Raw genomic sequence first — 133,742 nt, 5'->3', positions numbered from 1 at the left:
AGCTCTGTCCCTAACTTTCTACTCTCATCCAAAAAGCCCTGTCATCAGGTGACCCCACTTTCCTAAGCTCTCTCTTCTCCAGCCTCTGGAAGGTCTCTTCATTTTTTGTAAACCCCAGATGTAAATGAAAGTCTGTTTTTATGCATGAGCTAGTAATTTTATAGCACAAGATTTACTATATAGCCTGGATCCCCCCCTTTTAAAATCTTAGTTTTTAAACCTTGTCCATGTTCCAGACTCAGGTACCCTGACCTGGAACAATGTTGCAGAGTACATATGCCGCTCTTATATTCCTATTTAGCTAGGCATCCCTGGAGCCCATCCATCTCTTTCTAGAGAACTTTCTGTTTGCGAATTCTGAGATCACCCTTTGGAAACCAAAGGTTGGCCTCTTCCTCTTTTAGAGGAAGGTTGGAGGTTAGGTTGGTAGTGAGCCATCCCCCAGTCCCTGGAATTCTGTGTACTTAGAGGGTCACTTGTCATGAGCCAGGGCAACAGCTGGGGCCACAGGTCATAGTCACACATTCACCCCTCTGTTACTCAATTTCTTATCTCTGTCCTTTCTTTTCTCCCAGCACTTTCTTTTGAGACAGGGTTTCTCTGTGTAGCTTTGTGCCTTTCCTGAGACTCACTCTGTAGACCAGGCTGGCCTCGAACTCACAGAGATCTGCCTGGCTCTGCCTCCTGAGTGCTGGGATTAAAGGCGTGCGCCACCACTGCCTGGCTCCTCCCAGCACTCTTGAGGCAGAGACAGATGGATATCCATGAGATCTGGCTCCCTTAGACAAACTTTTCCTCCTCTTCCCTCCTTTTTGCCATGCATTTGTACTGATGGTCTTTAAAATGCACCTTGACCTGTGGTTTTATAGAAACCATATGACTCAGGGCCGGGCAGTGGTGGTGCACGCCTTTAATCCCAGCACTCAGGAGGCAGACCCAGGCAGATCTCTGTGAGTTCGAGGCCAGCCTGGTCTACAAAGTGAGTTCCAGGAAAGGTGCAAAGCTACACAGAGAAACCCTGTCTCAAAAAACAAAAACAAAAACAAAAAAAAAACAACAAACAAAAAGAAACCATATGACTCTCTTTGTCTGGAGCCCCTTTTCTAGAGTTATGAGGAACTGAGGACACATGCATACTCAAGTCTTCCCAGTGACTCATTCAGAGGTATCATCATAGTGCCAGTTGTTTAAAAACCAAATGGCAGTTGTTTTGTAAACAAGTGTTTAAGAACACTCTAACTTCAGCAGGCTGGTGGAGTGGCCAGGCTTTGTTATTGGACATAGGGGTTACAAGCTGTCCCCAAGTCAAGTCTAGCCACCAGTCCTCAAGAAAACAATTTTTAAAAAGCCAGTCAAAAGTGGAAGGCAGAGAAATATTTATCCAATGTGGCTACACTGGGAAGAGGGACAAAAAGATCCCTAAGCGAACTCCTTAGGTACATCTTGCAGGCCCTGAGGTGAGATCAAAATTTAAACAGAGAACTATTTGAAATGAAATCTCTTTCCAGAAGGCAGGTTCTCTCTTTGGCTGGTACCCTTCTCATCTCAAAGAATGAAATTCCTGGGGAAATTCCCGTTTGGGGAAGGTCTGTTGTTTAATAGTCGATAGTTAGATCAAGAGAGGCAAATATCTCTTTAGAATATCTTCATTTCTGCCAGGCTGGTTATAGTGTGAGCATCGCAAATCACATGGAGCCTTGTATCCATTGCTAACGTAGACTACTCCATCTGGATGCATCAGCTCATTCATGGCTATCCCATAGACATTCTATGTGAGTTCAAACTTTTGCTTCCCAAGCGTATCCTCTGCCTCACTGAGACAATTTTCTGCAGTCTTATTTATTTCTATCCTCTGAAGGTGTCAGTTTTATTCTTGTGAATTCAGTGTCTTCCAGTCTTTTCACATTTCAGTATGTTCCCCTTTTGACTTCTGCTGATTATCTTCTCAGCTTGTCTCCTCTGAATATGTTCATTTGTGCCTCCTGGAGACTTTATGCTGCATATCTCATACATTGCTCAAAGGTCTGAGGGAGAAAGAACACAACTGTTCTTTCTCTAGACTTGGAGGAAAATAGATCATCTCAATTCTTAGAGTTTCCCCAGACCGTGTGCAAAACCCAAAGCTGCAGTCTCTCTCTCTCTAGAATATGGATCAGTTTTGCTCACATGTTCAGATTATGAGGCTGGGAAGAGATACTGACCTACCAGAGGATTCTGTAGCACCCAAACCCAAGGTGAAAAGGTTCTTGATGTCTTTCCTGCCTGTCTGATACGACTTGTTTCTGAAAGGCTGTAAGAGGGTTCTGAGCTGGAGTAGCAGGATCAGGAACTATCTCTGCCTTAGAAAGCCACAGTAACAGAATAGGAAGGGCCTGAAACCTCACTTTCTGGTCCAATCACGTCTTATACTTCTCATCTGGAAACAGGTGGAAAGGAGATTAAGAACGTGTTCCTATTTTAGTTGGCCAGATTGTGCTGGCAAGTTCTATGTCAATTTGACACAAGCTAGAGTCACTGGAGAGGAGGAAGCCTCAACAAAGAAAATGCTTCCATAAAATCTGGGGTGTAGGAAAGCCTGTGGGGCATTTTCTTTATTAGTGATTGTTGGGGGAAGGCCCATCCCATCCCTGGGCAAGTGGTCCAGGATTCTATAAGAAAGCAGGCTAAGCAAGCCATGTGGAGCAAGCTAGTAATCAGCACCCCTCCATGGCCTCTGCATCAGCTCCTGCCTCCAGGTTCCTACTCTGTTTGAGTTCCTGTCCTGACTTCCTTCAATGATGAACGGTGATGTAGAAATGTAAGCCAAATAAACCATTTCCTCCCCAAGTTCCTTTGGTCATGGCATCTCATCCCAGCAATAGTAACCCTAACTAGGACAGCCTTACAATGTGTATACATCCTACTTGATTCTGGCAGAATTGATCATTCATCTTGTAATGCATTTTCAAGGCAGCCAATAGAGCCCTAAGTGTGTAAGCAGACATAGAGGACAGATCAGGTCAAAGGCATTTAATAAGAAACTATCATAGAATTTCAGGGGTTTGTCCCTTGTAAGCGTTCTCATATTAGTGTAATTGGGGGAAAATAACGGTAGCCAACTTCAAGCATAAAAACAAATGGTCTAGAAATAGTAAAATAAACATCTCTGTAGCTCAGCAGCAGCATGCTTCTGAAGATGAAAACAGTGTTTGCATTGTAGACAGTAACTTCCTTCATGGGGAGGCAGGAGGATCACAGGGACCCTCCACTTTTCATTGATAACTTATTTTTATTTTTAAAATATTTTAAATTTTATTACAATTATTTATTTAATGGGGGCACCATGGCATGCATATGGAAGTCAGAGGACTTGTAGATTGGTTCTCTCCTTTCACCATGTGGATCTTAGGATCAAACTCAGGTCATCTGGCTTGGCAGTAAGCACCTTTACCTGATGAGCCATTTTGCTGGCCCTAATGACTTTTTTTGAATCAAACTTAGATAGATCCCCATATAACCGTAACTGAAGACTATCTATGTGAACTAAGTTTTTGCTTTCATCATTGTCTTTGTTAAAGAGCTCTTTGTCTCCTTTGTCCACTTAATACAATCTATAGAAGAAAAGGAAGCAATAGACACAGTTAGTGTGGTTTGTTAGTCTGCAAAACTAGATAAAGTGAATTAGAAAGAGCGTACTTAGAGGTTGAGAGGCCAGCAATTGCGTCCTTCATCTGGGTCTTATGGCCTAGATGACCATGATGGGGACAAAGGTATAGCTGCATCAGGAATGGTTGTTGAGTTTCTTTCCTTCATGCACAACAGGGAAAGATGAGCTGTGCAGAGCCTGAGAGTGGAGGGTCTGCGATAGGCAAAGTTCCCAGCATGAGAATAAGGAAGCATGGTGCACACTTAGGCCATTTCAGGCCCAGTGATGGCTGCAGTGAGTTCCATTCCAGTTGTTTTATACCTACATGCTAAACAGAAGTATTTTGTTCCTGGCCCTGTCCTTCTATTGTCTAGCCAGCCAGCTGATGAGTCTGTGCTCCTGTGCATACTGAGGAGAAGATGGATAGGTAACTACTATGTAAAACTTTTATTTGTAAATTTTGACTTGCAACCAGTAAAGTCATTATAAGACACTTCTAAGTCAAAAATACATTTATCATTTGTTTCAATGATATAGTCTCCCTTCAATGATCTAATTCTGAAAAAATATAATCAGGGTCAGGGTGCCAGTGGATTCATAATGAACATATTATAACATGAGGAAGTCCCACAGGGAAATAACTAGTGAGCCAAAAACAATATCCAGGAGAAGTCAAAGGCACCAGAGTGTAGAAGGCCTGGTCAGGCAAGTATGTGGCAGAAGATCAAATATCCTGTCCTGTGGCAGAGGATGCTGAGGTAGGGGGAGTTCAGAGAACTACTACTCAGGTGAGCAGACCCACAACTAGCCCTACCACAAAACTTACTGAATCCTTTTTTTTTTTTGGTTTTTCGAGACAGGGTTTCTCTGTAGCTTTGGAGGCTGTCCTGGAACTCTCTTTGTAGACCAGGCTGGCCTCGAACTCACAGAGATCCACCTGCCTCTGCCTCCCGAGTGCTGGGATTACAGGCGTGCACCACCACCGCCTGGCAAACTTACTGAATCTTGAGGCAGCAATGGGATGCCCACCTCAAGTCAAAACATCACCATCAGCAATGTTAATACAGACAAGTAAATGCAAGAAAAACAGAAGGAACTGAAAGTACCCAAGGAACAAAGATAAAATGACATATTATAACTAAATTACATAAAAATTAAATTACAATATAAAAATAATTTAAAAATAAGAATAAGATGAAAATGTACTATTAATTTGAAATGAAAATAAAAACACAGCAGAGTAGGTGAGATGGTGGAAGACTTGGGCAGGGATTTATAAAAAAAGGCTATCAATGTCTCTACTAGGAAATGCACGTTTGAGTGCATGAATCTAACCCCCAAATCATGTAATCAAAGGTATCATTGTGACTCCTAAAGCCCTAGAAAGAGACTATTGCTGGGTAGCTATTTCCTTTGAATTGAAACATTCCCTCCTGAATGGGAAGTTCCTAAAACTCAGGAAGCTAATTGAACTTAGAAAGTTTAGGAAGCTCATGAAATTCATGAAACTTTAGAAACTCAGAAAGTTATAAGATTTACAAAGTCCCTCCAGAAAGATTATAAAAGCAGTAAACAATTGCTGGAGAGAGGAGACTCAGACAGCTGAATTGCCTGTAAATCCTGCAGAGAATTCTAAGGATTCAGCTTTTGTGAGTCATCATCCATGCTGGGGTGGGCTTTCTGTGAAACCCCTGTAAGTAACCTCTTCCTTATATTTCTGTAAGCAGCTACAGTAAACCAGAATGGCACACCAAGATAGACTGGGTGGAGCTTCTTTGGTCTTTCACAGGGGACTCATCTGGAATGAACAGATGTTTGTTCATGTCTCCCCAGAAAAAATTACACCACAGCATCCCTGAAGCTATGAGCAGCAGCTGGATAAACATTTACAGTTCTGGAGCCCACTGAGTACTTGAAACAATGGGTAAACGTTAAGGAGAGTGAGGCTACTGTTTTTTCCTAAGTGAATGGTGTGCATGAGCCAGCCACTACCTCCCATTCTTTTCCTGTAGCTATGGGAAATACACCTCCATCCATGAGGCACCTGACTGATAGCAAGGAGGTATTGTTCTCCAAAAGTTTACATGATGCATTTTAGTTCATTAGGTGGTACCCTGAAGGACCAGCAGAGATGCCTGCCTTCTTGTGGTAATATATTGTGTACCCTAATAAAATTTGCCTGAAGATCAGAGAACAGAACAAGCCACTAGATTTAACATAGAGGCCAGGCAGTGGTGGCACCTTTAATCCCATTACTGGGAAGCACACACATCTTTAATCCCAGGAAGTGATGGCTGGGCACAGAAAGTTATATAAGGCACGAGGAGACAGGAACAAAGGCTTTTCAGCAGAAGCATCCCTTTCAGCTAAAGGCTTTTTCAGCTGAAGCCTTTTTGGCTGAGGAAGCTCGTTCAGCTAGAGACGTATCAGCTGAGAGCTTTTCAGGCTGAGGAGTTGGTGAGGTAAGAGGTGGTGGCTGTGGTTTGTTCCTTTGTCTCTCTGATCTTTCAGAATTTACCCCAATATTCTGGCTCTAGGTTTCTATTAAAAGATGTTATTAGAAATTTGTACTACACCTTCTCTTGTCCTCTTGGCAGCACTGGGTTACCCTAGCATACACTAGAAGATTTTAAATGAATTCAAGATTTAAAATGGCCCGTTACTTAAAATTTTGTTAGATCTTTAATGAAATCTTTGTCCCTGACTAATAATGACAGGAAAGCTTTAATATTAGTAATATACATTTTCAAATTTCATTAGGAAAAGTCACAAAGGGATGGCTTTAGCTCTCAGCAAGTGAAAATTCACAATTTCTGTTCTGAAATTCTCAATTTGATTTTGAGTTACCACATTTTAATGCGTGGACTTATCTACTTCTAACTTAAAATTACAAAGTACACAAAGAAACAAAACAGTCTATTCCTAGGAAAAGAAGCAGTAGAGGCCATCTCTGAGGAAGCTCAGACTTTTTGTTTTTGTTTTTGTTTTGTTTGTTTGTTTTTTCGAGATAGGGTTTCTCTGTGCTGTTTTGGTGCCTGTCCTGGATCTCACTCTGTAGACCATGCTGGCCTCAAACTCACAGAGATCCACCTGGCTCTGCCTCCCAAGTGCTGGGATTAAAGGTGTGCACCATAACCTGATGTTTTTGTTGTTGTTTGTTTGTTTTATTTTTTCAGACTTTTTAATTAACAGGCAAAAAAATTAAATCAGCTGTCTTAAATATTCTGGATGAATTAAAGGAAATAACAGTAAAGAACTAAAGGAAACTAGGAAAGCCCACCATGGACAAATGAGAATACTAACACAGGAACTACAGAAAGAAAACAAACTCAGGAGCTAAAAAGTACAATTACTGAAACAGAGTTCATTCAAGAAGTTCAGCAGATTTGAGCAGAAGAAAGAATCAGTGAGCATGAAAATGACTGGAATTATCCAATCTAAAGACTGCAAAGAAAAGAATGAGGACCAACAGAGCAAAGCAGAATCTCAGGAACCCATGAGACAACAAGAATGTCAATACATACACCAGGGGAATCTTAGGAGTAAGAGAGTGAGGGAAAGACAGAAAAAAAAGTGATGGGTGAAATAAAACTTTCCAAATCTGATCAAAGATGTAAATCTATCTCCACATCTAAAAATGTTAGCAAATTCTAAGTAAAATAAACTCTAAAGATCCACAACAAGACACACCACATTCAGTTTATCAAGACCTAGATAATGAGAGAATGTAGAAAGAAGTGAGTGACTAACACAAACAAGGGAACCACAGTAAAGTTAGTAACTGATTTTACATTAGGAACTACCATTGCTGAAGGCCGGGGGTGAGGTATTTAAAGCTCTGAAAGGAAAAGAATGGACAGCAGCAACTGTCATATAAGAATGCTACATCTGACAAAAATGCTCAAAGAAAAATAAGACCTAAGTCTACAAAAATACCATTGAGTTTGTTTGTGTTGGCCATCTACTACTGGGCCTGGGACCTACCTGAAGTGTGGTTGCTATAGCCAGTTCGATGCCATTGGAGAAAACTTAGGCGTGTGTGTGTATGTGTGTGTGTGTGTGTGTGTGTGTGTGTGTGTGTGTGTGTGTGTGTTGTGTTGTGTTTATTTCTTGGTTTGGTTTGGTTTTGTTTGTGTAAAGACAGAAAGAGAGTGGGGAGGATCTGGGAAGAGTTAGGGGAAAGGAAAAGCATTATCAGAATATATTGCATAATTTTTTTCCAATTACAAATTTTAAAAGACAAAAAATTTCTACATCTGACAAATCTATCCTTCAAGAATGGAGAAACTAATATATTTTCTGATAAATAAAAACAAAAACTGAGGAAGTTTGTCACCAGTAAACCTAGCCTTAAAAATGCTAAGGGAATTCTTCAGACCAAAGGAATGTTATACAAAGCTATAATAAATAAAGAAAACAGGTTAAATTCAAGTGCAACAAAAGCCATAGTGTTATACTTATATTTTAAACCCTCTATTTCCTATATAGTTTTAAAGATAAATACATAAAACAAGAATAAATGGTTGCTATTGGGTTCACAGTGAACAAATATAATCCATGGCAGTCACAAAATAATAAAAATCATGAAGTCTTTTCTTAACAGTAATTACGTTGGATGCATATAAAGTAAATTCTTCTGAGTCATCTGCTAAGTTTCATTCCCTTTGTCAATATTTAAGTAAACAAACTGAAAAGCAGTGTTAAAAGAAGTATATTATATTAATATTGTTAAAAGGCTCAATTTACATACCTAAAGACATCATCCTAAAATATATGGAGCAAAAATGAACAAAATCAAAGGGAGAAAGACAATTCTACAATAATTATGGAAGACTTCAAAATACCATTTTCAGTAATCAGCAGAGCAATCAGACATATATCAAAATGAAAATGAAGAAGTTAACACCATAAACTACACCTAACAGGCATGTACCAAACAGTGTGACATAGAACACCCCCCCAGGACAGACCATAACCAAGTCATACCACCACACACACACACACACACACACACACACACACACACACACAATTAAGTGTTTTAAATGTACTGAAAGGTTGTTTGTGTGTATGTGGTGGTGTGACTTTGTTATGATCTGTAAAAATTATGTCTATAATGTAAAAACTATGTTATAGTCATAAAAAATTACACTTTTTAATTATAGTGGAATTAAACTAGAACTCAGTAAAAAATGCAAAATGCACATGTAGCACCCATGAAGGCCAGAGGCATTGAATGCCTTGAGCCAGAGTAGGTGTGAGCCTCCTGACATGGGTGCTGGGAATCTGGATCCTCTGCAAGAGTAATACATGCTCTTAACCACTGGGCCATCTTTCCAGATCCCAAGAAGAAAAATTTAAATGCAGAGATGGTTCAACTTCATGCTGAACATGCATTTGAAACACACTTGCTCACAGTCCTGGAAGAAATATCCAGAAATAGTAGCAAATGCTACATCATGCTGATGACACAGAGCTGGGGAGGCAAAGAGTACAGATAAACATGTTGAGCACATTTTTTAAAGGGGAAAACACAAGAGAAGAGGCCGGAAAACAGAGAGGGGAACACTGTTACAGGATTACAAGTAGAAGTGGATCCTTAGCCAAGGAGAGTCATCTTTGCCACAGAAAGCAAGAGATGGTCCGGACCTAGGAGTAGAGTGACAGCAGGGGCAGGGGTGAAGGATGAGGGATGCGGTGAGATGTGTGGTTGAGCACCAGTTTGGGAATGGAAGCCCATTGTCTCCATGCAGAGCGTTCAGCATGTCCTACAGAGCTCACCGCCAGCCTCTTCCACCCCATGGGAAACAAGGAGACTCTGCTGTTAGGACACAAGACAAAAGGAGCCATCATGGAGCCTGGGGCCTATGCTGAGACACATTGGTCAGCCTTGGTGCAGGGAGAAGGGAATTGGACCTGCTGAGTCTACCAGGCTGGGCTGACTCCCTAGGGGAGACTTGCCTTGGAGGAGGTAGGAATGGGGAGTGGATTGGGGGGAAGGTTAGGGGGTGGGAGGAGGGAGGACAGGAGAATCTGTGGCTGGTATGTAAAATTAAATTAATTATAAAATAAAAATATTTATTAAAAAAAGAAAAGAGAATAGATATAGCAACACTGGAGACTAGGGGCCTTCCTGGAAGACAGTCTTGTTTATTAGAATTTAGGAGGTTGGAATACAGGAGGACATGAGCAGGGAGAGAGGCAGATACATGCCACTGAAATGATCAGGGCAAGATGGAAATCTGGTACAGAGGGAGTCAGATCCCTTCTTCACAGCCTATTCTCAAATGGACCACAGGGAAAAGACATATCACAATTTTAAAAATTGTTAAGTATTAGCAGAAAAGATATTTGCTGTTAATTCTTTCAGACATTTGAGCAGAAAGACATTAATCAAGACTGAAAAGGTGTTATCTATAAGGTAAGTTTAAATGTGGCTACATTGGCACTTATGGCTCTGGTTCACTGGATGTGGTAAATGAAAAACGTTAAAGTTCTACACGTGAGAACTCCACCTGTAGTTTACCCAGCTGACAAAGGGCGTGTCTCAAGTTCCCGGGAATCAGCAAAGAAAGCCAGGTGTGGTGGTGCACGCCTATAACCTCAGCATTTGGGAGGTAAGGGCAGGAAAATGAGAGCTCAAGGTCATCTTCAACCATCACAGCTTTGAGGACAGCCTGGGCAACATCAGAAACTGTCTCAAACAAAAAAGAATAAAATGCGACGAGGGAAAGAGATGGGGAGAGAAGAGGGAAAAAAGCACCAAGAACCCATGAAAAAATGGACTCAAGACAGAATCAATTGTTTCACAGAAGAGAAAGCTCAGCAGACAAATGTGTTCAGCCTCACTAGTGATGAAGTGAGTTCTAGGAGATCTCCCAGTAGTTACCGATCCACAACACGGGCAGGACTGGAATGCTCTAAATTCTACACATCACCATCCAAGTGTGAATTGTAAGGCCACTTTAGAAAACAGTTTGGCCTCATCTGCTGAGCTGAAAATTCAGAAGCCCAACAATTTGACTGCCCAGAACAGACCCAGAAGAAGCCTCCACACATCTATCATGGCAGCATATTTTGATAACAACAATACAGAGTCTACACCAGTGCCCATCAAAAAAAAAAACCCACAGGATGTCAAGTACAGGAAGATTTGGCAATTTATTATTAAGTAAAAAGCAAAATTTTCCAAAGATTCATAACAATATATATCAATGAAGCACATTTATGTATTTTTTGAAGAATATATGTAAAGGCCTAAGAAATGAAAGAAAGAGGAACAAGGCTCAGAAGACAGGCCGCAGAGGCAGATACCACATTGCATCCTGCTCTAGCTCCAGGTACTTCTTTTCCAGAGAAAAGTACTGTATTGGCCAGGGTTCTCTAGAGGAACAGAACTTATAGAATGAATATAAATGTATATGTATATATATTCATTAATAACTACCATATACATGGTGTTTATTAGAATGGCTTACAGGCTGTGGTTCAGTTAGTCCAACATGGCTGTCTACTGACAGAAGATCTAAGAATCCAGTAGTTGTTCAGTCCATGAGGCTCGATGTCTCAGCTGACCTTCAGTATACACAAGAACCCTGAAGAGTAGGCTCTAATGCCAGTGGAGGAATGGACTGGCCAGCAAAAGTCAGAGCAAAGAGACAAAAAGAACATAAGCTTCCTCTTTCGTGTCCTTATATAGGCTGCCAGCAGAAGGTGCTGCTCAGATTGAAGGTAGGTCTTTCCACCTCAAAAGATCTGGATTAAAGGTTGGTCTTTCTACCTCAAAAGATCTGGATTAAAGGTTGGTCTTCCCACTTCAAATGATTGCATTAAGAAAAAAATCCATCATAGGTGTACCCAGACACTTGGGTTTTAGTTAATTCCAGATTAGTCAAGTTGACAATCAAGAATAACCATCACAAGTAGCTAAAACATGGAGGCTATTTAAAAGCAAGTTGTTCACAGGGTCTGTCTCCAAACGAGAACTGCAATTTGCATCCTGTGGGCCCAAAGTCTAAAACTGGAAGAGCTGCAACTGCACTGTCAGTCCCTTCTGGTCCTCACACACAGCCCACTTCTCAACTTGACTGAACTAGGAGCCCAGAGAAGTTTCAGAAACTTGAGGTTGCAGACAATAACTTCCCCAGACATCCCTGCAGTGAGGTCTTTGTGACACCCAGGTCCATGAGTGTTTCCTGTGCTCACCAGTCTCTGGCACAGGAGCTTCAGAACTGGGCCATCTGGAAGGTGAACAGAGAGAGGTAGCTGGTGACCTCATCCAACAGGATTAGATACAAACAGCCTGAGGGTCTGACCAGCTCCCAATGTCACTCTCAGTGACTGTGGCTTCCAGGTTTGGGGCCTCAGCTGAACTTGCTGGTGTCAGAAAGAGTTTTCCTAGGCAGGTGTTTCTGAAAACCTGCCCTGCAGTTCTCCCAAAGGAAACATCTCAGCTACCCGAATGTGAGCATCCGTATTCCCATTATCCCCGCTCTTTCTTTCCCTATAGTGTGGGTCCTGCCCACACACCTGTGCACAGGTGTCTGAACTTGCCCACACATGCTGTTTCATCAGCATCTTACATATGACATCCACATGCTCATTAAAAATTATGTGCCTAATACATGCTCATGAGTAAGTTCCAACCCGTAGCACCAGTAAGCTACAAATATCCTCTACCTTCTCAAATAGCACTGTAGAAACATTGTAACAGCTGAGGGTGGATACAATCCACGATATATAAAAACATTAATAAAATATAATGCAAGGTTATAGAAGAAATATTTTATAATAATTGAAGTCAAATATTCAATTTATATTTGCATATGTTAAGTCAAAAACAATATATTATTACAAAATTATTCAACTCAGAATACCATTGAAAACAATGAATCTAAGAAAACTGGCATAAAATTTGTATATAATCTAAAAGTAATTGCTCAGAGAAATGAGACATCTATTTATAGTTCGTGGATTAGAACATAAAATACTGTTAAAATTGTAGATCTCCCACAATCCCTATTGAATTTTCTCTAGGCTTTTTAAAAGTAAAACTGAGAGGTTAGTCCTAAAGTTAATATGGGAATTTTTAGTAGCCAAAGTGATTCTGAGTGCAAGTCAGGGTACAAGAATTCTAGTTCTCTACATTGCCACCAATATTTGATATTTTTCCACTCACACTTTTTTTTTCCGAGACAGGGTTTCTCTGTGTAATTTTCGCCTTTCCTGGAACTCGCTTTGTAGACCAGGCTGGCCTCGAACTCACAGAGATCCGCCTGGCTCTGCCTCCCGAGTACTGGGATTAAAGGCGTGTGCCACCACCTCCCTGCTCTCACTGTAATTTTAAAATGACTTTTATTGAGCATGTTCGGTGCCAGTGTCACACATGTAACTCTGATTATTATAACTCCTCCCTTTCTAATCTCCCTTCTTTCTAGAGAAAGCCAGGCTGACCTTGAAATCAATAATCCCCATGCCTCATAGCTGTTTTTTAGTATCTTAAGACAATTCTACATTTCTGGAATACATTTTAACCAGTTGTGGCATGTAATACTATATTTATGGTGCCAGGCTCAAGGTACTCCTGTGTGTTCATTTTTTCAACAGCACTGATACTTCTATTCATGTAAAGCACACAAGTTAGAGGTGAGAATAGCAGTGAGGCTTCCATTTATGGAAAACACAGTGGGTTAAAGATAGAAAGTTAAGTTCCTTCTGTCTGAAGTCACAATGACTTTCCTCTACCGATGACTCCCGGGGCCATCCTGAGACATCTGCACTTTTGTGCCTTGGGATATGAGAAGCAGGGTGGACTGAGGTGAGGGGATGTTTGTGAAGGATGACCTGGAAGTGATGGTGTCATTGTGTCTACAACACCCTGACAAAGCTCAGGTATGTGACCTTGATCACAATATAGGGAGACTGAGGAGTGTGTAGAAAGGAGAGCAGTATGAAATACATATAACCCTCTCCATTCATGACACCCCCTAATGTTCACTCAGGTGAGTCTCCATGAACTACATAACCCTCTCCGTTCATGACACCCCTAATGTTCACTCAGGTGAGTCTCCATGAACTACATAACCCTCTCCATTCATGACACCCCCTAATGTTCACTCAGGTGAGTCTCCATGAACTGCATAACCCTCTCTGTTCATGACACCCCTAATGTTCACTCAGGTGAGTCTCCATGAACTACATAACCCTCTCCGTTCATGACACCCCCTAATGTTCACTCAGGTGAGTCTCCATGAACTACATAACCCTCTCCGTTCATGACACCCCTAATGTTCACTCAGGTGAGTCTCCATGAACTACATAACCCTCTCCGTTCATGACACCCCCTAATGTTCACTCAGGTGAGTCTCCATGAACTACATAACCCTCTCCGTTCATGACACCCCTAATGTTCACTCAGGTAAGTCTCCATGAACTACATAACCCTCTCCGTTCATGACACCCCCTAATGTTCACTCAGGTGAGTCTCCATGAACTACATAACCCTCTCCGTTCATGACACCCCTAATGTTCACTCAGGTGAGTCTCCATGAACTACATAACCCTCTCCGTTCATGACACCCCCTAATGTTCACTCAGGTGAGTCTCCATGAACTACATAACCCTCTCCGTTCATGACACCCCCTAATGTTCACTCAGGTGAGTCTCCATGAACTACATAACCCTCTCCGTTCATGACACCCCTAATGTCACTCAGGTGAGTCTCCATGAACTACATAACCCTCTCCGTTTATGACACCCCCTAATGTTCACTCAGGTGAGTCTCCATGAACTACATAACCCTCTCCGTTCATGACACCCCTAATGTCACTCAGGTGAGTCTCCATGAACTGCATAACTCTCTCCCTTTATGACACCCACAATGTTCACTCAGGTGAGTCTCCATGCTCATCACACATGCACAGGTTTGGAAACCTGCCGAGGTGTGATATTTGGAGATAGGTTTCCCACATTCACTAAATTCTCAGGAATTTGTCTTTATAGCTCACTAAAGCTAGATTTTCATAAAAAGTATTGACTTAGGGCACTTTTAATGACCACATTACAGAGTCATTGTATCAGATGGAAATAGAATGAATTGGCATATTTTTCTTCCTTTTCCACTTCCTGAAAGGGGTTGCATAAAGTATTATTACTTAAATTTTTGTTTTGTTTAATTCACAAATCATTAAGCCAGAATTTTTACTGGGTGAAAAATTCAAATCGGCAATTTGGTTCCCTAATATAGACAACAAAATTTTCTATATCTTATTGAACCCACAATAATAATTTGTGTTCATTGCTTGAGAAAAGCAACTTGTGCCAGTTAGAAAGCACACAGTTAACTTGGAAAAATTTAGAACTAGATAGAGATTTATGAGGCTGGATCCATTAACATCACTGTGCCTACCTTAACACATTGCTGTCAGGTATTGGGCACTCACGTTTTTAAATGCAGATGAAAATTTGTCCCACAGCAGGTGGAGTGAGAAATACGAGCTCTTGAGTCTTTTTCCATGTTCCTAGATCTCATCATCTAGCCCTAACCACCACAGTGGCAGCAATGAAAGCTTCTTTCAGATAATTTATCAGAATTATACCTGATAACAGATAAGCAAGAGGCAGATAATGGCTACACAGGCAATGTACATCTCAGATAAGGCTGGGGTTCAATCTGCTCCTCTTCCAACCTGCGTGAGTTGTCTGCTGCTGGACATGTAGAGGAATATCTGGGCTAGCTTATCTGGATGCAAGTGTCAACTCAGTGACCTACAGCCAACTTCATACATTCTGTCCCTTGCTTCCTGAAAATTTCTCTGTGAGACTCTAGGGAAACTGGGATGGGCTCTGATAAGCTCTTCAAAGGCAGGGCTGTCAGCACTGGCCTTATTCCTGCCTCAGGTATACCTGTGCCTGGAGAAGAGTGCTACAATAATCTTCCCAGAGTCTGATTCTGGCTGAGGCTCCATTAGTGGAAGGTACTGGGTCCCCACAATGGATGGACCCAAGAGCAACTGGTGACTGGGAGAGATCATGTCAGAGTCCAGCAGGCTAGGGGTATGTATTAGGATTTGGTTAGTCACATCCAATCCCACTTTGGACTATCTTTGCTCTGTGTTCAAGAAGAATTACTGCAGGGTAAACTTACCAGGCCAGGCATATCCTTCCTAGGTGGATTTCATCTCTCCCAGTGGCCTGAGAGATTCCAAGCAAAGCCATCTCATTGAAGCAATAAGTTTATTGGTGCTCTGAGGGACATAGACCTACTTGTACTGGTACATCTCAGCAATTGGTTGCCACACTCAGCAGCACTGGTTGGAACTGTGGCCTTAAGTGACAGTTTCATTGGGGCTCCAACTAGATGAGAAGGGGGATACTTATAGACATCAGCTCTGTGGTGTTGTTCAGGTACAGTTCATAGTTAGGAACTCATCACACATTGTTGTAACCATTTGTCCCCTTTGTAAATGCCCTTCCCCGGGACCCCAGAAGACCCCATGAAGACACTGTGCTCTACCCTGCACCGTGTACCATGAAGCTGTTCTCACATCCATGAAAACTCATACACAACTCAGATCCATGATGGGGAATGCCAGAATCCCCGTTTTGCAGGTGGAACTCCCCATTAATGGCACTGATGACCTTCAGTGTCCTTTCTAGTGTGCCTGGAGCCTGTGAGAATTTGTGGATTTAGATGTGAGCTGCTGCTTTTTGACGTCATACCAGGCATCACAGTGGGTTAAAGCTAGAGTTCCTGAGAAACTCATCACTAAAACCAGACACTCCTGAGATGGAGCACTTGAGATAACACCAGGACAGGTACCATCCAGGGACAGGGGTCTCATAATCATGAGAGGAGCAAGAAAGCTCCAGAGCACCTGCTCTGATGTGGCAAAACCCAGCATCACTTTTAGTGGCTGAGTCCGGGCTCGACCAGCCAGGCCACAACAGAATTTCCACCATGTGTCAGGAAAAGTCCATAGAAGAGTCCCTGAGGACTGCCGCAGCCTCAGGGTCACTCCAGGCAGCTGAGCCGCCCTCTGTAAATTAGGAAGCATTCTTTCAGAAGCCATTAGCATCTGAAGCAAAGTGAATTCCTTATCACAAAATGAAGCCCCAGTAACCTTCAAATTTTTCAAAATTCATACCTCTTCAGCTACCACCACCAGGAACCCACTAGCAGCTGCCCCCAGAGGAGGGATACAAACGCAGATGGGTCTGACCCAGTCAGCTCTCTTGGCCTGTTCCACAAGAAAGGACAGAGACTTTGTAAACACATACACATCACACACCACACAGATATACCATTTATCAAACTCCACAGACACACCACACAGCACACAGATACATTTACCATATACATCACATACCACACAGAAACACCACAAATATCAAATGTTAGATATCATGCACCACACAGACACATACAGATGTATCATAGACATAGCACACACCTCACAGATGCATTATACAACACATAGACACAAACACATCATAACACACATCACATATAACCCTCCACAGGACACATCATAGACATATCACACACCACATAGATATCACACAGCAGACATCACTCATCAGACTCCAGAAACACCACAGACACGTCACAGACTCCTCAAACACTATACAGACACACAATTCTCCATATACCATACAGATACAGTGATAGTATAGGTATCACACACCACATAGCACACAAAACAACCACACATACATCACACACTATATACCATATTATACACAACATAACACATGAACTTTTGCCATGTTTATTTTTACCAATTCATATCTCAACATTTTATTGTGAAAATTTTCAAACATCTAGAAAATTTGAAAGTGAAAATTCATATGTACTTAACACCTAGCTTCTATCATTGCTAACATTCTTATATATAGATGATTCTTGAATGACAATGGGGTTTGCATTCTGAGGAACTCATCATAAATTGAAGATATCTTAAGTCCAAAATACATATAACACATACACTCTACTGAAGAGCACAGCTCAGCAGCATCATGTACCACAGAGTAGAGGCATCTCCTCATGATCTTGGGCTGACAGCTTGACACTGCCATCCTAAGATGTCACTGGCCCTGTGAAAGTCCAGAATTTCAAATTAGAAATGGTTCCTCATGCTAATCTTGTACCATATCAAATAAAAAACTTGTAAGTTGTGCCCTTACATCAGGAGACATCGCTGGCCACTTAACCATCTGTTTTAATCAGTTAACTGTAAATCTTACTTCTGGATGTATGCTACAATTGTAGCCTCCGGTGTGCCTCACTAACATCTACAAATGTTGCTTCAGTTTTAGTGGTTTGACTTTCTTGCTTCATTTTCTACCCCCACTTCCTCTTGTCCCCCAGACACCTTATGGTTGAGAATTTCTGCTGCTCCATCTGTTTCTCACTTTTGTTAGCCCCTGAGTACCACCCCACAACTGTAAAACTTAATGTCAGCCAAATAGGAGTCCAGTGCAGTGCTCTCTCCTTAGGTTGGGGGAACTGTGGACCTACAGGTGACTTCGGCCTGTGTCCTGAAGCCCCAGTCAGCACGCTATAGTCACCTTTACTGTGGAGTTGTTTTTGGAGCTGGAGCCGTGAAACACATACTTGGCTGCTGTGGAAGAGTAGACAACAGGAACTTCTGGGACTCCACTCTGAAGAGGAAAAACAGACACATCAGCTTGGGGGAGACCCCATAATTGAGGCCAAAGAATCTCATACCAGCATCTTGGGGCTGTAGTCATGCGTACTAAACAGTGGGAATCCATGATTGGATTCTAGTGTGATGGGCCCTGACTTCTAGCCAGTGGTATACACAGAAAGGTACATCCTCATACTGCTTGGGCCCTATGTCAGACCTCTATTTTGCCAAGTCTAATCTTCAGTCTTTGCAAATGGACAGAAGGTCACCCTGTGCACCCCCAGCATCTCCAACTCATGGGAGTTTCTTGCAGCAGATCCAGCAAGCTAACATAGAAGGCTGATCTGGAGTATCCAGGGAGCTCTAGTGTAACCACCTTAAGGCATAGGAAGGCAGAAGAACTCAGAGACTCAACATAGGAGAATGATGGCACTAGCCATGTTGCCAGCCAGTGTTGAGGGTGAAAGCAGGAAAGGACAGGAAAAGTAAATTCCAGAAGCTTCCTGAACGTACTTAGCCAGACTCTTCCTCAATCCCTCTGGGTAATGCTGCCTGAGACACTGGAGAACCCAGCTGTGTGTAGAGACAATGAATTTGTGCTAATGCCTTCTGCAGCAGGAGAAAACCAATTCAAACCACATGGAAGGCAGCAGCTGACCGGAACTCCCTCAAAGTCAAACAAGAACATTCTTCCTATGTAAAGTCCCATTCTTTGTTCCTGTTTGCTTCCTAACTCTATCCATCTATTTCATGGACTATTTCACAACAGATACAGATACTAGAGGAAATATTCCCAGTAAATGGTCTACCAACCATTAGAAAGAGTGCTCTGTGAAGTTGGGGCCAGAATATTCCACGAATCAATAACTGTAATTGATAACCTATATCCCATGGATACTTACTTGTGCTTTGTGACTGGTGCAGTACCACATAGGACTAAGACAATAACCATGCTCTCTGGCAGGAGAGTTGGGTGAGGAAATAAGTTTTATTTATAAAATTTTGTAATTTCCAAATTTTTCTATAATGTGCATCTACTTGGTAATCAGAAATAAAATGAAGTAGTTTGGGTTTGAAGTGGAGCTATAGTCATGGCCACAGTTAGGTTTTGCCAGCCTTCCAGGAAGAGGAGAGGAGAGGAGAGAGAGAGAGAGAGAGAGAGAGAGAGAGAGAGAGAGAGAGAGAGAGAGAGACTCTAGAAGTCCACTTAAAACATTAGGCAGCATTTCAAACCAACATTCCCAATGATTTGGCAACACAATAAATAGTATTGCCAATCAAGTTTCTAAGAAAGCCAATTTAGACCAAAAAGTTAGTTCTTTAAAAGAAAATTATTTTGTTTTTTCAGAATAAGCTGTTCTCACTAACCAATAGATGGAAAAACTAAAGCAACTCTCAGTATTTGCATGAATGAAGTGTGAAACTTCAGTTATGTCCTGGGGCACTGGAGTACCTCTGAGCCTGAACTGCAGGGAGGAATGGGCTGACTAATGGGAAGCCTCTGTAAGATAAAAACTTCCTGGGCACAGAGGGTAGGAAGGGGCCACAGGGCCAGCCTGTTCCTCTTCACTCTTCCTCTCTGGACAAACACCAGCTTTTCCTCAAGAAAAGGGAGTATCTAATGCTGATTCTCAGAGAGTCATGGAGATGTATCCTCTCTCCAACAGACACGAGTGGAGATTCTCTCTTCAATCTCCTATTTTGTCCCTACCTCTGGCCTGCCACCTCTTGCTGCCTTTCATGGAGAGACCATGTCTTTCCCCTCAGAAGAATAGTGTCCTGTGCTCATGACAGAGTCCCCTGAGGCTTGGACAGCGGGAAGAAGCTACAGAAGCCACGATTCAGATATAGGGCCGCCTTGTGCAGGACACTAACCTGTGAGGACCCAGAGTAGCTACTCCTATCCTGCTCAGAAGACATAGTCACCTGCAGTGTCCTGGCTGGGGGACCATGACTGAGGGCTGGATAGGGGTTTGCATATGTGTATCTGTCTGAGGAGGCTCAAGCAAATGTTCTTCCTTTAGTTTGGGTTAGTAGACCCTAGAGATGTGGTGACAGAGATGAGAGAGTAAAAATGCAACATCCACAAGTCTGAAAAATACTTCGTATGGTAACTCCTCAAAAAGCACATGTTTTGGGGCTTATGGTGTGAGGAGCAAAGAACAACAGAAAGCCAAGGTGGAACATTCAGTTAGTGTGTGCAACCATGTCTCTGTTACAATTTTTCTTGGCTATACAAAACTTTTTTTCATGAGAACAGAGAACACTATAAAATGTACGTCTCCCCTCTGTGTTAGGGCCAATTTCTGTCTCATGTTCCTGGTGGCATGTGCCTTGCTTTCAGGCAGAGCTGTCACTAGGGAGCATTCTTACTCAATGTCTCCTTGACTCAAGATGGAATTGAATGACAAGCTCCGACTCTCAGGATCTTAAAATCTAAGCCAAACACTGTTAGAGATTGATAGGTACACAACTGCCTGCGTGGCTATACATGGATGTATAATATGAACAGACAGAGCTGGGCAAACAGCTGAGTAGGAAAGCTCTTGCCCTGCAAACGTGAGGGTATGAATTTCATCCCCAGCACTCGTGGAAAAAGCTGACTGTGGTAGCACATGCTTGTCATCTCAGCACTGGGGTTCACTGGCCTGCCAACCTAGCTAAGTCAGAAAGCACCCGATGGGGTGGGGCTGGGGGAATAGAGAGACAAAGATAGACACAGAGATACTAGGTCTCAAAAAATAAGACAGAAAGCAACCAAGGAAGACATCCATCTTTGGCCTCCACACACATGTGCACACATGAACATGCCTGCACACAAAGAAGCAGCCTTATTTTATGCACTAGTACAGCTGTGCAGGACATATCTCAGTTTGCACAACTACATAAACAGCTATGGATGTCAGTAAGCTAAGTAAAGCAACCGTAATTTATACTATGTCATTCCATCATTTAAAACATCACACCACAAATGAACTATTTTCTAAAGCCCTTTGAGCTAAGAGGCAATAGCTGTTTTCAGATAAAATACCACTAGGAAGCTGCCACTCACCTTGGTGAGGCCTGAGACCAGCTCAAGTTGTTACTCTTTTCCTGTAGAGCAAACGAAAATGCACAAGTGAGACAAGAAGCTACTTCTGGTGGGCTGCCTGCCTGCTGCTCACAACTAGAGTCTATCTTCAATTCTGAGAGATTGCACCTAGGGAGGTCGTCATGGGAACAGTTCCCTCCTCAAACAGCACTCTCCCTCAGAACCATTTTTACGTGCACGTGTCTTCCTTTCTCCATGGCTGAGTGGGAGAGGGCCTGACGGCTGGCTGGGTGGCAGTATTTGTGCAGCTTTCTGAGGACCACTTGCTGTTTTCACCACTGGTGAGTTTGTAATCCCATTTTACCTTCTGCTCCTTGGGACGAGCTGTCTGGTCGCTCAGTCTTGTCACTAACATTGGTACTGTCAGGCCTTTTGGAGGAGGTTAACTATTGGATGTGTGGGTATCTTATGTTCTTACCAAATGACGTCTACCCTTGCAATCCATGTTCTCCTCAGCAAAGGATCTGATCAGATTTAGGGCCATTTCATCAGAAAGCTCTTAGTATTTTTGGCACAAGTGTGTGGTTTAGAAACACCTTGACAATGGCTTCCATTGCATTTTCTTAATGACAATCTTTGAAAATAAAATTGATTATATTTCAGACATGTCGTTGTATCATTTATCTAGACATTGATTTTACTGTTGTATTGGTGGAAATTGCTGAGTTCAGGGCCATGAAGATTTTGTTTTCTCTATAAATGTTATAATTCTCAAACTTAGACCTGTGGTTGCTTTGGATTTTCTGCAGGAATAAAGAAAAACTCAAAATGGTCTTCAGTCTTGGGTATATTCAGCTCAGGGCCAGGCAGGGAAGCCAGCACTTCTTTCCAGTTAACCTTGCTGTCTTTGTTCAGCACAAGCTGATCAGAAATGGAAGGTAATTCTGGGCTTTTATTCCATCCATCTGGTGCATGGCTGTTGTAAAGCTGCTAAGCTACGTGTTTGCACATTTTTAAGGGTTATGTTGCCCACAACAGTTTCCTGTTGTTCACGGTATGCCTTAAGCTCTCATTGCACTGGCTTTAGTGTGTCAAAGGTGGTGGGAGTGGACGTCCTTGCCTGTTCCCAGCTAGAGGGCAAGGGTCACTTTTTCACCATGAAAATGACAGACTGATAAGCTCTTCATAGTTTTCATTTTAGTCTTGGGCTGTGGGTATTTTCTTTTAACCAGAAGTAGGGTTTGAACAGAGTCCTCATTTATTTTCTGTATGGGTTGATATGATTAAAAGGTTCTTGACCCTTATCCCATAGTATTTTATTACAATAACTTATTTACAGATGTTAAACAAATGCATTTCTAGAATTCACACATTTACTCTCGGTGTACAATCGATCCTCTGTGTGCATTCACAACAGGTTAGTTTGATGATGCTGTATGTGTTTTTGCCTATATTTACTGAATATCTTTGCCTCACTATAGTCTTCTCTTGTGCTGATACTTCTGGCTTCAGTATCCAGTTATTCCTGGTGTCACTCAATGGGTTACTCCCTCCTCTGTGATCTGAGTGCGTGTGCTTTCTTCTTCCTCCTGCTCCTCCTCTTGTTTTGTTTTCATTGAGAATCTCAGACAATATACTTTGATCAAATTCTTTCCTCTCCCCCAGCTCCTCCCAGATTCCCCTCAGCTTCATGTTCTTTCTCTCTCTTAAAAACAAAACAAAAGAAGACACACACAAAACAAAACAAAACAAAACAAAACAAAAACAAAGAGCCAGGCGGTGGTGGCACACGCCTGTAATCCCAGCACTTAGGAGGCAAAGGCAGGTGGATCTCTGTGAGTTCAAGGCCAGTCCGGTCTACAAAGTGAGTTCCAGGACAGCCTCCAAAGCTACAGAGAAACCCTGTCTCGAAAAAAACAAAACCAAAACAAAACAAAACAACAACAACAAAACAAAACAAAACAAAAAAAAAAAAAACACACAAAAAAAAAACCCAAAAAAGAAATGGAGTCTGATTTGTATTGGCTAACTACTCCTGAGAATGAAGTCTGACCTGGAATGTGGTTGAGACAGAAATACTTCACAACATAACATACAGATATACCACACAAACACACAATACACTCACACACCACACAGTCACACCACATACACCACATACCAGACACTAGACACTGCATAGATACATCACACAAACATACTAACACCTTACACACAATACACCATATAGACACACCATACAAATATACCAACACCTCACACACCATATACTCCACACATCACACAGGCATACCACATACCATACACATCACATACCACACAAACACAACTCATAGACACAGACATACTATATACTACACAGATGCATCAGATACCATATACAACAAATAGACATACCACATAATGCACCATGTGTCACATAAACACACTACACACAACACAAAAACGTCCCACACCACAAAGACATATCACACACCATACACATGCATCACATATTACTCACATAACATATATACATTATATGCCATACATAGACACACATATCATACACTGACACAACCAAACTAGACTTACACCATGCACTACATACATTACATACCGCATGGAAACACATACCATACATGAGCACATATGCACATACACAGTATATACTATGCAGACACACACACTAAATACTGTGTCTATAGACACTCTACACACCACAAAGTTCCAGTGAGTCTTAGGATAGCATCAACCATGAAACTCGGTGTAAAGCTGGGAGGACCCTGTATAGGGTCTGTGAGCATGACACAGAAGGACCAGCATACCTGGGAAAGGTTCCCCTTTTTCCGCAGAGGTGGCTCTTTCTTTTCTGCTGAACGTGAATTCCTCTGGAATCGGGTCTGCACCATGTAGTCAAACGTGCTCAGGTTCTTGGCAACTGCAAAGGGAAGGGCAGAAAAGGACAGGGTCATGCATAATGTCACTCAGTATCCCATGTGCAACATGCAGTCCACCTTGCCAGGGAGTGACTGCCCTGCCTTGCATGTCCCAAGACCAGGAGGATCAGGTATTTCAGACCAGACAAGCTATGCTCTGCACATTTTGTGAGTGACAAGACCTAACTGTTCCCTGTTGCCCAAAGCAAAGCCTCTAATTAAGCTCAGAGGTGGGTGTTCTGGAGGAACTGGACTGTGGCACCTCTCATGAGTCCCCTGCTTTCTGCATCCTGACAGACGACTCCAGAACCTCCTGGGATGGTGCCCAGAGGCCAGGCTAAGGGAAGACTACTCTGTCTAAGGGTTCTAGAAGCCTTCATCTTCAGAGCAGTAGCTGCCTAGAGGCAATAGAAGTCCTGCTGGTAGGAGCGCTGAATCCCTGAGGTGACCTTGCCGGCTGCCTACCACCCTATTCCTGCTTCCCCCCACCCCATGCAGCCACCTCACCTTAGGTGCTTTGCCTCAGAGAACACAGGGCTATCAACAAATGTGAGGCATAGCAAGCAACCCCAGCCCAGGCTGAGACTTTGGCAACCACATTTAGCAAAAGCAATTTGGGTTATTGCAAGAAGACCAGATGCATTTTTGAGAAAAGAGCTGTAAGTGCCTATTTCAGCTCTGTGCTTCTAGGGAGGGGTCTGACTTTTCAAAATCAACACACAACAGTTTACAAGTATTTCTGAGGAGCCCTATCTGCCCCCAACCCAGAGCTTCTACAGAACTTTGCTTTGTGATGTTGGAGTGATGAATCTCCCTTGGCCCACCTAACTGTGATCCAGTCTCATCAACTTCTAGCACCCATGTCAGAGTAAGCCTGTGGGCCTGCACTTGCTAACGTTCTAATTAAAACCTTCCTTCTTTCCAGGAGTTATGGAAATGCCATTCAAGCCAACTGATGAGCACATCCAAAACTGAGTAATGTCCCTGTGTGTCCTTTAGGGTGACCAGGCACCAACCAACAGCCAGCTCTGGCAGTGTATGGATCCTATCCTTTCTCTACTGGGTTCAACACATTATTCCTCCCCCAGCATGACCGTGCACACCCTCATCCCTCTATTGCAGGCACATTAGCTTTCCACACGTGCTGGGCATTGGGCCCTTGAGCTCCAGCCAATATTCAAAGTGGTGCTTCATAGAGGGCAATCCACATGGATGCTCGTAACTTGAGATCTCAGAGGTTACAAAAGGAAGCATGCCATTCTTCAGGAAGTACAGCCAGCAATCTGGTTCTCTATGAATCACCTACCCATCATTAAGGAATAGTGCAGGCATACTGCAGCTCACCATGAGCAAAAAAGCCAGCCCATATCAGCAGCTACAAGAACAGAAGTCTAGATCTGTGGCCACCCCACACACATTTCCAGCCAATTCACAGGCCTTTGGCTTCAGAGCAGCAAACCAATGGGATTACCTTGGCCATCACATATCTTGGTTACATTTCTGGAGAGGAGAGGTGAAAGTGAGTCCTAGTTAGTGTTCTGGGAGGAGAAAGCAGATTGCTGAGGGCACTGGAGCATTACCTCACAGCATGAGGGTTGAGCAATATTCTCTTGGCCTCTGCCACTTTCCCCTAGCTGGTATAGCAGCATAACAACCCTTTCCTGAGAGGCCTTGACCCTGAATACTATGAACAAGTCATTTTAAGCATCAAGGGTCTTGGGGCCAAAAGTTAGTAAGTGGTCAGTCTCTTACACCTTGAAGCTTGAAGTGCTGTCAAGAAGTGAAGGAAACCAGATGTGGTGGTGTACACCTTTAATTCCAGCACTCTGGAGGTAAAGGCAAGCAGATCTCTGTGAGTTCTAGGCCAGCCTGGTCTACATAGTGAGTTCCAGGCAAGCCAAGGATGTCTCAAAAAAAAAAAAAAAGTGGAGGAATTCCAGGTTAGAAAAGTCACCTTGCAGTCTAAATTGTCTTGGGAGTCAAGTCAGAGATGCCATAGCCGAAGTTCCTGTCTGTGCCTTCCTTTCTGCATATGTTGGCCCAGTGCTGGGGCCTTAGAGATTCAGTCAGGGCTCTCTGCACCATGCCTTCCTCTCCATCTGTGGAGCCATTTTCCCTGTATGGAGCTCTTGGTTTCTTCAGTCTTCAGCTTGAAGTCTACATTCACAGAGCCAGGTAACGATGTCATGGACAGTTGCAGGGCATCACAGCACATGTCTGCCTTTCTTGGGTCGTGTGAGGCCTCCTCATTCTTTCTGGTCATGACAAAAGCTGCTATGATGTATCTTTGTCTATGAAGCTTGTTTGAGAGGGCAGGCATGGTGGTAGAAGATGAGAGAACTGGGAGCCAAAATCTTGACTGAATCTTGGAACTGGCACTCCTCAGGAAGCGTGTGGCTCTACAGGGCTTGGGTCTATGAGTGTCAATGACACAACACTTCTGACACCAGCGAAACATGACATGTCTAGGGCCCCCAAAAGTTCTGGGTGAGTCTTTGAGATTCACTACGGCTCAGGATGTGGCTGTCAGCATGTCCTCAGGCTGTTCTTCAGCCTACATGAGCAACAGGGAACACACCCAGACTGTCTGGCCTCCTGGGGGTTCTGGGGATGGAGGAGGAAGAGGTGCACATTTTAAGCTCTGAAGCTTCAGTTTTGGTAGCTTCACGTGTGGGTTAGACTGTGCAGTCCCAGAACCTAGTCTTAAAGAGTTATTATATAAAAGAGTATAGACAGGGACAGCTGATAACTCCTGGGTCCTTGCTGCTGAGCGTCTCATACATGGCAAAGGTGGAACAAAGCAGGTCATGGTGTCTGGCATATTTCAGGGGACACAATCCCTCTTAGGGGCCTTCTGTGAGAAGAAGCCTGTTGTGCTCACTATTCTGGACTCAGAACATTCAGACCTCTCTCCAAGCTCACTGCAGTCTGATGTCCACAAAGGATGTCTCAATAAAGTTCTGTTCAAACCATGTGCCTCAATGCCATTGTTCCCCTCTCTACCAGAATGTGGGTGCCTTCAAACCTCATTCACAGATGCAGAATTGACCCCCACATGGGTAGGCAACATTGTGCCTCACATGGTAGGCACAAAGTCCTTACTATGAAGTGGTGGAAAAGTGACTAACACCAAATTTGTGTTCCTAGGCAGTATGGGCCCCAGTAATCTTCAGGTGTAGGTTCCATAGGAAGCACTGAGAATGACACCAGCTGCTGGATCTAACTCTGAGAGAAGGGGACAATCAGATAAAGAGGAAAATGAGTTCCACCTGAGGTCAGGTGCTAGGAAAGGTGGCATTACTGATAAATCTGAAAACATTTAGATGAGAGAAAACATTCTAGATAAACTTAGAAATAAATGTTTTGTTTTTATAAATTCCTATTTATAAAAGCAGTGGAGAGTTTTAAAGGTAACCCAAAAGGTGCACCATTCTGAGGGTTTAAGTCACAGGGAATATGAGGTGCCCTCCCAGCCTTGTTACTGATAAAATAGCACATGGTGTTCTGTTGAAACATATAGGCTCAGTTGATGTAGGTTTGAGACTTTGTTCTACCCCACTCTACAAATACATCTAAACAAGCACAAGTAAATAGAAATGAACCAGGCCATTCCTAACAAAAACCTTAAAGCATAAATTGCACCAACAAGATTTAGTTCAGGGGTTTTCACTATATTAGGAGGAGGAGGAAGGGGAAAGTGGGGAAGGGGAAGAGGAGGAGAAGAGTCTAAGTTTTAAGTGATTACAACACTGAAGTCAGGAATGTGTGCTAAGAAACACACTCACAGATTAAGAAGCATGCTCTGTAGGTTCAGGCTGCTGGTAAGAACCATTGGATATATGTAAGGTCTTTCCATGGGAGGAGGTCAGCACTCTGCCAGGCAATATCCTCACAGCCACATGCAGAGTCTTGGGGTTTGGGTAAGTCAACCTGCAGGACACCAGTATTGCAGGAGTGGCCCTGCTGCCCTCCAGCCTGGCCTACCACTGCCAGAGACCAGAATGGCTTCATGGTCAGTTCTCACAGCACAAACCATATGCCCAGGGGAAGAAGTAGCTGTAACTCAACAGAAACACTTACTTAGGCAGAGGATCTTAACCAGGTATCTGATACGTATTTGTGGATATAGAGACTCCTCTTTGGCTCTATTTGGATGAGGAAAACCAGTCCCTTGAGCTTAAGTTTCATTGTTATAATTTCTACTTGGTACTCTCCTAAATCCTCCTGGTCCTAATGGCCTATTCTTGCATTATAGTCATATTCCTTTGTCTCTGTTTTAGTCTCTCCTGTGCTTTCTGCAGGCTTTTGAACATGAGCTCAGTTCCTTGCTGGACTTGCTGACCTTCTCTTAGTATCTCCTTCCTGTAGTCTGTCCTTTGTCTATGAACTCATGTCTGTCAAGGCTTCCCAAGGCACTGTCTACCTTGAAACAAGTGAACTAAAGTGGCAAGTCTAGAGTGGGTACATACTCAGGTAGACATGGAAGAGGAGCAGGTGCCCAAGCAGCACAAAGCTGGCAATGGCTAGCAGCAGTACCACCACCGCGATGAAAAGGACCAGGGGGATCTTCACAGGCACAGGCCACAGTGGGAGGAACAGCAGCCATATGTTCTCAGAGCTGATCTCTATGAAGACAAAGAAACATGTGCATCTAGCACCTACCCAAACTGCAGCACCTGTAGTCAGGTAAGCAGAGCGACAGAGGTTGCTAGGGTGAGTGAGGACAGCCAGCCAACTGATGCACTGTTGCCCTGTATTTATTTGCCCTGCTCTACTATGGGTCCCATGGGCCCACTGGCCAGTCCCTCTCCTGCTCCTCCCCAAAGCCTTGACCTTTTATTTCAGATCAATCACCTGATAGACATCAATGAAAACTGAGCCCTCTTGGTGCATTTCTTGAGCACTGTCCACCATGGCCCTCAAGATGAAAACCACAGGGGTTTCTGTGTGACAAAACAGTAGAGGACTAGACTCCAAACCCAAGCATCTTGGTCCATATCACATTCCAGAAAAGTGCTTAGCTCTTTCTAGAATGGACTCCTAGGTATGTTATCTGAAAAGAGAATACTACATACTGCCTTGTGGGCTGGGCCATGGGATGCCAACTTAAAATGTGATGGCATAAACTCCAGTCCATGAGATTCTGAACTCAGGCCATGGACTCTGTAGGGTCCTGGAATGGCAAGCCAGGAAGGGACTGCCACCCACACTCAGAACCACAAGTCTGCTCCAAGGAGAGATGTGAGCCACTTCCCTGCACCACATCTGATGTTGTGGTCAATAGCCCTAGCCAGGTCAACACCACTCTGAATATCCCTCTTTTCTTCCTTGTCCTTTTCTCTGCTTGCTCAGCATGGCGAGTCTTTAGGAAAGGAAATGTTACTAATGAAGAGGCCATAGTAATGGCTTCCAGAGAGTGCTCAGGAGCACCGAGAAGTTCTAAATGGTTACAGGGGGTGCAGCAGCCGAGGTGCTTCCACATGGAGCTCATAGAGCCCTTTCTTAAAAGAACTTCCTGTCGTGTTGGCTCCAGGGATGCCCTGAGATAAGTGGCATACAAGTCCTAACATCTCTTGTTGTAGGACTTGGGCAAATGCCTGTGGTGCTTAGAGCAGAGACGGGCGGCTTATCCCTGGCCCATAGGATAACCAGCAAAGGAACATCCCACTTCAGTCATCTGGGTCAGTATCTTGGGGCTGTTGTGAAGAATAGCCATAAGCTGGTGGCACTTACACAGTACAGTAATTCTCTCATATCTATAAACCACAGGCCTAAAATCAGAGTATCCTCTCTCTGAGGCTCCAGGAGATAGCCCTTCCATCCTCTTCCTGCTCTGAGTGCCACAGGCCCTCTCGGTCTTGTGGTCATATGGCCCAGCCTCCACTTCCTACCTTCATAGGTCCTTTGCAATTCAGCACTTTCTCTTGCTTCTCCTGAGGACATTGGCATTGGATTTGGGCACATGAGGGACCTAGGACAGGCTCCTCACCTCAGAATTCCTAGTCATATCCACAAAGATCCTTTTTCCAAATAATGTGCTACCTCAGGTCTGGGTCAGGACTCGGACACTTTGGATGCCATGTTCAGCCCACTCCTTCTCTCTCTTATTTCAGACATTTGTGCCATGGACTTGTTCTTCTGGACCTATTTGTTCCATAGAATCTCTCAGCTTCCCCTCAGAGTCTGTGGTTCAATGTAATAGCTCCACTTTCTGCTGTTCGTCTCTACAAGTAGTTGTGTCCTACAAGATAAGCTCCTGCCTTCTTCACCCAGCACTGCTAAAGGCTCCACTGTCTAGGTGCTCAAGACCGAGTGAAAGGACAGAAGGGTCAGGGTATACTTCACTCTAATCCCTGGATGTTAGGTCTCAGATGAGCTCAGGTCAACTGGAGAGTGAGGGAACATGGAGGATGAGGCTGGGAAGCCTAACCCTTGGCACAGGGGAACCAAGTAGAAGCAGTCCCTAAGCGTCAGAAGGGTACCTTTATACCGGGGGTCTGTGCGAAGCTCACTGGGGTTGACAAAGTACTGGATGAAGATGTACAACAAGATAACCATCTCGCCAAGCAGGGCGACTACGGCTGAGGCCACAGAGCAGAAGAAGAACCTGTGTGAGAGGAGTGAAATCCTGCTCAGAGTCGAGCGAGGAAGAGGTCAGGACAGACTAACACCTAGCCAAGCATATGAGGTCAACACACAGGTCTGGTGTGGGCCACCTCATGGAAGCAGAGAACCCAAACTCTTCCATGGGTGTCTTCTCTACTCTTCCCTCTTGTGTTCTTTCTACTGTCGTTCACATACCCTAGGCAGATGCTGGCTCCTGATTGTATTGATTGTGCTCCACATTCCCTACAGCCTTCTGCCTGAGCTCTCATATCCTTCCATCCTGCAGTCTGGACAAGAATATCATTCCCATTCAGTGGGAAAAGTAAATCCCCAAGATGGCCGACTATCACCTAGGCAGACAGAACCTCTTCTACCAAGCACACTCTAATCATGGCCATTCAGGAATCACAGTCTTTCTTCTTTCCCCTCCCCCACTCTTTTTCCTTCACTACCTTCCCATGCACTGGACTGACCTCCCGCAGCCTTTATTGAACCCCACTCTGAAAGACCCATTTGGCTTCCTGTTTATTAGGACTATGAGACATGGGACTCTCTTTCAGGGCTTCTGTTCAATCCTGGCGCCAAATGCTATTGCAGGGCTAGAGAGATGATTCAGTGGCTCAGAGCACTGACTGCTATTCCAGAGGACCGTGGTTCAATTCCCAGCACCCACATGGTTCCTGTCTGTAACTCTAGTTCCAGGGGGATATGATGCCCTCTTTTGGCCTCCAAGGCCAAGAGGAAGCCAGACATACATGCAAGCAAAAACATCCATATACGTGGAATAAAAATAAATTTTAAAATGTTTTTAATGCCATTGCCCCCTCTCATGCTTTCTTGGACCCTGGAGAATGAGGGGACAGAGAGTGAAGATATTAAGGCCCAGGGCTATCTAGTGAGAATGGGTGGTACCTATCACCCTCTGCTCTTCCCCAACCCCAATTTCACCACACAGAGGCTATCTCTCAATGCCATGCACATTAAGTGTGCCTTTTTCTGTCCTCTCCCCTGACTCATGGGCAGGCCACACCCTTACCTATTCCAATTTGCCCACCCAGAAGTGCTTGGATAGTTGAAGAACCTCCTGATTCTCTGTGAGTCAGTGTGAGGCACTCAAAGGGACTGTGGTCAAGGATCTCCTGGCTAACCCAGTCACTGCCAGAACCATGGTGACACACCACTGACAGACCACTTTGGAATGCCTAGTAATAGTGGCTGCATTTTTTTTTTCAAGCTCAAAAGCTCAGTTAGGAAGGAGCAAAACCTAAATCTGTGGCCCCAGGCACTTCACTGGATGGATGGCAGAGACCCTACAGCCCAATGTATTGTCAGGGCAGAGCAAGGCATGGGGTTGGGGGTAAGGCGCTACTATACCCTGTTCATCTTCAGGACTCCCAAAGTTGATGGACAGCCTAGGCCAGTGGTTCTCAACCTGTGGGTAGAGACCCCTTTGGCAAACCTTTATCTCAAAAAAAATTACATTATGATTCATAACAGTAACAAAATCACAGTTATGAAGTAGCAATGAAAATAATTTTATGGTTGGGGATCACCACACATGAAGAACTGTATTAAGGAGTTGCAGCAGTAGGAAGTTTGAGCACTACTGTCCTACACCCTGACCTGGTGCCCAATAGCTCTTTGGATTCTACACTCATGACCAGGGCAATGCTTTAGTGTGGCCTAGATGTTCATTCCTGTACTCAAGAGTCTAGCCTTGGCCGTGGCATTGAGAAGGTAGATAGGCCTGAAGCAGGAAGTTTAGAAGGCTCATCCAGACTGTGACCAACTGTCAATGATGAGCTCTCTAATGATGGACTTTGTGAGTGTGAGCTTGCTCCACATGTTCAGGAACAACCCCACCAACACATCAGAACCAGTAGCACATGGGCACTAAGCTCTGCCATAGCTGTAAACAGAGACATGGCCTAAAGGTCACCCTTCCCCTGTGCTGTTCCCAGCCTTGACAGCCCCCTCCACTCTGTCACCTGCCACCCATTCCTAAGAATCCCTGGCCACAAATCCTTCCCTCAGGTCACAGCCTTGGCCCTGAGAGTGCCTCACCGGTAGTTTCTGCTGCCCACGCAGTTGTTCAGCCATTTGCAGTGGTGGTCAAAGCCAGAGACACATTTGTTGCAGGAGCTGCAATGTTTGGCTTTCTTGCTCCTGGGAGAGAAATTGGGAGAAACAGCCTGCTGGCCCCAAATGCACCAAGGGAACTGAATGTCTACCCTGAAATGGAGGGTGGGGCCTCCATCTGAAGGCAATAGGGTACTGGAAGTCTGTAAGAAAGACAAGGCCATCTTGGGAAAGAGATGAGCCTGAGCCCATGGGCATTGTTTTTGTAAGGCAGACTGTGGACTTCCCTGTAGGTAGGCTTGTTTGCTAGATGGGAGCCTGAAAATCTAGGAGTTGAAGGCTGGTAGCTCACCCAGTACCTACAGTGTCTTCCTGTAGCCAAGTCAGTGTGCTGCCCTCCTCAGGTCCTGATATCCACCAGGTATCAGCCGAAATTGCCCTCCCTCCTTCCCAGTTGGGGATGTGAGGTTTATCAGAAAAACCACATGGAAGTAGCACACTTGTCCACCAACCACTACTACAAAGAAGGGCCCGTGTATGAAGAGGACCTGAGAATGATACAGCTGGGTCTCACACCTGTGTATAAGAGGACCTGAGAAGACATGCTGGGCCTCACATGCAGCTCTTCATCCCCAGGGAGAGGGGTTTGGGAACCAAAAGGCAGAGCTGTCCGTCTATAGATTAGACAGTATACTGTGGCCTCTTGGAAGGCTGTGAACACATGACTGAACCCTCCATGGAGTGCCACAAAGGACCAGTGCCCAATAACAGCAAGATCAGCTGGTCGACTGTGGGTCAGCAGTACTCTACACCCAAACTCCTAAAAGCAACCCTGCCCCACTGCTCATCAGATACTCCACTCACACAGTAACCTCACACAGGTGGCAATACTGGTTCTGGATCACATGTGCGTGTTTGGACCGGTCAAAAGTTGGCACAGGCTCCGAGTAGTCCTTTTTGAGTCGGACACTGGTGTCAGCTGGATCGATGGTAGTTGCAATCAAGTGCACGATGAGGTGGAACATGGACAACCCACCCATCACCTGGGCTGTCAAGGAACACACAGCCCTGGGCCTGGCTGACATGATGTAAGGTGTCTCCCGGGGTGGGCGGGGCAGATAGTGTCAGGGACTAAGGAAAGACCCTGGAACTCCTAGTCATTGCTGTCTGCAGCACCCAAGAGCATATCCCATAAAGATATTCACTTCAGAAACCTAGCCAAGCCAGCCAACTACTGGCTACAGTGTGCACAAGCCTTGAAATGCCTTATGTGACCAGGTAGGTACAAGGAAGAGCTATGGAAAATGGCAGTTTATACCTTGGAATGATAGCTTCAGAGGCTCAAAATGTTTTACCTGGTGGTGGGTGTCTCATAGGTGGGAAAGGGCTAGGCTGTAAGTGAGACCAGTCTATGCCAGCCCATACAGGATATGTGGATCACGTTGGCAATAGAGTTATTGTGAGCCACAACACAGGAGAACACTATGCTCACCAGAAACATGAAGGCTAGGCAGCAGTTGGAGGGTAACCCCCAACCTCAACCTGAGTTAGAACTTCTGGGGCCCCCAGACTCTCAGACACCCTTGGGTTTTGTCCATCTAAGCCTACATGACCATGAGAAGAAGGTTTTTGTCCCCTTCCTTCTTCTTCTTGTCCCTAGGATAATATATAAAAGGAGATACTGATCATACGGGCTCTCCTCTCTTGCCTTGCCTTCTGGGCCTGGTGTGCCAGCATTTACAGCATCTCTAGAGGGAGCCAACAGGGTCCCATGCATCACAGCCTAAGCTTATGCAGTGGCCAGGATACCTTGTGTCCAGGCAAGACAAAGGCCATAGGCATAGACATGGACATAAGGCCGTAGGCATAGGGGATCTCTAATGAGGGTTCCAAAAACTCAGTGATGTAGGACAAGCCTGTAAGAGGCCCAGACACTGACACATACCCTAGTGCAGATCCTGTCTTGCTCACCTCATCTTCTGGCATGAGCTGGCTATTGTCCTGAATTCTGGGTATGGGCATAGGACTGATAAGCAGGTTTAGAGTACAGAGAAGTGACTGTGAGGAAGACAGACAGCTATATTCCAGGAGAACCAGAGTAGGAACTGGTGCGGAGCTGTGTGCGTGTGTGGCAGAAGTGGCTAGGCAGTACGTCTGGCAATCTGAGCCCCAGTGGACTCATATGCCACAGCAGGGAGGTGTGACAGACACCCAAAGCCCATCCTGTGGCTACTCTGACCTCATAGTGTTGAGGACAGTACCACCTGGTCTAATACACAACAGATTGTAGCTATCGTATAGGCCAGTGGGATGTGGCACAGAGTCACTCACAGCTGTTGATACTACCATGACCATGAGCATGGTCCAGCAGCTGCTCCCACCCTTTGAGGCTGAGTTGAGGGCTGATGTGCTTCCCTCATAATGATGGGTGGAGGGGAGCATGTTCAGAGCCTGGGACATTGATGGGTGAGGTTCAAGGACACAGGAAATCTCACACTGCTTGGGTGCTAACTCTTTCCCTGTAACACTAGAGTAGACCTGTTCTAAAGGAAACCAGTAGGCAGGAGGAAGGCCAAGAGAACTTTTGAGGAATAAATGAGGTGAGGCTGAGAGGAAAACTGCCCAGGCCCTCTGTGATACCCTCACATATTCTCTAAACCACCAGTATCCATTCTTGGCTCACACATGTAAGTCCCACTCTTGGAGACTCCTGGACACAGGCCGATCATAAGGAGGCTATGGTTGCAAAGTAGTTCTCAGGTTGCAACTGAGCCAGGTTCCCTTGAACCTGGACCTGCCACACAGACACTAAAGGACAGCCAGTACCCAGCCTTCATGTGGAGTACCAGGAGGCCACCCTAAAAGCACCAATATGGCACACAAAGACTCTGGTCCCATGGGGACTCAGACCTCAGACATAACCGTCACTTGTCCCTCTAGGAACGGAATTCTCCTATGAAAGACAGTTACAGCACATCTTTTTAATCACATTTTCCTGTGCAAAGCTTGTTCAGCAACACGTTGCCAGTAAATTTTGAACCATTCAAGGATAACCCTGTCACTCAGAAGAATCTTGCTGGTGACTTTACTATACTATATTTGGTCCCAAATGACCTGGCCGGCCACTCCCTACCACACGCCACGGTGACAATCCCAAGAGGGAGCCCAGAAGAAAAACTTCAGGATCTGCCCCTGCCTTCACATAAGCCTGTCTCAGTGGATAGTTAATGTGAAAGAAGCAGGGTGAGGCATCCTCCATGGAGGCCTCCCTCCAACTCCCTCTGGAAGTTTCCATGTGGGAGCCTATGAGAACCACAGCTGGCTGGAACATTCCCTAGCAACAATCTGTGTTTAGTAAACAAACAAAGGAAGGGCGCCAGCTTAGGACACCACCCTCCTCAGTCTCCTCGAACTAGTGACCTCTCCCTTGTCCTGTTTCCGCAGGAAGAGGGGAGGCCCAGGAGAAGCCAACATTCTGATGCTGTCTGGACACATGATTCCTCCAGGGCAAATTCTGTGGCTGATCTACAACAGCAGCTAAGACACCCTGCTTGATGTCCTCTCTTCTAATTCACATTGTTCCAAACCCAGGACTCTAAAAGAGACATCTATGGTTAAATTTTGATACTGCACCATGGGTCCTGTTGTCTAAACTGTGTATTTATTCCCCTGTCAGCAAGGTGGGATTCCCACTGGCAAAAGGACCCTCATAGGCCACCAGAATGGGGGGCCTTTTCTCTTCTGTACCATAAGAGGGATCTTCAGGCTTTTCTTTGTCTCTAGCTCCCTCAGGTCCCCTCCACAGAAAGCCCTTGCTCTTCTCCTAACCCAGCCCCTCACTTCCCAGCCCCTCATGGTGCCTGGCAGGTGCCAAGTGATGCTAATGCGCCCTCTAGCGGCTATTAACTAGCACTTAGTGCTGCTGGTTTGAACATAATGCCAGTGTAGCCAGGCTGGGGACAGGTTAGTGAAAGGATTCCAGAGATAAACGACCTGACCTGAAAAGCCAGGAAAGCTGCTGGAGCTGCAGCATCTCTGGACATTGACTGGGGACTGAGCTATAGATTGGGTGTAGCTGGGCTCTGGGAGGGAATGAGGTCAGGCATTTGGGTGTGCAGGAGGAATGGGGCAGACAGCAAGACAAGCTCAGGCCCACTGCAGTAAACACAGAACCACCGGACAAGATGTAGGCCAAATAGGGCCAAGTTAGGAATAAAAGTAAGAAGGAAATCAGTGACTATGAGGCAGTACATATCTCCTAAACATATCCATGTCCTGACACCAAAATTGGCAGACCTCACTTACAAAATAGGGTCATCCCAAGCCAGGTAAATTAGGCCAATGGGAACAATCTGATCCACTACGATCACTATAAAAATGGGAACTGTAGACTGAAAAAATGGCTCAGTAGCTGAAAGAGCTTTCTGTGTAAGAATGGCAGCCTGTATCCTGCGGCAGAGGGAGGGGACCAGCTGCTGAAAACTGCCCTCTGAACTCCATACATGTGCTACAGTGCAAACACACACACACACACAACAACAACAACAACTACTACTACTACTACTACTACTACTACTACTACTACTACTACTACCACTACTACTAGTAAATAACATTTTCATGGGAAACACAACAGACTGAATTATCAGGACAGAAGACGGATAAACACAGGGAGAAGAATGCATCCCCAGGCCAAGGACCAGGTGACGTAGTACTCTCCAGTGCCTTTCAGGAGACTGTGGCCTTGGTCACTTTCATCTTAGATTGCTACCCCAGAATTAAGAGAGAAACATCATCTCTCACCTAAGACACCTTGAGTAGCTCTGTTAAGACAACCATAAGTCTCACACATATTATTCCACAGAACTGATAGAGAGATAAAAGACAAAGGAAACAAGATGGAAGGTAGGGAGTAAGAAGGGAAGCCCTCCTTTACAGGGCACAGGTGGGCTAGTTCAGTGGCGTATCTACAGACTTGGCACTGACAATGAGGTGAGGCTGAGAGGAAAACTGCCCAGGCCCTCTGTGACCACACCTTGTGATAGATACCCTCACATATTCTCTAAACCACTCTAATGACAGTGTGTTGTGCCAACACTTGTCAACCTGACAGGCCACAGGTTACCTGATATCTCAGAAATGCTCAGCCAAGATCAGACTGGCAGCTGCCATGCTCGACTAAAGAGACAGAGAGGCTCTGTCCTCATGTTTAAGACTCAGAGCTGTCTAGATTCTGGGCTTTAAAAACTCTTATAAAAGTACATTTGGGAGGGGCTGGAGACAATGGTTAAGAGCACTGGCTGCTCTTCCAGAGGACCCAGGTTCAATTCCCAGCATGCACCTGGCAGCTCACAACTGTAGCTCCAGTTCCGGGGAACCTGACACACATGGCAATACAACAATGCACATAAAATAAAGTTAAATTAAAAATAGTTTTTAAAAAAGTTCTCTTGGGAGACATTAGAAATTGCCAAATTATTGCCCGTCCTCTGTCCATGCTAAGGACATCTAGTGAGGCTGCCCTGTCTGGTGTTGCATGGACAGAAGCAGGGGCTTGAGCTATGGGGCTGGTGACTTCAGTATCATCTCGTATCCCTCATCATGGTTGGGGGCCCAGGAGGCCCACAAGCTACACTGGGGAGCACACAGAATCACTGGCTTTGCTTTTCAACTCTGCAGACCTGGGCCATTAGAGGGATCTTGGTAAGAGGGGACTACCCAAGACAGATGCTATTGGAGGGCAGAGGGTCTGGGTTTCAGGACACAGTGGAGGCTCAGTAGGCCAGCAACAAGGTCTGGAGATTCTGGAGGATCAAGGAGGGTACAGCAGGGTTTGTGGGATGCATACTAGGTATAGTGAGATGGGCCACCACTGAGAGTTGGCACTTGTCACCCTGATGAGAAGAAGGGACCAAGCTGGTGGAGTGCTGTGTGTTTGAAGAGCATGACTCAGGCAACTACAGCTTCCTGTCCCTCCCTCGTGGACACTTGAACTTCTACACGGCTTAGTGCTTCATGGCTCAAATGCTCACTCTATCCTGGTGACTGGATAGAACCTGGGCTTTGGAAAAGCATGTTGCTGCCTATTTGGATCCTGCGCATGGGGCAGACAGGGATCTGAAACTATTCACCGTACCTGTAGTTGATACCTACAGGCCATCCTTATCCTATCTCCCCAAACAGGATCTGGTGTTGCAAGATGGATTGAGTAAAAGTGTGCCCAGAATTTACATGTCTGGGATGTGTACATATGTGTGAATATGTGCCCAGGATGTGTACATATATGTGAATATGTGCCCAGGATGTGTACATATTCAAGGTGCACGTGCTCGGGGTGGGGGGGGGGTTCTGCCAAGGATGCAAGTGTGTTTGGAATGTACATATGCCCAGGGTACGTGTATCTGGGATATGTGTGTATGTGCTTGGCATATGTGTCCTCAGGATGCATGATACAGGGTAGAGGAAGTCTTCCCAGGAAGCATGTGTGCCTGAGATATATGTACACAGGATGCTTACATCTGAGAAGTGTGTGTGTATTTGCATGTATGTGCAGGCATACATGTCCCTAGGATGCATGTATGCCTGTGATATATGTACTGAGATATACATATGCTCAGGGTGAATGTACCTGAGATGTAAGTACCCAAGGTATATATGCTCATGATGTGTGTTCCAGGATGTGTGTTTCCAGGGGTGTGTGTTGCCAGGATGTGTGTGTGTGTGCCTGCCAAGGGCATCATTATTTCTTCCTAAAAATAAGTCTCCAACCACTAGCAAAGACTGCATGGTCAAATAGCTTTGGCCTATTTCAGGAGTACAGGAAATGGGCCTATCTTAGTTATGATTTTTATTGCTGTGATAAAAACATCATGACCAAAAGTAACTTGGGGAAGAAAGGGTTTATTTCATTGTATACTTCCAAGTAACAGTCCATCACTGAGGGAAGTCAGGGCAGGAACTTGAGCAAGACAGGAACCTGGAAGCAAGAACTTAAGCAGAAGCCACGAAAGAACACTGCTTATTGTCTTCCTTGCTATGGCTTGCTTGCCTTGTTGTCTTATGCCATCCAGGACTGCCTGGCCCAGGGAAGGCACTGCCCACAGTGAGCTGGGCTCTCCCACGTCAATTATCAATCAAGAAAAGGACTCACAGACTTGCCTATGGGCCAATACTACAGAGGCATTTTTCCAATTAAGCTTCCCTCTTCAGACTGGCTTGTGTCAAACTGACATAAAAACTAGACAGCATAGGGTCCAAACTTTTGGGGAAAGTGTAGTTACATAAGGCATTTACAAGGCCCAGAGATTGAACTCTAAGTCTCTGGTGAGGAAGCCAGAATTTATCCACTTAAAAGTGATAATAGAAGACCATCACAGTCATCTTGAAGTTAGTTGAAATAAGGAATAATAAAAATAAAAGCTGAAAAATTAAAAATAGAAAGAGGCCAACAGTAGAGAAAAGTAATAAATTGTAAAGGTGATTCTCTACACAAAAGTCAGGGTAGTGGTGCTCACCTGCGACCCCAGATTTGAGAGGCTGAGGCAGGAAGGTAGGAGTTCATGGGGAGCATGGGCTGCATGGGAGATCCAATGTCAGATGGGGAGCATGGGCTGCATGGGAGATCCAATGTCAGGACAGAAGAGAGGGAAGGAGGGAGGAAGGAAAAAGGAAGAAAAGAAGAAGGAAGGCAGGAAGGAAGGAAGACAGGAAGATGGGAAGTCAAAGAAGATATATTACTACATGTCCTGAAGCCAGATGGAGTGGTGAATCACACATCTAACCCTTGAGAGGCTGAGTCTGGAGCATCACAAGTTCATAGCCAGACCGGGTTATTCAGAAAAACCTATCCAAAATACATTTGTATCCTTCAGAGATGAAATGAAAAGCATAGACAATATTGTGAATAACTTTATCCAAAAAATTTGATATTTTAGAATATTCAAATTTCATGAAAACCATACTTTACTAAAATGAACATAAGATGAAACAGAAAACTTGAATAACTTTTTAACTGTTACATTGAATTCATTATCAAGAGCCTTCCCACAGATAAACCTCTACCACTGAGAAGAAAAGAATCAGCCATAGCTAAACTGGGAGATATTCTGCCCCAGTTTCTTCAACCAAAGGGCTGGAGGTGCCACACTGTGGGAAGTTTCAGGGTGCTGCAACTACAAGCTATGGAACAGTGAGTCCTCTGGGTTCAATCCCCAGGACTCACTGTAAAATAATAAAGAAAATAGGGGTGCTGGCACGAAGGACACTAGGATATGGGTGATAGAGTTTGCTGCATGCTTTTCCTAGAAGATGATAGCATGGTGGTTATGAGCATAAAAGCCAGGTTCTGATATAAACCACAGCATTTATGACATCTGAGGTTTTTAAAGAATATCCCCTGAACATGCATACGAAAAATGGAAAACTAGCCAGGCCTGACTGCTGAAGTGGGTAACTGTGAGATACTACCATACCCAGTCTCAGCAAAGCAGCCCCAAGAAATCATAGTATCTGGTCTGGATCTTGTAACAGTTACTTGGTCCTGTGTATTGTACTCCCTCCTTCCTAACTACTACTCACATCTGCCTGGTTCTCTTGACTCCAGGGCCTGCAGAATGTCAGTCAAAGCCAAGTGCCCCTTAGAGCCTACAGCCAGATTATGTTCTCACTAAGATGGTCATCCAGGGCTCACCTATGGCTTATGGATGTAATTTTCTGGGCACAGGCCCACTTTGAAGCAGATTGGCACTGGCTCTAATGTGGACCCTTGCATAAGGACCTGGTTTCTCTGATGAGATGCTAAGTGTGATGCTAGATCCCAGATGGCCACCCTGATATACACTATACCACAAAGAAGTCAGAGTATGGACAAAGGTCTTCCCACTTCCCTGTGGAACCATCTTTAAAGGCCTTTCCATGCCTTAGGGCTAGACTCTGTAGGGCTATACAAACACACTGACAGGATGTGGGTTGGAGGCAGCCAAGCATATGCTTCTAAAGTCCTTTCTTATGGACCTAGCTACTCTGTGAGTCAACAGAGAGGGGCCTCTCTGTGAGCTGTAAGAAAGATAATATGACTGGAGTCTGTAGCTGCTTCCCTCCCTTGGGTCACCACTTCCAGGACCCCTGCTTTCACCTTGTATCTAGGAGATTCTACAATCACAGTAGCAAGAGCCCCTTCTATCAGGAATGTAGAGTCACAGGGCTGACTTCAGGGCCACAGAAACGAGTGGTCTAGGCAGAGACAGAGCCCATTGCATAGGCATGATGGGGTTCTTGAAGACATTCAGAAGCCCCTCCACCTCCAAGAGACGGGCAGCCCAGGACCCCACCCTACTACAACAAAGGATACAACATAGGCAGCATATTTCCAGCTAGTTTGTAGAAAGGGTATGAAGATCCCAAAGGTGACAATGGACATGGCCAGATAGGTGGTCCAGGTTATTGCCTGGAAGGAGTGGAGGGGTGGTGACCAGCCATTCACCCTGGACAAAGGGCGTGGTAGTATCTTCTTCACATTGTTGGCCTGGGGTTCTGGGAGGACCCGGTTCTGGTTCATGCCACAGACGTTCATCTGAGAGACAGAAAGGGCACAAAGCTGTCTGTCCCTGTGCATAGAATGAGTGCCCTGCAATACCACTTGCCATTGTCAGGGGGGTCACCAGGACCTGGACCAAAAGCTGATATCTGTATGGCAAGTTGGTATGGCTGACTAGGCTTGGAAGGAGATCCCTGTAATGACAGGTAGGTTTGCAGCATCCCCCTCCCCCAAATAGTGGGCACAAGGCTAGGTATGTCTATTCCACCTCTGTGGGCACAGTTATCCATGAATAGACCCCTGATAGGGTCAGATATCCTAGAGTACCACCTCTCTCCTTGACACAATTCTGTCCTGAATGTTCAAGTGACAAATAACAGAAAATACATAAAGAAAACAACACAAAGGCCATCCTATAGAAGAACTCAAATTCATCCATTTCCCTAGGACCTTACCACCCAGTATACTCCCTCCTAGAAAGGTGCTGCTCTGAAGGGACAGCATTAGAAAGGGGGCTGGGACAAGGGGAGGGGCACAGTAGGCTGGTCACAGGCAGTGAGACAACAACATGAGTCCTCATCTTCCTAACAGGCCCGAAGTTCAACTTTGATATTGTTACTGTGTGAGAACATTATTGAACCATACATACCACATAAAGCTACACACCACACATAGAACATACAGCTCAGCACACACAGGACACTACCCCCCACATCAAACATGTGCATCACACAGCTCTTAGGACATCTGGACTCCTCCTCTTGCTACCTGGCATGCCCATACTGTCTCCTCTTCCAGGCATCTCTCCATATTCTGCCTGTGATACTTGCCAACACCCCAGCTTGCCTCCCTCAGAGTGGCACCCCACCATCTGAACTGGAGTCCCTTCATTCACTCATTTCATAAGAGCGTGATTGATCCTCTCAAAATCTGAAGACTAAGGATGTCTGTGACTCTCATTGAGGAATATTATTTTAAGTTGTTACTTTTGTTTATGTTGCATTTGTTTAACTCTGTGAAGCTGTGTTACTGTGCCTGTCTAAAACACCTGATGGTCTAATAAAGAGCTGAATGGCCAACAGCAAGGCAGGAGAAAGGATAGGCAGGGCTGGCAGGCAGAGAGAATAGATAGAAGGAGAAATCTGGGAGGAAAAAAGAAGTGATTAGAGGAGGAGGAGGACTGCAGGGGCCAGCCCCCAGCTACACAGCATCTGTGGAGTAAGAGCGAAAATAGGATTACAGAAGTAAGAGCACGGGAAAAAGCCCCGCAGCAAATGGTAGAAGTGATCATTGAAAGTTAAGAAAAGCTGGCTAGAAACAAGCCAAAGCTAAAGCCGGGCATTTATAACTATGACAAGGCCTCTGTGTGTGATTTATTTGGGAGCTGGGTGGCAGGCCCCTTGAAAGAGCAAAAACAAACAACAGCAGAGTCTAGGGAGCTGTGATTTCAGATTCAAGAATTGGTGGTGCTGGGAGCTTCTAGCATGTGTGACTATTTTGTCTCAGGTCTGTTGCGTCTATCCCCCGACTTTCATTGTAGGTTCCAGTGCAAGACTCTGCCGCTAACACAGCTATAGCCAACATTTCCAGAGCTTCCTGCATGTGTTACTCACTGTCATGAACTCTGTCCTTACATCCGGCCTTAGGTGCCTCCCATAATTCTCTTTGAACTGTCCAACACTGCTGTTATCCACCCATCCTGCTCATGATTTCCCATCAGTACCCTCACTTCTCGGGAGGAGCCTTCCCAGTCTTGGACATCTCTTTGTATGTCCCCGTGGAAAGGTTCATCAGACAGAAATCCTGCCAGCTCCAAGAAACCAAACAGGTCCCATGATAGCCGGGGTCTCTGATGGGCTGACTCTCTACCTGTGAGGCCCTGATCTGGAGAGCTATGAGGTGAAACCCCACTGCCCACAGCCATTGTCTACTCTGCCTTCTCACCTCTCTCACCATGTTGAGCAGCAAAGATCAGACACTTCTTGCTCAGTGCCAACTCATTAAACAGTAGTGGGACCTTCCCACGCACAAAGCAGATACGGAACACCTCACAAAGGAAGGTTCCACAGCTCATAAAGCCACAGTCCCTGCAACCAAGGAGACTACATGATGATGGCTGGAGGACAGAACAGGTGGGGGAAAATGGGTAGCATAGTAGATGAAACTCTGAAGACAGAGCCCAGCTTCACCACCCACACCTGAATTGGCTTTACTTGGTCCTGATTTTTGACTAGAAAACTATTGTCTTCTCTGAATGAAGCTTGTGTGGGGGCATCTCTGACATGCACTTCCAACTCCAACTTCTTTACACTCGATCCCCATCAAAATCTGCTGTAGAAGCTGAGGGGCACATGTTTCATGAAGAAACACAAAACTCTGAGCCTGACCACTACCGCTTACAGCCTACTCCTTCCTCTGGTGGCCATAGGTCTGGATGGCCCAGTGCTGTTTCTTAGACTATGGATGCTGAGTGGTGAGTTGAAGCCCCAGGCTCTCCTGAAAATTTCCAAACACAATACTACTTAAGTCTTTTCCCTCAGTGTCTCAAATTTTAGCTTAAGAAATGTCCAGTTCCTATTTGTGGACTCCTAAAATGATATGGATGCTCCCAGTGTGGGCTGACTGCTGATGCACCCCTGAGACTGAGATGGGATGGACAGGATACATCTCTTTCCATCCACAGCTGTCTCTAAGGTAGCATGCATCACCCCCAGAAAGCCACTTGCAGGCAGGATGTTGTTGGTGGCTGAAGGCTGCTGTGTCTGGCTCTGCTGCCAGGTGCCCACATAGACCAGGGTCTACAGTCTAACCTGAAGCCACTGTCCAGAGTGTATGGGAAGCACATTATTAAGAGACTGTAACATACTGAAGACACTGGGCAGAGTAGGTTGAGAACATGATAAGTATGACTGGAGGGAAGACCAGTTTGGTATGGTGTGGCACCAATCGTAAGTCTTGGGACTCAGAATCTCTGCTTTGGTCAGTCTGGGGCTGGGGTGGGGGTGAGCTCCCAGCACCTCCATGTGCTGCTGGATTCTCAAGGGTGATAGTAAACCTCCCAGAATGCACCTCCCCTCACATTACTGTGTGGCTCTCAGGATCTCTCTATGTATTCATGACCTCTCTGCAGGGCTGGAAATTAGTCTTTGTAAACTAAGGACTCCTGCTGAGCCCAAAGTCTGACCAGTATTCACTTGGCCTTCATGTTAGAGCAAAAGGTGGTACCAACGTTGCTTTAATCTTCTCCTTTTGAAGATTTGGAGAAATGTACCCTGTGTACATACACCTGATTGCATATCTTCACCTGTACATCCCACCTCTACATAGCCCATTTGCACACCTCTCACCTGCACACTCCCACATCCGTACATATACTTCACATTCATGCAGTAGTACATACCTTAACCTGTGTAATGCTCACCCAGAAACACACCAGTACTTATCCCTACCTGCATGTACACATACATATACATACCTTCACCTGCACACATGTTCATCTGTATAACCCTCGTCTGCACACACACCTTCCGTTTGACTTGTGAAATTTCATGAATATATGAATCAAATATATATATTCCAATCTAAAAGAGATGCAAAGTGAGTTTCAACTATCTTACTATCTTACATCTTGATCTCACCTTTCCTTTCCTGAGATGTTGATGGTTTCCCAGGAGTGAGAAGCAGGTACAGGGCAAGCCTATGGGTGAAATCCAGTCAGTAAGGGTGAAGATTCACCCTGTACCCTACCTAGTCAGCTGTTATAAGTTTCTGGTTTGGCCAGAAATGTCTGACTTCCAGGGCCTCTCCGGTATCCAATATTGAACAGTTGCCAAACTGCAGTATCTGGTGAGAGGAGGTCACCTAAGTAAGGTTGGACTCCAAGATAAAACAGTGAGAGGCAAATACAAGATCCTACTACTGTGGAATTCCCAGAACTGGCAAATCCAGAGAATGAGCTGGTAACCTCAGTGAGCATGGAGTTCCTTTATAGGGTGATGGAAATGTCCTGAAACTTAATGGGGGTAGTGGCTGCATAATAACATAAATGTACCAAACGAATTATATAATATAAATAGTAAATGGTTTAGATTTATGGTGTTCATGTCACCAAATTAAAGATAAAAGGTCTTTCAACAGTGAAGGCACTGGGTTTTCTTCCTTTCCTCTGAAAAGATGGCTGAATGTCCAACTGTCAAAAACCTGTCTGTATGCCCATGGCTCTACTTGTACCTCAGACTGAGACCCAGGAAACAACAGCTTCTCCCAACTCATGTATAGTCCTCCTACTGTGGGACCACAGAACATGGACCTCCAGAATGCAGCCCAAATGCCCTTTGCTAGCCAGGCTCCCATTCTAGCTCACTACACTGAGGCCACACTGGTCATGTGTAGAAGACCTAGGGCAGTGTACCAGTGAGAAAGGCCCTGAAGAAAATCTCTGTTCCTAGGAGGATGCCACTCGGTCATGCTGCAGAATTGCCTAGGCTTGGGAGTCTCCTGGAAATTGGAGCAGCACAGTGTATCACATGATGTTGCAGACCCAGAATCAACCTTCCTAGTCTCCCTCCCAGTGGGAGCACTGGTCTAGAGCTGAGTTAGCCTAAACAGAGAGGTGGCAGTCTCAAGGCCAAGGGACATTGGTCCCAGGAAGCAGGCAGTCTTTAACAAGTGCTGCTCCTGGCTCAGATCAGACTCAGCTGCAATCACTTAACTAATACTTCAATCCAGATGTGAGATGTTTTTTGTCCTTTCCCAATGACTGTGGCAAATCTCAAGGACTCCCATAGACCACTGTTGCTTCCAGCCCTGCTGGAATACCAGGAATGCCATCTACTATACCCCTCCAGCCACAGCCCTTCTCCCCGCAAAACCTAATGTCCATCTGCAGCTGTCCTGTGAAGGTGGGGTCTTCTTTGCTTTTTTATTCCTGAAAAGGAACAGGATGCCCAACTGCTCTACAGGATACAACAGGTGTCCCCACTGTCACATCAGACAAAATGATCATGGAGTCACCAGTGACCTTAGGCATTTCTTTATTAGGACCCGTGTTCATGTATTTTGCAAATACAAACAGGTACTCAGCAAATACATCCAGTTTTAAAACATTTTATGGCTCTGAATACTTCATTCTAAAATGTGGGGTGGTTCATTATTTTTCATGGAGACAACTCCATCCTCAAGTGACCAAAGAGAAAATAGAGGCTACCCTCTAAAGGCCTGTTCTTCAAGCTCCCCTTAGAGAACTGCAAGACAGATGTGCAGGACTCATGTAGAATGACTGTGCACATTATCACAAACAAGCTTGGTTTCTGGGGCTCAGAAGAAACCAACCCTTGTTATGTTCTATTGCCACTGCCCAGAACTTAAGGGACACCACTCAGTGCTGCTGGGCCTCTACTGGGGACATAACAGGACAGACAGGCCACCATCTTCCTCAGGCTGCTACATGCCAAAGAGGATGAGACAAAAGTTTCTGTTTTGTGACAAAAACTGTGTATCAAATAAAGCTTAGGGGAAAAAAAGAAAATCTAGAAAGCCCACAAGTTAGTTCTTGGCAGAAGCTGCAGGTTCTGGAGACTGAAGGAATTCATAAGGGTCATGGGTGACATCCGGCTGTTCCCCAACACTAAGGCGAGAAGGACTTCCTGTAGGTTTAAAAGAACACAGCATTTAAGCACACCAAACAGATCTGCAAAGCTTATAAAAACCAATATTTGTGACTGATATCTACAAAGAGAAATGTCCTCCCTGGCACCAGACACAGGTGCATTTGTATCCCAATCTGAATCAGGGATGCCCCTGCAACCTTCTCAGGCTCTACTTTGATTCACAAGGTGATCAGAATAAAAAAATCTTAGTCTTTCTTCCAGCAGCTACAGCCAGGTTTCCTTTGAAAAGATCAGGATTCATTCTGTACTCAGAATACTTCAGGATGAACGTGAGGTCAAAAGAGAACAAAGGGCAGTGGAGGCAAAGGAAAGGAGCCCTAAAGGCTGAGCTCATTTGCTATGCTAGGCAGACTTGGTTATCTTTAGCTGAAGTTCCCACAAATATCAGGGACTAGAAGATCACAGAGAAGACAGACAATTACTGAAGAAACTAGCATGCAAGAAGCAGTGTTTGATGCTGTGTTCACCAGACTGAACAGCAATGTGTTCACAGAAAGTTAAGATGCTGATTGAGCAGATCTCAGGATTGATATGCAGCTATAATGGCTTTGCTGAGTCCTATGATGGGATGGGACCTATGTGGGAAGAGGAGGTTCTGCTGGATGTCAATGACTTGTATCAGCATGTAAATTTTAAAGTGCAAAAGCAATCAAGAGGTGATGGGAAAAAGGAAAAGCAAACAAAGGAGTCTATCTAGTTACTCAAAGGCAAATAGGGTAATATTTGTGTCAAGCCAGAATTCACAAGGAAAAAAACAAACAGAAAGTCAAACGCTATGTTAGTAAGCTGCCAGAAAGTCAAACGCTATGTTAGTAAGCTGCCAGAAGGCTTTAAAGCCTAAGCAACAGTTCATAGAAGATAAAACTTCAAATGAAAAAAATTAAGCTGTCCTAGGGATGGGCAATTATCCCCCAGAGGTTAGGTGTGTATTTCTCTCTTGCAACAAAGTATACTTGGGGTGGGGGTTTCTTTGTTGCTTTTTTAACCCAGATCTGGTCCTTCAACAGTCAAGTATGGCCAACGGAAAGACAAGAGCTGTGGGGCTAGCTCAGAGCCTGTCATAACTTAGGTATCTAGTTCCAGTGGCAGGCATGGCAGGCAAGGGTGCAGCCCTGATTTCCCTTGGTCTTATGCCAGAATGAGCTACACAAGCTGGCCCAACCAAGACTATCTGGGGCCCGTGACAGCAGCACTGCTCCAGGACAAGGGGCTACTAGCCCATGTGAGGCACTTACCTGGAGGGTGCGGCTCCCTCTCAGAGGCAGTGGACAGAGAGCTGAGGTTGGAGGACGGCCGGGAGCCTCCTCTCTCTGCCTGTGCTTCGTGCAAGTCCTGAAGAAGCCTGGCTGTCTCATCCAAGTTCAAGTGGCTGTCATCATGGTCCAGCTCCTTCTTCACTTTCCCTATGTGACAAAAATGGTGCATGCTGGTAAATGCAGTTGGCACACACAGACCAGACACAGAGCACAACTGTTCTATAGCACCACTGCTGGAGGAGCTCACAGCAGAGGGAACCCCATTTGATGACAGGCCAGGGCTGGTAGTTTGCAAGGGAGCAGACCCAGTTTCTCTCATTCAAGCAGAAAGCCATGTTGAATCTCAGCCACCCAATGCACCAACACTATGGACAATTTTGTCAACAGGAAAGATGTGTCTGTCTGATGCTGGCCTCCTGCCATAAACAGAAAAAGTGGACAGAGTATGCAAATAAGTACCCAGAGCAGGGTCTCCACCCAGATCCCAAGTCTAGGAATAGACTGGGGCCTAGGGTTGACTTGTCTCAGCAAAGAACCCTGAACCTGTGAAAGGACACAGCTTAGCCAGAGGAACCAGGAGCCCACTTTGCCCTGTATTAAGAGTGGCCTTAGGAACATTATGGAAAAGGAAGGAGAAAGACTGTAAGAGTCAGAGGATCAGGGAGCATGCTGGGAGATTGTGTCTCCTAATAATATCAGAAACTACATCCACAGTCTCACCAACATGACTGCCCAAACGTGGGCTGAACAAGGACGATGCCAATGGTCATGTTAAAGTAGACAGGTAAAAGCCCACGAGGCCTCAGTCTCACGTAAAGAACTATAGGCAACTAAGGAAAACTGGACGTGGGAAGAGGTGGTATCTCTCAGGGAAGAGATCAACTGGTTGTTCAATGCCAAATAGTCAGCCTTGAAAAACATAATACCATGTTTGTCCTTCTGAGTCTGGGTTACCTCACTCAGGATGATTTTTTCTAGATCCATCCATTTGCCTGCAAACCTCATGATGTCATTGTTTTTCTCTGCTGAGTAGTACTCCATCGTGTATATGTACTATATTTTCTTTATCCATTCTTCAGTTGAAGGACATCTAGGTTGTTTCCAGGTTCTGGCTATTACAAACAATGCTGATATGAACATAGCTGAGTAAATGCCCTTGTGGTATGATTGACCATTCCTTGGGTATATGCCCAAGAGTGCTACAGCTGGGTCTTGGGGGAGATGGATTCCCAACTTTCTAAGGAAGCGCCATATTGATTTTCAAAGTGGCTGTACAAGCTTGCATTCCCACCAGCAGTGAAAGAGTTCCCCTTGCTCCACATCCTCTCCAGCATAAGCTGTCTTCTGTGTTTTTGATCTTAGCCATTCTGACAGGTGTAAGGCGGTATCTCAGAGTCGTTTTGATTTGCATTTCCTGGATAATTAGGGATGTTGAGCAATTCCTTAAATGTCTTTCAGCCATTTGAATTTCCTCTGTTGAGAATTCTGTTTAGTTCTATAGCCCATTTCTTAATTGGACTGTTGGACATTTTGATGTCTAATTTCTGGAGTTCTTTATATATTCTGGATATTAGCCCTCTGTCAGATGTGGGGTTGGTGAAGACCTTTTCCCATTCTGTAGGCTGTCACTTTATCTTGTTGACCATGTCCTTTGCTCTACAAAAGCTTCTCAGTTTCAACAGGTCCCATTGATTGATTGTTTCTCTCAGTGTCTGTGCTACTGGTGTTATATTTAGAAAGTGATCTCCGGTGCCAATGCGTTCAAGAGTACTTCCTACTTTCTCTTCTATCAGGTTCACAGTAACTGGATTTATGTTGAGGTCTTTGATCCACTTGGACTTAAGTTTTGTGCACGGTGACAGATATGGATCTATTTGCAGCCTTCTACACATTGACATCCAGTTATGCCAGCACCATTTGTTGAAGATGCTTTCTTTTTTCCATTGTACATTTTTGGCTTCTTTGTCAAAAATTATATGTTCATAGGTGTGCGGGTTAATGTCAGGGTCTTCGATTCCATTGGTCTACATGTTGGTTTTTATGCCAGTACCAAGCTGTTTTTATTACAGTAGCTCTATAGTAGAGCTTGAGGTCGGGGAACGTGATGCCTCCAGAGGTTGTTTTATTGTACAGGATTCTTTTGGCTATCCTGGGTTTTTTGTTTTTCCATATGAAGTTGAGTATTATTCTTTCCAGATCTGTGAAGAATTGTGTTGGTAATTTGATGGGGATTGTGTTGAATCTGTAGATTGCTTTTGTACTCACTCATAGGAGGATACTAGATGTAAAACAAAGATGACTAGACTGCTACACAACTCCAGGGAGGCTACCTAGAAAACGGACCCTAAGAAAGACCCAAAGATCACCCAATGACAGAGAAATGGATGAGATCTACATGAACAACCTGAACGAGAGTGGCAGAAATGAAGGGCAAGGTTTGAGGGAAGGGAGGCTTGGGGGAGCAGGAGATCCCAGCTGGATCAGGAACAGAAAGGGAGAACAAGAAATGGTAGACCTTGATGGATGAGGACCACATGAGAACAGGAGTGGGCAGAGTGCTGGAGAGGTCCCCTGAGGTCCACAGTGATGCATGCTCTATAGACTGCTGGCAGTGGTCAAGAGAAAGCCTGATCTGACCTAGCCTTGTGATCAGATGGCCAAACACCCTGACAGTCAGGCTGGAACTCTCATCCAGTGACTGATGGAAGTGGATGTAGAGATCCTCAGCCAGGCCCCAGGTAGAGCTCCGTGTGTCCAGTTGTCGAGAAGGAGGAGGGACTGTGGGAGCGTGAATTGTTGAGACCAGGATTGGAAAAAGCATGGGGACAAAAGGCCAGATGAATGGAAGCACATGAATTGTGAACCAAAGGCTGTGGGGCCCCCACCTGGATCAGGCCCTCTGGATAAGTGAGACAGTTGAGTGGCTTGGACTGTTTGGGAGGCATCCAGGCAGTGGGACCCGGACCTGTCCTTAGTGCATGAGCTGGCTGTTTGGAACCTGGGGCTTACACAGTGACACTTTGCTCAGCCTGGAAGGAGGGGACTGGACCTGCCTGTACTGAATCCACCAAGTTTAAATGAATCCCCAGGGGAGTCTTGGCCCTGGAGGAGATGGGAATGGAGGGGAGGGGATTGGGGGGAAGGTGGGGGTGGGAGTGGGAGGGGGTAGGACAGGGGAACCCATGGCTGATGTGTAAAATTAAAACACAAATATAAAAACAAAAAAGGGGGGGGGAGAAAAACATAATACAAGTAACACTATATGGACCGAACAGGTTATGTTTAGGAATCTATATCTATATCTATATATATTCATTATACCCATGTAAAAACAGTTAATAAAGAAGAAGCCATGAATTTGAAAGTGAGTGGAGATGGATACATGAGAGAGAGAAAGAATAATTTTTTTTTTTTTTTTTTTTTTGAGACAGGGTTTCTCTGTGTAGCTTTGTGCCTTTCCTGGATCTCGCTCTGTAGACCAGGCTGGCCTCAAACTCACAAAGATCCGTCTGCCTCCCGAGTGCTGGGATTAAAGGCATGCACCACCACTGCCCAGCAAGAAATTTTATTATTATATTATCTCAAAAATAAAATGAAATGTTAAAAACAAACACCCCCCCCAAACAAACAAACAAAACCCCAAAAGGTGTGTCTGGGCCATTCCCAACAAGACCTGGCAATGGTCCATGGGGTTCAAGCCATTTACTGGTCTGAGAGCACAGGGTGCCATAATCCAAACCATCACCCAACCTAGCACCCAGGATATAAACTCTGACACCTGTAAAAGAACCTATAAAGAAGAAAGAAAACATGTCCCAAATCATGGAGTGAAAGGGTACAAACACCTGAGATAGTTAGCAGGCAGAGCACTAAACAGTGCCTGAGGCTAATGCACTGCAATACTAGAAGGCAGAAGTGTAACTTCAGGAGGCAAGTCAAGTTGAGTGGGACTTCCCAAGATAAGGGTGACCAGAGCAAAGGAGAGGAAAGCCCTTAGATGCTCAACTGGCAGAGGACATGGTCAGCCGCAGCAGACAGAGACACGAACCAGGACGCTTACTTGCATAAGAAGGCAGGCTGGTAACTCAAGGAATTCTATCCAGGAATTTCCACATTTGGTAAAGGATATGGAAACCCCAGGGTCTGAAAAGAACAAATCTAAAGACAAGCAAACCAAAATGCTTTATAACCCAAGCATCTCAGCTTCAAGTCAGAAGAGCTAATTGTGGCTTCTGGCATGCACCAGACCTGTATGGGGTCAGTGACAGATGTCATTTCTGTTCAGCCAAACCTAGCAGTCTGACCAAGGGAATCTGAAGAAAACACACTTAAGTTCTATTTCCTAGTCTCTTAAAACCAGTGCTTTTTGTTGGTGGTTTGTTTAGTTTGGCATTTTTGTTTTAGGTATTTTTGGTAAAAGGAACTGAACCAAGGGTATTGTTCATGCTAAGCAAGCACTCCACCACTGAGCTACACAGTACTTCTGACACCAGTCTCAGTTGGGTTTTTAACTCCTAGGGCAACCAGCAGATATCACCTCGATGTCCTCGTCCTCTAGCTCTGACACTGTCCCTGGAGACAGCATCTGATCCCATATGCTGAGGTACAGTTAGGCCCTAACCACAGCCCCAGGGTGTTTATTGTTCTGACTAGTGGTAAGTTAACCCCACAGATTCTTCTTGGCTGTGTTATTTGCCAAGGCAGCTTGTGAATACAGGGAACCAAATGATGTTTTCTTACTATATCACACATCACACATCACAGGTAGGGATGGAGTCCATGTGAGAAACCACATAAAGTAGTGCTCAGGATGCCTCACCCAGAGAGCTGAGCATGGACACATCCAGAGAAACATCAGGGTATGGTTTCATTGACATGAAATCCAGAACAGGGCCACCACTATCTCCCAGTGGGTCTCCAACCTGCAGAAGGTGAGAAAAATATTGATTAAACAGACAGCACAAATGTCAGCTAATGCCAGCTGCATAAATCAACAGGATATGCTAAATTTGAGCCCACCTCTCAGTAACATAAATGAGCACTATTCTAGAGGCTACAGTCCAAGGAACATGGAATCTAAGCTTATTAATGGAAGTGCAAATCCATGTCCAGGGATCTACTCAGATCAATACACCTCTGACAACTTTAATCTCTATTAAGAGAAAACACCCTTTGCTAACCTTTTAGGGAATTCATTAACACTACGGGAATACAGAAGGTAGGCCACAGGGAGACCAAGTACATACATGGAACTCAAGGGCCCTCCACCACCTTTTTCAGGAACAATGTGACAGATTCGAAACCAAAGGTTTCTCTCCCAGCAAGGGGGAGACTGCAGTCTCCCAGGGCTCTGGGAACTCCTGGTGCCCAGCTTCTGCTCATGTCCTCATACTAGGGCCTCACAGTATTCCCTGGGATCTGAGACTCAACCCTACACTTGATCATCTAGGTCTCTGCTGGCCAGTGGATAAACTTTGCAGCCCAAGCCCATAGTGCTGCCTATCATGTCAAGTCACACAGGGAAAGGGTCCCCACCATCCTTGATTGTTCTGAACTTGTTTCTCAGCTTAGATTATATCCCTCTCTTCAGTTCACTAAGACAAGTAGATGACAGGAAAGCAGTGCCACTGAGGCCCTCTTCAGAAGCTAGCAGCTGCTGAATGGAATGACAAGAGGCTATCTGGCCACTCACTGCAATGACTAGGAACCACTCAAACCCCGAGAGCCCAGCTTCTATTTCCATCCTTGGGAAACCCACCTTCACTTCATCTGCAGGTCTCATGGGGATGCTTCTCCTCTGCCAAGTAACAAGACAGGAAACAAGTTTTTCCATCACTTTTACAGGGTAATTCATTCACATTACACTAACAGTGGCTTGTTCACTGCCTGGGGTTCTCATCATAACCTTACTACATCCACGGCTGAAGCAGAGCTTTTATAGGACTCTTCATAGGTGGTAGTGAAGTTAGACCACAACTGGTCAGCTCATTCCATATCAGCCAAGTGCTCAGATACCATGCTGGAGTTAGGGTGAAGGGGGATATGGGTAAGAGGATTCCCAAATTTATATCGAAGCCAATGTTTAAACAAACAAAAATGGGCAGCTTGAGAAAAACAGGCCTGGATATTTAGTCAGGATGTGGTGTGATGGAGGCAGTGGTAACATCTACTCCACTGCTGAAATGGGATGAGCTCCATGTTCCCCATGGTACCTTTGTCCTGTGTTCTGACTAGAACACACCTTTAAAAACGCCCTATTTTCATGCACATTTCTCAAAGGGGATGATTCAGGATGTACTTCCACATCCATGACTTTGGTCCCAATGTTTCTGAGATTTGGTTATGCAATTATTTTCACCAACTTTTAATTAGAAATGTGGCCTTTATTTTACCATTTGTTCCTTGCAGAAGATCCCTCTAGCATCATTCCTTTGAGGACTCGGCAGTTTTACTGTTGCTGTGTTTGTGAAATCATAACCTTACTGACAGAACTCACGCTAGACAATGAGCCCAGAGTTCACCAACAGCCTCATTTCAGGGGGAGAGGGAGAGCACAGTTTCTTGCCATACCAGACAAGATGTAACTAGAAATGGCCGATGCTGGGCCAGCAAATGCCTCATTGGGTAAAAGCACTTGCTGTTCAAGGCTGGTAACCTGAGTTTAGTCCCTGGGGTCCATAGTGGAAGAAGATAACTCTCGAAATCTGTCCTTCTTTCTTCATATGTGCATCAGACATCACACACCCACAAAGTAGGAAGAAAAGGGCTTTAAATAAATGGCCTGTGTTAAGGCTAACTTCTTGCCTGGAAAGAAACACATGTGAAGAATGGCAACCAGAACAGGAGCCAAATACATGTTGGGTAAGCCTGAATTCTAGATGAGGCATAAGATTTCTAAGCTCCTTTCTTCAGACAAAGAGGAGGCTACCAGGCCAGGCCAAGAGCTATGGGGGCCAAAGGCCAAAACTGTCACAGAGCTAATATGGACAGATACTTTTTAGAACTCCACCCAGGCAGAGCAGAGACCTTCTGGGAAACTTTGACCATGAGAAGAGACCCAGCAAGCAATACCACTTTTCAGCATTATGGTCACACAGCCCTGGAATGATGTCTGCCTTAGACCAAAGATCACAAGTAACTTAACTTCCTATCAAAAATGAAGATCAATGCTCTTCAAATGAAGAAAGCAAAATCTTTGTTTGATACTTGCTTCACAAGCATGAGGACCTGAGGTGGATCCCTAGAACCCACAGAAAATGCTGGACATGGTGTATACTTGTAGTCCCAGCACTGGGAAGATGGAGACAGGTGAATCCCTGTGAATTCCTGTGGTTCGGTGGCCAGCCAGCCTAGTCCATCCAGCTAGCTCCAGGTCAGTGAGACCCTATCTAAAAAAAAAAAAAACCAAAACCAAACAAATAAACCCAAAATCAAGTACCTGAGGAGCAACACTGGAGGCTGACCTCTGGCATCCATATGCACTACATACACACATTCTCTCTCTCTCTCTCTCTCTCTCTCTCTCTCTCTCTCTCTCTCTCTCTCTCTTACACACACACACACACACACACACACACACAAATAAAATCCAATTATCTTTGCACTGGGGTGTGCCTCAGTGGTAGAACACTTGTCTAGACTGTAAATAGCCCTGTATTTGATCCCTAGTAATGGAAAAAAAAATCTTACCAGTACTGTCCAGCAGATACTGTACTGCACACACATGTCTAACCTGAACATTAACACATCTTTGGCTTGTGAACATATACACTGTGGATCTGAGCTGGCCTCAGGTTACAGTGTGTCAGGCCTAGTCTTGACAGACAGACACATCACAAACAGAAAGTAAAGACACAAAGGGCCACAGATGCTTCTTCAGAAACAATGTTAGTCTCTGTTACAGTAGAACGAAAAGTCCACCTAGACCCATGCCAAGAGAAAACAAGTTTCAAAGGTAAAGGCAAAGATGTTCAGATACACAAAAGCAGAGAAGAGCTCAGCCTTCAGATCAGGAGGAATGATGATGGCCAATGAAAGAAACATGAGCACAGGTTAAGAAAGACATGACAAGCATCTGTCAAACCTTTTAAAAGACAGCTTTTAAAATCGTAACCTAATGCTCAATGAGCCAAGAAAACCCAGCAAATGACCTCCAGAGCCTGCCTCCCTGGAACCTAGGGGGCTGGATGGGCTCTCTGCACTGGAGTAGCACCAAGAGCCTGTGCCCACAAAGGCACAGCAACTTCAAATCCCACCTGCTTCAGCTGGAAGATCATCCTTGAGTGATCTCCACCTGTGATTTGGTCCAGGAGGTCATCTACCATTTTCTTGCTGTAGCTCCCAGCATCCTTCACAAATTCCTGTAGGCTAGAAAGGAATCATGTGAGGGAATGTGCTGAAAAAGCATCACATTCCAATTTCAAGATTCACCCCCAACAGTGACAATGACTGATTCCAGAAGTCCACTGCCAACACCTCTCCTCAGCCTTCTGGGAGCTTCCTAGGTATGTGTGGAGTGTGGAGGACTGGACCTGGACCTGACAGCTCTTAACAATTTTCAAAGTGGTTCAGGGAAAAAAAAAAGATTAAAAGGTCTTCAGGAAAATAAAAGGAAAAAACAAAGGCAGTAACACATGCAGGTTCATAATCCACATAAAATCGTAAGACATACTGGTTAATCTAAAGAAGGCTGTCTGTATCTGCCAGTCTGACATAGGCAGCATGGGATGTAGAAGTGGTAAGTGGGCAGATATGGAGGGGTGAGGGTAAGAGTCAGGGCATACCTTTGGTACATTTTGATTTCTGAATCCTATGAATATATTAGCTTAAAAGTAAAATTTAAGATGTAGTCAAAGAACAAAAATTCCCTAGAATAAAGCATCAAGGATGGATGACTTCATAAGACTCCTAGACCTTGAAGGGCTTCAGAGAGAGAAGCAGGGCTGCTGGCCTAGAGCTATAAAGCTAGATAAACCCATGTGCTGACAGAATACAGCATACAGGATATCTGGGATACAGATACAGAATGCAGGGTTATCTGGGATACTCTGACCATGAGTACAGAGGGCAGATCTTGAGGATGGAGACCTGAAGTGCTCACAGATCAACCCTGATGACCCCACAGCCCTGGGGCATTTGTTATTATATTGCCCTTGCAACTGTGAGGTGCTGCCATCTTCAGGTATTTCTGTGGGACACATGGAACCCAATGTTTCTGTGGGACATGTGTAACTCAAACACACTCCAGAAGCAGACACCTGGGGAAGAGAGTAGGATGTTAATGGCCTGGGGACAACCTGCTCCCAGTGCCCTCCAGGAGTAGAGTTCAGTACAGGTGACATGAAAGATAGGGGCTTGCTAGCCAGCATGTGCTCTGATTATGGAACTTAAGCTGTTGACTTGTCACACTTTTCTCTCCTGAAGGAAACCCCCTTTTTCACTTTTATTTTTACTGCCTCTTTGGTCACAAAAATCTGAGTATTCACTTATTAAGGACTAAATGGAATTTTTCTGTTTTGTATTTTCAAAGATTCTATTTCTTTAGAGGCTAGCAAAGTTTAATTATCCATAAAAATTTAATTCTACAAAGATGGCCCACTTCTGTTTTGTACAGAAAACAAAACACAGACACTATGAAGATGCAGTCTTGCATCTGTATTTTTAAAAAAATTTACTATTTCTTTTAATTATATGTGTGCATGCATGTCTGTGTGGGGTGTGTGACCATGAGTAGATGCCTGCTGAAGAGGGAGTTGGACCTTCTGGAACTGAAGTTACAGAGAGTTATGAGGTGCTTGACTTGAGTGTTGGGAACTCAGGTCCTCTGCAAGAGCAGTATGCACCCAATCACTAGGTCATCTCTCTAGCTTTACAATGTACTTTTATGCTACATTCAAGGCTGTGTTATGGGCTGAATTTTGCCTATGTGATTGTTCCTCACCCCACCCAAGTTCATCAGTTGCCGTTCTAACCTCAGCACCACAGAATGTAACTGTATTTGGAGATGGAGTGTCCTGAGAAGTGATTAAGGTAAAGGGGCACCAGGGTAGTTGCTGATCCATCCTGACCAGTGTCATAGAAGAGGAGACTAGGGCAGAGGGAAGGCTGCGTGAAGACAGGAGTGAAGACAGTGTCTGCACTGAACCAAGATTGCCAAATCTTGGGTCTCAGACCTCCTAGCTTTCAGCACAGTGAGGCCTTCTTTGGGCCTTGATGCTAGAACTTGATTACTATGGCTCCAGCTGACTAACAGTCTCTAGGGAACGTATCTCAAAACAATTGTGGAAAAAACTTCTTGTTAAGTATACACAGTTTGCTAACACATACTTATGCAATAGCCTGGATCATTGCCTTCTTCAAACTGAGCTGAACTGCAAGACAGGCCTAAGGCAGAGGAATGGACAGTGGCAAATAGTCTTGGAGTTTCTGCTGACACTACCTTGCTCCAGCCAGTGCTTTATTTCCCAGAGTGCACAGCAATGCCAAGCTGCTCACTAGGAAACAGATCTCATATGTGTGACCTGGCTTACCTCAGTGCACACTGCACACCAGTTTCATCTCCATATGCTGAATACAGAAGTTCCATCTCATCTGATTTCAGGTCCCCAAACACAGAGTTGTTCTGCATTGAAAGTGCAGTGCTGGCACTGGAGAGGAATGTAACTAAGGAGACGGAAGCAGAGGGAAGGTCAGAGTCATGCTCAATGCACAGCCAGCATTTCCTTCCAGGTGATCTCAACCTAAGCCCATGCTTGGTTCTAACTTTTTTCTTCCTGCTTGAGCACAAACTCAGTAGCAGAAACTGCCCATGGATAATTGCAGTGTCTACTCAGCACCCCATTTCACACCTGTGGACCAAGGGATACAAAGCAAAGACTGATCCTTGGTTAAAGGAGGTTGGACAAGAGGAAGTGGTTCTTGGGACCAGTCAGTTCATGAACTCTCTCGAGAGAACCAGGAGCTGAACCAATACAGAATACACTCTTACCCAGGTTTATAATAGTACACCAGATTATGTCTACATGGCTATGTTTCTTAATCTCTATTGATAGCCACTATGGGTAGAAGTTAGGCCTTGTCCCGCATTCTGCTATAGCATTCCTTCTCTCCTGTAGGACAATAGCTGCACACCCCTCTTCTTCCCTGTAATAAAAATGCCTCCTGGGGATAAAACTGCTGAGCTAAGAACCAAAGACAAGCAACCTCTCAAAACCAAAGTGTGAGCAGTATCAAGGGAGGGGTTGGGATGGAGGCAGGTGTGGGTAAATCACACATCACAGAAGGTACAATTTAACAGAAGATCCAAATGCAGGCTGGTCTCTCATATTCAGAGATGTAGAAAATACCATTTCAGAAATAAAATGCCCTCTACTGAGGCAGTACCAAGCCTCCCTGTACCTAGAGTGAATACCAAGAAAAGCAGATGGTGTGTATGACTGAAAGGGATAAAGAAGTATGGTAAAAGCTTATGGTGCAGAGGTGACTGAGCCACAGTAAAAGCGAGGGCCACAGGACACAACAAAGGTGAACAAAAACAAAGACACAGAAAAGGATCATCCCATCCCTGGCCCTATACCATCACTCAAGAAACAATCTGTCTGGAATAACTACAGAGACAGGAAATATAACAAAATGCCAAGTCTAAGGGGAACATGTTGAAGTGTTCCACATATTTTCAAAACACTTCTATACTTCAGTAAAGGCAGAAGAAATGTCATCAAAGCACATCTAGGCTCAGACCAGGAATGGCTACTATGCCTTCAAGAGGAAGGAAGTGATAATACTTTTAGCTGAGACCCACAAAGTATTCAGCTTGAATGCTCTCCAGTCTTGAAGCACATACCTGTGCACATATAGATACCCACACACCAAAGCAAGTCTTCTGACACACATATTAAAACACATGAACAGGTCAAAGCAAGTCCTATAAGCACCCAAGCACACATACTACCACGTATGTATAACCACACACATTCCAAAACACACTAGTAGATCGATTATAAATATAGACCCCACAAACACATATATACTTGCTCCTCCCTCATGCCACGCTGCTACCCACAACCACCTAGTCTAGGTCCCCTGGCTGCCAGGCAGCTCCATCACCCTCCAAATGGTTAAAATGTAAGTCTGATGTAAGAAACGAACTCCTCCGAAAGAACTAGCAGGAGCCTGAATCAAGACTCCTATGAAGGGAGGGAATGGCAGACTGTGTGAGGAAGCTTAGGAGCTCAGTCAGAACTCACCCTTAGTGGAGAGCAGAATGCAAAGCAGGCACTCTCCACCCAGTATGACTTTAATCCACCTACTTTGATGAATCTAAACTTCATTTGTCTTAAAATCTGAATCCAGTCACAGTAACAAAACCATGAAGAGAACCATGGAGGAGGAACTGGCAATTTCATCATCCCACTGCCTGCCTGGCCCCCCTTCAGCTCCTGAGAGCTCCCACCAGTCACTGTACTTACCTTTACTTCTTCTCTCATCTTTGAAACCCAATGTCGTAAAACCTGGGAGCAACTTGCTAGACAGTGAACTCAGGTCCACAGGGTGTGTTTCCTCCTCTGCAGAGACACAGGTTGGAGGGAATGATCAAGCTAGCTTTGCCTCAGCAGTGACGAGCCTGTTCTCTATAGCACCTTGGACAGGGAGGGGTGGAGGCATAAAGACTCTACAATGTCCATTTAAAAATCATTTTGCAAAAGCAATATATAATTTTTAAAACTAACACCATTTCAATTTGATTTTGTAATTGCCCTAAAGTCAATACCATGAAAAAATATGTCTGGAGCTAGACAGAGGGTTCCATTGGCAAAGTGTTTGCCTTGTAAGCATGAACTTCTGAGTTCAATTCCCCAAATCTATACTTAAAAAAAAAAATTTTTTTTAAAGACACAATGGTACATGTGGTAGTACTGTGTTCCCCAAAACATTGTGCACCCTAATAAACTTACCTGGGGTTAGAGATGGAACAGTCACTAGATACAGAAGCCAGAAAATGGTAGCACTCACACCTTTAATCCTGTTACTTGGGAGGCAGAAATCCATCCGGATCTCTGTGAGTTCAAGGCCACATTGGAAACAGCCAGGCATGGTGACACACGCCTTTAATCCCAAGATGTGAGGCTTTAATCCCAGGGAGTGATGGCAGAAAGCAGAAAGATATATAAGGTGTAAAGACCAGAAACTAGAAGCTTTTGGCTGGTTAAGCTTTTAGGCTTTTGAGCAACAGTTCAGCCGAGACCCATTCTGGATGAGGACTCAGAGGCTTCCAGTCTGAGGAAACAGGATCAGCTGAGGAACCGGCAAGGTAAGGTAGATGTGGCCTGTTCTGTCTCTCTGATCTTCCAGCATTCACCCCAATAACTGGCCTCAGGTTTGATTTTATTAATAAGACCATTTAAGATTCCTGCTACAGGTACATGCTTATAATCCCAGTGCTGGGGAAGTAGAAATGGGTGCCAGCTTGTCCTTATCATATCTGTGGGCTATTATGCCAGCAATACTTACACCTTTGCAAACCGCTCACTTAGCACCTATTGTTAACAACACTTAATGGCCATCCTCTGGTTACACATCTGCTTATTGTTTTTCACATGCACATCATTTCTCCACTCCTGGCAGGAACCTCAGTTTCCACATTGACTTTCTAGCCTAATTATGGACTACCTCATCTAGTTTCTCCTGAAGACCACAGAAATTTGTTTCCACTAACAGTTAAAATCAGAGTGTCTATCCCGTACACACTAGAGAAAATGAAACAACCTGCTGATTGAGGGCTGGGAGGAAGAATATCAAGAGGCCCAAGGGCAAAGCAGGAAAGTGTGAGCCAACATCCACTGTGTCTCACCATCTCCAAGTGTGTCTGTGGATATGTTGCAATCTCAGGGACTCATTCACATGCACAGCTACTACCTTCTCAAGACGTTCTTCTGATGAATAAAATACCCCCTTCCAGGCTGGTGTGCCTGGTGGCATTCACATTTCCACTAAGACCTACCCTGACATGATCCAACCTTCCTTCCAGAATACTTCAAGTGTAGGTCAGCATTTGGCCCACGAGGAAGCAGTGCTGGCAGAACTCAAGAAACAAGACCTTCCTACATCATCAACGAAGCTCAGCCCTTAAGAATCTATCACTACCCTGAGAAACCCAATGGAGGTCCAATGACATCCTAGCCCCTTTCATGACACATACAGGCTTCACTGTACACACATATGCCACCAAGGATGTATGTAGAAATGGGAAGCCAGGCAAGCAGCAGTGGTGACTTGTGAATGTGTTATATATGCTCTGCATCTCCGAGTATGTACAGAGTTTAGAGGAAAACATGCAAGCAACCAAGCCCTGCAAGAGCACCCACCATCAGCATCAGGCTCAGTGGCATTCACCACGCTGTAGAGCAGACTTCCATCTCCAAGCTTCTTCAGGTACCCCATCTGCAAGGAAGCAGCATCCAAATGTCATTCCCCAGGGTAAACCTTGTGCCATCTACTAGAGACACATGACATGTTAGTCACTTCTCCACCAACTTTTCCATGAGAAAGAACCAGAGACTCCCTTTCACATGTCCAGGGATTGAAGATTGATTGGCCTGCTTGTGACTGATGGCACCAACTCATGATTAAATATACCTGATTATGACCAAGGACACATATATATGGTCAAAGCACTGCTTAGGCACATGACCCCTTCCAAAGAGTTTGAAATAAAAGCCTTGTCCCAGAAGCAAATATTAAAAACCATCCATTAAGCCTGAACAAAATGAGAAGAGTGCCAGCTAAGTAAAAGCATCATACCATACTATAGACTTCCATCTCTAAGATAGGTAGAAACATTACTCCACTAAAACCCTTCCACAAAAGGCCTTGACTATTCCCCATAGTCACCTGCAGTCTCATACAGGGACAGTATGTCAGGGTGTGGAAGGTGTACATGTGCAAATGAAATGTGCAGGGAACTGGCCAGATGCATGAAGAGTAAGCTCTTGTGATTGTAAGTGGGAATGTCAGAGAGCAAGTAACAAGTGGGGCAGAGGCAGTAGAGGTGCAGATCCTGGATAAGAGTACCAACAATATACCCAGGGTACTAGGGTCAGGTTTCTCAGTGCAGTACTACAAACTAAAAGGGACGAGACATGACGTGGCCTGTGGTATTGGAGGGGACAGGAAGTTTCACCAGACAACAAAGATTTCAGTACATGCAAACACAGTTACCAACATAGCAACTCTAAGTTGCATATATACATGGTATATACCCATACAGGTACATTTCCTGGTTCTACCTGACAGCATTTTACCTACCACATGGATATCTGTCCTGGCTAGTTTTATGTCAACTTGATACAAGCTAGAGTTATCTGAAAGGATGGAACCTCAATTAAGAAAATACCTCCATAAAATCCAGCTGTAGCCAGGAGGTAGTGGCACACACCTTTAATCCCAGTACTCAGGAGGTAGAGACAGCCAGAGATCTCTGTGAGTTTGAGGCCAGCCTTGTCTACAGAGCTAGTTTCAGGACAGCTAAAGCTACACAGAGAAACCCTGTCTCCAACACCCCACCCCTCACTGACCCTCACCCCCACCCCCGCCAAAAAGATCCAGGCATTTTCTTAATTGTGGGTGGTGCCATTCCTGGGCTGGAGGTTCTGGGATCTACAAGAAAGCATTTGAGCAAGCCATTGGGAGCAAGCCAGTAAACAGCATCCCTCTATGGCCTCTGCACTAGCTCCTGCCTCTGGGTTTCTGCTCTATTTTGAGTTTGTGTCACGACTTCCTTCAATGATGAACAGCAATATGGAAGTGTAAGCCAAATAAACCCTTTCCTCCCCTACTTGCTTTACGTCATGGTGTTCCACTGTAGCAACAGAAGCTCTAAGACAATATCCATTTCTAAATAAGGTTTCCCACTGGAGGAACCAAGGCTCCCCAGAGAAATGACCAATTCCAGGGATGGAATACAGCAGAAGCATAGTGCAATGCTACCCACAGAACTTCTTGCAAACACAACTGACGCTGAGCTTTTTAATAGGCATATTTTCAAGAGCAAACAAACAGACAAAACTAACTTTAAGGTGTTTATGGGGTTTTGTTTTATTTTGCTTTCTTGCAATGCTAGGGAAAGAGCATAAAGCCTTATTTATGTAGGGTAGGCAAGAGCACTACAACTAAGCCATACCTCTAACTAGCTTACAGTATTTCCTATAACTGGAGGGTCCAAAATTCAACATTCAGTATTTAAAATGTAATACACATTTTGAAGACTTGACATGAAAAAGAATGTAAAGTTCTGATTACTGTTAATACAGACCTTACATTGAGATAGATAGATTATGTCAGGTCTGGTGGAACACAACAGGCTCATCTTACCATGTGCCCTTATTCTTTTTCAGGGGCTTGTGTTATCACCTAGAGATGCTCTGCACTGGATCACCTTGCACTAGGAAAGGTGCTCTGAGAGTGGTAGCACCTTGGTCTACAGAGAAGCAGGCAATAGTTGGGTGGATCCCTCTGCCATAGCTGGGACACAGACAGCTGCATTAAGACATGGCAGCAATAATTTATGAATGGCTCACAAAAAGGGCAGAGCCACAAATGAACAAAGAGGTGGAAATGCTGGTATCACTCCTGTGAATACTTATTACGAATGGGGGCTTTACCTATAGGGAAGCTTGGCAATCAAGGCTTTGCAAAGCTAAGCAATAGGGTCAGTCACAAGTGGCCCCAACCCAAGCTGGATGTAGTGGGGAAATACCATATTCCATGTTCAGAGTAGCCCTGCCAACATGATCTCAGACTCCTCTGAGGAAATAAGACCAAGACAATCAAAGAGCTGATCTGACTCTGGTCTGAACTCCTGTCATCCAGGAGGTACTCTGGCCAGACCCTAGCACTCCCAATTCTGATGGTGGTACCTGATTACAAAGACTTGAGTGTTTGAGGCCAAGTGGCATGGCCCTCAGGGGAGGGCCACAGATACTACCTTGCCACCTGGGAGAAACCGGTTAATCCTGTCCCGAGCCTCATCAGCTGCGTGCTCTACCAGGGCTAGCACATGCTCCTCTGCAGTGCTGTCTGTCAGGCTGCAGGCATTCCCTTCAGGCTCAAACATGCAGCTGTAAGGTATGAAAACCAAGTGTCATCATAGGCACTGCCCACTGCTTCCCAACTGTAGTTTCTATGAACACCCCTTGCAGAGGCCAGCAGGGAAGCACTGGGTAGTTTAATCCTTCCACTTCTCATAACATTCCTATGTGTTCTAATCATGTTCTTATTCCTGGAGCAAAAAAATGCAAACCAAATAGAACCCCTTATACTTTCCACATCTCAGAGGGAAAAAAAGGTGACAGAAATTACATAGATATTCAAGAAAATGTGACAGAGTCCCCTCTGTGTGGAGTGTCACATTTGCAGTAAAGTAGAGCTGTGAAAAGCACTGGGCTCCCCAAGGAGGAAGAGTTCTGAATCAAAGTGAGAAGCACTGGCACTGTGGAGCTAGCCTATCCCCTGCAGACAGTAGAAACAGGTAGGAAGGTTCTTCTCTGCCCTGGCACAAATGGCTAAGAGATGTTGCAACAAGAGGATGGGCCCATAACCAACATAGATGCTCCCTGGAAATCCAGCCCAGGGATAATGGTGTCTCTTATAAGGGTCCCACAGCACTGGCACTGACAGTCAAGCATGATCTGTAGCATTTGGTGGACTTCAGTATAGAAACGCAGACTTTGAAATCTGGGAATTCTGAAAAAAACTCTACAACTATCCGTTCTATCTAAAAGCCAAAGAACCCACAGATGAGGGAAGAATCTTAGTGACAAGGCCATCTATACCAAGGCTGCTAACTAGAAACTCTGCAAATCTGATGCAATCTGAGAGGCCAGAAACACGTGAAGGCAGCAGGTGTCCCTAGAGAGGACAATGGGCAGTGCACTAGAAAGAGCTGTCTGTTGAGAGGGAACCTGCCTGAGGAAAATTTGTCCTTCTCTCAACTTCATGGGATCCTAGGCCACAGGTTGGTCACTAACCCAGAGAGAAGTATATTTTACAAATAAAACTGAAACCTCCCACCCATTACTTGTGTGGTATTCATTCCATTCTGAGCTACTCAGTCCCCCAACATAGCTCAAACTACAGTCAGAGGAGCCACATGCTGGACAATGAAACCATGCAGGGCTCCAACTTCCTATGATTGCCTAATTGCTCCCTGGGGTCTGCTACTGAAGAGGTAACATCAATATTTCACTATCCATGAGACAAAAGGGCACCATGAAAACCTTGTGGTGTGGGATAAAGATACTGTCCTCTGAAGGTCCCTTAATTAGCTGTGGCCTGATGGACAGAAGAAAAACTTCAGGGAGCTATGTCTGAAGCACCCTGACCTTCCTGATACTCATCACTAGGCTGCCCATCTCCCTACAGTACTAAAGAAGTCAGCTTATGGACACTCTTTCATGGTGAGTGCTGATAACCAGAGTAGGCTCACTGCAATTGTACTCTGCACAGTAAGTACACAGGTCATTAGCAGGTGCTATGTATGCAGGGCATATACTAAAGGGGTAAATATTAGAAAATAGAATGTATATCACATGGTAATGATAAACAGGCAAAATGTACTGCAGGGCCAGCTCCATGGGTCTGTAAATCCCAATGCATGTAGCTAGCACATAGGAGAGTGGTCTCAGGCCCCTTGCATCTCACATTCATCAGTAGCATGAGTTGTGATGGTGGCATGAGAGCATTAATAAGTGACTATCTTACTCAACAGAACTGTCCTGTAAGATGCAGAGTCTGCAAACATACACGAGTGATAGGCTAGTATCAGCTACATGACACAATCACCTCATTTCAGGGCTGGCAGAACAGGATGGCATTGCCCTCTCAAGTTCCAGCACCAGGAAGGCATCCAGTTCAAGGCCCCTGGGCAGCACCATGTGGCCTCGTGGGACCTAAAAATCCTTAGAGACCATGCTCCTCCATGCAGGATGAGATGCGCCACAGGTCCCCCTTGCCCTGGTTTCGGCAAAGCATTGCTGTCCTGCTTGCAGGCAATACTCCACAAGCCTTACCTGATAACTTCTCTACTCGGCTTTTTGGATTTCTTGGTAGTTTCTACTTGCACTGGGACAACCTCAGGAACAGGTTCCTCAACTGCTGGGTCTTCACTGCCCAAGAGAGCTGCCTGCTGAGAGAAATCCATGTTCTGCATAAACGACATGCTGCGCTTCAAAGCTAACAGCCGCTCCTAGAATCAGAAAGGACAGAGCAGCAGGACTTTACCTCTCCCTTAGCCACGGAGCCGTGACGATGGGATGGCATGGGATGGCCACGGCCTCACCTGGCCTAATCGCCACCTTCCCAGACGCTGCAGCGGGAATGGTTGCGAGGGCTCAGCATTCAAGATATGGCCCAGAGATGGTGGTGAGGGAATGGTGGAGCCCAGCAAGTGTCCCTTGCCTATGTGAGGCTCATACAGCCTGGCTTACAGTATAGATCTAGGAAGCCACTTGGAAAGGCCAGAGGATAAGCTTGTACTGTTGAAGGTCAGTGAGGCTGTCCCACAAAGCAAAACCACAAGGCTTGCTGTGATCCAGCCAGACTGACCCTAGATCCAGAACTTTTCACCAGCCCCTTATAATGGCACCTCAAAGCTGTATGAAGGTGCAGAAGGGGGCAGTGCCTGGAGGACAGGGCAGTCTAGAGCAGGGGTTGGCACCTGGGTGTGGCGGATGGATGAAGCGTGTCATTCATTGTGAGCCTGTTAGGCACAGAAAGTTAGAAGACTTCGGCTCAGTGCCGTTGTTCTAGTGGGTTTCTTACTTTGCTCATCATCTTAAAGCCCGCATGCAGAATCTTCTTGGCTAACTTGTAGTACACGGTGTCTGGTCTATTGTAGGTCATCGCATTATCACACATTAATTTGAAATCTGCCTAAGAAGAAAAATACAAGGAATTGCCACATAAGTAACACCAAAGTTCTCCATTCTTGTCAAATGATGCCAAAAGGGAAGGAATGAAATTCAGCAGAAAACGAACTTCGGAAGACAGAGATTTTCATAATGATCCATGAATTTTTATTTGCACGAGGAATTTCCCAGTGAAAATCTGGTCAAAGTCTCCAATTTCCTTTTGTATATTAAAATGTAGATTTTATGATAAAGACTGTACAAATATTCTAAGATCCCTTCTTTACTCCAGCCCTACTTCCTATCTGGTAGGAACATGTTTGCTTTTTTAATCAGAAGCGAGAAATGGAGTGAGGGGCTCCGAATCACTGACAGAGTGGCTCACAACTATATGTAACTACAGTTCCAGAGGATTATATGCTTTCTTCTGATCTCCAAAGGCACCAGGCATACATGTGGTGCACATACTCACTTATACACATAAAATAAAACAATACATCTAGAAGAAATTATTGACCTGAGGTACATACACAGTGTTCATTATGTGAGTGGTCATGGACATACCCACATGCACACACATACACACACACAGTTTTGCAAACATTATTTCAGAAAGTAAAACTCATTTACCTTAAATTCTGTGACTGATTTATACTCGTTAGCTACAATCTTGTCTTTCATTGTGCCAAAGTCCATGGGATGTTTTATTATCATTGAATACCCAGGAGCAATTGCATCCGTGACAGGAAAAGCAAAAAATCCATGAGGATCTTTTCTGAAAGCAAAGATATCTTTGAAGTGAAAAAACTCTGAAGTCTAAATTTCTAAGTGACATAAGAATTTTTACAATCCAAAAATTTATATAGCTGACTAAATTTGCTTAATTTGATTAAAATTTGCTTCTTAAAAGCTCAGTGGAAAAATATATATGTCTTTTTAAGGTTGAAACAGATATTTTACAAAAAACAAAATGACATTGTTCCAGCTTATCCCTGAGAGGCAATGCTCTGGAGACCACACCACAATACCAACTTCAGATGAGACAGGTTGGAATGCAGCAAAAGAGCTCCCTGGCCCTAAAGTTGTGGCCTACACCAAGTATTCTCTCACACCCTGCCAGACTGGGAGTGCCTAGAGAAGATGAAGTGTCACACATCTTGTGGTGGCAGGGGGTGGGATTCAGGGTTCAAAGTGTCTCAAGATGGGGAGAAAGTGGGGGAGTGTACTGTAGAGGCAAGAGGTAGGATGTGGGGTTTAGAGTATCTAGAGAAGGTGGGGTGTCTGTCTCATGGGTGACAGATGACAGGTGGGACACAGGGTTACCTCTGTAGCTGACGGAGAAAGTGCTCCAGAAGCCTCTGAATGGGTGTGCTCTCATTCTCAGCTGAGTTTATAAAGAGAAAGCAAGGAAATAAAATCAAACAGCAAGACTTCATTTCTTTCATTAGAAATCTCCATATTCATCTGCTTGTGGAACTTCACAGCATCGGAAGCCCAAGCAAGAACTGAGAACTTGGGCAGAGCTCCCTCAACATAGGCAGATTGGCAAAGGGATACACAGCATGTCTCAACACCATAAGGCTATTTCCAGTTCCCATCAAAATCCAGTCTGGTTTTCTAGACAAGATAGGGAAGAAGCAAAAGTGTGGGTGGAGTTCATTCTGGACTCCCTGTTCAGTACTTCACCTGAAACTTCTCCCAGAGATCCTCCTGCCTCTACTCTCTGAGTGCTGGGATTAAAGGTCTGAGACACCAACCACTTCCTAGCTTACAGTATTTTTAATCTGGTTAAAGTTTACCAATTTTTAGTCTAGAAGTTCGGCTTTATTTGGTTTACTATTCCAAATAGCACCGTCAGGTTAGTGGCCCTTTCATGAGTCACATAAGACTGATTCTCACTATGAAGCAGAAGAGACACACAATGCACACAGACCTCTTGAGGACTGTGGGTATCAACTAAGTCTCTGAGCTCAGTCAGCCTGATGGCACTGTCCCTGACTGTCCAGGGTGTGTCCACAGCAGCACTAATCTCTTCAGCCCCTCTGAAGGTCACAATGACTGACTGTGTCATTCAGGTTCACTGAGGTCAGCAGCTGTACCACTTTGAAGACAGTCCCTGACTGTTGTTTCCTGAAAATTTACTAGGATAGTGAGCTAGCTGCTCAGGGGCGGAAGTTACTAGCAAATAGCATCCTTTCCCACAAGTACTATAATAGATATCTCAAGTGGCCCTGATAAATCAAGGGTTGTCAAATTCACAAAGGATGAAATTCTGAAGAGAAAAATCCCCACCCAGACTGAGGAGGCATGAACATTTCTTTTGCAGCCATCACAATCTGATTCTAATATTAGCTTTCCCGATAACCCATGTTCTGACACTCAGCCTCCTCAGTTTCTCTCCATGTAGGAAGAGACATTCTTGCTTAAAAACAGAGCCTGTAGAGTCCTATACAGTAAGTCTGGAAGCCAGGGAATCTAAGAGCCAAGATGGAGACTGTAGCATGGATCTTATTAATAAAATTAATAAGAATCTTATTAATAAAAACAAACCTGATGCTAGGTATTGGGGTTAACACTGGAAGATCAGAGAAGCAGAACAAGCCACAGCTACCTCACCTCGCCAGTTCCTCAGTTGATCCTGTTTCCTCAGACTGCAAGCTTCTGGAGTCCTCATCCAGAATGAATCTCAGCTGAACTGTGCTGCTCAAAAGCCTAAAAGCTTAACCAACTATAGCTCCTTGTCCTCATGTCTTAAATACCTTTCTGGCTCCTACCATTACTTCCTGGGATTAAAGGCATGTGTCACCATGCTTGGCTGTTTCCAGTGTGGCCTTGACTCATAGAGATCCAGGCGGATCTCTGCTTCTGGAATGCTAGGATTAAAGGCGTGTGCTACTACTGCCTAACCTCTATGTTTAATATTGTGGCTGTTCTGTCTCTGACCCCAGATAAGTTTATTAGAGTGCACAATATTTTGGGGAACACAATACCACCACAGGAGAATCCATGAAATGTCATCCCTGGCACTGGCTGCCAAGGTCAGAAACTTACCAAAGACCTCTAGCTTCCTACATGTCATCTTGAGGTCACTTTAAGTAATTCCATACCTACCATGAGAGCCTGTGTTGGGGTCTCTTCTTCCCAAGAAGAATTCCCATGTTTCCATATGTGTTTCTCATGTGACTCATGAAAGGACCACTAACCTGATGGTGCTTTTTGGAATTGTAAAGCAAATAAAGCTAAACTTCTAGACTAAAAATTGGTAAACTTTAACCAGATTAAAAATACTGTAAACTAGGTAGTGGTGTCTCAGACTTTTAATCCCAGCACTCAGGAAGTAGAGGCAGGCAGATCTCTGAGTTTGAGGCCAGCCTGGTCTACAGAGCAAGTTCTAGGATAGCCAGGGCTACATAGAGAAACCCTATTTCAAGAAAATAAAAACAAACAATACTGTATAAGTTTTGTGAGACACAATATTGTTAATCTTTGTGGCATCTGCGCTTCTGTTATTAAATGCCCCAACAAGTGGATAACCATGCTATAGACAAGATAGAAAACATGTCCAGGGGTTGGGTCTTGCCTGGCTGTGTTCGGCAGGCTCTCACTGGTCGGTCTGGGGGTGGCTCCACCTCCACCTTCTTTCCAGGGTCGAAGGCATCAGCCTCCCCCTCTGAGTCACAGTGCTCCTTCTCCCGCTTCCGTTTCTTCTCTTCCTATGAGTACCAAAGAACAGAGGCTACAGGACAGCTGGAGCTCATTTTAGATTGGTACTATAGGCCCTGAACACCTCTGCCTTCTGCAGACTGGGAAGAAGACCCATTCCTGACACTCTGTAGGCCTTTGCCAACGATGCCCTGGAAGCCCCACTGGCTCGCCAGGCATGATCAGCATCCCCATCACAGGCCAGTGCACCTTTACCTTCCGCTTCCTCCTCTCCTCCTCATCGAGGTGCTTTTCTTTCTCTGACTTCTTCTTCTTTTTCTTTTTCTTTTCTCTGTGTCTCTCCCGCTCATGGTCTGACCTATCATCATAGTAGCTGGAGTCGTGGCCAGATCCTGAGAGCTCAGTCACTTCACTTCCTCCCACCTTGAGCACCAGCTTCAGAGGCTTCTCCAGTGGTGTGTCTGTGTAATCTGCACACAGACCGTGAGTCAAACTTGCAAAATTCTGGATGGGACTACCGCACCCCTGTGGGTATCACAAGGGTAGGTGTCTGGTCTCAATGAATCTAGACAGCAGGGAGTTGTCAAAACCACGGGAAAAGATGGCCTCTCAAACTGACAGGGCTGTGTCCAGTCCTCTGTCAAACCACATAACCAGCACTGAGGGTATTCAGGGCATCCTTCCTACCAGGAAAAATACATCACCCCGACCTGGGACCCAAGACCCCAGTTCCGTTGCGGAAGGCCCTCTTTTCGCTGTGGGTCTTCCTGGTGCCAGAGAGGAGGTCCACAGGGGCTACAGGACCCGAGAAACCGATGACCTCTTTCTGTGATCCAGGAAACGCAGCGGTGCCCTTCCCGGCCTAACCCCGCCCCTCCTCTCACAGGACCCCGCCCGCCTCTGGCACCTCCTCCACAACCCCGCCCAGAGCAGACCACGCCCTTCCCTGGAACCCTGTCCCACGCCGGGACCCGCACTCCAGGCCCCGCCCGCCCGCGGGCTCCGCACCTTCGTACGACGAGCGCCATTCCGCCTTGTGCTTCTTGTGCTTCTTGCCCATGGTGGCTGCGGTCGCAGCAGATCCGGGGAGAAGCGGCTGCCCGTAGCCCGACCTGCGCCAGTCGGAAGTGGCCCCTTCGCCTCCGCGGAGTACTTCCGGGTCAGGGGGCGGTGCTCAGTGCGCGGCAGATTCGAAGCGCGGCGCGGCGCGACGCGGCACGGGCGACGGAAGTGGGTCAGACCCGGGCTCAGCCAAGGCGTGCCCTCCTGCCGCTGAGGAGCCTGTTCCACGGGGCGTGGGGCGCCGACCGCGGGCTCACTCCGGTCTCCTTCCCTCGGCTCCCCGCGTCCACGCTATGGACGAGGCGGTGGGCGACCTGAAGCAAGCGCTTCCCTGCGTTGTGGAGTCGCCCGCCGTCCACGTGGAGGTGCTGCAGCGCAGTAGCAGGTGAGCTCTGCCGAGCCCCGCCACGCGGGCCTCCGCACCGCACTGCCTTACCCCACCTCTCCGGATCCCGTCCCACAGCGTCTCGCGTCCTCAGCACGGCCCCACTTCACAGAGCAGGGGCAGCCTGACCTGAACCCACGCAGTGTGACACCACTCCCCCACACACACGCACCGCAGTTGACCCGAATTGCGTGACCCCACTTTGCCCTGCAAAGACTCCACCACGCACTACTCTGAGATTCACCCCTTACAGCACCGCATATCCCACATGATCTGGTAATAGGACCTCACAGCTCTCAACTGACAGGCCTGTGGTGCAGAGTCTAACAGAGATGATGAGCTCCTTTGTAGTAGGACTGCCCCTGCTGAGGGACAGTGGTGATCTCCAGTCAGGGGTGCAAGAAAGTGGAGTGTCAGTAGAGCAAGGATGTGAATAAGTCTTTCGTTTACTAAGCCTGTATCTGGTGGTAGATTTCCCGTTACAAAGATGTCCATACTCTGTGTTAGAACCCGTAGCTCTGCACTTCCAGCCCTTCCTTAACAGTGGCTGCCAATGTGGATGGAATATTCATTATGTTTCAGGTTTGTCCCAAACACTGAATTTTGATTGATCTTCATAGTAGCTTGTCAAGAACTAGTGCCACCTCCTTATTCTAATGAGGAGCTAAGGGTGGCCGGTGGTGTGACTGCAGGCCCAGGTCTCTATACCTACAGTTGATTGTTCACCACTGTCAAGCCTGATCTTGATTAATGTCTTTGTGTGTGTGTGTGTGTGTGTGTGTGTGTGTGTGTGTGTGTGTGGTCTGAAGGTTTTGTATGTGTGTTCGGCTATTTTTTTTTTTTTTAAACAAGTTCTCCATGCTGGGATTTCAAGCATGCCCCACCACACCTGGCTATACTTTAGTGTTTTGTTTTGTTGTTTTTTTAACTAAGATATTTTATGTATGTTTTATTTATTTTTCTAGTACTGCAAAAAAAGAAGACATAAAGCTGAGTGTTCACAAACTGCTCAACAGGCATAATATTGTATTTGGAGATTACACGTGGACTGAGTTTGATGAGCCTTTTCTGACCAGAAATGTTCAATCTGTTTCTATTGTTGACACAGAATTAAAGGCCAAAGACCCTCAGGTAAATTCCTAGCTCACAGTGCTGGTCACTGAGCCCTTAGGGAGTATGAGGTGATTGTCACAAATAACTAATACTGACATTGATAACAGGCTCTTTACCTATCTGTTGGTTTTGGTGACTAGATAATCCTTAGCTATGTATCCTGGAGCTAGGTGCTAGAATAAGGATACCATGTGTCCAGATGTTCTGGACAGAGCTGGGAATAGACAGAATGGCAATCTGGGAGTTGGAGAACAGAGCTTTAGAATGTTGGACTGTACCTGAATACCTGAATCCCCCTCTGCCCGTGAACAGGTGTCATGGTGTGCTCGGGAGTGTGTTAGGACTCCCTAGAGTAGGTTGTGTAGAAGTTACAGAAATGAGATGGCCTGCTTTGTGAAAGCTCCCCATCTCATATATAGATTGACTTACCGCTATCTTCTGATCTCACTTATGGGAAATTGGGAGCTTTGTGTTGACAGTTTTGGTACGCTAGGACAGTCTATCACCTGTATAAAAACATCTGGGAATGTATCCCTAAGGAAGAAGCTTCAGTACGCATTATATGCTCTTGCCTTATAAAGAACTGATTTTGAGGGCTGGGATGTAGCCAGTGGTAAATTTCTTGCCTAGTTTGCACAAGGTCCTGAGTTTAGTCTTTAGTATTGTAGAAAGAAAATAAATATGTAAATAGAAATAAAATAGGAAATTGATTTTGAAAAGTGAGCCCTAGGCTTAAAATTTTGTTGCTGCCATGTTTGATGGTACATGCCTTTAATCTCAGCACTCAGGAGGCAAAGTCAGGAAAATCTCTGAATTCAAGGCCAGTCATGGCTACATGATTAGACTTCATTCATTTGCTATGACTAATGTTTGGATATTGTCCACTTTTATCAATACTAAAATCTGGTGTCATTCTTGATTTGGCTAGGGCTTAGGAACTGTTGGGATGGGACTCTTCAGTGCCTCTGTGGAAGGCAAATTAGCACAGTTTGATTTTAGGGTACTCTGAAAAGTTCCAGCAACCTGACTACAGAGTCACCTATAGAAATTTCTCTTACCTGATAATGAGGCACTTCCATACATATATTGTTGCTAGCCAGCACTCTGAGATAGTTTGTCTATTGATCAAATTAATGAAACAAGTTTGATACATATACAGTAAACATGATATTGCCATTAAAAAGAAGAATCAGATTTCTACTTACTAATCTAAAATGTCTCCACACTGTGGCTGGAGAGATGGCTCAGGAGTTAAGACCACCTGTTGCTGTTGCAGAGATCACAGGTTCAGTTCCCAACACCTATATGGTGACTCACAACCATCCATAGCTCCAGTTCTAGGGGACTTGATACCCTCTTCTAACTTCAGGCACACACACACGCGTTGGTAAAACACTCATACATGTAAAAAATAAAATAATCCCTTTTTTAAAAAATGTCTCCAGGCTATAATAAGTAGATAAAGGTCTAGTCAGATAACTGTGTGTGGTTTCCAGACCCCTGCAGTCTACCAGTCACAGCAGCACTTTTACCAAGCACTTAGTCTGGGAGCTGAGTCGTGGTCAAGAAAAGCCTATCCAATAAAATTACTTAAAATATCTCAGATGCTTAACTGGATCTTTTGACATCAATTAAAGGAGCTACTAGTAATTATGTTGCATTAGAATATTTCACAGACCACATTCTCTCTTTATGTAGTTCTGTCATGACTAAGTTCTCTTAATTGCCACTTCAGTACTTTAATGGAAACCAAATATTCTAGAATATTCTCTTTGTCAAACACCTGCCCAAAGCTTAGAGATTCTTCTAGTCTTATCTTTTCCTCAGTTTCAGAGGAGTCATTGACCATAATCTGGTTCATTATAAAGGTCTCAGAGTAGACCCAAAACACAATTATTGTCATGTCTATAAAACTTAGAACCCACTCAGAAGGAAAACACAGCATGATCATTTAAATTAAAAATTGCCAGTCTAATGAATTACTAAGTAGCTCTAGGAATTTAAGGAATATATAACAGCAGATAGACCATCTTATAAGACTGTAGTAGCCATTAACTTTTCAGACAACATACCATTCACCTCAGTATGCATGTTTGTTCAATTGTTGGTTGACTTTTCTAATTCATACTATTTTCCTGCTTATTGGTATGGCATGATAAAGTAAGATACTGACTCACACTGTAATTTTAAGATCTAAGGTAAAAATGCAGATCTCTTTCACCCTAGCTCAATGGTCTTTATCTCACAAAAGGGGCACAGATTGGCATAGCCTCTTTACTTCTAAATGAGGTGTAAGATTAAGCCCCCATTGGGCCACTTTCAATAGATGGAAAGAAAGATAGGCCATTCCAGATCCTTTGATACTGTTTGATGAGGTGGAAGTTCAGGTCTCCATGGACCTGCCGAGTCCTTCTCATAATGACTGTCTTGTTGATAGAAGGAGAGAGTGGAGGCTCAGCTTCCCACTGATATGTCCTGGATATTATCCAGTAATAGATACTTAGGTTTCTTGGTTACATAGTTAAATCTAGAGTCAGGCAGGCAAATTACAGAATTAGACTGAATTGTCTTGTAGTGACAGAACAAAGTGTTCAAATTTAAGCAACAGGATGAGAATGTGTCACATGAAGACAAGGGCGAATCTGAATTTTCTCCAGTATTGAAATCTAGAACAGTGACAGTAGCAGTGAATAATGTAGTTTTGAATCATAACCCAAAATAATATAAAGCCCCTAGTGATACAAGTAAATGATAAATAAGCAAATGAGGGAAAGATAACAGATATTTTTGTAGGATACTTACACATGAAATATTTGTGGCTTCCCTTCAAGAGGTAACATTTAGTCCCTCCTACCTACCCAGTTCCTCTACTTTGGACTTTCTTTAGTATCTCTCTTCAAACTAGGTAACAACTAACTGGTAAATTAGAAAAAGGAAGATATCATTAATTTCTCAGTGGACATACTTGATAACATGCCCTTGGTTAGGGCTAAAGTCATCAGTCACTTCGTGTGTATCCTGTGTTTTGGCATGAGGTCATGTAAGGTGGTACTTTATTTCTAATTTTGAAACTCAGAATCCTACTCTGATTTTGAGAGGAAACAAGATATTTAACTATTCTAAATGAAGGACAAACATAAAGATAACCTACTGGAAAAAGAAATAGAAAGGACACTGTATGGAAAGCCATTTCTGCTCAGGTCTGTGTGAGTAATTGTACTATCTCTGAGTTTGGTTATAGATTTATATAAATGTTGGCATTTTCCTCACACATTACTTTTCAATATTTAAAAAATAATCACTTAAACTTAGGTTTGCTAGGAATGGTGGAGCAATACCTCTTTAATCCTAGTGCTTGTGAGGCAGTAGTTCCATCTCTGTTCCATTGAGACCAGCCTGAACTGTATAAGAGCTTGCAAGCAGATAGCCCTACATAGTGAAACCATGTTTTTTGGGGATGGTGGGGTGGTCAAGAGCTCAGAGGGGAAAAATAAATAAACACCTTAAGAGCCAATCCTAGGTCAGAAATGAAATGCTAGACTTCATCTAATCTGAGAACTGGTTTTTAACAGCAGTATGCCTTGGTCTTTATTTTAGCATACACAAACAATTGTAGGAAAGAAGGAGGTGTTCTGAGTTACGTAGATGTGTTTACTTTTTACCTCATCCACAGCCCATTGATTTGAGTGCATGCACCATCGAACTTCACATCTTCCAATTGAATGAAGATGGCCCCACCAGTGAAAATTTGGATGAAGAAACAGAAAATATAATTGCAGCAAGTCACTGGGTTCTGCCTGCAGGTAGAGTCCTGACGGTTGGGTAGTGGTGGAGGGAGGCAGCCAAGGAAGGCCTGAGTCAGCAGCTTAAGTCATACCTGGGTCACCTAATGCCACTTCTTTCTTAGAAGATTTGGTTCTTTGGTTTTATAAGATTTTAGGATGCTTTATCTTTTATGAAGTGCTTGAAAAGGTATCACTGTGTTAGCTCTCCATCACTGTAATAAATGTTTGAGACGATTAGTGTAAGAAGCATTTGTTTGGGCTCATAGTTTCAGTTCACAAAGGAGTGGCTCCATTGCTTTATGCCTTTTGCAAGGCAAAGCACCGTATTAAGGAGTGGAGGGCAGCAGAGGAATCGTATTCTCTTTATGGCCAGATGCAGGAACGTGAGTAAGATGTGTGGATGTGTCCCACTATCCCCTTCAAGGACATGGTTTTAGACCTACCTCTGGGCCCTGTCTTTTAAAGCTCCACTATCTCCCAGTAGCATCATGTTGATGATCAAGCCTTTAGCATGTGGGCCTTTAGGGAATACTACAGATTTGATTGGAGGTGATTGCAAAGGAAGGAACACATTTCTGGGCTGAGACTGTTGTTCCTTTAGACAGACTCCTCAGAGATTGTGTCTACTAAGGATGTCACTTGCATTCCTTATCCCTGCCCAACTGGTCTCCCTGCTGGTCGGTCCTGACCTCCGAAGCCAATAAATACTTCTCTGAGGACTTTGCTACTAGGTTCCAACAAATGGTGTCCAGGGATTAATTCAGTCACCAAAGTTTTATGTTTCTGCCATGTAGGGGGAGCTCATTTGTGTTTTTGTCTAAAACACACTTTAAATAGCTTGAAAGGCAAGTCTAAGAGGAAATATAAATTGCAACACTCAATGGAAACAAGAATACAGTATACCAATATTTATGGAAATATATTAACCCAAAAAGTAAATTTATAGGCTTGCATTTGAAATAAGAAATGACTTAGGCCAATGGCCTCGGCTTTTTTCTCTAGAAAGAAGAAACTGATGAGAAAAAATAAGTAAATAAACCCAGAGAAAGCAAAAGGATATAACAGAAATGCAAAATTGAAAATAATGAAACAATAAAAAATTTTTTCTGAAAAATATTTTTAGTGCTTGGATATTTCATATTTTGATCAAGTCAACTCCCATTCCCTTCTCTCTGTTTCCTCCCCATCCTCACCCCATTTTTGTCTCCCATTATCATGTGCTTTTTTTATCTTTAACCCACTGAATCCACTTTGTGCTGCCTGTATGTACATGGGTATAAAACATGTGCTGGAGCATGGAAGGGCCTACAACCCGAAGAAAATTGACTCTCCTTCCCCTAGCAGCCATCAATTGCCAGTAGTTTCTGAGATAGGGGTGGAATCTCATGAGCCGTGTCCAACAAATACTGTTATGCTGTGACATCCACTAATTCTAGTTCTTAAAATTTTTTTCCACTTCTGCTGGGCTGTGGTGGCACACACCTTTAATCCCAGCACTCGGGAGGCAGAGCCGGGTAGATCTCTGTGAGTTCCAGGCCAGCCTGGTCTACAGAGCGAGTTCCAGGACAGGCACCAAAGCTACAGAGAAACCCTGTCTCGAAAATAAAAAAAAGAAAAAAAATCCACTTCTTTGATGACTCCTAAGCCTGAGAGTGAGATGTGTGATATAGATATCCCATTTAGAGCTAAGAACTCCCACAGTCTCTTCTTCTTCACCTTCACCTGTTGTCTGCCTCTGTATGGAGATTATGTCTATTACAAAAAGAGGCTTCTCTGATGGGGGTTGAAAGATGCACTGATCTTTGGGTGTAAAAGAGAAGAACTGGGTGGGGAAATAGGGGCAGTTTATTACTATGTCTGTTGAACAAATAGTACTAGATTCTCCCCTAGGGCCTACAGCCTAGGTAGCCATGGAGTTTTGGTCCAGCTAATGATACCAGGGTTGAGTACTCTCTTGTGGTGTGAGCTTTAAATCCAATCAGAAAATGGTTGATTACTCCCATAACATTTAGTCTACTAATGTACCAATGAGCATATCTTGTCAGACCATTCATTATTGTAGCTTCCAGGGTTCATAGCTGTGTAAGACTATTGATAACTTTTCTTTTGCAAGTAGCATGCATAGAACCTTCTAGCACTATGAAAGTTAGCCAGTAGGGATGAGGAGAATTCATTTATAAAAGCATTAGTCCCCAAAATATGAAGAGTAATTCATTTTCTCTCTTATTTTGGGGATTGAATTCAAGGCCTCACATATTCAATGAGCAGCCTACCTCTGAGCTCCATGCCAGGTCCTCTTTGTACTTTTTTTGTTTGTTTGAGATATGAGTTCACTAAGTTACTCAGGCTGTCCTTGAACACATATGTGATCCTCCTCCCTCAGTCTCTCAAGTCATTGGGATTACAGGCTTGAGCTTGGTAAGAATAAAGCTTTTACTTCACTTACCTATCAAAATTATATGACTGACATTTATATTGGATCTGTAATTTTAAGAAAAGTTGAACTTTGAAAAAAACTGTGCACTTGCTGTATCAGTCTTGCTCTGCATTTGGAAGCATGGGAAACACTGGGCTCAAAGTCTTCCTAAAACTGGGTTTTTGTCTTATTCTCTCTGACAGCTGAATTCCATGGGCTGTGGGACAGCCTTGTGTATGACGTGGAGGTCAAATCACATGTAAGTTGCTGTTCTTTTTCTCAGAATGTACTTACTGCCTCACTCTTCAGTGTCCACGTCCCTTGATTCAGGTGGGCTTTTGGAAATCCTGTCTACCTGTGGTCCACATCCTGAATGCCAATCCGTCAGAGGTTCCTTAGCATAGAACTGATCCTTTAGGAAATGGTCAGAGACTAGAAGAGGATGAGAATTTATTTTGAGTTGCAGTCTCCCTCTGAGCCCTTTTGGGGACAAACTAGAAAACTGTCACTTGGTGAAAGCACTTCCTTGGGCTTCTGACAGATGTGTGTATGCATACCCCATTACTTGCTGTGGTGTTTTCAAAGAGGGAGTTTTCTATCTGATAAGTACCTTGGGCATCTTATTGGATGATGTCATTCTAAGTAAAAGTAATTCCTTTGTTTCTCTTCTTAGAATGGTACCAACTAGTATTTTACATTCCTACCTTTTAAAGATGCCTTCTAGAATGACAGCTACTGATGGGAGATGGTCTCTGAGTGTCCTGAGGTGACAGTCCTTTCAGGGGTGGCCATGATGGCCTTGCCCCTTTTGTGTTCAGAAGCAGGCCTTTGAAGCATGCTTTTGGGAACCTTTATCTTACAGGTGCTTTACTGCCTTTCTGCTTTTCCATGTTAGCTCCTTGATTATGTGATGACCACCTTACTGTTCTCAGACAAGAATGTGGACAGCAACCTGATCACCTGGAACCGGGTGGTGCTGCTGCACGGTGAGGTGGGCGGGTTTTCATGTGACAGAATGAATGGCCTGGAGTTGACATGTAATTTATATCTGGTCTTCTACAATGTTGTAGCTCTTTATTTTCTGAAAGAGTCAGAATTGTTCTTGGAAATTACATATCTATGGCACTGATTCGATTCACTAAAGTCTGGCAAACTTGTTAGTTGACTTTCTCTTGAAGGCAAATTATTTGCTTCCTTCTAACCTTTTTTATATAAAATGATTGGCTATTTTTCCCAGCTGAATATAATTGCTTAGGACAGAACAAGTCTCCCTTCTTTTCTGTGTAATAATCCCTGCTTCACTTCGTGAGTGTGAACTACGGAAGCCATGTTTTAAGAAGAAATTCTGTCAAGTCCTTTTTAGAAGGAAATAGTGTTGATTTGTACCCCACCCCCATTCCATCCTCTTTCCTGCATAGAGGTGGAACAAAATCAAGACAGTACCCACATTATAGCAAAGGAGAAGCTTAGGATAATTAACCTGTTTATGCCAATTATAATTGTGAGATTGCCCAAGATCTTTTTAAAAGTGTCATTTAAGGGGCTAGAGAGATGGCTCAGTAGTTAAGAGAACTTGTTGCTCTTGCAGAGGACTAGGATTCATGTCCCAGCACACACATGGTAATTCCAAACTGTAGCTGGAAGTTTCTCTGGTCCCACCCAACCCTGCTGTCCCACAACCGTTTATAAAATAATCACTCAGAGGCTTATATTAATTACAAACTGTATGGCCAATGGCCTTCATTTCTTGCTAGCTAGCTCTATTATCTTAAATTAACCCATTTCTGTTAATCTATGTTTTGCCACATGGCTGTGGCATTACCAGTCAGCTGGCATGTTGTTCCTTGGGCAGTAGGCTGTCATCTCCTCCACCTCTGCCTTTCTTCTTCCTGTCTCTCTTGTATTTCCCACCTGGCTATAACCTGACTCACCATAGACCAGAGCAGCTTTTTTATTAACCAATCATAGCAACACATATTCGCAGCATACAGAAAGATCATCCCTTAGCACATAACCATCTGTAACTCTAGTTCCTGGGGATCAGATACCCTCTTCTGACTTCTGAGGGCACTGCATGCACATGGTACACTTACATGTAGGTAAAAACAAAACACTCTACACATAAAATATAAATAAATCTTTTTTTAAAAAAAAGCTGGATATGGTAGAATAGGCCTTTAATCTCAATCCCGAGGAAGCAGAAGAAGCAGGGCTACAAAGTGAGACCTTGTCTCAAATAAGGAGAAAAAATATATTTTGGTTCATAGTTTTAGAAGTTCACTCCATGATTAATTGATTTTGCTGTTTTGGTCCTGTGGTGAATCATATTATGGGAGGAGCACATGGGAGAGCAGTCAGATCATAGCCAAGAATGAAAAAGAGGAAGAGACCAAAGCCCCTCAGTCCCCTTCAGATGCATACTCCCAATGACCTAAAACCTTACTTTTCTGTAGTCACCCATAACACCACTGAGGACCAGACCTTTAACAAATGGATGTAAGTGACATCCTAGATCTAAACTGGTATTGCTCTTCTGATCTAATGCGGGATGCAGGCCCCCTTTGGGTTATCAACAGTGGAAGATGCCACAGCAGTAATGGTCCTGAGATGGTACTCTTCTTCTTTCTCCATTTATTTGGTCTTTGAAAAGTGCAGTGAGGAAGTGTGGAGACAAGAGTTTGTGTCACTAAGATGTAGACCAGAAATGGTATATATTCAGTATGCTTAGAGAAATTAGGAGCCAGAAAGCAGTGTGTCAATTAGGAGACCAGAAATAGGAGAGTCTATACTACTGATGTCCAATCAGGGCTATATAGTGAGATCCTAGCACTTTTAAGCTTAACAATTAATACTTGTATTAATAACAGCAATAGTGCTTAACTATGTTTAAAAGTAATACTACAGCACTGGCTTGAATATATTTTCTTGGCTATTATTGCAGGTCCTCCAGGAACTGGAAAAACATCGCTTTGTAAGGCTTTAGCACAGAAACTGACCATCAGACTGTCAAGCAGGTAACTTTGGTGACAGCAGAGAGGAGAGCAACAAGCACAGGATTTGTAATATTTGAAACTTTTATTTTCAGTTATTCATGGGTTCCTCTCCTGGGTGTAGGGCAATTCACTCCTCTATGCAGAAGGGTAGATTCAGTCTAATAAAATACCCTGAGGCTAATGGTGGCAGCCTGGCACTGTCCTAGTGCATGTGGACTTAAAGAAAGGCTCGTGGATGGCAGGTCTAGACACTGAGCAGATTTTCTGTTCATTTGCTTTTATCATTTACTAGGAAAAGAACTTTGATGTCCCTGTGAACTTACTTGTTCTTCCTTGAATTGTGTCTGTTTGGCATCTTGGTTCTTCCCACATTTGAAGACTGTGGGGTGATTACTCATTACTTAGGAATCTGTTCTTCAGCATGTTAGACTCCTAGGTTTTGTTACACAGACTACCCATGTACTTTGCCCTTTTATCTCAACTTTTTATTTAAAGAAAAATATTTTATTTTATTGTGTGTATGGGTATTTTGCCTGCATGCATGTCAGTGTAGCACAAGTGTGCCTGGTTCCCAGAGAGGCCAAAAGAGGGCATCAGATCCCGAGGAACTGGAGTTTCAATGGTTATGAGAAGCCATGTTGGTACTGGGAACCAGACCCAGGTCTTTGGAAGAACAGCCAGTACTCTTAACTTCTGAGACATCTCTTCAGCTCCCCTTTTTCATCTTAAAAAATATCTGCACTTAATTTTAAACAATTTCTGTTACTACACCCTTAAGCCCATGGATTTTTTTTTTGTAGTGTCTAAACTGCTTTTACTCCCAATCAGTAGTTCTTTTCTTTCTTATAGTTTATTTTCTTTCTGTGAAGATTCCTTTTTCTCTTCTTTCCTTCATTTTTGTTAAAGTCCTGAACCAGTATGGCTTTTTTGATGATCTCGCCTATCAATTGCATTGTTATCTCTGTTGACTGACTTTTCATGTAGTTATGGGCCATACGTCTCTTCTTCCTAGCATGTGTGTTTAGTCTTCATTGTCTTATCTGAATGGATTTGGAGTCATCTAGAGGACATAATTGTCATTCTATCTTTGAGGGAGTTTCCAGAGAAGTTTAACAAAGAAAGGAAAGCCTACCCTAAATGTGGGTGACACCATCCTAAGAGCTAGTGTCCTAATCTGAATGAAAGGGGGGAAAGAGAAAACCAGCTGACTGGTAGCATTCTGCTTCCTCTGCTCCTAGTTGATGCTGTGGGCCAAGCGACTCTGTATCATGCCTTCTTTACCATACCTTACTGATGGACTGAATTCCTCTGAACTGTGAGCAAAAGTAGTGCCCTCCCTCAACTTGTTTCTTGTCAAGTATTGGGTCACAGTGATGGGGTGGGGGCAACTAATTCAGAATGTAAGTGGGTTTTTGCATAAATACTAAACACTGTGGTTAAAATATCTAGGTTTTTACATATTCCTTTTAAATCTGCTGGCTTGGTTCCGGTAGCCTTATCAACTACTTGTAACATAGTGTATCTTTCTCAGTTTGTTTTCAGCATTCTGGGGAAAGGGTTTGGGTTTATTTAGTCTTGTCTTTGTCCTTGTGTGTTCTCTTGTGCTCGGCCTAGGGTGCTCGGCCTAGGGTCTCTGCCTAGGAGTTCCTGGAAGGTTAAGACAGTACTTTCTCTACCTGGGCCATAGGAGCTTGGCTTCTTCTAGCCTGTATGAGCTTTAAGGACCCTCAAACCTCATGGACTCACCCTGCTCACATGCTTTGTTATTCATCAGACACAGGGTCCCACGCTGGTTTCAAGAATGTATTTCTTCATTTTCCCTTCCCCTGTGGAACTCTGCCCTGCAGCCTCAGAACCTCTTCTCAACCACCAGCCTTGATTTCCTCAGCTCCATGATGCGTAGGTTTCCTTGGGTTATAGTTGGAAAAAGCCTGGATGGACAGATTAGCCTAGCTGTTAGAGCTTTTCCCTTGGGAGTCACCTTTGCCTGTCGTCACTTTTTAAATCTTGTCTTAATTTGTCATTGCCTAAACAGGGAAAGTTTGACTTCTGCTACTCCAATATGAATTGGGATTCCTATGAGATTCACTGATATATGAGACTACTTTATTTTGACCAGTTATGTCTAGCAACTTGGCCCTATTCTGATATATTTAATTGCATCTTTTCTTTAAAGGCCTCTAAAGGCAAAGTTTCTAGAACACTAGAGAAGCAAAATGTTCTTAAGGGAAATCTAACTTTCACTTAGAAAAATGTGGGAATTTGTGTTTATCTTGTGAGTTAGAAATGTATACACATATACATGTTTGCAATTATTTATTAGTCCTCATTCTGTTAAATACAGTGCTTTATAATTAATGTTATTTAATAGTAACCCGGGTCTCTTTACTTTGTCATGTTATCTTTAACACCCTTCTCTACACTTTGTAAGAAGTAAAAGTAATTAGTGCTATGGTTTTAAAATAGAATACTAGTGGTACTTTTTAAAAGCAAGAAATTCTTCTGTGGACCTGGGACGTGGGTGAGCTATAAAGAGTTCTGGGAAGCCTAGTCTTCATAGAGAGTTCTAGGGTGTTAGAGTTATATAGACCCTATTTCAAAAGGAGAGACAGAGTCTGTGTGTTAGTGTAAGGAGCCTCCTCCTCTCCCCTTGCTTAGGCTGAGTGTATACAATTTCTGAGTGGGGGGTTGTGCCATTTCAGACATTCTCTGGTCAGCAGCATTAGTGTGTTTTGGCCTTTTGAGCACTTCAGGGCTGGAGTCTGTGGGAAAAGGAATTGTCACACTTTGGGGTTTGTGGAAAAAAAAATGTGTAGATTCTGCCAAAACTTCTTGATGCTTCTATTTTGTTTTATGTGCTGTTTTGGAAATAAAAGTTGTAAGCAGATTAAAATGAGAGTTTTTACTATTTGATTCAAATGAGGATATGAGAAAACTTGTTTACTGTCAGCTGGACTTGATAATTGCATCCTATTAGGTTTTCTACAATTATTAATTATATGGAGTTGCATATCTTAAGAGTAGGAGTTTACTTTCAGAATGTGGGCAATAAAGGAATGTTGTGTCAAAGGCAGTGTATTAATTGTAGTTTCCTTACCTTTTCTGACCAGATACCGGTATGGCCAATTGATTGAAATAAACAGCCACAGCCTATTTTCTAAGTGGTTTTCAGAAGTAAGTATTAAATGTTTTAATTATTGATATTGTCAGCCATAGTTGGAAAACAATGTCTTCTGTCTTCACCAAGCATTCCAAACACAGAAGCTTCTGGAAAGAAGTAGGTGAAATGAGAAAGTCAACCAAGTACCTGACTTTGATCAGAGACGGACTCCAGAGCTAGAGGACTTGGAGGCAGTCTAAATTGGAAAAAACCCTCCAAGGTCATTTCCCAGACCTCTGATTGGGTAAGGCAGGACACCCACAGGGCATCCAACAAATACCCAAATCTGTGGTCTCACTTAGACTGTGCCTTTTGCCAAGCAGCCTTTAGGCTCATGCACTCTGGATCTGAACTGAGGGGGTACCCTAGTTGTGGGTGCTCCTAACCCTGGAAAGCAAGGCATCCCATTTCAGAATGCTCTTGTGGTAGGTGATGTAGGTAACTGGGAACAGTGTGCCTGTAATCTTCCCTCATCCGTTTCTGTGTGCCATCAGTGGTTTGTCTTGTTCCCAGGGGAGTAAGTTCACACAGGTGATCATTAGTAGGGTCACTACACTATGCTACCCTGAACAATAACAGATACAGTCTCAGGTCTCCATTTACTAGAAAGCAGTACATTTGTGCTGATCACTGAAGCCATCTCTAGATCTTTTCTGGTGCTGTGAGTTTTCTGAGGGGCCATTACAGTGGTGGTGCCTTGTGCTCCTGTAACAGTTGACTACAAATTGGCACCACTAATAAGAATGCTTTGTTTCAGAGTGGCAAGTTGGTAACTAGGATGTTCCAGAAGATTCAGGACTTGATTGATGATAAGGAAGCGCTGGTGTTTGTGCTGATTGATGAGGTAGGCACTCACAGGTAGCTAGTCTTTGCCTGAATTGCCTCTTGCTACTAGGGCCTGATTCCTCTCACTTTGTCAGCTGTGTTGCAAGCTCTTTCCTGTGGATCTTTTCCTGGTGGCCCATGCATTGAGCTGGGAGCAGGTAGCACACATAGATGCATTCGATCTTTCTATTCAATCAGTTGACACAGTCCATAGCTGCCTGTGAAGTGCCACATACTCCTCATTTTGACCTGTTGACCGCTGTCCCCGCAGGTGGAGAGTCTCACAGCTGCTCGAAATGCTTGCAGGGCAGGTGCAGAGCCATCAGATGCTATCCGTGTAGTCAATGCTGTCTTGACTCAAATTGATCAAATCAAAAGGTAACACTGGGATAAACAGTGAGAGTGCACACAAGTAGTGATAGAGAAGCATGATGATCAGATAGCTTAGATCTTGTTCTCAGGCAGCTTGATGACTTTATAGCCATTTCCCTCACCTTGGCTTCTGCTGCCAGTGTCTCCCTACAGTCTCCAAGGAAGGTTCCTTCTATGGCCTGTCTGAAACCCTCCCTCACCACCCTCTCTTCCAGTATCACTCCCAGTTCTTTGTGCCAAGCTCTCATCGCAGACCAGATAGACTCTCTAGATAAATACTAAGTCTCAAACCATTTCTACCCAGGTCCTGTGTTAAACTGGTTAGTTCTTTACCTCACTACCCAGGATCTCTGTCATACTGACAGACTCTCCACTATCCTTTCCAAGGTCCCCTCTTAGGCTTCACACTTGCCTGCTTAGGATCCCTTATAATGCTTATGGTCTTCCTCGCCTGCCTTCCTGGAGTACCCCCTTATGTTGATTTCCTTCCCATTAGTTAGAGGTGATGTGGGGTCAGAAGGACACCTCCCATGATGTCCCTTTTGCCATCATTATGCTCAAGGCTGATGGTCTCCAATGCCTCAGGTTCCCTTTAGTGGCTAGTCAGAGATGTTGCACAAAGTGAGATCTGCCCAGAGCTGAACAGGTGAGATAAGTCAGTAGAGTATACCACAGCTTTCTAGAAGCAAATGCCTTGGGAGTATCTGTTGGACTAGAGATCAGGGCTCACAGAACATGAAAGCTGTGTTGGAGGGCTACTCTGACATGAAGCACAGCCACCAAAATAAAACTGGATAGGCTCTTCCACTCACAGACCTACTGTTCCTCCTACCCATGCACCTGTCAAATGGGGTGGAACAGAATTGGGCTTTTAAAGCAAGCACATTGTGCCTAATTCTTGCCTGTTCACTACAACAGGCATTCCAATGTGGTGATTCTGACCACATCCAACATCACTGAGAAGATTGATGTGGCTTTTGTGGACAGAGCTGACATCAAACAATACATTGGGCCTCCCTCTACAGCAGCCATCTTCAGAATCTACCTCTCTTGTTTAGAAGAACTGATGAAGGTACCTTTGTTATTTTCACTCATGACCGTCACTAGATTTGTACATGTTGGTAGTTAATTAGCATAACTTAATGTACACTAGTTCCAATAAGGCATTTTATCATAGGCATCTTATCTTACATTGAAAATTATAGTTGTATTGCATCTAAATTTTGCCTGCTTACTCAGTATTTTTTATCTTTATTTCCTGTAACAGTAAAAAAACAAACAAAAAAATCCAAATTTTGAATTAGCCTATAAAATGATGCCTTTTTTTGTATAGCACTTTTATATATGTATGTCATTATATCATACTCTTAATATTTCTGTTCTTTTGATATAGTATGATTAACACTTCAGTATTTAAGGTACTGGTGTATAGAAGGTTAGTGAAAGGGTTGTAGGCAGACTATTAGGTACATCCTGATTCTGAGCCTACCATGGACTATAAAAGTGGCCAGTCTTAGCCTATATAAAGGACAATGGAAGTCTTACTTCACAGGTTATGCTGACTGAAGGCCAAAGTTTTCAGAGTATCATCTGATTGAAGGTTATAGTTCATGGATTATACTAACTGAAGGTCATAGTTCACAGAACTATGACTGACTGAAAGTTGGGGTTCTCAGATCTGCATCTGACAGCTCATACTGCAAGAACATACTTTTGAGTGTAGAATGTAGGGAACTAGGGCAGTAACCAGTCAAGCCAATAGGCAGAGATTTATGGTGATTGCTGTGGTAAAATCTTTGCCCCTCGTCAGCAGAGTGGAATTGTCCTCACATCCTGTAGTGACTGCCTGACACTTCATGAAATAGTGGGCCTTGCTGTCTTCGCCAAGGATGGCATTGTCATTTTTGGGCAGGAATAGGGAGCCAGCTCAGCCAGGAGCCCAGTAAGGGTGCTCAAGTCAGCATTGTTCTGGCATTGGCATCCTGTCTAGTTTCAATATCTGGAAGAAGGGTGGGGACCTCTGTGGAGCTGCTTTACTGCCAAAGAGCTTAGTGTGAGGCAGGTCCAGTGAGGATGCTGGATATGTTTGAGGTCAAAGATGCTTTTGATGTGTCTTTTAGCTCTCATAATAGGACAAATGTCATCCTATTATGAATCTGGAATGTTCTGAAGTTTAGCTTAGAGGTATAGATTTTGGGGGAGTTGAGGCCAGTTTCTTATTTGGTTATTTTGTGAAACCTTAAGATAGAGTTCGGGAGATGGTTTATTGGATAAAATGTTTGCCACCCAAGCACAAGGACTTTGCGTTCAGATTCCCAGCACCCACATAAACATGGCAAACCCACCTGTAATCCCAGGAGTCAGGAAATGGAGACGAGGTCTATGGAGCAATCAGGATAGCTAACTAATCAAATTTGTGAGCCCTGGGTTCAAGTGAGAACCTATTGAGAAAGACATCAGCCTCTAGCCACATACACGTGCAAGGAAACAAGAGATTCAGACACTGTGATGAGACTTAGGCTGGTCCTGAAGGCAAATACTGTGTAATTGAGTCTCACTCTGTCAGGAGCTTGCAATCTGGGTTCTTATGATGTGTGCCTACCTGTATAAATTCACTGGGGACCTGAAAGAATCACTTGTGCAGAGAGGTAAGAATACTGAACAGAAACCTCTTTCCTAGTTTACCCACAAACCTCCAAATTATACAGAATAAGGGTTTGTGGAAGCAGTCAGTGCCACTCTGACAGCTCAGTACAGTTCCTTGAGGGAGAGTCAGGAATCCCTGCCTTGTCTGTCATTCTCCTAGTCATAACTGAAGAGCAAACCAAGACTGTTTTTTTGAAAACAGCTGTGGTCCTGGCTCTGCATTCCAGTTCTGCTCCTGTAGATTTGACACATATTTCTGAAACTAAGGCAGCAGTTCAGTACCACCCATCACTGCCCCCTACCCATTCCCCCCAGCTCTGACATGTAGCCAGGAAGTAGCTTGGCTAAAAACTCAGCATCTGGTTTGCTGCTGGTTTTTGAGCTGTGCTTTATTGTTTACATCCTGATGTTTGAAGAAACATAGGTGTGTATGTTGGGGACAAAACTTGAAAGCCGTTCCCTAGTGCCTGTGTCTGGGTGATTATTTTGAACTTATGTAAGTCATAAAACTTTCTGATAGCTCTAGAAGTACTGGCCCTTTTGCTCATGGTGCCTGTACCTGTCTTTTGTGGATTCTGTCATAACTACTCTGCCTTTGCTTTGCAGTGCCAGATCATATATCCTCGTCAGCAGCTGCTGACCCTCCGAGAGCTGGAAATGATTGGCTTCATTGAAAATAATGTGTCAAAATTGAGCCTCCTTTTGAGTGAAATTTCAAGGTACAAACTGATGTCATTTTTTTACCTAAGAAAAATGGTTTGCTGAGGTAACTAGGTATTGTGATTTCCTTTGGAGACCAGAGAAGGCTCTGGAGGTAAGCTATCAGGCACTGCAAAAGTAGGCATGAGTAGCTGGCAGGGGCAGCAGAGGCCTGCAACTCATAAAAAGAAAGTGAGAAGGGAAATAACTTTGGTAATTAAGGTAGGATGAAGGGCAGGTAAGAGTCTGACATAGAGCCTCAAAAGACAGGCTATATGTATAATTGCAGAACATCAGGAAGCTGCTGGGCAGTGTGTTGGCAGCCATCTTCATGGAGTATTCCCTATAGATCAGTGTGGTAGTGCTGGAGAGGCAAAGGGACCATGCTATGAACCTCACTTTCTGCCAATTTGGACTTTATTCAGAAGCCATGAAGCATGTGTATGGTGATATTTTATTTGTACTGAAATGTGATTTAATTGTATGTTAATAAATAAAGTTGCCTGGGGGTCAGAGCTAATAGCAAGCCATAGCAGAAGCCACCTTTAATCCCGATCACATGACAGGCAGATCTCTGTGTTCAAGGATACAGCCAGCATGGAGACACACGCCTTTAATCACAATACCAACCATAGAAGACCTGGAAGTCTGTATAGACAGGCAGTGACAAGGAGGTCATGTAGTTGGGTTTACAACCAATGAGAAGGTAGAACAGAAAGTCAATAAAAAAGACAGATACACAGGAAGTAGGTCTCTTTCTGAGGGGAAGGACGACAGCAGCAGCGAAGGGTAAGAAAGGTTTTTCAGTATCAGCTCTTACCTACTGCTCTGACCTCTTGGACTTTTAACTCTGCATTTGGTTCTGTGTTTCTTATTTAATAAGACTGTTAGGCAGAGTGGTGGTGGCGCACGCCTTTAATCCCAGCACTTGGGAGGCAGAGGCAGGTGGATCTCTGTGAGTTCAAGGCCAGCCTGGTCTCCAACGTGAGTTCCATGAAAGACACAAAACTACACAGAGAAACCCTGTCTCGAAAAAACAAAAAAGAAAAGACTGTTACATCTGCACATGTGGAAGATTTTGAGTGAAAGGTTAACATGAAGAATTCAGTGTTGCTAGAGAGGAGACTTAAATAATGAGGAGAAGTACACTTCAGATATTTCTGTTAAAAATATAAGACACTGTGGCCTGGTCGGGGATTCTGCTGGCAGCATTGTGCCACAGTGTCTTACTCTATACCTGATGCTCCCATGTGGGCACTTGGTCCTAGAGTCATAATTGGAGCAGGAACCAAAGATGATCATGTTGGGGAGAAGAGAGGACAGCAATCTTTGAGGCCAAGGCTGTACCCAGGGTTGTACAGAGGCTTGTGCTTTTAGGTTGCCTTGGGCAGCATTTGAGCTGGGAAGAGGGAAATTATCCCTGAACTGTGTACATTTGTGTGTATGAAGTTGACACCCATGAATGTGATTATTTTTATACAGGAAGAGTGAGGGCCTCAGTGGCCGAGTCCTGAGGAAACTCCCTTTCCTGGCTCATGCACTCTACATCCAGGTAAGCTTCCCTTGGCCCTGTGTAGTGGATATCCAGGTCCCTCCCCAACACTATTCACAGGATCCTGGGGTAGTGTCTTAGTTTCTTTTTCAGTTGTGGTAAAATACTCTTTAAAAAGCAACTTACGGGAGAAAGTTTATCTAGCTCACAGTACAAACCACCATGGTGTGAAGTCAAAGCAGCAAGAGCTTGAGGCTGCTGGTCCATCGTCAGGAAGCAGAGAGTGGATAATGAATAAATGGTGCTACACAGTTCCCTTTTCCATTTATATAGTCCAGGACCCCAGCCAGGGAGGGATGCCAACAGAGTGGGCAGGTCTTCTCACCACAATTGATATAATCGAGATAATTCTCTAATAACATGCCCAGAGGCCTGTCTCCTGGGTGATTTTAGACTGTCAAGTTGACAACACTATCCATCATGGACAGTGGGTACTTGAGAAGAAATGGCTCTTCCAGGTGTCTGCTCCTAAGTGTGTATGTATATGTGTGTGTGTGTGTGTGTGTGTGTGTGTGTGTGTGTGTGTGTGTGTGTGATACTTACAGGCATACATGTACTGTGGTGCACTGGAAACTTGTGTCTAGAGCCCACTTCATATTCCTCAGTACTTGTACCCCATGAGGCTGGGTTCTGTTTACAAACAATGATGACCTGGAGTCATTCCTTACTTTCCAGGGCCAGGCCCCCAGCACAAGCTCATCAGCCACACAGTTCTCTTAAATCCATTATCTGGCATTCTACCTGGCCAGTGGCAGCTGCTATGCTCGGTGTGGTCTTCAGTACCAAGGAAACACCCATGGGCCATGAGTATGACTGCTTGACACAGAGGGGAGAGCTTGGTGCTGAGCTGTATAGTGAGTCTCGGTTATAAAGCAGCAATGTTGTGCCTCACAACTCCTAGACATTGGGTGAACTCTTTGGGAAAGGTTCCAAAATATCAGGCCTTGAGGCCCCACATTCTGTTCCAAACAGATTCTCTTCTTTTTTAGCAGATGGATGACTGTTGGTCTCACTTGCCTACTCTGCTAGCCTTTTCTAACCATAGGAAACAACGAGTTACCTCCTCTTTTACAAAGCACATCTGGGTGCCCTGTTGTGGGCCTGAGAGGTCATGGGCTTGTTTAGCCCACATAGAGCTGAGCCTCTCTTCCTAACTGCAAATGTATATAGATGGTAGCTGCCAGGTAGCCCTTCTAAGGCCCAGGTCCACTCATTAATGACCATGTATCTTTTCAGGCTCCCAGTGTCACCATCGAGGGTTTCCTCCAGGCCCTGTCTCTGGCAGTGGACAAGCAGTTTGAGGAGAAAAAGCAGCTTTCAGCTTATGTTTGATCCCAGACATCCATATTTGTGGTGTTCGATGGACAACTAGTGGGTGGCACCACCTACCTCACAGGAATTACACCAAACCATGCAGGTCTGCAAGCCAGACATGAGTGGGCAAACTTTGCCAGGAGAAGGACTGTTTGTGTTATTTTTACAATGCATATTTAAAGACAAACTGCCTATCTTTTTCACTGTTCAAATTCTGTTTGGATCTATGTAAAGACCCACTAAATATTGATTGCCATCCTGACTCCAGCCTGTTAGAACACAAGACATTAAAATTTGTTGAAAATAGAGGGAGATCAAGAAACAAGAACAAGAGAGATGCTAAGTAAGTCCACAATTATAGCATTGAAAGATAGATCCTTTGCTCAAGCTAGAAGGGAACAGTTACTTTCTGGCCTGAGCCTGCTTCAGTTAGCACAAGATGCTATGTAATGGGTGAGAAAGCCATGTTCCTATGATACAGAAATTGAGAAGAGGATTGCAGGTAAGGACTTCTTTGACAATGATCAGATGTCATGTTCACTGGAGCAGTGCATACTTCGTATGGTCAAGTGAAGCAGGCAATGTATGGAAATTTCTGCTCAGTATTTTGTTTCTTCAGTAATATTATTCATATTTCATGTGAAAATTCATGTTGCTAAATATAAAATAAGTCAGTAAGTGTTGTACCTCACAAAATATCATGTTTTACTTCATCTTCTGCTAAAAGTAGTTTGACATTGATGCTTTGTACATGAAGCCACTTTTAAAGAGGGTCCTGCCTTTGTCATAGAATTTTTTAAATATTAAACTTGTTTTCAGAATGCTCTCATTTTTATTATTATATCTGCTTCAAATAGTGAAAATGTTACTAATAATGACTGGTGTATTCACACACATTAAATCTGGTATGTACCAAGGACCTCACAGTATAATTGTGTCATTGACAGGAGCATGCCCACCCTGCCAGTCAGGTTTAGGAGCAGTACTTCTGAGACACCACAGGCCATGGCTACTGCCTATCAACTCAACTTTACCTCCTGATACAGACATTGAAAGCAGAGCCTTGCTCTTTGATTCCTGGGGCTGCCATGGGGACTTTGGCTTCACTTCCCCTGGGATAGCTATGACTGAGGTAGTGGGCCTCTTCCTGCTTCTCTCTATGCATCCTTTCCATTGATCTGTGCTTTTCAGGGTTTCCAGCTAATTACTCTGTTTCATGTTTCCCAGTATTCCTCTTTTTGGGAGAAATTTGTCCTTTGTTGTTCTGACTATTCTCATTCATAGACTTACAGAAGACTAATGCTTCTAAACCATTCTCTTACCTTAGAAGTTAACCTCTAACTGGAAAGAAAAAAAAAGTTAACAAGAACTCTACACAAATTCTTGGAAAAGAAAGTTGTCAGTTCAAAAGAAAATGGCATGGTTTTGATACAAAAACACAGCATTAGAAAATATCACTTTCATGAATATGTATTCAAAACTGTTCACAAGGTTACACCAAAGCAGGGCTTCCCTAGACTTTTATTTCCAGGTTTTGATTTTTTGAGACAGGATCTCACTATGTAGGTTTGGCTGTCCTGGAACCCAGAATGTAGACCGGGCTAGCCTCTAACAGAGATCTGTCTCCTGAGTGCTATGATTAAGGCATATAGCATTGTGTTCAGCTTCCGAGGATTTTTTTTAAGACTTTATTTGCATGCATATCTATAAGAGATGTACATGTGGGTGTATGTGCCTTTGCATAGACATGGAGGCCAGAAGGGGACATAAGTATCTTCCTCCTCTGTCTCCACCTATTCCTTTAATGAAGGATTTTTTCCCTAAACCTGAGGCTTGGTGTTCCAAGTTGACTAGAAATCCCAGAAATCCTCCTATCTCTATTGTTTCAGAGCTAATCTTAAAAGTATGTATGGACTACCTGGTTTGTTATATGGGTGATAGGATCTGGAGTCTGATTTTTTTGACTATGTAGTAAGTGCTTTTAACTGCTAAGCTATCTCATGAGCTCCTAGATTTTAAAGTTATTTTTATGTTGGTTTATGTTTTGAATTTACCTATTTTTCTTTTTTTTTTTTTTTAATCCATTGACAGTTCCATAGGTAGGTAGGTAGGTAGGTAGGTAGGCAGATAGATAGATAGATAGATAGATATAGAGATATAGAGATAAAGAGATAAAGAGATAAAGAGATATAGAGAGATATTATATATTACATTTTGGTCATTCTCATCCCTTCATCCTTTCTTGTCCCCCTTCTACCCACACAGTCCACCTATTCCCACCAAGTACCCATCCCACTTTTATGTCTGTTTGATTGTTTTGTTTTTACTTTGTGACCCACTGAGCTTACCTAGGGCCACCTGCATGGTCATGGATATAAAGCTAACAACTGGTAACTCATCAATGTCCACACCACTGAAGACAAAGCCTTCCTCTTCCTCAGCAGCCTTTGACTGTCATTAGTTCTCCTGGGCAAGGCTGGGCTCTTTATAAGCTCCTCTTCCATCTATAACTGAATGTTCAGGGGTTCTGTCTTATATAGACCCTCTGCAGGCAATCTCAGCTGTGAATTCATGAGTGCCCCAACTGTTTCATGCCTGTAAGAGAATATTTCACAGTACTTTGAGTTCTTTTAATATTGAAAACTAATGCACTTTGCTGTATTGAGAAATAAAAATGAAAAACCATACAAGGATTCTAAAATACTGCTTGAGAAACAGATGAGCCGGTAGCCTGCAGAAGAAGAGTGTGACAACAGAATCAGAACACATGAGATACCTCCTTGCTGTATGTGGTTTTCTGCTTAACAAGACAGCTTAGCCCAGGTCTGGAAGAGCATTCAGTTTCTGCAATTGCCTTTCTTCTCCAGCATGGTTCACTACTGGGTAAAATCTAAAAGTACAGACTAGCAGGTAGAGTGCAGGGTTCTCTTGGTTCCTTCATCAGTGCAAATCTCAGTGTTTTGTTTATTTCTGCCTCCTGCTTTTAGGTTTGGCCTAATTTTAAGATGCATTATTTGGAATCTGATCTTTTAAAAGATTCATTTTTGTGTGTCTGTATGGGTCTTTGCCAGGTGTGAGTATATGTTGAGGGCCAGGGCATGATGAATGCCAGCTATGTCGGGATGACCAGCACAGGCAGATTCCAGTGCAGAAAGCACTAGTGGTTCCTCTTTTTTCTTACTACTCCATTGAGTCTGGTAAGTCTCGGGGAGGGACTGGGGAGGGAACTGGGGCAAGACCCCTACAGCCAGGCCCACATCTCATTATACTTACTGTAACTTAAGCTCTCGGGGTAGTCTATAAATAGTGGTGCCTTGAGTTAAGTTCCTTTCCAGGCTCCTCTTTGTCCCTATGCCTTCACTGATATTCAAGCATCCTAACCCTGGTGGCCATTCTAAGTTAATATCTCAGAACCAGCCCTGGGAGTCCAGCAGAGGTAGGGGACTCCTGAGCTGCTCCCTCTTGCCCTCAGGACCCAAGACAGGACCCTGAAGCTATAACATAGGCCCAACAGAGTGTTCATGGTGATTGCTTCTACCTGGCAAAATTTCCTGAAAATGACTCGGAGTAAATACCTCTGCTGATGGGCAGATACCTAATGACCATAGGTTGGTTAACTGATGAGACCTGTGCAGATATTGGGAATATGTAACCTGTGCAAATGTAGATAATGCACAGAAGGACATACCATTTTTTAATGTGTGTAGCTGTGACCTCAGCCCTGTGTTGGCTTGCTACTGCCCCCTCCATGTTCCATTCTAGCCATCCCTTATGCTGTATCCTAACCCTGTGGACAGGTTCCCACAACCTGAAATAATGAATGGGGTCTGAAGGCACAAAGGTCAGAAAAGAGGGAGGGAGGGTTATTCCATACTCTAAGATTTGGAGCTGGAGTGGTCAAGGACCATCTTCCTGCTACAAAGATATCCAGCAGCTAAGTGTCCAGGTAAAAAGATGAGGTCTAGCAACTGAGAAGAGAGAGGTTAGGAAGTGAGTTTGTACTGAAGGGTAGGTACTTAGAAGAGCCAAGGACAGGAGTTGGGAAGGCATGAATAAGGAAGAGCCAGCCCCTCTCTGGAGAGACCTTCTGACAATCTCAATCTGGCAATTCCCTCTCAGACCAGCAGAGGGCAATGTCATCCTGCAAAGCAGGGCAGGACCAGGGATGAGGTGATAAGCATTGTCAGTGGAGTTTTTCTCAGCCATCCAATGCAGCCCTTTCCTCCTGGTCCTATGTGTTCAGGGCAAGGGGTGTGTATGGTCATCTCTCTGTATTGTGTGACTTTCCTGGGAGATATGAACAAACATCTTTTCACCCCAGACTGCATGATGACAGACCAAAGAAATTATTTCATCCAAATACAGCTTTGGAAATCAGTGTTTGGGGGATAACTTATAGAAGAATGGTGACTTGCACAGCTGCATCACTGTTAAAAGCCCCATTCCATCATGGCTGTCAATTTATGAAAACTGTTACTGGAGTTTCTTGAGCAACTTGCAGGAGGCTCCACTAAAGAGTCCCCTCCCACTAGCAGTTGTTTGCTGCTTATGTAAACTCAATGATGGAGATGGGAGTCTTGTAAGTTGCCTGAGCATCCTGCTTGTGAATTTCCTTCCTTCTCTCCAGTAGAAAATTTGGAAGAAATAGCTATAGAACAGCAGAGGATCTTGCCAAGGAAACAAAGTAGACTGAGGAGAACTTACAGCTACCTGGACCTCTCACTGGAAAGAGCTTGAGCTCTTTTGCAGACTCTTAGAGACATTCTCTGGCCTTGCTAGACAGGCATTGTCTTTCAAGTTCAGGGATGGCTCCTGAGTGTGGAGTAGCAATGTGAGAGAGCTGGTGTGGACTTGATAGCCAGAAGCATGAATCTTAGAGGGGCTTATTAATAAAAACAAACCTGAGGTCAGTTATTGGGGTGAATGCTGGAAGATCAGAGACACAGAACAAGCCACAGCTTCCTCACCTTACCAATTTCTCAGCTAATCCTGTTTCCTCAGACTGGATGGCTCTCAGTTGAACTGTGCTGCTCAAAAGCCTGAATGCTTAATCAGCCAAATGCTTCTAGTTTCTGGTCTTCACGTCTCATATATCTTTCTCTTTCTGCCGTCACTCCCTAGGATTGAAGGCTCGCTTTCTGGGATTAAAGGTGTGAGTCACCATGCTTGGCTGTATCCTTGAACAGATGGATTTCTGCCTCTGGAATGCTAGGATTAAAGGCATGTGCTACCACTGCCTGTCCTCTATGTTTAATATTGTAGCTGTTCTGTCTCTGACCCCAGATAAGTTTATTAGGGTGCACAATATTTTGGGGAACACAATAATACCACATTTCCCCTTTTTTTGTCTAAAATTAAAAAAAAACTTATAACTAATACAAGAAAAAATATCCAATAAGTATATACATACAATATATACAGTCAAAAATTACATTCACAATGTCTAGTCCATTAATATTTGACAGATTCAGACAAAAAACTCCATTATATATATTTTGACAATGTCTAGTCCAGTAACATTTGATAAACTCAGACAAAAATTTCATTACTTATCCTATTTAAAACAAGTAGTTCCTTTTTAAATGTAGATTCAATAATTGACCTTTTTATTTTATCATATCTATATTCTATCTTTTCATAATAGATTCAGTAGTCTACCTTTTGTCATTTTTATTCCCCTTTTTCTTTTTACAGTAGATTCAGTGATCTACCAATTTATCCTATTATTCTTTATCTTTTTTCTCAGAGTAGATTCATATTTACCTCATATCTATATTCTCTTTTTTCTTTTTCTTTTTTTTAAACAAAACCTCTGAGTATAATCTCCTTATTCAGTTTTTTCCTGACCATTAACAATTAACAACTTGTAACCAACCATCATAAACAATGACAATATCCATAACTCATTAAATGACCAAAAACCTCCCATCCCACCTCTTGGGAATGTGGGTGTCGTTTTCTTAAAATTACTTCCTGCTTTCTGGGGGTGAAGACATCTTTAGGGGATTTTGAAAAGAAAATTTTTGGGTTAATTGTCAAGTCCTGTATCATTTGTCCAGTCTCTTCATAATAGGAAAGTCCAGGGCTTGTCACAAGTCCTTGTTTGAGTAGTCTTGTCAGGCTGGATCATCTCAGCTAGTCATCTCAAAATTGTCCTGACCAGTTTGTAGTCCAAAGTTGATCTTTCCGTGGTGTTAATCAGCTTAATGGCTTTGCCATAGTCCATTTGGAATCATCATTGTGGGATCCTGTCATCTTTTTGAAGATTTCAAAGTTGCTGTTAGGCGTGGTCATGGTTCCCTGCAGACTTTTTTTTTTTTTTTTTTTTTTTTTTTGCCTCTGTGGTTTGGAGCAATCACAGTCTGATAAATGTCTGTCTCTCAGAACCGTGAACATTCTTCCCTAGAAAAGAAAATCTTGACAGCAATTTCTCCCCACAATTTGTCTTGCCAAACTTTTCCAAACTGACTTTTGCCGACTCTTTCATGTAACAGGGTGGTCCTGGCAATTCTTCTTTGAACCAGCAGCAGTAAACCCTTTGTCCCAGGTAGCAGCATCACCGCAGTCATCTCCTCGATGAGAAGCAGCCAGCAACTCAAAGCTGCCACTGCCTCCATAGTCCCACCATTGTTTGTGGCTTGGCCAGGCCTAAGCTTCTCCTTAGCAAGCCTCCTAGGCTGCTCTCAAACTCAGGATCCTCCTGCCTCTGCCTCCTTCAGTAAATCCTACCGGTGTGTGCCACCACAACAGGCTGAGTGTAGCTCAGGTCTGAGCTGGGGCCTGCAAGGCCATAGGCAAGAGGCTTTTTCATGAATTCGTACCCGAACATTGGGCGCCAGATGTAGCATGAATCTTAAAGATACTTATTAATAAAATCAAACCTGAGGCCAGTTATTGGGGTGGATGCTCGAAGATCAGAGAAGCAGAACAAGCCACAGCTACCTCACCTCTCCAGTTCCTCAGCTGATCCTGTTTCCTCAGACTGGAAGCGTCTCAGTCCTCATCCAAATGGATCTCAGCTGAACTGCTGCTCCAAAGCCTAAAAGCTTAACCAGCCAAATGCTTCTAGTTTCTGGTCTTCATGCCATATATATATATACACATCTTTCTCTTTCTGCCGTCACTCCCCGGGATTAAAGGCATGAGTCACCATGCTTGGCTGTATCCTTAAACAGATGGATTTCTGCCTCTGGAATGCTAGGATTAAAGGCGTGTGCTACCACTGCCTATTCTCTATGTTTAATGTGGCTGTTCTGTCTCTGACCCCAGATAAGTTTATTACGGTGTACAATATTTCAGGGAACACAATACTACCACAGGGTTCTTTGGAAGGTGACTGCCCACAGTTTTCCTCACACAGTGAGCCTGGCCCTTGTAGAGTTCCATAAGCAATGAATACCCCATGTCACTGTGTAGACATCAAATAGAATCTAGTGACCCATCAAAATGGGAAAAGAAACTGCCTATGAGGAGCCTGTAACAGTAGGGAAAGGTGGGTAGATTTGGAAATGCTTGTGAAGCCCCTGCTTATGAATAGCCATATCCTATCCTTAATGAGATGAACAGTCAAGTGGCCCCGGGAGTCTCCTGACTCAGGGAAACAGTGTAAGTGTTCTCTGAGAAAGCCATAGTTGAACATGACTATCATTCAGCCAGATAAGACTTGACCTGCAGATCAAAGACCACTGATCCCAGGACAGAGTAGTGTAGGACTGGGTCACCCTACCTTTCTTTCTGTAGCGGGTAAGCTGGTGAGTTGGAAAAATCCCACAGTCTTAGCTGAAAGCAGCATCAGCTTCCTGGCTCTGGCACCCCTTGGGTGTTTGTTGTACCATCCTAGGAGGCCAGTTCTAAACTTTCCACTTGGACTATTCCCCTAGAATGGGTGACTTGATCCAAGTTGTATACTCAGGCCAGGGGTCCCCCCTCAAGTCCCTCTGGCCCTGAAAGCTCCCTTGGCTGTCCTTAGCTGCATTTCACAGCTCTCTGCCCCTGGCCATACTGACCTGCTGGGAGATGCTGGTGCCTACATGTCTCAACAAGGAGCTCCTCATTCTTTCATGGCATCCAACAGATCCCTGTAGGGTTGTGCTGAGATTAACCCTATTTTCTTGTGTTAGGGGTGGAACACTTTGATAGCCTCAGAGGGTCTGGACAAGCCTGAGAGTTCCTGGGCTCTATAAGGTCATGAGTATGCTGTCTCTTAGAAGAAAACTCAGCCATCTTGATCTGCTTGATAGTTGACTCTTATGTCCACAGACTCCCTGGCCCTGTACCCTCATGGTTCCTTGTGAACTTCCCTCAACATTTCTTCCAGCTTAGTTACAACAACTAATCCCTTCATCTGAACAAGCACATGCCTTTGACCAGTAGGTCCCAACCACTGTATTAGCAGAAGGTGTAATATTTGTCTGGTCTCTTCTTGGTCCAGAGCATCACCTCCTAGCAAGGACAATGGTGAATTAGCCTCCTTTCACAAAGTAGGGTACTCATTAGTGGAGTCTTGGACCCATAAACGTACTGATGGCTGTACGTTTATGAAGCACCTGACTTTAAACTAGTTGCTACCAGAGAACAGAAGACTCAAATCAGATGATTCATTGCTCTTGACACAACAAACATATTGTGGTAGTTTGAATAAGAATTACCCCCACAGGCTCATATATTTGAACGCTTAGTCACCAGGGAGTGACACTATTTGAAAGGATTGTAAGGATTAGGAGGTGTAGCCTTGTAGTAGAGGCTTTATTGGAGGTTTCAAAAGCCCAAAGCCCATGCCAGGCCTAACTGTGCTCTCTCTCTCTCTCTCTCTCTCTCTCTCTCTCTCTCTCTCTCTCTCTGCTCACAGATCAGGATGTAGCTTTCAGCTACTGCTCCAGCACCTGCCTGTGATATGCCACCAAGCTTCCTTCCATGATGATAATGGACTAAGAGTTGCCTTGGTTATGGCGGCTTCACAGCAACAGAATAGTGACTAAGACACCTATCCTAGACAGATTCAGCTTGTCTGGCAGACTGTTGAACCCAACAATCTGCTTGTCTCCAGCTCCCCAGAGTTGGAATTACAGGTGTACAGGACTGTATCCAGCAGTGCCTTTATTTGTCTGGCCTGCTCCAAAGCATAAGAGGTTTACATCTTTTGTGGGCCTCCAATGCCTCATTTAAAAAAAAAATACTAAATTTGCATGATTTCTTCTGGCTAACCCTGAGAGGAGACAGAAAATTGTAATTCCCCTGCAGGGACACAGAACAGGCAATGCATCCAGTTATTAATCTCTTTAGTTAAACCAGGCCATGGAAGCCTACTGCCCATGTAGGCTTGGCTAGAAAGTCCGATTTTTCGAAGAAAATTATTGCCTTTCCTAATAAATCCTTTCTTGGTTTTGTTTTGTTTTGTTTGAGATGGGGTTTCACTGTGTAGCCCAGATAGGCCTCGAACTTGAGATCCTCGAGCTCAGCCTCCTGAGTGCCAGGACTACAGGTGTGCACCACTGTGGCTGACAATCTGTCTTTCATTCCTGTTTTTCTTGTGTGGTATATATGGGTGGGAGGATGTGTACCTTCACGTGGAGGCCAGGAATCAATCTGGGTGTCATTCTCAAGCACTGCCCACCTTGTTTTATTTTTGTTTTTAGAAACCAATTATGTCTGTTGTCTGAATTGTCACTTGTGGCCAAACCTTTCTTTGTCCCTTGATTTAATCAGGAGCACTTTTTTTTCTCAAAAGAATTATTATTTATGACTAGAAGCCCCCGCTTCCTGTTCCCTCTTGTGGTGCTATCAATGGGATCCAGGGCTATTTTCATGCCATGTAAGCATTCTGCCTTTGGTGACCTCCAAGCTCCAGAAGCTTCCCTTATCTGTCTAGTTATTTGTGCCTAGAAAGCTTCCTTCTCTTGATATCAACTGTTACTTTTGACTGAAATGTTCAATGTCTATCACCTGAGTTACACTTAACTCTGACAAGAAATTTAATATATCTACCAGCCTAGAGATCATTAGTGACTAAGTGATCAGCCTAGAGATCATTAGTGACATAATAATTGTATGTTCTACCATTAATAACTGGTAACCTTTTCTTCTATTTTCTAAGTTTTCGTGAACAAAAACCCTTATCACTTGAATCATTTGTGATTGACACTTTTGTCACCATATCATAATTTATTACAGGAGTCCTTCTTTCTCTATCGCCTGACTTATTAATTGTGACTGGGGGCTTTGTTTTTGAATGTCACCTCAGTTATCATTAACTTAGGGTTGAAATTTAATTTTTCTAATGAATAAACTTTCTTTTATGATTGGAAATATTTATCATCTGAATTTTTGTGTCTGAAAACCATTTTTCTCTTATTACTTGATTTATCATTTTTTGGCCAGATAACATACTTTTCTATTGCCTGAATTGTAACTTGGATTTCACATTTAAGCATCAGCTAAGTCATCACTGGTCAGACTGCAAACCTGCTTCATCACATGGGTTGCCTTCAAAACAAAACCTTTCTTTATAATATAACTGAACCCCCAGTTATGACTTCTCTTTTTAATTGGTGGAGTTATCATTTTTACTGAAAAGCCATTCTTCATCACTTGAGTCATAACTATGAACAGAAAACGTCATTGTGTCATCACCACTAATAACTAAAAATCTTTCTTCAAACACCCAAGTTATCGCTTATGACTGCAGCCCTTGCTCCCCTTATCTGAATTCATTTTTCAACCAAAACTGTCCTTTTCAGCCATCTTCATGACTGAAGAATTTTTGTATTCTTATCAAGACAGTTTCTTAGTCACTCTATTGTTCTATTGCTGTGAAGAAACACCATGACCAAGAAAACTCTTATAAAAGAAAACATTTAATTGGGGGCTTAAGTTTCAGAGGCTTAGTCCATTATTATCATGGCAGGGAGCGTGGTGGTGTGCAGGCAGGCGCTGAAGCAGTAGCTTAGAGCTACATCCTGATCCATAGGCAGAGAAAGAGCAACACCAGGTCTGGCATGGGTTCTTAACTTCAAAGCCCACCCCTGGTGATACAAGGCCACACCTCCTAATCCTTGTAATCCTTTCAAACAGTTCCCCTCTCTGAGGACCAAGCATTCAAATACATGAGCCTATGGAGGCCATTCTCACTCAGACCAGCACACACAGTTTACAAAAAACTTTCCTGGTCACCTGAGTTATTAATGATGGAAACCTTTCTTGGTTACTTGAGTTATCATATGTCACTGGCATTATCACTTGTGATTGATGGCTGTCACTATTGTGTGACTTATCACCTGCTACTTCAGGCTCTTTCTTGCCTGTTGTAAGTATTAAGGCTGGAAACCTTTTGTGGCTCACCTTACTAATTTTTTGTTTGTTAAGTTTCATTTTGAAAACCTTTTATTAGACAAGCTACTATTTCAGGAGTTATTTCCTATGGCAGATAATATTATTATTTTGGGGAGTTAGCATAGTAAGTATTGGATTTCATCATGGCATCTTATTACATATGCTTCCTTATACTTTGTTCTCAGTTATTCTCACCTACTAATCTACTTCCTTCTCCTTCCCTCTCCAGTTGATTCTGTCTTCTTGAATTAGTCCCCCTCTATTTTCTGTTTACGTGAAATCCATTATCCTCTCTATCTTCTTTAAAATATCTTCCTCCCCCTCTTATAATCCCCTTCTTAAATCTGTAACCTACAAACACATATATGAATACATACATATATGTACATATATATAATTTTATTTGGGTTCCATATATGAGAGAAAAAATATGCAGTATTTATCTTTTTAAAATTTGCTTTTTCCCTTATGATGGTTTCTAGTTATATCCATTTTTCTGTAAATGTCATGTTTCATTTTTCTTGATGGCTACATAAAATTACATTGTGTATATATACTATGTTCTCTTTATTCATCTGTTGATAGATGACTAGACTGGTTCTATTTTTTGGTTGTTGTGAATAGTGCATAGATGTGCAGGTACCTCTATGGTGCATTGATTTAGATGTATACCCAAGACAGATCTAGTTGGGTTACATGGTTGCTGGGGGAATGTCTTTCTGTACGCTGCGAATATGTGCTGCTCTGATTGGTTGATAAATAAAGCTGTTTGGCCTATGTCAAGGCAGCTTAGAGGCAGGCAAGACATTTAAAAGAGACAGGAAAAAGGCAGGGAGAGACACCAGCAAGCTGCCAAGGAGCAACATGTAATGGGACGCAGGTAAAGCCATGGAACATGTGGCAATATATAGACTAGTAGCCATGGACTAATTCAAGATATAAGAGCAAGCTAACACAAGGCTTGAGTCGTGGCCATACAATTATAATTAATACAAGCCTCTGTGTGTTGGGGAACGCAAGTGGGAGAGATGTGTCCTGACCACCGGCAGGCAGGGACACAGGAAATCAGTCGTCTGGCAACTCACGGCAGTTCTACTCTCAGTTTTTAATGCGCCTCCATACTGATTTTCACAGTAGATGCACAGTTTAATCCCCACTAGTAGTGAATGAAGGTCTGCTTCCCCTATATCTTGCTGGCGTTTTCCATCTAGTTTTCTTGATGATAGCCATTCTGACTGCAGATTAAACTCAGATACTTGGTTCAGCTTCACCTGGGGTATGATCACAGAACCTGGGCTTCAGGACATTCCATAGCCCTGCCACTCACATCCCTAGGATCTGATACAAACTTCTGCTGACCCTCACTGGAAAACGGTCTCTGAAGGAATTCCCATTGGCCACCCAGAGGAGATTGCAGACTCAGGACTATCCCAGGGTAGTTGCAGCAGGTGCCACCAGTAACTGTGAGGTATCCCATCACCTGGTGATACTCTTAATGGCCAGCCTGTGATCCACTCTTCATGTGGGCAACAGACCTAGCTTTGGTTCCAAAATGCTGTTCCCTCCCCTTCCTCCTGGCCGCTGCATGTTCTCTTTCATTCTGCCAACACAAGCACTCATTTACTAAGGAGCCAGAGTGGTGGCTGGCTTCTCGTGGGACAGAAACTACCCAAAGTTGGTTTAACTGCTAGTGAGTCCTTCTAACATAATGTTATTTTACATTGATTTGTTAGATTTTTAAAATATGTTTAAACTAGCAACCTTCTGAGAAATCTTAAATTTTCACTCTTCTGATAGCCACCTATGAACTACATAATTCATATCCATATACTTAAACAATGGTTCTCAACCTGTGGTCCATGACCCCATTGGAGGTGGAACAACCCTTTCACAGGGTCACATATCAGATATCCTGCATATCAGGTTTACATTACAATTCATGACAGTAGCAAAATTACAGTTATAAAGTAGCAACAAAAATAATTTTAGGGTTGGGGTCACTACAACATGAGGAACTGTATTAAAGGGTCACGTAGCATTATCAAGGTTGAGAACCACTGGCTTAGAAGAAGCTTTGCCTAGGGCTGGAGAGAGTGCAGGCTAATATCAGTGATGTCTAGAAATGGATGTGCACTTTAAGACTATTTAGAACTCTGGAGTGTGAACTTCTCAAGTCTTCAGTGTCCAGAGGGAATGCCACTAGCATATTCACCTACACATGCACTTACCTATAGACATAGTCTTGGGTGGCTTGAGACTTGGGTTGAAGAAAGCCAAACATACAAGTGAATTCATTGGAGCTTCCCTGAAGCGTAGGAACTTTCATAAGGAAGTGGAGCCCTGAAGGCACAGTTAGTGGAACACCCATGTGCCAAATCAGACCAGTAGGAGGCTTGAGAGAGGCTGGAAGAAGGTAAGTGTTTTAACAGAATGGGTTGGTCCTTGTTGATTTAAAAAAACAACAGCAACAACAAAATGCTTGCCTCTGTTTCTGGCATTCCTTCCCATGGAATTTCATGGTTCTTAGAATGGGACACAGGGAAGTAACACTATTACAGCTGTCATTTCTGAGTGCCTTGAACTCAACATGGTCCACATCCGGAGCAGTATCTCTTTGGGTGCATAATCTTTGATAGAATTCCTAGGCACTCCCCCATGGCTGTGCACGCGCTGGAAAGACACTTAGTCATCCCAGGGCTTACATCCTGTGTAACCTGTGTGCTGCGAGATCATGTAATTTGTCTGCATGTGTGGCATAGCTACATAAACCCATATGCACATGTGCAGGGGAAACCTATAAAAAAGCAGGTCCCATCTATCCCTTCCCCCTTTCCCTGCACGATCTTTCCATAGGGATAAGCACATCCCTTCTGTTCCCCTTCCCCTAGTAAACTCTTATAGTGGGTTTTGTTGTACCTCGTGGCTTTTCTCACATGGTAAACAGCACTGCTTAATGAATAAACAGCAGTGCATAATAAATAACAGTCTTAGCTCTTTCACATTGTGTCATGAAAGATAGAAGGCTGCCTGACCGCACACTTAAGAGGCTGCTGCTTCTCAGGATTGAAACAGCAAGCCATTGTCAAACATTAGTACACCAACTGGGTCTGGAGGGCAGGGTGTGGACTTCAGGAACTGGCTCTTTTCCCAGAGAGGAAAACATCAGCAAAGCAAATGGTCCAACTCTTCCTTTTAAAGCAGATCACTCATGTTGATGCAAAACACAGCTTTCATCTGAAAGGGAATAAGAGTTAATTCTTGTGCCAAGTAAGAGTGACCGTGACCCAAGAACATGAAATCCACCCCCCAAAGAAACCATGTGGATACAATTTCACCAAGTTTTTATGCTTATAGAATTTTTTAAGTCATAAATCAAGGTCTTTTTCAACTACATTGGTGGAAACATCAGGTAGGACAGGTTAACAAAGTAATAAAGTCTCTGCTATAGGTCTCCCATGTTATCTGATGACATTCTTAGCTTCCAGGTTGGTAGAAGCTAGTGACCTGTTAAGATACTACATTTCAAAATATTTTACTTAATAGTCACAAAGATATTATGTCGCATAGCAGTGAAGAATGAGGGGCTATAAAGGAGACTAAAGAGTATCCAGGGTAATTTTGCTTTAGACCAGTGGTCTCAACCTTCTTACTACAGTTCCTCACATCCTGTGACCCCCCCAACCATAAAATTATTTTTGTTGCTACTTTATAGCTACAGTTTTGCTACTGTTATGAATAATAATATAAATATCCGATATTGGGGATATCTAATATGCTACCCATGTAAAAGGGTACCTTGACACTCCTAAAGGGTCACGACCCACAGGTTGAGAATCACTGCTCTAGATCTTCATTATTTCAACTTTCCACAATCACAAAATCCTAAATTGATCAGTCATTCTTATACAACACTGAATATCATAGGTATGGCTCTTTTCTGGGAACTTCAAATCACACTCAGTTTGGAATCAGGCCGCATCCCATCAAGAGGGTCATTTCCATAGGGGGCTTTTTTGTTTGTTTGTTTGTTTTAGTTTTTGTTTTTCTGGACAGGGTTTCTCTGTGTAGCTTTGCGCCTTTCCTGGAACTCACTTGGTAGCCCAGGCTGGCCTCGAACTCACAGAGATCCACCTGCCTCTGCCTCCCAAGTGCTGGGATTAAAGGTGTGCATCACCACTGCCTGGCCATAGGGGGCTTTTGAGGTCTCTCTGGGAGGGCAGCTGAGTGCAGTAAGGGGCAATGATCTGCCAGCTACCTGTTTCTGGCCCCATTTGTTTTCATTTCTGATGGACTCAGCATAGACTAGAGTCTCTTGGGCATCATGTTTCTGTATCTGGGTTTGTAATGAGGTGTTGTGTGTGAAATAGTACTACCATCATGTTCACTCTGGTCCTGAGTCTGTAGTGTACACCTTGTGTTTCAGCCACCTTCCCCTCTTCAGAGTGTAAGGATAGCTGAACTGTAAGAATGTGACAGCCACATACCTGCGTTGTTGAGCACTTGTAGCATTTGCACATGGTGGCTGCCTAGGTCTGCATGAGTGAGGCCTTGTCTTCATGTGCTCAGCCTTGTCATCTACATCCCAGGCAGATCTAAGAATTATTAGTGATAATCAGACAACAACAGGACAATGCTGACCATCTGTCCATCCTCCCCAGCTGCTCTGGCTGGCTGAGAGGAATCCATCTCCACCTCTGGCTACAGCGTGTTACCAATGAGGAACACAGCTCAGGTGACTCTTGACTTTAGTTGAACAGAACTCAGGTCAGGGAGATTCAGAGCCACATGAGCACCAACAGAAAGTCAATTCCTGGACCTAACGCTGACTCGGGGCAGGGCTCTATTTTTGCTGAGAGAAATGCTTTCTTGTGTTTCGCTTTTGGAGAACAATTGCCAAGTATTCTGAATAGTTTTCGTTGGGCTCAAATTTTAGAGTGAAGATGAAACACAGCCTATTACTGACCTTGGCCTAGCAAATGCAGAAACTGAATGTGCCACATCCTGCAGAGGGAGAAGGGTCTTCTAACAAGAAACCTGCCACCAGTGGCAGGGTGCTCTCCATTCTTTCTGGAACCATACTATCGCTATTCCTTTGTATATATTCACTCTACCCCACCCCAGAGAGGAAGAGCTCATTGTCTACATGCGAGAAGAGAGTTCAACTGCTGGACCCTGAACTTCCAGCCAATAAATGACAAGCTGTCAGTTTTAAATGATCAAAAGCTTTAATCTTACATTGTAGATAACTACCAGTCAGACCCTTCAGATCCTATTTGTGGGGATTGGAATTGATACCTGCCGACAGAGCTGAGTGCTTTAGTCCTCAGGGTCCTCAGGAAGCTAGGTGTTGTCAAGCACAAGTCCAGACACTCTGCTACAGACAGTGGTGTTGGGAGCCTCTCAGTCCCCAGTGAGGCCTGCATCTGACCATGAGAAGAACACTGCTTTATCTGGCCCTCCAAAGTCTTGCTGACTCCTTCCCCTTTACCTGAGGTGTGTTGCATCCAAATAATGGAACAGTGGCTGATCTCTGACCTCACAGGTGACCTGAGGGATGTTCTCCAGAATGTATGTAGTGCAGCACATCAGGCTACCTGGGGCAGTGTGGTAGCCCTCATACTTGTCCCATTGTTTCCTATATAAACACTATGCATAGACTTCCCTGTTATTGTAACTCCATTCTACTAGTGACAGTTGAAGCAGTGCTACAGCATCATACCAAAAGGGTGGTTGTAATGAGAAGGAGCCATTCCAAGGCTAGCATAGGGCATGAGGGACAGAACCACCACACCAGTCTCCTCCAGGTCTTGGTACTTCAAGCAGAGATGCAAAAGGCAATAATCCCATTCAAAAACCAATGCTACCAATGCCTCTATTTGCTGGGAATTTTGAGTACCTGAGAAGCTGTCTTGTCTCCTAACTTAGGGCAGAAGTGTCCAGAATCTCTCTGGAGGCCTTCTGCTTGCCACAGATCTCAGGGATGGTCTCCAGCAGACTCAGATTCTTCCTTCTGATACAGCCAAGCAGTGGGGCTTACCACAAGTGCTGCCATGTGGGAAGACTTCATGTTCTGCTTTCCTGATGACCTTTTTCTGCTTCCATGTTGAGACCTCACTTTCTCCAGTATATGTGAAAGTCACATATTTACTCATCCTTGTTCTTCAGGATGAATTCAATCCATCATTTGAGACTGTTTCGTATCAGCTTCTCAGTCCCTACATGACTGTATTCTTCACATGGGGTCTCTGTATGTCTGTGACTTTGGCACCTCTGTATCTGAGCTGTGGAATAGTTTGTGTGAAGTTCGTGGTGAAGATGGGTCTGATCACCTGGCTCCGCTATCCACCTACATTCCTTTGCTACTGTGCTCTTTTCTCCTGGACCTTGATCTCCGAAGCTTTCTTACCATGATTGTGGTGAGGACCTTTGCCAGTCTTCTCAGTGAGCCATATGGCTAGTCAATCTAGTGTTACTTTTATGCTGAAAACTTGCTGGTTATTAGTTTTTATGTATCCTGCTTTTCACTCATTTTTCTTTGCCCCTGGACCCTGTGTGGATATGACCATTGGTTTGGACTTTAGCCCCAAGGCTCTAGCCAGCCTCCTTCCATGACACTTGCCCTTCCTGGTACAGCCTTCTCCTCCTTTAGAAATTTTCACACTGTGCACTTTACTGAAGGAAAAGGAAGTCATCATATGCTAACTGCTCTGTAGGAGCTGCTCTGAGGTATAATAAACCCAATGTCCTAATGCCCAAATGTCCTGTCTGCCACTTCCCCTGGAATGTTGGTCTGATGACCCCCACCGGGCATTACGCTCACTCGTACCCATTTGCTAGCTTTATGCACATCACCTTCTGTATTTTCCTTCCCCTCTCCCAGGACGCCTCATCTGGGTTCTCTGTCAACAGCACTCTTTCAGGTCTTCCCACATGGTAGCTCTTGCATTAGCCCCACTGCCTGGCTGTATCAGAATACCTTTGTGTTGTCCTCCTTAGAGTGTGTTCTGTTGTCAGCTGCCTAGTGCAAGCTTGTGCCTCCTTCCTTAAGTCAGCTGCCTCACAGCCAAGCCATGTCTCCATCTAGCTGTGTGTTCTAGGACAGAGTCTTTCTCATCTGTCCTGGGAGGAGTCTTCTGTTGGGTCTGGGAGCTGTAGCCTCAGTTCGCTGTGGGAGCCATTGGCTACCAGTCTCCCTCCTGTTTCTTTCTGAGGGCTCTGGTCCTGAATGTCACTGTCACTCTGTACTTTTCTCTTGTGCTCTGGGCTTCATTCCAGATGGTTTCTTCATGACTTCCTGCAGGTCTCAAGTTCTTATGTCTAATATAATACTGAAACTCTCTGACTTAAGTTTCAATTATTGCTTAATTTCCTGGTTTTGCTTTTCAGATTCAGCTTGCTTTTAACTACTTTCAAGTCTCTATTACATGTCTAAAAGTACATGGAGCCCATTTATTTTTTTATCTCCAACCCTGATGGACTCTGCTGCCTGTATCAACAAATAGTACCCTCTCCTGCTGTTTCTAAGGACTTCTATTGCAAGCCACTAAGTTTTCTTGAATCTCCTTATCTGGAAGGTCTTGAAAAGAGGCCTTCATGAGAGTATGATGCCCTACACAGAGGACTGATATTTTACTTCTTTTGGGAACCTGAGTACAATGTTAGCCTTGAACCACATTAAAGCAAACCCTTGGCCCATGGCATCAGATCCCCAGGAAGGTGACTACAACAAGGCTGCAAGTTCAGTTTGCCCATAGACTTGTTATGAATTCCAGGGGAGACATCTTCTCAAGCGTATTCTCTTTAGTTCTTGGATTTGGTATCACTCCTTGTCCGACCCTGAGTCCTTCTACTGTGACTAGCATTGCTTTGGATGCATCTCCTATTGTCTTTCTTCTGGAATTCACCCTGAACCCCTAGAAAATAAACATTGCTGTTTGCATCATTGGAGTGGCAAATTTCCCAGGGATAAGACAGGCTCTGGTCTGGCTTCAGTTTCTTCAAGATGGGGATGCAGAAGACACCCTTCCTTACTGATTGACAATGCCTCTTGGAAGATGCTGCCACAGCCACCCAACATGTTATGGCCTTAGGTGAGACCCAGATACTTTTTCTGCTCCCTGTGTCTGTGGATGTTTGCTAAGTCTTTAATCCATATTCTGAAGGTCTTCTGTGGCTGCCTCCAGGCTGACTGCTAGTCCTGGTCTTCCTTCTCACAGAAGTGGTGCTCCTGATTCTGTCACAATCCCCAGTTTGAAACAGGGAGGAGCCAGTGCAGACACTCATATTGCTGTGAAAGGCCACTACCTAAAATACAGGGTGCAGGGAGGAGGCTCCAGGATCTGTCCTGGACAGAAGGGGATGCTATTCTCAGACTCCTGATTTTAGGAGAGATCTTCAGAATGTCTCATAGTGGGCTATGTGCAGGACTCCTCCCATAAACCCTAACCACATAGTCTCTTTATTTCTCCTCCAGCTTCCTTCTAGCCCTTTGCCCATTGCAGCAAACGTTAGTCTGGTGTATGTGAGAGCTTGTAGGGAGGAAGTGAAGTCCTGAGTGAATGTGTATTGCTGACGTGGGCATAACCATGTCAAGGACTCCAAAGCTTCAGACCCATAGGAGTGGCAGAGCTTCCCCAGGTGAGCCTCAGGGGGATGGCAAAGACTTCTGGTCCACGTTCAAATGTTGACAGTTAATGCAGAAAATGTCCACTATAGCCAACCCCCTGAAGACTGTGCCCCTACAGACTGCTCCTACAAAAATTAGGCCTACCTCCCTGTTCAACTGTATACAAAACCCTGCTTTTTTGTTTATCCATATTCAATAGCCCTGCATCCCTGTTTAACTATATATAATAAATATACTGAACTTAGGAGCTGCTGTGGTTTCTCCGAGGTCCCAAACCACCCCATCCCAGCTTTTCTGTATGTGTGTCTGTGTGTCTATCCTTTCTTCATTCTCTGTCCACCATGAGCTTGGCTTCCAGGATCCAAACCAGAGACAAAAGCTAGAGGTGAGGGGCTAAAAACAAATCAAAGTCCTTAAAGTTGGGGGTCACTAGGCACCAAGCTAAAATGGCCGAGTTTTGGACCTGTTTGAGTCTGGAGACTGGAGTCTGAGCCAGATGGGATCTGAGCTGTGGTGGTTCTATAAAGACCAGAAATGCTTGACCACTGGGCTCATTTTGAAAAAGAAGTCATTTCTCCTTCATCATTTTTACACAACCTGAACTGAGTTCCTGGGGCATGAGCGGTGCATCTGCGCAGATGTGGCACCATCCTCAGTGCCTTTGCCTCCTCTCAATGTCTAGACAAAACAGAAGACAATTTAGAACTCACATAGCCAAAAGTAAAGTTGTATTCTTAACTGAGAATAAAGAAGTTGGCTAGTCCCTAAACAGGAGGTCTGGGCTTTTCAGTAGTTACAGGGTGTGGTGACTTGGTGAAAGGCAAAGACAGTGTAGTGGGGAGGTGTGGAGTCCATGAAGGGAATTTGTGTTCATCAGAAGTATCCCTTTTCTGGGGGCCAGCCACCTAAAGGAACAAGCACAGTCCTGCCCTCAAAATGTTTAAGTGGGGTTTAGAGCCACTCAGCAGGCAAGTGACTGACCCTCACACCTGGAGAGACCACTAGAGCTAGGGCTCTGAAGAACTGTCTGGAGCAAGAGAGCAGAGTCTCCAGGACAGAGCCCAGTACAGACCCTGACACAGAGATTGAATGAAACTCATGGCTGTTCCCTTGATCCTTGGCCTCTTCTTCCTCCTCTGCCCCGACCTCTGTTTCCCTTCCCACATCCCCACTCTGCTCTTCTCACTGCTCCCCACCTCTTTCTCCTCCTAGGGTAGAAGACTCACCCCGAATATGGTGGGCTGCACTATTTCATGGGCTGGGCCCTGGACTGAAGAGACTGGGCAAATTCATAAGCATTCATGAATCAACTCATTGTGCTCTGCTCTCGACTGCATCAAGTTCCTTCTGCCTTGACTCCCCTGCAATACTGGACTGTTACCCAGAAATGTGAGCCAAATAAGTCTTTTCTCCCTTAAATTGCCTTTGTAAGAATATTTTACCACAGCCACAGGAATGAAACTAAGGCATCCCCTGATCTCTGTTCCTTTTTCCTGTTCCTTCCATTCCTCGCCTGTAACTTCCTCCTAATCCCCGCTTCCCTGGCTCTTTCCTCTTCTTATCACCCTCCCCTGCTCTGTCTCTTCCCGCTCATCCCACTCCTTGCTCCTCCTTTCCCCACTCTCCCTCCTTCCCCTGATTCTCTACTCTCTCCTTCCCAGCTCCTTCTCCTCCTCTCCCTGTTCCCCATCTTCTCTGCAAGACTTGGCTGCCTTGTCATAGTCTCTCTCCTTGGGCTGGAGAGATGGCCTAGTGGTGAGGACCACTTGCTGCCCTTGCAGAAGACCTGAGTTCAGTTTCCAGCACCCACATAGCAGGTCACAACCATTTGTAATGCTGATTCCAGGAGCTAGAGTGCCTTTTCTGACCTCCATGGGCATCAGGCATTCATGTGGTGCACAGACATACAAGTAGGCAAAACACTCATACACATAAAATCTAAAAATATATTTTTTAAATAAAGTTTATCTCCTGATTGTTCCAGGGAAATTACTGAGAACAGATAGCCTTTTACCTTCCAGGGCTTATAAACATGGGGATCCTGGTCCTTAAAGGCTACACTAATGCATTTCTACCCAGATGTAGGTCCCAAAGAGTCAAGTGCCAGACCCATCTTGTGAGATTAGTAGCTGGGAAAGCAGGCTCCATGGCACTGGAGGTCTTCCTAGCTTTTCTTTCATCACCAGGAGGGAAGGTTCTTCCTATGCAACAATGCCAAGTGAGCTTAGTACTAGGCTGTCTACTCCAGTTGTCAGCCTCTGGGTGGGGACTGTTCCTTCTCAGCTTGACAGTAGCATGGGGATGGTTGCGATAGCACTATCATCAATTGTAAAAGAGTGTGATCCTTCAGAGGTAAGAGACCACAACCCAGGGCAAGATGGAGAAAGACTGGCCAAGTCTGGGGCTCAACCTTGGAATTCATCTTCAGATGCAACTGGCAAGAATTACCTCCTGGGGCTCTGGAGCCCAGCAGACAGCCCAGGACCCCCAGGGCTCCCCTTTCTGTTCCCAGTAGCCCAGCTCCATTATTAGGGAGACAGCTGCCAGCTGCAGTATCTTTTACCTGGGAAGCCAAATGGCATCCATGAGCCAGGCCCAACCAACAGGGGGCTCCAAAAGTAGACCACTCTAGCCATGCCCCAGACTCACTCTACCGGTGTCCCCATCTGAAAGGCACAGCAAGAGGCTTTGCTAGAAAACCTGCATTAGACAGCCCGCCTGATCACATCGTTTTTTATTAAAACAACATGATCCAAGATCTGCAACCCTGGCCCAGATCACACCTGACCACACTGAAGCCATCAGGCATAGCTAAGAGGTCACCATGTCATCAGTTGACAAAGCAACCTCATAACTGATCCTAGCAGACACGTGGGCTGCTTTAAGTATGTGTAATCTTGTTTTTTCCTTTGTTGTCTTCGACAAGAGGCTGTTCTTGCAAAAGGAGGATGGACTACATTTTTATTCTTCAACAGGCAGCTTTAGGGCAGGAAATAAGGGAAGCTAGTAGAGTGGAGTCTCCCCTGATTAGCTTCAGTTACTGATCTGGGAAACTGTTTCAGAGATGGACAGGACTGTACCCTAGCCGGTGGCTGAGGAACATGGCATGTTGGGAGAGAACTTGGAGAGGCTTGGAGCAGGGCTGGTTGGTAGATGTAGCAAGGCCAAATCCTGGGCAAGACAAGCCTATGGGCCTCAGGATTATCCAGCTCTGCTTTCTGAAGAGTCGGAGAGAGATTGCTCCCTTAAAGTGAGACTTACAAGTAAAAAGCATCCCAGGTTTAAGGGAAAGGATTTTAATACCTTCAGGAGCCATTTAGAATGACCTAGGTCAAAGCTGGATAGGCTCAAAAGATCAACTCACCTGTGGTGATATTGTGTTCCCCAAAATACTGTGCACCCTAATAAACTTATCTGGGGTCAGAAAACAGAACAGCCGCTGGATATAGAGGCCAGAAAATGGTGGCACACATGCCTTTAATCCTAGCATTCCAGAGGCAGAGATCTGCCTGGATCTCTGTGAGTTCAAGGCCACACTGGAAACAGCCAAGCGAGGTAACAAAAGCCTTTAATCCCAGGAAGTGATGGCAGAAATCAGAAAGGTATATAAGGCATGAAGACCAGAAACTATAAGCTTTTGGCTGGTTAGGCTTTTAGCAGCAGTTAGCTGAGACCCATTCTGGATAAGGACTTTCAGTCTGAGGAAACAGGATCAGCTGAGGAACTGGTGAGGTGAGGGAGCTGTGGCTTGTTCTGCTTCTCTGATCTTCCAGCATTGAACCCAGTACCTGGCTCAGGTTTGTTCTTATTAATAGAACCCTTTAAGATTCCTGCTACACTCACCTGATCCCTTTTCTCTTTACTCCCCTTTCCCTCTTTTTTTCTCTTTTGGTTTTTCAAGACTGGGTTTCTCTGTGTAACCCCGGCTCTTCCAGAACTCACTCTGTAGACCAGACTGCCTCGAACTCAAGAGATCTGCCTCCCTCTGTCACTGCCCAGTTATGATCTTTTTTTTTTACTGATGAGGAAGCTGAAACTCCAAGGAGCTTGGGGGACACTACTAAGGTCAAACCATCTGGGGTCTGGTATTCCCCCATCCAACATCTCTGTTTGTGATATTCCCTTGCTGGAGAAATGCCCATTACTTTTCCTCCTCTCTACATAATTCTTGGTTGCCTTTAAGGTAATTTATTTATTTGAAATAGTTCTTAGTACTATCCTTTTCATTTCTAGACTTTACAGCTCATTTTAAGTCTTCCATGTTTTTCAAATCATTTAAAATATTTGGACCTGAGACTCCAGCGGGTACTTATACCTACCACAGTCAGGGTTCCTTGACTAGTGTGCTGATTGTCACCAAGAGTGGCTAAGCCAGGCTGGGTCATCACTTCTCACCAAGAAACTGCTTATTCACATTCCCTAGTTTTCACTTTTTCACTTCAGCCCCTGTCCTGATCCCTTCATGCCCCACAGTGATGGTAGGCCAGGCTGATCTTATTACTTTATCATCTTGAGAAGTACTGGCCAGGTGTCTTCTACATTCCTTTTCCAGTATGGTTGTCTGATATTTGCACAGTTACACCAGGATTGTGCACTTTAGAGGAAGAGTACTATATCTGTGTCTCACAGGAGGTGAAGGCATCCTCATAATGCCTGCCCTTGCTTCTCTCATGGTGAGTTGTTGCCTTCCACTGGCTCCTTTCAAGATCTTCTCTTTGTCTTTGTCTTCCAGCACTCTGAAAATGGCATACCTAGGTGTAGAGATTTTAAAATCTATACTCTTTTTCCTCTGGACTTCCTGGTTTGGTGTCTTTTATAATTTTGGAACTTTCTTAGCCACCATAGTTCAACTATTTCTTCTTCTGGTATCCAGTTGTATATATGCTGTGTTTTCCAATGCCATCTATTGATCCTTATGCAACCCCTCTGCATTTCAGCTGAGAAGGGTCTTCCTGACCCATCTCCCACTGGTTCGTCCCTTAGTTGTGTCCTTCCTTTGAGGCAGCCATCCCTTAGCTTCTTCCTGAGTTCTTACCTCTCTGAGGACATGCCTAGCTCTGCTTGCTGCTGTCCACTTTTCACATTAGAATCCTATTTTAGTATCTCCAGCAGTTACTCTATATTCACAGTGGAATGGTTTCAAAACCTTAGCCATACATGACTCTTTTCTGATGCCTGAATCTGTTTACATGATGGGATTCTTTGCCTTAGGCCTGCCCTGTCTTGTTTATTGACATCCCAATCTGATATACTAGGTCATAGAAGATGAGGTAAACAGGCCTTTAGAATGAGGTTTTACTTTAATCCAGCCAAGTCAGACTGCATTCGATGTTCTTTGTAGCTCCAGGTGCTAGAGAACTTGGCTTCCTTTGGTGTCCATGCTTTTGTCTCTCTTTTTCAAGTGGGGCTTCCCCTGTGCTCTTCCTTGTATCATGAATTTGCATTCCCTAATGGCTAAGGATGCTGAACATTTTAAAGCATTTCTCAAAGCCATTTGTGCTTCATTTTATTAGAACTTTCTGTTTAGTTTTAAACCACATTTCCACACCCCCCCCCAATGCTGGTTATTTTTTTTTCTTTTTTGCTATTTATTTATTTATTTATTTATTTATTTATATTTTTAAAATATTTTTTTCTTTATTATTATGTGTTTTAAATTTTATACATCAGCCATGGGTTCCCCTGTCCTCCCCCGTCCCGCCCCTGCCCCCACCTTTCCCCCAGCCCCTCCCCTCCATTCCCATGTCCTCCAGGATCAAGGCACTCCTGGGGATTCATTTAAACCTGGTGGATTCAGTACAGGCAGGTCCTGTCACCTCCTTCCAGACTGAGCATGTGTCCCTGTGTAAGCCCAAGGTTTCAAACACCCAGCTCATGCACTAAGGACAGGTCCTGGTCCCACAGTCTGGGTGCCTCCCAAACAGATCAAGCTATTTTTTTCTTGATGTTCAGTGTTTTTCAATTCTTTATATATTCTAGATACCAACCCTCTGTTAGATTTATAACTGATAAAGATTTTTTCCTCCCATTTTATAGGCTTCAGCTTTGCTCAAATGATGGTGTTCTTTGCTGTACAGACAAGCCTTTTAGCTTCATGAAGTCCCGTTTCTTAACTGTTTTAATGCCTATGTTATTGGGGTCTTGTTCAGAAAGTCTATACCAATGAGTTTAAGCCTCTTCCTTACTTTGTTTTCTATCATATTCAAGTGTTAGGTATGGATCTATTATCTTTCTTCTATATGCAGCTATCCAGTTTGACCAAAACCATTAGTTGAAGATGCTGTCTTTTCTACAGTGTGTATTGTTGGCTTCTTTGTCAAAAATCAGATGTGTGTAGGTATGTGGACTTATGTCTGTATATTTAACTTATTACATACCTGTTTCTATGCCAAAACAACTCCTTCTTCTTCTTCTTCTTCTTCTTCTTCTTCTTCTTCTTCTTCTTCTTCTTCTTCTTCTTCTTCTTCCTCCTCCTCCTCCTCCTCCTCCTCCTCCTCCTCCTCCTTCTTCTTCTTCCTCTTCTTGTTCTTCTTTTTAATAATGCTCTTTTTGTTACTAGTACAACTTGAAACCTGGGGTGATGATACCTCCAGCAGTTCTTTTATTATTCAGGATTGTTTTAGCTATCCTGAAGATTTTTGTGTTTCCATGTAAGCTTGAAGATTTTTTTTCAATTTCTATAAAGAACTGTGTGGGAAATTTAATGAGGATTTCACTGAATCTGTAGATTATTTTTGGTGAGATGACTATTTTCATAATATTAATCCTATCAATCCATGAGCATAGGAGATCTTTCCATCTTCTGGTATCTTCTTAATGTCTTAAAGTTTTTTTATTATATATGTCTTTCACTTGCTTGGTTAGTTATTCCAATATTTTTTGAGGCTTTATGATAGGTATAGTTTTTCTGATTTTTTTCTTGGTATTCTTGTCATTTATATATAGGAAGGCTACTGATTTTATGTGTTAATTTTGTATCCTCCTACTTTAATGAAAGTGTTTATCAGCTGTAGAAGTTTCTTGTTGGAGTTTTTATGGTCTTTTGTGTATAAAATCATACCATCTGCAAATAAAGATACTTTGACTTCTTTTCTATATATATATATATATATATATCTCCTTGATCTTCAGTTGTCTTATTGCTCTAGCTAAGGCTTAAAGTTCTATATTGAATATGTATGGAGAGAGTGGATAGCCTTACCTTGTTTCTGATTTTAGTGGAAATTCTTTGAGGTTTTTCTCCACTTAGGATGATGTTGGCTGTGGGTTTTGGTAATTTTTTTCTTTTTCTATTTTTGAGACAGAGTCCCTCTACATAGCCCTGTCTGTTCTGGAACTCACTATGTAAACTAGGCTGGCTCAAACTCACAGAAATATGCCTGCTTCTGTCTCTGCCTCCAGAAAATTGAGATTAAAGGTGTGTGCCACCATGCCCAGCTCTCTCCAGGGCTTTTATTATGAATGGATGCTGGATTTTGTTAAAGGAATTTTCTGCTTCTACTGAGATGATCATATGGGTTTTGTTTTATTTTTTGTCTTTCATTCTGTTTATGTGGTGGATTACATCTATTTATTTACATATGTTGAGCCATTCCTGCATCTCTGGGATGAAGTCAACTTGATCCTGGTGGATAAACTTTTTGATGTTTTTTTTTTTTTAATTTGGTTTGCAAGTATTTATTAAGATTTTTTTGCATCCGTGTTCATAAAGGATATTGGTTTATAATCTTTTGTTGTTGGGTCTTTGTGTTGTTTGGGTATCAGCATAATAGTAGCTTCATAAAAAGTATGAGGAAATATTCCTTCAGTTTCTATTTGGGGGAATAACTTGAGGAGTATTGGTGTTATTCTTGAAAGGCTTTGCTCTGAATCCATGGGCATTTTTTGATTAAGAAATTTTTAATCACTGCTTCTATTTCACTGTTAAATTGTTTATTTAATCTTGGTTTAACTTTGGTAGGTCATATATATCAAGACATTAATCCATTTCTTTTAAGTTTTCCAGCTTGGTAGAATACTGATTTTTAAAGTATGTCCTTATGATTGTCTGAATTTTCTCAGTGTCTGTTGTAAAGTCTACCTTTTCATCTCTAACTTTATTAATTTGAATCTTCTCCTTTGTCTTTTGATTAATTGGGTTAAGGGTTTGTCAATCTTCTTGATTTTCTCAAAGAACCAACCTCCATTACATTCTTTGTATTGTGTATATGAGTTTTTGTTTGTTTAGTTTAGTTTAGTTTTCATTGATTGCAGCCCTGAGTTGTTTCTTTCCATCTACTCTTTTTGGGTATCATTTTTTCTTGTTTTCTAGAACTTTCAAGTATATCATTAAGTTATTAATATGCAATTTCTCCAGTTTTTTTTTTTTTATGTAGGCACTTAATACTATGAACTTGCCTCTTAGAACTGCCTTCATTGTGTCCCATATGTTTGGATATGTTATGTTTTCATTGTGTGTGTGTGTTTTCTTTTTTATTCAGCTCTAAAAAAGTCTTTAATTTCCTTTCTGATTTCTGTCTTGACTGAATTTTCATTCAGTAGTGAGTAGTTAGTTCAGCTTTTATGAGTTTGTGTACTTTCTGCTGTTTCTATTCTTGTTGATATATAGCTTTAATCCATGGTGGTCAGATAGAATACAAAGTGTTGTTTCCATTTTCTCATATCTATTGAGACTTACTTTGTGACTTAATATGTGGTTAATTTTGGAGAAAGTTTCATGAGCCACTAAGAAGAAAATATATATGTATAATCTTTAGTGTTTGGGTTGAATGTTTTTTAGATGTCTGTTAGGTCCATTTGATTCATTGTATTATTCAACTCCAACATTTATCTTTTTAACATTTATGTGGATGACCTGCAAGAGTATTGAAGTCACCCACCATGGTAGTTTGAATGAGAATGGCCCCATAGGCTCATGTGTTTGAATGTTTGGTCTCCAGTTGGTGGAATGTTTAGGAAAGACTAGGTGTGGCCTTGAGACTTTTGTTTGACATCTAAGTTATTAATTTCCAGTTTTATTTCAGTTTTGGTTTCTTTAGTGATTCTATTTTGTTTGTTAAATTCTATGTTTATATCTTGAGTTATTTTTATTATTTCATTCAACTATTTTTGTTTTCATGATTTTCATTAGGACATTTATCCATATCCTCTCTATCAGGGACTCTACATCCACCACACTTGGCTAGAAACTTGAATGGGCAATAATAATGGAACATCCACCCAAGGAAGACCAGATCTTGAAATAGCAAATGACCAGAGACCATTGTCCTTTCTGCCTTCCATTCTAGTCTCTCCAGACTTATTCTAGTTCTCCTGCAGCCAGCTCACAGGAGTCTGTCCTTCCAGCCCTTCTCCACACCTTAGGGATTCTCCTTGAAAATATCTATAATTTCTTTTTTATTTTTGTTTTTTCAAGACAGGGTTTCTCTGCATAACCTTGGCTGTCCTGGAACTAGTCCTGTAGCCCAGGCTGGCCTTGAACTCATAGAGATCCGCCTGCCTCTGCCTCCCGAGTAATGAGGCTACCACTGCCCAGCCATAATTGCTGTTTTGAAGTCCTTGTCCTGTGGTTCCGCTAACTGCTTTTATCAAGGCCTGATAAAACAGGGTTGCTGGCTTTTGAGGAGGTATATGTTCTTGGCTGTTCATATTGTATTTTTGTACTGAAATATAGGCATCTGTAGTTATGATATTTAAAATGTTGTTTAGTGGAGATATTTGGTCTTGTTTTGTAGGGTGAATGTTCCATTGCTGTTGCCTACTCAGGGTCTTAGAAAAGTGTGGTGGATGTAGGGTACCTAATAGAGAGTGATTCTGTGGGACAGTGGAAATCACAAAGGATTAGAGATGAGCTAGAAGAAAAGGCTGAAAGGGGTAGTGGGAAAGAGCTAGGGGAACTCTTGGTCCATACCAAGGTACAGAATTTCTAGGGGATGGATGAGGGGCTCCTGTAGGTAAGCTACAGCAGAACTAAGAGTAAGTTTGGAGACAAGGACAATGGTCTCTGGTCATTTGTTATCTGACCCTGAACTGATTAAGGGTACAGAAAATATTGGTTTGCATATGCATATACATGCACATGCACACCCACCACACAGTCCCCTTTGACACTACTCCACTGTCCCATGGGTGATGTGGTATGCTGCCTGGTTTTTTGTTTGTTTGTTTGTTTGTTTTTGTTGTTGTTCGTTTGTTTTTTCAAGAGAGGGTTTCTCTATGTAGTTTCGTGTCTTTCCTGGAAGCTTTGTAGCCCAGGCTGGACTTGAACTCACAGAGACCCACCTGCCTCTGCCTCCCGAGTGCTGGAATTAAAGGTGTGTGCCACCACCACCCAGCGTGCTGCCTGGTTTTTAAGTATTAGGAAATGTGGTTGTTATCTTTCTGTCACCGACTTCCAGTTGAACTCAGACAGTTTACTGTCGGTTTTATGCATTGAGATTTTCCTATGACTCAAGACTTGATGTGCCTCAGGAACATGCTTTCTGCAGTTGTGACATGGAGTATGCTACAAGTGCCAGTTGGTCTGGTTTGTTAATGATGCTCATTATTCTATACATGTTGGGTGGCTTTGTTTTTACTGTCTCTGCCAATTTTTGAGAATGTAGTATTGACATGTCATCCTAAAGTTGTGGCTTTGTCTATTTGTCTTTTCAGCTTATTCATTTTTGCCTCATACGCTTTGAATCTCTCTTGCCTAGGATTATGTTTTTCTGCTGAATTTATTTTTCTTCCCTTTTTTGTTAGTCATTATATAATATCTCTCCTTATTTTTGGAAATTTTCTTTGTTCTGAAATCCACTTTGACTTTAATGTATTTACTCCAGCATTTATTTGATTAGTGTTTCCAGTATATACCTCTTCAATAATTTAAAATCTCCTCTATTACTGTTATTTCAAGTAAGTTTTTTTGACATAGCATGTATTGGGTAATTTTAAAAATCAATTTTCAGCACTTTTTTAAAAAGAGAATCTACATTTGACTTAATTGTTCATACACTGGGATAGAGGACACCATTTTGTTGTTTGGTCTTTGTTTTTCCCTTTATTTTTCATCCCCTTGCTTCTCATTTCCCTCCTCCTTGTGGATTTAGTAATTTCCTGGGGTGTTAATTAGCTTCCCATCTCTATAATAAAATACTTCAGATAGTTAACATATAAAGAAAAAGGTTTATTTTGCCTTGGAATTTCTAGCTCAAGATCAGCAGACTTTTAGGACCCTAGTGGGAATGTCAGATGGCAAAGATAGGGTACTTATGGTACATCAAATTGCTCATGATATGTCCAGGAAGGAAAAGAGAATGATAAGGCGCCCAGGACTCCACATTCCCTTTCAAGAACATGCCCACAGTGACTTAAAGACTGTCCACCAGGCCTCACTTCTGAAAGGTTCTACCAGTTTCTACCAGCACTGCTCACATGGGACCTTTGAAGATGGGTAGGTTTTCCTCCAAATCCTATCCATACAATTTCATTTTTCAGAAGCCTCCATTTAGTTGTTCTGTACACTAAGGCTGTGTGCCAGACTTCAATAAAACAAAGCCGTCCTTCCTACCATCTGACAGTGATTCTGAGACCTTGGACATTCTCATAAGGATATGGATAGAGTACACCTAGATACAGTTCCTCCACGGGTCTTGTTTACTTGTGCCCTATGCTGAGTACCACATAAACTTAGAGCTGTATAAACTAGGAAAGGAAGGCAGCTTTGGTGAGTGCTGCCTGCCAGCCAGTGCTCTGTAGGTAACCCCTGACAAACTCAGTTACTCATGAAGCTGGACCGGTTTGAGTCATTCTTCGGTCTGTTGGTGCTGTACCTATTTGGAGGTAGGCATGTCTTTAACAACTCCCTGGAAATTCACCCAGGATGCCAAAACTTCAGTTTAACTACTTCACCTCTTGGGCTCAGGCACCGTTTTCACTGTTACTCAGTGTACCCTTAAAGCAACTCGAACATCTACCTCAGATGTGCCCGTTAAGTGAACTCTACTCTGGAGTCAAACTCATGTGGTGACTGCAATGATTAACTTGCTCTTGTTCACTGCATCGGCTCTGCATTTCAAAGCATGTATCATTTATGCTTTATTTTGTTATCCAAGGCATAGTCACTGGTGTTAGTCCTACAACTAAATATATCCTGGGTCAGTCCCCAGAGAAAGTCCTGCTTTTCCAGTTATTTTGTGGTTGGTAAAAGCTTAGATTTTAGTAAATTCTTCAAGAAGGACTTGTAGGGGCAGTATTCTCTGAGTGGTTGCATATTGACAACTGCTTTTGACTTTGTTCTTGATGAATGGCTTAGTTGCACACAATATTCTTGGCTCACAGTTTCTTCCCTGGAGTCTCTAAGTTGTTTCTCCACTGTTTTCTAGTAAAAGATTATTGTAAATTATTTGGAGCCAATCTTCTGGTTTTTTTCCTTTGTAAATAAATTAGACATACTTTCCTTTACTGTCTTAGTTAGGGTTTCTATTGCTGTGAAGAGACATCATGACCGCAGCAACTCTTGTAAAGGAAAGCCTTTCATTGGGGCTGTCTTACAGTTTAGAAGGTTAGCCCATTGTCTGCATAGCAGAAAGCATGGTCGTATGTGGGAAGTCACGGTGCTGGGGAAGGGGCTGAGAGTCTGCATCTGTATCTGTGGGAAGTCAGTCACGGTGCTGGGGAAGGGGCTGAGAGTCTGCATCTGTATCTGTAGGAAGTCACGGTGCTGGGGAAGGGCTGAGAGTCCTGCATCTGTATCTGTAGGCAGCAGGCATAGAGAGACACTAGACCTGGCTTGAGCATTTGAAACCTCAAAGCCTATCCCCCAGTGACAACAAGGCCACACTTATTCCGACAAGGACACACTCCCTAATAGTACTACTCCCTAATGACCAAGCATTCAAATACATGAGCATATGGGGGCCATTCCTATTCAAACCATCACACTATCTGAACAGTTTTATTTCCCTCATCTTTATAAACTCCAGCCATTACTAGGCTCTGCTTTAATGCTGAGTGTTCAGGGATGATTTTCTAGTTCATTTGTACTGTATGTCTTACTCATATTCTGTTATGTCTATAAATTATTCCTGAATTATAATTATAAATATTGTTATAGTCCACTACTCTTCTTTTGTATTGAAGATTCTAAATATATTCACATATACATACAACATATACCCCACATACAGACTACAACTTAATCCCATGACCATCATTATAATAAAAACAATAAAATAATATTGACATGGATAGCAAGATTATATCAAGAAGATGTGGCTGAAAAACAAGTAAAAATTACTTCCAAATATTTTTAGTTAATTCAAGTAAGCACTGATTTCTTCCTCTGTTCTTGGGCCAGCATAGCAGTTCAGGACAATGGCTGATTAATTAAATCTACCTGATACTGTCCGTATCGGTTGCTCTCCTGTTGCTGTGATAAAACACCATGACCAAGGCAACTTAAAGAAGAAGAGTTTATTGGGGCTTATGGTCCCAGAAGGCTAGGTCCACAAAGGCAGCACAGAGGCCATGGGGGCAGGCAGTGAGGCTGGAGCGGAAGCTGAAGGCTGGCGTCCTGAGCTGCAAGCACCAAACAGAGAAACTAGGAATGGGTTCCAAACCTCAAATCTCACCCTCAGTGATGTACAGACACACTTCCACCATCAAGGCAACCCTTCCTTAAACCTACCTAAGCAGTACCACCAATGGGGGACCAAGTATTCAAATGCCAAAGACTCTCTGGGATATCCTCATTAAAATCATCCAACTCCCTGAAGTCCCCTCACCTTGGTGCAGCAAAGAGACTTGGATAACCTGAAGCTCTGCAATTCTCATCAGTGGGGTCCACCCTAAATCACCTTACAATTCTGGAGACACCCACAGTCACCAGAGGCTCCAAGTCACTCCAAGCTCTGGAGTACCTACCTGCACATGACCTGCCCAAGCCATGTGGGTGCCACCAACAGCCAGGCAGTCAGTGGCCCAGGACACTACACATTTTGGGCCAGGTAGCCAGTATATTTATTCATTGTGTGTGGGGTTGAATAAATGCATGCTATGGTGCCTGTGCAGAGGTCAGATGACAACTTTCGTGAGTTGATTCTCTCTTTCCATCATGTGGGTCTCAGAGACTGAACTTACATCATTAGCCTTAACAGCAATTGCTCCTACCCACTAAGTCATCCTGCCAGTCCAGAACACTCGGATTTAATGAAGTTACTGATAAATAGTTCACATACACGTTTGCTCATTTAAAACAAAGGATTAAATGGATTTTCACACTCACAGATAACCCTAGCCATTGACATAGTGAGTTCCAAACATTTCCATCACCTTCCTGCCTCCACAGTCAACCCAATCCACTATCATGCCTGTTTGTTGTCCCCAAAGTATTAAGCATTCCAATCCATGAACATGAAATACATTTTTATCATTTCTTTGAAAAATATTTTCGTTTTCAGTGTACAAACCTTATACTTAATTTGTTAACTTCATTCTTAACTATTTTTATGGCATTGGTACACAGCCTGCTCCATTAGTATGACTTCCGGACTGTCATTGACAGCCCAGAGAAGCAGACTTGATATTTTTCCTGTGTTGATTTTATATCACATTTGCTTAACACATCTACTAGTTCTACCAGAGTCGTTGGGTTCCATGTGTGTTCTACCTATAAGAGCATGTCATCTGAAAAGTTTCCTTTCTTCCCTTCTAATACAGAAGCACGTAAGTCCTTCTTGTTGCCTATTTGCCCTCCCAACCCCAGGTCCTCCTTGTCCTAGTAGACAGCTCGGTAGTAGATACCCTTGCCTTACTCTTAATTGTGAGAATCGGCCTTCCAACTTCCCCCTGGGGTGCCCCTCACTAGTGCTATTCCTCACCCATGACTCCCAGGTATCACCAGCACAGCAGCTTGGAATCTATAAGGCCAAAACCTAGCAGCCTGGCTCCCAGTCCCACACGGCCACTACTTCCCAAGTGAGGCTTAAATGGCTTGGTCCCACTATGCCTACTTGGATAAAGATCCAAAAATCCACTTACTACACATGAAATGAGCTGAAGCTGGGAGGAAGAACTGATGGACGTGTGAGGAAATCAAGTCTCAATAAGATCTGTCCTGGAGTACAAGGCTTAGGTTAACAAGATGGACATAGCAATCGGGGAGAAATCACCAGCCACACATTCAGGTGACAAGTTGAAGAGCAAGGATAAGATTGACAGTGTCTGAGAAAAGATATGAGGGTGTCAGAGGACCACAAACTCAACAAGAGCCTGGGGAGAAAAGCCATGAAAACTGCCTACACAGAAGGGGATACTCGGATCAATGTGAAAATGCCCCCCTTCTGCCAGCGCAGTGTGCTGGACAGGCTTAGAACACTTCCCAATGCAGATCAAGTGGTGCCACAGCAGTGTGGCTAGTTCATGTGTTCATGGTGTGATCCTTGCAGCAGAGCTCTGCCCAGACTCACTCACCATTGGAATGGAAAGGGGAGTCAGGCAGCAGCTTGGAGCTGGGACCAGGCTTTGCATCTGGCCTGGGACCTGCACGTTCTCCGAGAGGAGTAATGGACTTGTGCTTCCAATAGAATCCCAGGGTGATGGGAACCATGTCCTGGGGGAATAGGTTGGTAGTGGTAGTGAGATACCCCAGAAAACTTAGTTACAAGGCAAGTGAGACTTCTTTGGGGCATTAAATCCTCACACTTGGGGGTACCTGCTAGCCCACTGGAGGCCAAGGAGAGTGACTAGAGAGCTGAACCAGTTCAGGAACAGGCACCAGTGTCCCAGGTTCACTTAGAGGTTTTACAATTATGGAGCAAAACATTCTGACAAAGAAGTACTTATACAATTTAGAGAGTGACAGTATCTAAGGCCCTGGAGCCACACCTGGAATCACCAGGTTCTGCTCCATGAGCTTCTCTGTCTTCATGTGAAAGTATGGCACTTTTTATTTTGTTGTTGTTGTTTTGTTTTGTTTTTGAGACAGGGTTTCTCTGTGTAGCTTTGCGCCTTTCCTGGAACTCACTCTGTAGCCCAGGCTGGCCTTGAAATCACAGAGATCAGCCTGGCTCTGCCTCCCCAGTTCTGGGATTAAAGGTGTACACCACCACCGCCTGGCTGAATGGTACATTTTTAAGATAGCCAAGAAATACCTGAGTGAATGTATAAAGACCAAGTAAGTCCTCCATGACTGCATTGTTTGACAAGGGCATGGCCATGCCTTAGACCCATGGGAGTAGAAAACCTTCCTCCAGGTGAGGTTCAAAGAGATAGTAACCCCCTAGACAGAGTAGCTAGGTGTCACTTTACTTTGTTCTATGTGCAAAATTATACCTGTGGTAACATCTACCATGATTTTGAGACCCATCCACAGAAGTGTGATGGTATGTGTATAGCTTGTGGTAGGTTCAGCCCCCTGTTGTACCAGGTCTTCCCTGCCCCCCCCCCCCACGGTGGCTTGTTCCTACATCACAGGCAGGCTCTATGGTATTCTGGTCACAGTAGACCATGGTCATATAGCATACCAAACTCAGCCCCACAATGTCAAGGTGTTTTGTGAAGCAGCTGTAAGAGTTTAAATCTCATCCTGGTCTACCTCCCCTTGAGCACCTGGGATTGCTTGACCTCTTAGTTTTTACAAAAATAGCTCACATAGAATGTTCTAATCCCTTCAGTTGGTTACTGTTAATAAGGTTAAAGATCTTACATGCTCTCAGTTGCTTGTCCTTTTTGCTGGGCATCTTATCATATTCTGAATATTTGGACTGTGTAGCAAGCATTATAAGTCTCTCCTTTTTAATCTTACAGCTGCTTCTTTTCTCTCTGTGATATCTTTGTGTGCTTGTTCACGGGAGGTGTGTGTGTGTGTGTGTGTGTGTGTGTGTGTGTGTGTGTGTGCAGATGCTTATGGAAGGAGGCCAGAATTCAACTTAAAGTCTTATTCCTCTAGAGCCTTCCCTCTTTATTTTATTTTATTCAGTTTTATGTGTGTGGGTATTTTGTCTACATGTATGTCTGTGTCCACCTGCCTGTCTAGTGCCCATGGAGGCCAGAAGAAGGCGTTGGATTCCCTAGAACTGGAGTTACAGATGGTTGTGAGCTTCTGGGGAGCCAAGTAAACCCTGAGTGAATGTGTAAAGGGCAGATGTCCTAAATGACTATATTGTTTGACATGAACATGACCATGTCAAAGACATCAAACCTGTGGGAAAAGCCTTCCTCTGGGTGAGGTTCAGAGGGATAACAAAGTCGTCTTCAGTGTGAGTGTGAATGTTGGTAGTGTGTGCAAAAATAATCAACCAGGAGCTTCCTTCTCCTGATTGACTGCAACCTGAGACTGCTCACCTACAGAGACCTAATCCTGATACTAACAAAGCCCTCCTCCCTATAGTGTACATAATAACAGGGCTGAGGTTTGGGAAGGAGTGTTGTGTAGTTAGTGATGAGGTGGGGGTGGTGTTGTGTGGTTAGTGATGAGGTGGGGGTGGTGTTGTGCAGTTAGTGATGAGGTGGGGTTGGTGTGTAGTTAGTGATGAGGTGGGGGGTATTGTGTAGTTAGTGATGAGGTGGGGGTGTTGTGTAGTTAGTGATGAGGTTAGGGGGTGTTGTGTGGTTAGTGATGAGGTTGGGGGGTGTTGTGTGGTTAGTGATGAGGTGGGGGTGGTGTTGTGTAGTTAGTGATGAGGTGGGGTTGGTGTGTAGTTAGTGATGAAGTGGGTGGGGGTGGTGTTGTGTAGTTAGTGATGAGGTGGGGTTGGTGTTGTGTAGTTAGTGATGAGGTGGGGGGTATTGTTCTGTAGTTAGTGCTGCTCCATCAGAGTGAGCACAACCCACCTGATCCTGGATTTTCTGTATGTGTATCTGTTCTTTCTTCATTCCCTTTCCACACCAATCAGGTTTCCAGGACCAAAATGCATAGGATGCAGCAGGAGCTGACATAAAGGTGCTGGGAATAGAACCTGGGTCTTCAGGATGAGCAGCCATTGCTCTTAACCACTGAGCAATCTCTCCAACCTCCTCTATCCCTCTTTTTTTTTTAAAAAAAAATAGTTTCTCACTGGAACATGGGTCTTAATTTTGGCATAGTTACTTTTCTATTGTTGTAAAGAGACACTATTATCAAGGCAACTTATAGAAGAGTTTATTGGGCTTACAGTTTCAGAGGGTGAGTCCATGACCCTCATGGTGGAGAGCATGACAGCAGGTAGGCAAGCATGGCGCTGGAGCAGTAGCTGAGGGCTTACATCTATCTGATCCATAAGAAGGGGAGAGAGAGAGAGAGAGAGAATGGGCCTGGCATGGGCTTTTGAAACCACCTCCTACCTCTTCCAACAGGGCCACACTTCTTAGTCCTTCCCAAACAGTTTATCAACTAGTAGCCAAACATTCAACATATGAGCCTATCAGGGCTGCTTGCATTCAAACCACCACACTGTTTTGAGGCAATAAGCTGGCCAGTAAGGCCCAGGGATCTTCCTGCCTATTTCTGCCTCCCTGGTGCTGAGGATTATAAGCACAGGACGCCATGTGCAGCTTTTGATTAATTTATTTTTAA

General features: G+C 43.9%; 3 protein-coding genes across 5 annotated transcripts; 1 reads left to right on the top strand and 2 right to left on the bottom strand.

The window, feature by feature from the left end:
* Positions 1 to 17,380: 17,380 nt before the first annotated feature.
* On the bottom strand, positions 17,381 to 46,120 carry LOC118596033 (palmitoyltransferase ZDHHC11-like). Its single transcript, XM_036206723.1, has 10 exons — positions 46,081 to 46,120; positions 42,257 to 42,478; positions 33,772 to 33,950; positions 32,893 to 32,994; positions 30,705 to 30,829; positions 28,692 to 28,847; positions 24,112 to 24,224; positions 21,326 to 21,366; positions 18,194 to 18,286; positions 17,381 to 17,719 (listed from the first exon to the last, which is right to left on the bottom strand). The coding sequence occupies exons 2-9, from the start codon at positions 42,476 to 42,478 to the stop codon at positions 18,196 to 18,198; spliced, it is 1,029 nt and encodes a 342-aa protein (XP_036062616.1). The 5' UTR covers positions 46,081 to 46,120; the 3' UTR covers positions 17,381 to 17,719; positions 18,194 to 18,195.
* Positions 46,121 to 47,458: 1,338 nt separating this feature from the next.
* On the bottom strand, positions 47,459 to 74,082 carry Brd9 (bromodomain containing 9). Of its 3 annotated transcripts, none has more exons than XM_036206781.1 (16): positions 73,940 to 74,082; positions 73,187 to 73,401; positions 72,849 to 72,981; positions 70,592 to 70,652; positions 69,899 to 70,043; positions 69,183 to 69,293; positions 68,432 to 68,607; positions 66,349 to 66,481; positions 63,731 to 63,806; positions 61,835 to 61,930; positions 59,897 to 60,029; positions 57,623 to 57,734; positions 55,126 to 55,164; positions 54,187 to 54,289; positions 49,347 to 49,514; positions 47,459 to 48,087 (listed from the first exon to the last, which is right to left on the bottom strand). In XM_036206781.1, exons 1-16 carry the CDS (start codon positions 73,989 to 73,991, stop codon positions 47,987 to 47,989), a joined length of 1,854 nt encoding a protein of 617 aa, XP_036062674.1. In that variant the 5' UTR covers positions 73,992 to 74,082; the 3' UTR covers positions 47,459 to 47,986. The 3 variants fall into 3 exon arrangements, with proteins under 3 accessions (XP_036062674.1, XP_036062675.1, XP_036062676.1); XM_036206782.1 differs by having other exon boundaries at positions 68,432 to 68,547; XM_036206783.1 differs by having other exon boundaries at positions 68,432 to 68,544.
* Positions 74,083 to 74,090: 8 nt separating this feature from the next.
* On the top strand, positions 74,091 to 96,066 carry Trip13 (thyroid hormone receptor interactor 13). The gene is made up of 13 exons (XM_036206784.1): positions 74,091 to 74,378; positions 75,344 to 75,509; positions 79,165 to 79,294; positions 81,896 to 81,951; positions 82,588 to 82,678; positions 84,634 to 84,706; positions 87,796 to 87,859; positions 88,603 to 88,689; positions 88,942 to 89,048; positions 89,961 to 90,114; positions 92,295 to 92,407; positions 93,870 to 93,939; positions 95,176 to 96,066. Exons 1-13 carry the CDS (start codon positions 74,287 to 74,289, stop codon positions 95,269 to 95,271), a joined length of 1,299 nt encoding a protein of 432 aa, XP_036062677.1. The 5' UTR covers positions 74,091 to 74,286; the 3' UTR covers positions 95,272 to 96,066.
* The last annotated feature ends 37,676 nt before the right edge of the window (positions 96,067 to 133,742 follow it).

The sequence above is a fragment of the Onychomys torridus genome, chromosome 15 (assembly GCF_903995425.1).
Source record: "Onychomys torridus chromosome 15, mOncTor1.1, whole genome shotgun sequence".
In the NCBI taxonomy this organism is placed as follows: Eukaryota; Metazoa; Chordata; class Mammalia; order Rodentia; family Cricetidae; genus Onychomys; species Onychomys torridus.
This window is presented reverse-complemented; position numbering and strand designations above follow the sequence as displayed.

Coding starts and splice junctions, on each gene's coding strand:
- LOC118596033 (XM_036206723.1), bottom strand. CDS start 42,478: ATGAACGTCTGTGGCATGAACCAGAACCGGGTCCTCCCAGAACCCCAG. Junction 33,951..42,256: donor GGAAATATGCTGCCTATGTT/GTATCCTTTGTT, acceptor TTGACAGCCCAG/GTGATGGGTGGGTTGTCCAT. Junction 18,287..21,325: donor TGGTCTCAGGCCTCACCAAG/GTGAGTGGCAGC, acceptor TTTCCTCTTCAG/AGTGGAGTCCCAGAAGTTCC.
- Brd9 (XM_036206781.1), bottom strand. CDS start 73,991: ATGGGCAAGAAGCACAAGAAGCACAAGGCGGAATGGCGCTCGTCGTAC. Junction 72,982..73,186: donor AGGAGAGGAGGAAGCGGAAG/GTAAAGGTGCAC, acceptor TGGTACTCATAG/GAAGAGAAGAAACGGAAGCG. Junction 54,290..55,125: donor GACCTGCAGATGAAGTGAAG/GTGGGTTTCCCA, acceptor CACCTTCTGCAG/GTTGGAGACCCACTGGGAGA.
- Trip13 (XM_036206784.1), top strand. CDS start 74,287: ATGGACGAGGCGGTGGGCGACCTGAAGCAAGCGCTTCCCTGCGTTGTG. Junction 81,952..82,587: donor ACGTGGAGGTCAAATCACAT/GTAAGTTGCTGT, acceptor TTTCCATGTTAG/CTCCTTGATTATGTGATGAC. Junction 82,679..84,633: donor CCGGGTGGTGCTGCTGCACG/GTGAGGTGGGCG, acceptor CTATTATTGCAG/GTCCTCCAGGAACTGGAAAA.